The 118,489-nt window shown below is 47.7% G+C and overlaps 2 protein-coding genes across 8 annotated transcripts; one reads left to right on the forward strand and one right to left on the reverse strand.

Moving 5' to 3' along the window:
• Window positions 1-18,432: 18,432 nt before the first annotated feature.
• Il16 (interleukin 16) lies at window positions 18,433-100,338 on the forward strand. 7 transcript variants are annotated; one of them, XM_057756088.1, is made up of 19 exons: window positions 18,433-18,454; window positions 39,949-40,358; window positions 64,850-64,958; window positions 67,757-67,890; window positions 69,718-69,828; window positions 70,617-70,731; window positions 73,013-73,086; window positions 73,806-74,022; window positions 76,581-76,698; window positions 78,881-79,013; window positions 82,210-82,297; window positions 84,180-84,661; window positions 88,978-89,122; window positions 91,411-92,473; window positions 93,350-93,518; window positions 95,377-95,478; window positions 97,437-97,695; window positions 97,994-98,116; window positions 99,633-100,337. In XM_057756088.1, exons 2-19 carry the CDS (start codon window positions 40,050-40,052, stop codon window positions 99,818-99,820), a joined length of 3,939 nt encoding a protein of 1,312 aa, XP_057612071.1. In that variant the 5' UTR covers window positions 18,433-18,454; window positions 39,949-40,049; the 3' UTR covers window positions 99,821-100,337. The 7 variants fall into 7 exon arrangements, with proteins under 7 accessions (XP_057612071.1, XP_057612070.1, XP_057612069.1 ...); XM_057756087.1 differs by lacking the exon at window positions 18,433-18,454 and adding an exon at window positions 28,385-28,518; XM_057756086.1 differs by lacking the exon at window positions 18,433-18,454 and adding an exon at window positions 31,141-31,503 and having other exon boundaries at window positions 99,633-100,338.
• Window positions 100,339-101,117: 779 nt separating this feature from the next.
• Window positions 101,118-112,684, reverse strand: Stard5 (StAR related lipid transfer domain containing 5). The gene is made up of 6 exons (XM_057756201.1): window positions 112,533-112,684; window positions 111,875-111,924; window positions 111,398-111,530; window positions 107,131-107,248; window positions 106,339-106,432; window positions 101,118-103,077 (listed from the first exon to the last, which is right to left on the reverse strand). The coding sequence occupies exons 1-6, from the start codon at window positions 112,629-112,631 to the stop codon at window positions 102,930-102,932; spliced, it is 642 nt and encodes a 213-aa protein (XP_057612184.1). The 5' UTR covers window positions 112,632-112,684; the 3' UTR covers window positions 101,118-102,929.
• Window positions 112,685-118,489: the final 5,805 nt, after the last annotated feature.

Here is a 118,489-nt window from a genome sequence, read left to right on the forward strand (position 1 = left end):
GTTGCCCACAGAGATCAGATGAGGGTGTCAGATGGTTTTGAGCTGCTGGGAATCAAATTCAAGTCCTCTGGAAGAGCAGCTAGTGTTCTTAACTACGGGCTCATCTCTCCACTCCCTTCCTTCCCCTCCCTCCTTCTGTCCCCCTCCCTTCCTTCCTTTCAGTGATTCTATTTTACGTCCTGTCTTTGAGTCAGCTAGCTGTATAGCTGGGCTGGCCTGAAATCCATTGCATAGTCAATACTACCTCTGGACTTAACGTGTTCTCCTCCTGCCTTTGCCATTCACCTATTTCAGTGCATGTAGGTTGACACCATGGTGTGGCTATGTGATGGCCGCAGCAATAGCTATCAGTGTTCAGGTGTCCCTGTTCTATGCTGACTTTGGTTCCTTCCTGTGCATACTTAGAGGGCGTACAGTCCCGATCATGTGGTAGCTATATTGTTTTTTTCCTACATCTTAAATAATCTTATTTTAACTTTTATTCTTCTCTCTTGTATTACATCCCGACTACAGTTTCCTCTCCTGCTTTTTCTCCTTTGCCCCACCTCTCTCCTCTACCCCAGATCAACTCCTCTTCTGTTTTCCTTCCAAAAAAGAAAAAAAAAGCAGGCTTCCCATGGATATTCACCGACCATGGCCTAACAGGATGCAATAAGACTGGCCACAAACTGTCCTATCCAAGGTGGATGTGGCAATCCAGTAGGAGGAAAAGGGCCCTAAGTGCAGATGAAAGAGTCAGACAGCCCTCTATCCCCACCGCTAGGAGTCCCACAAGAACATTGTCGTAGGTGGGGAGGAAAGGGTGTGTTTGACTCACACCTCAGCATTGCTGTTCATCACCGAAGGAAGTCAGGACAGGAACTGAAACAGGGCAGACTCCTGGAGGCAGGAGCTGATGCAGAGGTCATGGAGGGTGGTGTTTACTGGCTTGCTTCCCCTGACTTGCTCAGCCCATGTTAGAGAACCCAGGACCAGCAGCCCAGGGATGGCACCACCCACCATGGGCTGGGCCCTCCGGCATTGATCACTAGATGCTGAAACGCTTCCTCCTTGAGATCCAGCTGGAAGGCATTTCCTCGGCTGAGGCTCCTTCCTCTAGCTTGTGTCAAGCTGACGCACAAAACCAGCCGGTACAAACACCGAGCTACACAACCATAAGGTATACACATATATGCAGAGGTCCTAGCTCAGTCCCATACAGGGTCTGTGTTTGTTGCTTCAACCTCTGCGAGCCCCTTCAAGTTCTGCTTAGTTGATTGTCTAGGCAGCGTTCTCCTGGTGTGCCCGACCCCTCTGGTTCCGGTAGTTACATTGTTTTACGAGGAAGTTCATGTTGTTTGCACAGTGGCCACGCTTACTTGCTCACTAGAAGAGTATAAAGTAGAAAAGTTCTTCCACCCCACATCTCCGCGAGCTTCTTATTTTTCAAATAGCCATTCCCAGGCAGAATGAGATGGGGTTTAATGTTCTGATTTTCATTTTCCTGGTCGCCAAAGATACCGAGCATCACTTTAAATATTTATTGTATCTCCTAAGAAAAATGAGAGACTGACGCAGGATGTGTGTCTCAAACTGTGAAAGGATAAATATGGTTTTTAAAAGATGAGCCTTCTGAAAGAGTTCTAGAAGCATCTAATGTTCAGCCTAAGTGGCGTCTCTCAAGCTGTCACATTGTGCATCTTATATAAAATATTTGTAGTATTTGACAATTAAGCTTTTTTTTTTCTTCTTGTTTTGTGGTTCTGGGGATTGAATCCCAGGCCTCTTGTCTGCTGTGAGCTGAACTACATTCATAGCCTCCTTGTGATTTAAATATCTTTTAATACTTTAACCAATCCTTAAAAAAAAAAAAGAAGAGAACATACGTGCTGTTTGGGTGTATCTGGAAACTCAGTTTCCCTGACATATTACTCGGGCTTAGATGGATGGGTTTTAGAGGCAGCCTGCCCACTAAAACTGGACAGCCAGAAGAAGCTGTCTGAAGACTTATCCCGATCAACACTGGGGAAATACTCAGCTTTTGTGGAGAAGTCAGTCGAGTTGCCCTGTGTGTTTGGCGGCAGACCTTGGGCTGTGTTTTAGGCCACTCAGATGCCCGCAGCTCCTGCAGGCTTCCTGGGGACCGGGGTGTGTATTCACCCGGGTAGCTGATGTACCAGACTGACCCACCCAGGGTCCTTCCAGAATCCTGCACTGCGCATGCGATGCTGTGAACGCTCAGCGCATAGATGTCCTCCCTTCTCCCCACTCTAGAGGGACAGAGATGGGGCCTCAAGTGGCTGTCCTCAATGTTGGGCAACCCCCTCCCCCTTCCCTCCTTGCATAGTCTCTGTGGTGTATTATTGTTGGCTGAAGGGAACGAGATTGAACATCTGCCAAACACCTGTCTTGTCTTCCAAACAGACGGGCAGGAAGCAGCACCGCCCTTGCTGAGCTGCCAGGGTCCAGAGCTTGGGGGCTGGAGGGATGGGAAGAAGGAGTTCAGATATGATGTTTTTCAGGGCAGGGTGAGAGAGTAGCAGAAGAGGTCTCTGGGTTCTGCATCCTGCCATACTTCCCTGGCTTCCTCTGGAAGGGCAGTATTGTAGGGTATGTACATCAGCGGGAGAGACTGGCTGCCGGCAACAGATACAGATGGGAGATGTTGGAGGCCGGCTGGGGCATGAAAAAAGGAGAAAGTGACCTTGACCTCTTATATGGGAGGCGATCAGAAGCAAGGGAGAAAGGCGTTAATAAAAAGTACCTTACTAAGAAGGAGACACTGTGGGTAGCTGGCACTACCTTACTGTGAAACCTGAGAGGCAGGATGTGCCAGCCTGCGGTGGGATCTGTTTCTCCAAATCTCACTTGTGGGTTGCTCGAGGATGTCAGCTTCCTGCTTTTTATTCCTCGTAACACAGCTGGATGAAGAGAAAGTCTTCAGGGAGGGTGGGGTCTTGGGAGTTCAGAAGGAAAACCCATTGGGTTCTGCATGACATGGACAATCAGCCTCTGTCTGTCTTTTTCATTGGCTAGTACATCTTTTTACTCTCCTGCCTGTCTCCTTGTTTAGCTCAAGGTGGAGCAAGCAAGGAATGAATTTCCAAGATGGTTGTCCCCTCAGTAAAGTGACCTTTGACTACTTTATGCTCCTGAACACTTCAACATAGACTTACTGTAGCAATTAAAATGTAATGTTTAGCCTGGAATTATAGCTCCTTAGGCAGCTGGTGCAGGAGGATCACGACATTGAATTCTGTCTGGGAGACATAAGAGGCTGTCGAGTTTTTTCTAAACTCAGTGTTGAATTTGAGCTTTGGCCTCAGCCCCTGTTGTATCTGCTCCCACATCTCACCCAATGCGGTTTCTGATGTTTGGGAGTTGGAGCTTGGGGGAAGGAGATCAGGATACCCGGTAAGTTCTCTGATCATCGTATTTTGCAGAAGCAGTCACTCTACTTTCTGGCTTCTTTCCTCCTTTCTTTTTCTTTTTTCTTTCATCAAAGGGGCAACTCAATTGTCCCTTATTTCTTTCTCTCTTTAGTCTTTCCACTGGGAGTGAGCACCAGCCCTGGGTCTCCTCACGTGAGAAACAAGAGCTGAGAAGGTAAGCCAGTTACACCAAGTGCTTCTTTGGTGCCCCTTTCAAGTAGTTTGAGGTAGAGGGGCACACCTCACTCTTTCTGGAGGTGGCATAGGGACATAGCCACCACCAGTGTTCTCTTGACACCCTGGCTTGCCTCTAATTACGGCCTTACGTAAACGCAATAACAGCAACAAGGATTATCTTTTGCTACCTCCTTCCAAGTGTTCCCAAGGAGGCCATCGGGTCCAGTTACCAATTTTCATGATCCCAGAATTCCTTCCTTGTTGTTATATTACCTGGCACGGTAGAGGCACACAGGGTTGCTGTGGCTCCCCTCCCCTTCCAGCTCTTGCTGAAGCAGAGGATCCATCCACAGTGGCTTAGTCCAAGGTCCTCATCTTCCAGCCCCACAAAGTATTGGTAAATAATTTTTCTTTTTTTTCTTTCTTTCTTTTTTTTTTTTTTTTTTTTTTTTTTTTGGTTTTTCGAGACAGGGTTTCTCTGCAGCTTTTGGAGTCTGTCCTGGAACTAGCTCTTGTAGACCAGGCTGGCTTCAAACTCACAGAGATCTGCCTGCCTCTGCCTCCCGAGTGCTGAGATTAAAGGCATGTGCCACCACCACCCCGCTGGTAAAACTTTCCTACAGTTCCCTATTTGGCCTGGCTTCACTTTGGTCCTCAGTGGTGTTGGGGCTGCCTTCAGGGATAGACCCACTTTGTCGCTGTATCAGGGACCTCCTCTAGGAAGTGCTCAGCCAAACTTTCTCCAATAAGCAGTAACTTTCGGGTCTTGGAAATGGAGATCAGCTCAGCCCACTTTGGGGAAGTCCTGGGCTGTTTCTAATCTTGCCGGAGCTTGGGTTTACTTTACCTGGGCTGTTGCCAGGCTACATAGGCAGCATCCCATTGAGACTGTGTCTGAGAGGTGAATCCAGCTTAGACATCAAGATCAATAGATTACAACGGTTTTTTTTCTTCTTTCACGAATTCCTTATCCCACTCATTACCAGAGGGACCAGCGCTAGGCTCCAGTCTCTCTGCCCCTGAGACCAAAAGTGTTTTTCTTTAGTTTATTGATCACATCATGAAATTGACTCTCTGGACCAGGGTTTGACAAGTCAGGGAAACGTGGTGTCAGAAAATCAGCAGGGAAATTAGTGACAGGACCGAAGATGCCCAACTCCTATGTATGTCCTAAGGTTAGTGGTTTCTGTCACTTCCCTGCTTCACTGGGCTCTCTGTCGTCTCTTTTCACTTCTGCCAGCAGTGTGAGACTTGGGCCATCTAGGAAAAGAATGGAAACAGAAATGCAAAGGAGAAAGGCACTTGAGTATATCTTCAAATAATTTACCAAGTCCAAATGTTGCAAAGAACCAAAAGGCGTGTGAAGACCGGGGTTGGGGAGGACCCTTGAGTGGAACTGGTAAGTTTCATAGGGTGGAGACCACTCAAGCAGGGGAAGGACACACATGCACACACACATGCATACACACACACACACACACACACACACACACACCATATGATTTTGGAGGTCCATCCACTCAGAGAAAGTAGATTGCAGAGGGTCAGATTTAAGGATCATGCTCCCAAAGCAACTGTTACCTGTTGACTTGTAGTGTTCTGATTAAACAGGAATCAATGGCCAATGTGGAAAACAGGAAAATGAGGTAAGCTTTGCTAATTTTCAGTGCCTTATGGTGTTGATTGTCCCCAGCTAGCCACTGCCACGCTCACATCAGACTCTATGTGGATATTCAGTGTCTAGTGTGAAGTCAGTGAATGCTGGGATCAATTTGTGATTGCTGGGTGAGTATGGTTTATGCTCACAAAACTTACTTTGAAATTTTTAATTAAAAACTAATTGTGTATATGTTGTGTGTATGTCTGAGTGCAAGTTTGTGCATTTATGTGCAGTGTTCTTGGAGGCAAAAGGAGGAAGTCTGGTCTCCTGGAGCTGGAGTTACAAATGTGAACGACCCAACATGGGTGCTGGGAACTGCCCTTGAGGCCTCTGCAATAGCAACAAGGCTCTTCACGCTGGAGTCATCTCTCCAGCCCTTCATAGTGGAATTTTATTCCCGGTGTAGCTGTGCTGAGAGGTGGTGGATCTTTAAGTAGTGTTTGGGTCCATAATGCCACTCTCACAGAATTGATGTTTTTTATAGAAACGTTTCCTGTATGTCTTCCTTATTCATGGACAATCTCACACATCTATAATTTGTTTAGGTAGACCATTGCCCATTACTCCCATGCCCCCTTCCCTCACTCATTGAATCACTGCGTTGCTTGCATGAGCCCTGAGTGGTAGGATATTTTCTGGAGCATGGGCCGTTCACCAATGGCTACACTCTAGTGGAATTCTCCATGCTCTCTTTCTGCTTTGGAATTACATTGAGATGTCAGAAACACAAGATGGACACAGCCTGGTTTCCTGAGTCACCTCTTTGGAAGGATTGACTAATACAATAAACATCACATCTATGTCATAATTGAAGGAATCAGCTTCTACCTATATATTATCTTTATATTAAATAATAGAATTTCATACTTAAATTGTGACTATTTTGCTACATTATATAAGATAATCTGAGAAGATAATTCAATCTATCATCTATCTATCTATCTCTATCTATCTATCTATTTATCTATCCATCCATCCATCTATCTATGGCATCTAATTTTTTTTCTAGACAGGGTTTTTCTGTGTATCCTTGGCTATCCTGGAACTGACTCGGTAGACCAGGATGGCTTTGAACTCACAGAGATCCACCTGACTCCGCCTCCCAAGTGCTGGAATTAAGGCATGTGCCACAACCACCCAGCATGAGAAGATAATTTTAATAACCTCATACTATTCTATTGGATTGACTTACTGCTTGTGCGCCATACTTTGGAATGCTTTGTGGGAAAGACAAGCCCACTCTTCCCTCTGGGGAGGAAAGCAGCATATTGCTTCTCTGAAATGTATCGTAACATCTTGTTTCTCCCCTTTGATCCAGTTCTGTGTTAGCAGGTTTATCCTTAGGATGTGATAAGCAAAAAGTTACCAAGAAAGCTCTCTTTATAGTATCCAAATTGGACATCATATACACGATGACGGGTTAGATAGATGGCAGTGGGTTTCCTGGCATTGCCGGTTTGTTGGCGTGGCTCATCTAGTATCTCCAGTATCTGGAATCTGAGGCTGAGAACGTGGCCGGGAGAATGGATTTCTTGTCTCCCTGCTGACTGACTGCCTCTGATTTTGGAGGAGGCCGGCCAAGATTTCTCCCCTCCTAATTTCCTTGGCAGTCTAGGACCCTGGCTGCAAAGAGTATTCAGATGGCCTCCTGGACATCAAACAGCCACAGCCCAACATTTGGTTACATAAAGAGCGAATGAATCACGAACACATGGATTATATTTCCGTTCAAATACACAGCAATTTTGAATGATGGGAAATGGACTCTGGGCTGTACAAATTAGCACTAGGTTGGGGACATGGGTGAAGTCACCGAACAGATTTACCAATTTGCTATGTCCTCTGTGCACCCCAAAACATTTCTCCTTAGATCCTTAGGAACGGAATCCATTTAATTCAACAGGCTGTTGAAAGCTAGTTCTTCTGCCAAAGTAGTCAGGAGGCCAAAGGCACTTATTTTTGCCAAAGGTTCTTGGTTCTTGAAGTTTATTTTCTTTCTCTCTTTTTCCTCTTTCCTCTCTCCCTCTCTCCCTCCCTCCCACCATCTCTCCCTCCCTTTCTTCTATTTCAAATAAAGCCCACGAAAACTTAACATGTATAATGGACTCTCCCTTTTATTAGTTTCTGGATTGGAGATTTTAATTTTCTTCCTTTTTCTTTGTTTTGAGGTACAGTCTCATGAGGTAGCCTAGGCTTACCTCAAGCTTGCTATGTAGCTGAGGCCAGTCCTCCAGAACTCCCGGTCCTCCTGTTCCACCTCCCAAGTACTGGGATTATAGATGCCCACGACCTCACCACACTTTTTCCTCTGGCCAGATTGTGACCCATTGAGTGCTGGCATTTCTAAGGTCCATTACTACTCCTACATAAATATATATATATAAATTTATATTGCTTTTTGAGACAGGTTCTCTCTGTTATGTAGCTCTGACTGTCCTGGAACTCACTATGTAGACCAAGCTGGCCTCAAACTCCTTGAACTGACAGAGATCCACCTGCCTCTGCCTCCCAATTAAAGTCATATATCACCATGCCTGGCTTCTATGATCGATATGCTAACTTCCTAGTCCTATTTCAGGTCTCTCTCCTCATGTCCGGTTCCTGCATCTGCACGTACACTGGGTATCTCTGTTTTCTATGGCTCACAGATGTTCCGAACTCTGTCCAAATGGAAGTCACCATGGTCCTTCTCTCGGATATTCTCCCTGTCATTAGCATCTTAGTAACTAGAATCCAGCCACTCAATTATGACGCTATATTAGCGCAGAAACCCTTGGCTTCCTGCTGTATATCAGACACTATGTTGTTTAAGGAGATGTGAAGTCTAGGGCTGCAGTGTTGCTCTCTGTGTCTTCGCAGTCCAGAGGAGAAGCAGGGCATGCAGATGGATAGGACAAGCACGGCACGAGGAATATGCAGAACCTTACACAGCATGGGAAAGGGGCATGATCACCCTGGTGGGGGGCAATGAAAGGAGGTTTCAGGGTAGCAATCCCTGAGCGGAAACTCAACGTGAGTGAGGAAAAGTGGAGGCAAAGGCAGCTCACAGAAGCGTGAAGGACAGGACAGCGAGCTGGGAGCAATGAGTCCAGGGTCAGCATGGCTAGAGCCTGGATACGGAGTGGATAGTGGCTGATACAAGGACTCGCTAAAGGCGGCGGCCTTGGATCTGTTGTGCAAGTTTGAATGTTCTGAAAGTTAAATTTGTTCCTTGACCACTTCACACGTGAACTTACTGCATGCTGACCGTTCTCACCCCCACCTTCTCCCACCGCTCTGCTAGCCCTGTCTAGCCCACCTTCCCTACAAATCTTTTTCACATGATCACCTTGAGCTCACCTTCCCTACAAATCTTTTTCACGTGATCATGCTTATTTATTTAGACTTTGACTCACCGAGTTCAACCAGGATTGTCTGTGTGAGCATGACTTTGGAGCTGGGTGGGTGAAGCAATAGATACACATGGATGACAATGGCACTCCTCCTCCTAGAATCTATCAATAACTAACTACTCATCAGTTTGGGGCCTATAAACCCCTCCCTTTCTATGATTGACTGTTGACAAGGTGAGCCCCAGTGAAAGCAACTGAAACCAGTGGAGTTAATGATTGTACTGGTTGCGTGAGCTGTGAGGATGCCATTTTGCTGTCTTTCATCTACCGTCTGGAGACATGTTTTCTGCTGCCTCTTGTGAACTGGTCCCCGAGTCTTAGGGGATGACGCAAATACCTCATTTGGAGCTGAGTCCTGAACCATCACTTTCTCTCACTCTCTTGGGCAGCCATGAGTCTCCAGGGTCACTGCTGTTCACTGCAAAGAGACTTTTCTAAGCTGAGGATAGCTTTTGAGTACGAGTATAAACATTGAGATGTAGAAGGCACTTTTGATGCCGTGTTGGTTTATTTAAGTGGCAATAGCAAGGTCCCCACTTGGTCCTATGGCATCCCTGGGCATTGGTTACTAATAAGGATTGCAGTACCAGACATGGGTTCCCTCCTGATGAGCAGGGCTCAGATTTAGGCATAGAGAGTTAGCTACCTCGATAACATCTGTGCCCCTATTGTACAGGTGAGTCAATTTTACTTGGCAGTTTGGTTTGTTTTGGTTCGTACAGTTCACAGTTGGGTAAGACCACTGATACCCTTTCTCCGTTAGGAGCCTGCAGAACATCTTCTAGCACTTTGAAAGAGAGCTAGCGGGAACTTCCCAGCTCAGTTCTAGCTTGCTTTCTCTGCATCTTACAACCAAAGTGTGTGGTGTCTTCAGCAATAGGTCCTTATCCTCTAGTTCTAGTGGGTAACCAAGAAAAGTGAGAAAACACGTTGTCCTTGGGACCTTTGGAGCCTTCCTGACCAACTCTGTGGAGGTGTCTTTGCTTAGCAACCCACTTCTAGGAGCAGCCATATCTAGCCTCATGAGGCAATTCCCTTCACTCTTATTTTTAACTTGGGTTATAAAAGAGCAGATTTCTGTATGGCATTGTTATATCTTTCATTTTCATTAATTGTCCCCAAACATCCTCATCTCTCCAACCCCTCCGCCTTCCCCCTTGCAATCTTTCCACTCCTCGTTTTCCCATCTTCCCTGTTCTGCTCTCCCTCCTCCTGCAGGGCAATCCTCACCCCTAAAGGCCCCTCCCTAGTTTCCCAGGTCCCATCCACAGGTGCTCCATGTTAAAACACAGAAGAGTCAAAGCTAGGATCTTGATGGGAGCGAGAGCATGCAGCATTTGTCCTTCTGGGTCACTCTGTACAAATTATTCCGGCTTCGTCTGTTTGGTTGCAAATTCCATAATTTCATTTTTCTTTACAGCTGAATAAAATTCACACGTGTGGATCTATAGGTTTCATTATTCATTCATAAGCTGGTGGACATCAAGTCAGCTTTTGTTCCCTAGATATTGGGAAGAGCGCAATGATGGACATGGATATGGAGGTATTTTTAATACAATAAAACCACAGTCCTTTGGGGACATGCCCAGGAGCAATGTGTCTGGGTCATATGTTAATTAATTAAATTGTTTTTATTGAGCTATATATTTTTCTCTGCTCTCCTCCCTTTTTCTCCCCTCCCTTTCTCCCCTACCCTCTCCCATGATCCCCATGCACCCAATTTACTTAAGAGATCTTGTCTTTTTTCATTTTATATTTTTTGCTTTTTTTGTTTTTTGTTAAAAATCAGGTGTTCGTAGGTGTGTGGATTGATATCTGGGTCTTCAATTTGGTTCCGTTGGCCCTCCTGTCTGTTTTTTATGCCAATACCAGGCTGTTTTCAGTACTGTAGCTTTGTAGTAGAGTTTGAAGTCAGGGATTGTGATGCCTCCAGAAGTTCTTTTATTGTACAGGATTGTTTTGGCTAGCCTGGGTTTTTTGCTTTTCCATATGAAGTTGAGTATTGTTCTATTGAGGTCTGTGAAGAATTTTGCTAGGCATTGTTTTAAATATGTATATTGCTTTTGGTAAGATTGCCATTTTTACTATGCTAATTCTGCTTACCCAAGAGCATGGGAGATCGTTTCATTTTCTGGTATCTTCTTCAATTTCTTTCTTCAAAGATTTAAAGTTCGGGGAGGAGGTGGAAATTTTTAATAAAAAAAAGATATAAAGTTTGTGTCATGCAGGTCTTCCACTTGTTTGGTTAGAGTTACTCCAAGATGTTTTATGTTATTTATGGCTATTGTGAAGAGTGATGTTTCTCTGATTTTTCTCAGCCCATTTATCATCTGTATAAAGGAAGGCTACTGATGTTTTTCAAGTTATTCTTGTATCCAGCTACATTACTGAAGGTGTTTATAAGTTGTTGAAATTCCAGGGAAGTGTGTGGAATGGTCTGTGACCATAGGTGGCTGGGAAGGGTCAGTCATCTCTGTGGGAGAATGGCTAGCACTTCAGAGGCACAGCATAAGGACAATGGAATGTGGGCTCAAGTCTCCAACCGACAGGCCAGCATGAGAAAAAATGGTGGTGGAAAAGCAAGGCAGCAGCAGGAAACCGTAGAGAGAAAAGCTGTGTCCTGGGCATGGAGATGCCTTCCCTTTGGTTCATGGGGCAGGATGAGGGCCAGCCATGATGGAACCATTACAAAGTGCAAGGACAAGAGCATTCTGGGGTTCCAGGGCAGAGGTAGAGGAAGGTAGGTGCAAAGCAATGGAAGGAGAAGGTGGACGATGCTGTTAGAGAATCAGGGGTGTGTGCTTTGTAGGCAGTGCAGACATAGAGACAGGAACCCATGTAAGTGCAGAGCCAGCACAGCCACCGTACCTACTGATCCTCACAGAGATCAAGGGACAGGAACTCCGGTGAGCTTCAAGCTGACATAGGAGTTATGCCCATTGCTGATCATGGAGACACAGGGCCAGAAACCCAGGGGAGGGCCAAATCTATGGGAAAGCTCGTGGTAGGGATACTTTGGGCCCTCACAGCATCACTGGTGACTTCTTCTGGCTCTGTTGCTGTATTAAAAGAAATATGGCAAATGCAGCTGGGCTACTGCACTGGGGTGAGTGGGAATACCTCAATGCCATCTTTTCCATGAAGGTCCAGCCTGGGCTTTCACCATTGAGCTCCTGTCTCAAGCCTGACCCGAAAGTCATGCAAGCCACCTACTCCCCATGTTCCTACTTCTCTGATTTTGCCCTTTGCAGCTAAGGCTACAGGATGGTTTCTTTCTTTCTTTCTTTCTTTCTTTCTTTCTTTCTTTCTTTCTTTCTTTCTTTCTTTCTTTCTTCATCTGTCTTTATTTTTGGTGATTTGACTCTGGGGCCTCCCATGTGAACTGATTGCTAGCCCTCTGTGACCCTTATGTGTATTTTTGATGGCTTCAGAGTGGACCGTAGGTCTCCCTCTGGTTGGCAGTCGTCCATGTACATACAGTTCTCCTGGAGAAGTGGGATTCAGACAATAGACTTTTGTCCCTGGGTTCTGCGTTCTATGGCAGCCCCCATCCCAACATTCCAGCCATGCTTCTGCCTCCTCCAGCTTTCCCCAGCTGTGGCCACTGAGTCAATGCTCTGAGACCAGGCTGGTATCAGGTTGGGAGAGCAAGACTAACCTCCACACAGTGGGCATATTATCCTTTAATCCTCCAAGGAGAGAATAAAGTCATGATGGTCTGGAGTAAGCCCTTTGCTTTAGTTCTGTTTCCTAAGTTGTCTCTGTCTGGGTTTCCTGGGTACTCTCAGGGTTCCCATTTGCTTCATGAGTCCGTCTCTAAGTTCATACTTGAGTCATCTCCCCTATTTTTGTTTGTTTAAATGCAGGCTTGTGTATATGGGTGCATGTGGGCATGGAATACACGTACGTGTGTGTGTTCAATCTATCACTGCCACATCCAATCTAGTATATTCTGTCCATCATTTGTCCTCATATGAGATTAGGGTGGCCAGCAGCTGCTGCCTTGAATTGAAAGGGTCAGAGTAAGAGTCAGAACACTCCATCCCTGAAGAAAGGAGACAAGCTGTTGCGCGGGAGGGAAAGCCAGAGATCCTGCAGCGTGGGAGTCTCCAGGAATGGTCCAGAGAGTGGTCAGTCTCCATGGTGAAGAAGCTGGAGAGAAAGAGCAAGGCTGGAATCAGAGTAGAGAGCACTCCTGGGGAGGGAACAGAGGCAGGGAAGGCAAAGGACTGGCTTTCAAGAGGCCTTCCACTGCTCAACCCCCTCACCAGAGTTCCAGTTTGACCAAGAGCTGGCTTGAGTCAGACCCACGAGGATGGAAGAGGGTGCTGAAGCTGAGTGGGCATATGGGTGCCCAGCTGGGACACTGCAGCATCATGTCTGGCCCAGGGCATGCGCCAAGAAGTCCTTGCTACATTGAATTGACTTCCTGGCGATTTGGCAAATTTCTCACTGTGACCCACGCTTGCTCTTGGGAATTCGTACGTAGTTCATATGTAGAGTTATTTTGGAATTTATGTATTGGCCACAGATGAATACTGATGAATACGAATTTATGTCTGTGCACGTATGTATGTTTTGCATTGTGTATACATAATAGAAAACACTTGCAAGAAAACAAGGAAAGCTTCCAGAATTAAATGAGACACTATGTCTCTGAGTCTTCAGAAAACAGTCTGTAAGTTAAACATATAAGACATGGCAGGTACAAAACATGTGGAAGGTGATTAAGTTTGGATTCATTTCTGCAGTTTGCTAAAGAGTCCGCTGCCAGGGATCCCTGTGGATAAGGCATCCCTGGCCCAAGTGTGTTTGGCTCATCTTGCTGGTGTTTATGGGTAGAACAGTATAACCAATGACTCCTTAGTCACCAGCACTGGGGACTGAGATGGATTTGGGGGCACTGTTCTTTAGGACCTTCATTGCTTCTGTGATTCCTTGTCTTTAAGAAAGTCATTTCTGCTGGACAGTGGTGGTGCCTGCCTTTAATCCCAGCACTCAGGAGGCAGAGGCAAGCAGATCTCTGTGAGTTTGAGGCCAGTCTGGTCTACAGAGCAAGTTACAGGACAGGCTACAAAAACTACAGAGAAACCCTGTCTTGAAAAATCAAAAAAAAATTAAAAAAGACATTTCCCCTTTATGTCTCAGCATCCCCCTGCTTGTACTGAAAGGTCACTATAGAACGAAAGATTCTGCAGGTGTTCAGTAGCTCTCCAGGGCCTGCTAAGGTAGGGGCAAAGACAGCAGCTGTATTTCTGTTATTCATCCAGCCAGGACAACTTCACATTGATCCATTTCAGGGCTTGCTGGCCTATGCTTTGAGAAAAGAGGTTGATTTGCTCAAGACACTTGGCTTAGATCCTCCAGAAATAATGGTCTGGGTACCAAATATCATTGCTCTCTCACCTGGGGACCAATGTGATGGGACTTGTCACTGATGCAGTTGTTGAGTTTTGGGTTGTGAAACTGGTTGGCACTTGTGTTTGGTTTTGTATGACTATTGGGTGTAAGCCCCACCTCTGTCATTTCTTAGTTCTCTGGCCCGAAAGTAATTCCCTAGGCTCTCTGAGCATCTGTTTCTATAGTTTTCAATGAGGGAAAATATAAGGTTTAATCACAACATCTGTCTTGTTTCATTCTTTGTATTGTATGAAGCTCCAAGCACTAGCTGACAGCTGAGCAGGTCTTGAGGTCTCTAATCACTGAGGACCTATCAGAATTTGTGGGTTGCTTCTCTGTGACTTGTACTTAGCAAATCACCCAGCTTAGAGAGGCAGTCTGCATTTGTTCTTCTCTGGATACTGTTTGAGGCCCAGTTTATCCTTACCACCAATGTCTAAAAATAAAAAAGTACTTAAAATAACGTCAATTGATATAATAGATTCTCATTTCCTGAGTAAAAATAATAAAAAAACTCTATGAACATCTAAAAAATAACAGGTTGGTTGAACACTGTTTAGTGATGATGGTTTTACTGTTCATTTGACAAGGTCTAGGATCACCTATGAGATCTACGCATGTCTGTGAGGGAGATTGCAAGACAGTTTCACTGAGGTGGGAAGACCTACCTTGAACGTGAACAGCATCACAGTTTGGGGTAGGATCCTGCACTGAATAACAGGGAGAAAATAGACTGAGCATGGACATTTGTCTCTCTGCTTCCAGCTGACACCATGTCACCCATGCTCTGCCTTCAGATTGTGAGCCAACAGAAACCCTTCCTTCCTTGAGTTCGTTCTTGACAAATGTTTTATCATGGCAATGAAAAAAATAATTAATGGGGACAAGAACATTGATCTTTAGGTGGACCTAACATCCTTGGGTTGAAAAACACATGGTTTAATGCCATCATTAGGCCTAAATTGCTTTCTTGGGTTTTCTGAGTCATCCGTAGTCCTCTTGGGTCTCTGTTGTGCAGGCTTTCCCCATCACTGCATGTGGCGGCAGCTCTGTCTGTAAGAAAATATGGGGTGTGGCCAAGGGATGGAAAGCTAATGCCGATGTCTTCTGAGGACAGTCTGGAGGACAGCAGGTCACTTGCTCCCTCCACTGTGCCTTGTAGGCCTGTCACGAACGGTTTGAAAATGCCACAGGGGAGCACAGAAGTCCAGGAAATGGGTGATGGGAGTGAGAGCGACGTGGGATCTCCATCATTGAGCAATATCCTCCTCCCAATCCTGAATATGTGTTTAATTAATTTGGCATGGATTGAAACAATGGCTCGTTCCTGGATTGCAGGGTTAATGTAATGGGCCATGGGATATACAAAGGAATATTTGTGAAACTAAAAAGCAACCCCATTTGACGTCTCCATATTTAATTTTGTGTTGTCATGTAGGTAGATGAGCAATACACATTGTTTTGTAATCGGTCTTGCTCACTTAGTACAATCTCATAGACCTCTTCCTGTGACTGTAAATGTCACCATACCTCCCTTGTTTATTTAGCCTGTTTCCAGGGCCACTGCAGTTGGGGACCCTGGAAATGGCAGGCAGGGTGGGCTCTCCTAGTGCATCCTACAGATCCAGCGTCTGGGATGTTCACTACTTAATCAGCATAGAGTAGAGATTAGGAAGCACTGTTCTAGGTCCCCACCCTCACTCAGGGAGACTCCCGGGGAGCTGTTCTGACCTCAGGTGCTGACAGCAGGGGCCTTTCTTGGATCCCACATGGTCGTTCTGAGAAACAATGATGATCTAGATCCACCTTGTGGGTATCTACCCCAGAGGGGATCACAGAACTCAGTGCGAGGGTTGGGAAAATTTGCAAAGAGTGAAAAGTTTCTGAACATACCATGATAAAAATCTTTAACTCCAACACTTACCAAATTGAAGGTTTTCCTGGACGTCCTGACTTGTGCTCATGGTCACAGCTTCATAGCCGCTACCATTGTGTCTCACAAAGTCAGTCACACAGGCCAGTAAACACAGTCTGCAGAGCCTCTGCTCAGAAGCGAGACTACGCCACAAACGGCAGTGGTTTGCACAGTGTAGCCAAAGTTTTCTCCTCTGTTTCTGAAATGTGATGGGCTAGCTACAGATAGCAAAGACTTAACAGTTTTCTGCCATCATGCCCCAGCACGTAGGTATTAAATTTGTAAACTTATGGATTGCGTTCTGATAGAATGCTTAAATTAAAAAAAAAAAAAAAAGCCCAATGTCTGTGAGACAAAGATTGGTCAAGATAAAGTGACTGAGACTGTGGAATATTCAGCCTTAGACGGGACATCTGTATCATAATTCCCTCCAGAGGCCCAGGGGACAGGGTGGAAAGAGGATGGAGAGAATGTCAGAGGTGGAGGCGGTGGCTGGCCACAAGGAAAGAGGGTTCTTCAGACCCAGCAGGGCAGCTGTGCATATGAACTCACAAAAATTGTGACAACATGCACAGGACTTCAAGCTCAAGGCAGACCAAACGACAACATGGACAGGGGAGGTTGTCCATGGCACCACGTCCACACCTAGCTAAGGAGCTACTGGCAACTGATGGATGCTGGGAGAGAGAGAGAGAGTCAGTTAGCTTTAAAGGTGTGGATCCAGTGGAGCCCAGACACCCAAGAGAAGAATGTGGGCGGAGCCAATTGGACTCAATGGATTTTAAAAAAAGGTCACAAAATCGGAGGATGGGAAGAAGGGGATGGTGAATCTGGGAGGAGGTGGGGGTGAGGGGTGAATATGATCAAAATATATTCTATGAAATTCTCAATGAGTTACTCAAAAACTGCTGTAAGCTGTTGACTTGAGTTTTACTAAAAATGTATTACATGTATTTCATCTTGGGTTAGGGCAGGATTAACAGCCCTTTCTGAGTAACCCTAAACCACTTTGCTACATATAGCTGCTAAGCAGTGTTCTCAGTACTGATGAGAAAATCAAAATAATGGCCAACTCTACATTCTGCAGTGCCAAATGCTCACCTAAGACTTAGCTTTTTATGTAAAAATAATTATTCTCATTTAATAAATGGCAAGATTGTAGAGGTGCCAAAGGATGGTCTTAAAGGTCTTCATGATTTGTTGACAAACTTTTGATTTGAGTATCTATTTAAAATACCCATATACCCAAGGACATGTAAAAATTTCTTGACTGAAAAGTGGTCATGAGGAAAAAAAATTCAAGAAGCCTTAATCTGAGATATATTTGTGTGTGTAGGTGTGTTACTTGAGTAGCCTGACAGGGGTCAGAGGGTTCAGGGTACCACTAGAGGGTCCTCTTCTAGGAAGACTCAGGGCACCTGACAGGCACCTCAAGAGCTGCACCAGGGTCTGTCTCAGGTTGTCTGTTTTGATTCCGAGTCTGTTTAGAGCCTCCCCGCTTTCAGTTCTCTTTGCCCACTTCCCATGTATCCTTTTTGTCTTTTCAGTGAAGAAATCCAGGGATTTGTTTAAGCCAGAAGTCAAATTGGTCACTTAAACTAACAGTACAGCTTGTCCAAGTCCAAAAATACTATCCAGTAGAAGGAGGCAAGGAGGGAAAATTGGTCAGAGGAGCCTGACAGCATTTAACAGAGCCCTGGAACCCCTGGTCTTTCATCCCTCCTTTTCCAGACATGGGGCAGGAGCCCAGAGCTTTCTGTTTGTCTTAATTAAAGTCAGCCTCCTCCTTCCCCAGAGCCCCTCTGCCCTTCTGGGGACACAGGCTGCATTCACCGTCAGCCACTCTGCCCAGACCCTGTGCAACTTTATGAAAGGCGTTTCCCACTTGGATTGAACAGGCGCTGTGTTTGTGTGTGAGGGAGAAAATGAATCACTGTAACGAGGGGCTAGGATCTGGGGTGTTGTGTTTGTCCCATGCAAGTACATAAACACAGCAGAACTCTCTGGAAACATTAGGGGCGGGCACAGAGACTGGAGTGATTCGGTGGCCCCAACAGTGGGGCACATTTTCCATATGTAGGACCTCTCTGGGTTCTGCCCTCTCACGGCGTTCTCCAAGCCCACGGGAAAGGCTGAGGTTTTTTTGCATTTCTGTCTGTGGTCCGGGAAGAGGCATAGGATCCGAGGGCTTCCTCCAGTCCAGTGAAATACACACTCGCTTCACACGGAGGCCGGAGTTGGAAGCGACCGACCGTTGAGAAACGTTAAAGATTTTCTGGCAGTGGGAAAGGGATTTTTTTCCCTTCCTCCCTCCCTGCCGAGGAAAAACAGTTCTAAAGAGAGAGTCACTTTGTAGTTGTAACTCCCATTCAAAGACTCCCAGCCCGAGAAGCCGCCGATCCCCCGTGCCTCTTGTGCGTGGTCTGTGGGAGGCTGTCACTGGTCCTCACCGGCCTGCTCATGAGTTTGCCGAGGACTATCTTCCCCAGGAGGGAGGCCGGTAAGTGCAGCCTCTTCGTCTGTCTCTGGGGACTTGAAGGGGCCTGATCTTTTTTTGGACATCTTCCCGGAGGGGTGGGAGAGCAGTTTTCCTTACTTGGTGCAGCCTGTGTGTGACTGTGTGCACACGTGTGCTGTGAGTCTGTTTGTCCTTGTAGGGGCTGGCTGGGCTCTCACCCTCCACACACTTGACAGAGGGTTGAAGTGCATATGGGGGGGGGTTGGGAGGTTGGGGGGGGATTTCCCTACGTGGTTGAACACACCTGGCTTCCTCTGGATGTTGCTGGTAAGAAGGAGCAGGGCCATCCGTGTTCAATGCTAGAGCTGTCAGAGTCAGCAGAGCAGAGGCAGAATTTAAGTGGGGTAGGACAGTGGAACAGATGGGGGGCCTCCCAAGTCTGAACTCTGAGGGTCTAGGGTACCCTGACTGGAGGCCCTGCCTTTCTGTAGGTACTGTCTATGAGCTGATGGCATTTCTTATGACAGCCCCCTCGGTGTGCTCCGGAAACAGACACAAACAGGCACCAGACAGCCAAGGTTGATCCCTCTGCCCAGCTGCGAAAGCCGGTGAAACTTGGGTTCCACTTTAACTTTGGCAAAGGAAACGTACACATGGTTTTCTTTAAACAAGGAGAGCGAGGCAAGTCAAAAGCACAGCCTGACTTTTCCAGCTCCAAGAAGATACGGACACAATTCTTGAGAGCTTTAAATTAGCACCCATGAAAACCTCTGAGTTCAGAGGGAAGGCAGAAGGGCTGGCAGGCCACCACCCGACCTGAGTGGTGGTGTCTGTGGCTCCAAGAGGAGCTAGTTGGCTTCCTCATCTTGGAAACGGTGTTCACTGTTGCTATGGCTCAGTCTCCTCTTTTGAAGATTAAGGGTAATCCATTCCTGCTTCACAGGGTAAGAGAAAAATAAGGACAGAGCTCAATCTGTGAATGTCTGGACACCATGGGTATAATGTGGTGACCATATCAAGTTTCAGGAGTAGCTCTCCCAGGTGGTCCAGCAACCATCACAGACTCCTGGGCTCTTGGGTGAACAGCAGTAGGGGTCCCCTTTGGAGCAGAGAGCAGGCTTCCGTTCAAATAACTCTTCTTAGGAAAAGACAGCGGATATGTCTTTTTCCCCTGGGGAATCCGTCCCAGCAAGTGCTGACTTAGTACTTAGCCAGTACTTGGTGCTGGGTAGAACCATCCTCTCAGCTTTTATCCACTTTCTGTCTCTGGCTGTATCTCCTCTGGTGAGGGTTTCCCTGGCAACAGACTGAGGCAGAGCTGTGAGTGGGGAGTTTTCTGCAGAGTGCTGTGGGCACGGCACCCAGGAGGGTAAAGGACAGAGCAGAGCAGGCAGGAGAACGGGGATAGAATCTCAGCATGGGCTCTGGCTGGTGCAGCTGCTCCCAGAGAACCTGGAACCCTTGCCCTTATCAGTCACTGCATGTCGGCTGCCCCTGAGGCTGGACCCCTGAGGCAAGGCAACTTTGGGGCTCAGGAAATGCTAGAAGAATTGAGCTGGGGTCTGTCCCGAGCATCCTTTGCATGGTTGTGCGAAGGGATGTCTTAGTCATGGGGTAAGGAGCATCTCTAAGTGACAGCTACTTGGTAAACCTGACTGGGTGCCTGCTCTCTTCTGAGTTCACTCATGCAGAAGGTGTGAGCAATATGGCCACCTGGCCAGTTGAATTCTTGCAAAGCATCGTGATCTTGAATAAGTTCCTGTTCACAGAATCCCTGAGAACAGAATGGTTAGATAGGAGATGGGCTAGAGATGACCCCAGGAACCATTCCGGCAGTACCATTCTCCGAGGGCAGATTATGGATGATGTGACCAAGCTGGTTGCTCGGATCTCTTCAGTCACATGACTGCGGCTGTCTTACTTTCTCCTGTTAGTTAGAAGATAGGCACCCAGATCCTTGTGGAAACCCTGCGAATGGAGCAGCTGCCAGCAGGGCGTCAGCCTGCAAGGCAAACACCAGCTCTGCATAAGCCTGGCAGCAGATGGGGCTGGGTCTGGAGAATTCTGTTTTTCACTTTCCTGCCCCAGGGAAGGAGTCCAGCTGCATGAGACACCGTGCATGTCTTCAACGGTTCAGAGCTTTATAATGTTCCCGGAGACAAGTGTGGATATAGTGGGGTTTGTCTTGTTTCTCCTTCCCTGATCTCTTTATTTTCTGTTTATTTTTCTTTTTTTTTAGACACCACTTATAATGCTCATTTCATAGAATTTTAACTTACATTATTTAAAAATACTTATGCATTGGAAAGTTGTACTAGAGAAACCAGAAAATAGTAGGTATGTTGGGTTGAATTAATTGGTATACTAAATAATAAAGTATAAATTTAGACTAACGTTATTGACAATAAGCAGGAATAAGTGAACATAAAAGAACCAGAAAATAGTAGGTATGTTGAATTGAATTAATTGGTATATTAAATAATAAAGTATAAATTTAGACGAACGTTATTGACAATAAGCAGAAATAAGCTGAATATAAATTATCATGAGAGAAATGCATTGGACTTCAGGCTTTCTTACACATGCAAATTTTAATTTTTATTAACTTTGAAAGTTAGTATAAAGCGTGATGGGTTTTATTATGCGTTTTCATATGTGTGTCATTAGGTCTTGTTCTAATTCATGCCCCTCGTTCAATTTACTTTTCAATACACAAAGAGTGAAATCACTTTCTTAAACACTTGGGATTCATTTGCCACACATTGTTCTCCTAGAGCATCCTGTGCTCCAGGCACTGTGCTGGGTGCTAGCGAGCTAACGGTACATGTTAAATAAACAACAGACTCAAAGCATGAAGCTAGAGGCCTTCAAGAGGCACTCGTTGGGGAAACTAACCTAATCTGCTGGGTCGGATTGGGCTTCTGTGAGGAAGTCTTATTTGAGTTGTTTTTCCCCAGGGTGTGTGGGTACCAGTCAGGGGCAGGTCTGTTGTGGTGGGGTGGGGTGGTGCATTGTCAGGAGACAGTTTGTTTAAGATGATGAGACAGGAGGGCAAATAGTTTGAGACCAGTTTGTGCTATACTTATTCGTGTTGTGTACACCCATAATTCGAGTACTTGGGAGACTGAGGCAGGAGGATTGCTGTTTGAGGATAGCCTGGGCTACAAAGTGAGTTCAAGGTCGGCAAGGGCTAGATAGGGAGAACCCATCTGAGTAAACAGCATCACCATCACCACACGGGTCGGGACGGGTTGGGACCGGAGGAAATGCAGGCCATAGGCAAAAGGGACCAAGGGAAGACAGTGGCCCCAGACCTTTCTCCTGAACCACTGTACAGGAGGACAATCTTGCTGGTGGGACAAGATTGTCCCTGTCATCAGCCAACTGGTTTTGTCCCTGGTTCCAAGTGTGCGTATTATCATGTGGCCTCCCTGTGCCCTCTGTAAGGTCAGGCTCTCTTCCTCCTCCAGAGTGCGTTCAGCAGAAACGACTAGCCAGGGCCTCCCTGAGCAGGGCTCACCATACTCCCCCGCGTGCCGGGACGGGGTGCTTGTTTCCGTTTGACAAGGGAGCTGAATGTAGTGCCGGGGTTTTCAGCAAATGGCATGGGGTAGGACCAGGACTGAATCCTGGTTAGTGTGTCCCATGTATTGAAAGTCATGTATTGGTGTGCCACACTATTGCTGGGTGTAAGCACGTGCACATACATGAACACATAGACATGCATGCACACATAGGACACACATTGACACATGCACGCACACACATGTGCGCGTGCGCACACACACACACAGACAGATTTTCCCTGGTGCTTCCACTTGACATAGGTTTGGATAACCTCAACCTTGACAGACTGCCACAGTCTGTACCCAGGGCTATTTTACTCTTTTCTGTATTGATGCGTCAGCTTGTTTTCAATTTTGTGTTTTCCAAAACAGCTGGAGAAAGGGTTTCAAGCCCACAGAGAGTCAGAAGCCACTGCACTGCTTAGTCAGTGTTCTGTTGCTGTGAAGGGACGCCATGACCATGGCAACTCATATAAGAGAAAGCATTTGACTGGGGGCTGGCTTATGATTTTGGAGGTTTAGTCCATTAGCATCAGGGAGGGGAGCCTGACAGTGTGCAGGCAGGTGCCATAGCTGTGGCTGAGAGAGATATACTGGGCGTGGCATGGGCTTTTGGACCCTCAAAGCCCATTGGCCACACTTCTGCCAACAAGTCCACACTTCCTAATCTTTTGAAATAGTGTTACTCCCTGGTGAGCAGATCTATGAGCCTATGGGGCTGTTTTCATTCATGCCACCACACTGGCCACACTGGCATCCATCAGCTACATTTGATTTGATCGTCTTTCCCTCTTTGTATCTGCCAATCTCTTAGTCTTCCTCTCCTTTCATGCTCCATCTTTTCGGTGTAATTGCATATGTATCGGTATCACACAACCCCAGAATGGATAGAACTACCTTAATATTTGCCAATTTACGGACGGTGAAATAAACAAATCTTTAAACAAGATTTATTTATTTTGATGTGCATTGGTGTTTTGCCTGCATGTATGTCTGTGTGAGGTGCCAGAACCCCTTGGAACTGGAGCCACAGACAGTTGTGGGCTGTCATGTGGGTGCTGGGAATTGAACCTCAGTCCTCTGGAAGAGCAGTCGGTACCCTTTCTTAACTGTTGAGCCATCTCTCCATCCCTGAAGCACATAAATCTTTAGCTAATATGTAGGGTACTTTGAGAAGTGCAGGTACTGGTGTGAGGCACACTATTAGGAAATACTGGACTGGAGATGCAGCTCAGTTGGGAGAATGCCTCTCCAGCATGCACAAGGTTCGATTCCCCATACTCCCTAAAACAGGCATAGCGGTGCAGTTCCTGTAATTCTGGCACTTGGGATGTGGATGCAGAAAGACAAATCTACTGTCATCCTTGGCTACATTGTGAATTTGAAGATAGATTGGGCTACATGAGACCCTAACCACCCCCTAAGCCCCCCAAAAGTCACCACACAAGAAAGTTCTCTTATGTAGTTTCAAATTGCTTGGTGGCCATATAACATGTCACTAAATTTAAAGGCTTATGCAAGTGAAGTGTAGCGTCTGCTTCAGCATCTCTTAGCTCCAGAGACAGAATCCTTATCTGTGATTGGCAGACATGCCCCACAGTGGGTACAGATACAGATTCTGTAGTATGGGTAGCTCCAAGAGGAAGGTAACCCTCTACTCAAGGGCTAAAGGGAAGTTATACAGAGACTGACCCAAGCTCTTACTAGCATCAGGTGAGGGCTACAGCTTTTGGTCAGATAGATCGTAAGAGGGGAGGAGCCAGCTGGGGCAGGGAAGATGGAACAGGTGTATGGGAACAGAGCAGAGATGAAGAAAGACTATATAGAGGCTCTATACAGAATCCAGGTCTTTCCTGGGCCTTCTCGGCAGGTGGCGTGTGTCCATCTGCCTCCCGGAGGCTGCCTCGTGATTCTCGATGCAGCCCAGCCTGGCCCTGGCCCCAGCCCTGGCAGCAAAGATCTGCTTTTACTGGAAAGGATGCTCAGAGCAGCGGAGAGCGGGTTGAGACAGTGTTGGGGGACACGCTTTCAACTGTCTGGGTGATGTTGCAAGGGAGAGGGTCCAGTTACAGGGCAGCTTTGTGGCTGCTGTGCCCTGCCCATCCCTCCTCCCCTCTTTGGAGAGCAAATGGGGCATTGTAGTACCCTGGGGTTCTAGGGAAGCAAAGCTGGTATTTGAGCTGCCAGTATGTCAGGCAGTAAGACATTCTTTGGGCCTTATAATAACCCATTTGCAAAAGGGAATCTGGCACTCAGATGGAAGAATGGCTGTGGTAGGTTGTACAGCCAGTGAACAGCAGAGCTGAGGACACTGGCCGCTGGACTCCGTTCCCTGCCCATCCTGTCTTCCGTTGCCAGGGTGTGAGCACATGAGCCCAGCCTGATCCAAGTTTAGCCTCCTATTGGTCTGTCTGTGCCCGTGTCTATGGATCTGACCTCAGCACCCTTGCCTCCCACTTCCCTGTCCTTCCTCCTCCCTGTCTTTTCTTCCTCTTCTTGTTCCTTCATGTGACAGCTACTTAGCATACACTTTGTGCCATCCCTGTGCTGGGTCCCAAGACTGCAGAGGGGGAGATAGGAGCCACCGTCAGCCCCTGGCATGGGAAGTCACAGTTATTGCATAAAGTAGACACACAGATGAATCAGGCATGGAGTATATTGAGAGGATGGGAGAGAAGCCCTAAATTCATCGATGTAATTGGCAGGCCATATCAGGGAGGGCTTCCTGGTGGAGGTGACAGAGGCAAAACTCAAAAACCATGCAACCCCCCTGGGAAGCAGTAACTGGCTGGTCTCTCTGTCAAAGGGGGTGTGCTGTGCTGACCCCGGGAGGTAGAGGAAGCCTGGCACATCTGTAGGAGACAAGCCTACGACCTTGGCAGGGATTTAACATTTTTACGTACCGAGTCAGTCATACCAGGGCAATAACAAATGAGGAAAAGAAAGGGTTTCTTCATCTTTAAAATGTTGATATGAAGCAGGAGGCAGCGTTCCTCAGATAGTTGTGTGGGCAGAGAGAGAGTGAGGGCAGTTACTGCCTGACACAACGAGGCACAGTCCTCTTCAGATTCTATCTTTTCCAGTCTGAAATGACACCCCAGGACCCAAACCTCACCCCTTGGAACACCTCTGACACCCTTAAAAAGCCAGAAAAGATGAGGGGTTCAGCTACCAGGGTTCTTCTGGGTGGGGCTGTTTGCCTTCTCACCCTGAAAGTCAGCCAGTGAGAACTGGCTTTCCATTTTTTTTTTTCCAGGTGGAGAGGCTGGCAGGGTGCTGGTGCTTAGTAAACCACTCCAGTCTCGTCCTTAAAATAGCACCACCCAGTCTGGGACCACTCCCTCTAGTTTTGTGTGTTAACCCTTTCCAAACCTGTCTAACAAATGGGGACAGGGGGCCAGGCAAAAGTCTCCAGCAGTTCAGCTTGGCAAAGCGTGCTTCTTCGGCTCGTGTTCAAAGGACAGGCCCCTCCAGATGATGCTAGGTTCACATCTGGCTTCTGCGTCCTGCTGGGACCTCCTAAGGGGAAGGTTCCAAAGGCAACTAACCGAGAAGCTGCAGATACCAGGCTGGCCCCTCTCAGTATGTTCTGTGCCGTGGAAACTGTCACTCGGGTTCTGCGCCGCCAGGTGACTTCCTTTGTCCTGTAGCTCTGGAACAAGGATTCATAACTAAATTCTGGTCCCTCGAGGGGAACAGGCTCCCTTGTTTTTCTGGTCCGAGGCCTTGAGGAGCTAGGAGTGAAGTGTGTGTTTTTGAAGTGCTGTTTAACCTGAGTCTAATCATGAGTTAGATGAAGGAAATGTCTCTAAGGGTTCTTTGTAAACTGTAAAGTACAAACAAATGTGGAAAGCCCATTACGAGGCATTGGTCGTTTATTTATTCGCCCGGTTATGTGTTGACTCATTCTGTAAATGTTTATGGAGCCCTTATGTGGGCCTGGCGTGTTTGGGGGACCCTGCGGTGAACAAAGCCGATGAGGTCCCTGTCTGGGGGATTGTATTCTAGATGGGATAGGTTGATGACTCACAGGGACTCAAACGGGCTGATAGTCACCCCCCCCAATGGTGGCAGGTCCCCCGAAGGAAATAGACAAGGGTAACAGAGTGAGGGGAAGTCACTGAGATTGAGTGGACACGAAAGGCTGTGTTTTGGATGGAGCCAGCCTCAGAAAGAGTTAGAAAGGGAACTTTTTGGGAGAGGGAGCAGCTGTGGCAACACGAGCTTGGCTTGTTTGAGAACCAGTTCAAAGGCCAAGGTGACTGTGGAATTCAGGGAGCAGGAGGTTCCCAGGGTAGGGAGTAAAGGCAAGAAGCACAAGGACGCAGGTTTCCTTCCCGTCCTTACACATTCCTGGGCCTGTTAGCGTACGCATCCCCACCCCATATTCTCTCTCAGTAACTAGCACTTGGAGTTTCTGATTTCACTTCTAAGACACACATGGGAGGCTGAACTCACAGGACCCAGCCTCTGAGCTCAAAGCAAGGCAGAGCTCTCCCAGCTGCCTCTTCTTTGCTTCCTTTGGGCAGCCACGCACGAGATCTGTGCACTACAGGGCAGAAGGGGAGGGTCCTCTTCTTCAGAAGTCTTGACATCCTAGGTGTGATGGAGTTTCCAACTTGGGGTGTACATCGCCTATGAGAGTCAGGATCAGTCGGGGTCCCGACTACACCTGGGAATGCGTTTACCTTGTGAGAGCCAAGAGAAAATGGATTATCTGAAAATAGAAGGAAAAAAAATCTGGATCAAGCCAAATGATGAGGAGGCTTTGGCTCTGATTCAAGGGGCACCCAGGATCCTTCTCAGTTCCGGGGTACCGATTCTTCAACCTTTCTGCCAGAGGGAAGTAGCCACAATAAATAACCCATTGGGATCCCAGTTACACTAATTGGATACTTCAAGAGAGGCCATGGGTGCAGAAAGCAGGGAGTGCTGACCAACACCCCCATCCCCAGCACTTCAGAAATTCCTGCACCTTCCTCTAGACTTAGTCCCACAATAGGGGACTGTCCCCATGCTTGCTGACAAAGGCGGCTTTATGTTCAGAATGGCCTCCCAGGGCGCCTCTTGTGACCACCCTGGTTGCCTGGCAGTGGCTGCACCTCCGCAGTCTTGCAAGGAATGTCAAGGGCATCCTACAGTTTGTCCCCACACCCTTGTTAATGCCTGGGGACCTGGTCCATTTGGTAGAGTGTCAGAAAACATGCCAGAGAGGCCACATAAGGCCCAGCCCGTTGATCACACTGGGTGTGCTTAGGAGAGGGAAGGGATATAGGAAGTTCTTTGGGGCAGATGTCAACCCGAGATTAGACTGTCTAAAGGGACTTGAGGGGGAAGGTGTGCTGGTCACATGATAGGAAACACTCAGGAGGGCCATGCTACTTAAGACTGGTTTTCAATGTGCTTTAGGGAAGTTAAGTCATTGGTCTTAAATGGAATACGCTCAGCATCGTGTGGCACGTCCAAGGCTCGCGCAGAGCTGGCCACTCCCTCTGGAGGGTGTAGCTGTACCTGAGAATACCTACAGTCAGTTCATCTGTTAGGAAAAGGGTGACACAAAGGTGGGAGAGGGGGCTGGGCTGTGGAGTCAGGAATACCTTGTTTAGAGCCCCCAAGTGGTAATCTGCTAGCTCCGACCTTGGAGAAAGTTTCTTGACCTTGCTGATCCAATGCTTAGCTCTGACTCAAGGTCACCAAGCACAGTACAGAGTGAGTACGTGTGCACTGAATGTTTGACTAGTGACTTTGTGACATGGCTATGATAGCATTTGGGTTGCCAGCGGGATTCTGGGGTGATGTTTTTCCAGTGCTGGGGAGTCTAACTCAAAGGCTTGTGCTTGCTAGGCCAGCGCACGGTCACTGAGTTACCATTCTTTTTCGAAAGTTTGTGTTGAGATGGCCTTGCTTAGTTGCCTAGGCTGGCCTTGAACTTGTGATCCTCCTGCCTCAGCCTCCTGAGCAGCTGGGATCTCAGGTGCATGGTGATCAGGCTGGGCATTGCTGTGCAGTGACATATATGGGACACTCCTGACAGGTGCCAAACCCTTGTCTGTAACCCTCTTGTCTTTCCAGCCCTACCGCTGCTGCCTGTGAATGTCAGGGACACTCAGGGACAGAGCAGGAGGCTCTATGCTCTGGAGAGGGCCTGTTGCCTGGGTGCTTCTGCCAGCCCAGATGGTGGACTTTTTTCTGAGGTTCAGCTCTCGGCCCTGACTTCCTTCTGTTTGGGCTAAGCCTTCACGTGGAGAAGTCAGATGGCCCTGGCTGGGAATGTTCACACAATTCCGCGCCAGGTTGGACTCCCTTACCCAGCGTCACCTGTCCAGAGCAGGTGGTGAAGGCAGCCTCTGACAGGGCGTGTCTTCCCTCTGAGCTGGGATGTGACTCAGGGCTGGTCTCAGTGTGAGAGAGGAGCATTCCTCACTCATCCCAACTCGAGCCTAGTACCCTGATAGTGCAGGTCACTGGTACTTTGGTCAGTGAAATCAGAGAGAGAAGCAAAGGCGGTGACCTCCTGAAGGGCTGCATCAAGAGGGTCAGGTGAGTGACTGGTTTCCCAGTCAGCGTGTGGAGCCAGTGACCATTTCCTGTAGGAGGAAACCGACTCTCCTGAATGGGTAGCGAATTGGTTGCTAGGATGTAGTGCTCTGTTTGGAGGTTGTCAGGGAAGGCTCAGTGGAGAGAGCTGTTTGTGCAGAAGTCCTGGTGTTACCGTGTTGCATGATGGGGCTTTTCCAGTCATGGTGGGTGGTTGGATGCCCTGGTTGTGGGTTTGGAGTTTCTGGCTCCCAGTTTGGTCTTGTCCTCATTGCTGGGGTTTGAAAGCTATTGGAAAATGGGAGGCAAAAAGACCTTGAGTACCTGAAGGATGCTTCCCTGTGGACCTGGCCGGGGGTGGGGCACCATGAGCATGTATAGCTGATGGCTATATTGACGATGAGAAGAGAATCTGCTGTGCTTGTCGGTTCCTGCACTCTGCTTTTGACCAGTTCCTGCTCCTTTTCCTTTCCAGAGGTGCTAATCCCAGCCTCTAGCTCATAGTGTGATTGCTTCCTGTTGCTGGGGACCCAGGTGACGAACATGACAGTGAAGAGAAGCAGGTGCCCCGAAGTCACAGGGCAGCATCTCTCCTGCTGCTCTTAGTTACTGAGGGAAAATTGTCCCTTTCTGGCTGAGCTACCCAAAGATGACAGCTACATCCCAGGAGCCAGCTGAAGCCATATGGGGAATTCCAGAAGCATCCTGGGGTCACTGCCTTTTAGTTTCCCTCCTTATTTACTCAGATCCCTGGAAGAAGGTCATTAGACCTCTGTTTTCTGTGTCCTCCCCTCTGCCCTGCGCTTACAGAGGCCCCTCCCTTGCCCAGGAGCTGCCAGAGTGTCCTTGGACCATGCTAGAAGCCCCAGTTAGCCATTTATTCCTTAACGGTGCTTACTGCCTTCTTAATGCCCTTCTTGGGCATTCTCCCCGTCCCAGACACTGTGCTGACATCTTTTCATGCATTGTCTATGAGTTCACATGGTGCAGCTCCACCTGAATGGCGGGGTTCACTCAGGGGTGCATTCTGGGTCTTAGCTGTAGCCTCTGACTCCAGGCTTCATGCACGATAGAGCCCCAAGACCCACCTCAACAATCGCAAACTGGTTATATAGCCAAAGAGTAAAAACATAACCGGACAATATCCACTGGCAAGATGGCTCCAGGTAACGGCACTTCTTGCACAAGCTTTGTGACCTCAGTTCAATACCTGAAACCCCAGTGAAGGTAGAAGGAGAAAACCACCTCTACAAAGTTGTCTTCTAGTCTCCCCATGTGCATGCTTTACACACACACACACACACACACTCTATTGGATCATAATTCCTTGGAAGTTTTTAATACTACTTGCAAACCATTTTAGAATTAGCTTCTGAAAACCCATACACAAAGAGCTGAGGCAGAATTATCTTAGGAGAAATCAGGCCAAAAACCGAAAACCTGCCTTCTTGTCAGCTCTCTCCATCCCTGTCTTCTGTCCCTCAGGAGAAACCGAAGAACTTGGGGAGGTGGGACACACTTTGAATTGAATTTGTTCACAGCACAGAGCTCATATTCCTGAGGAGCACCTTAAACCTCAATGCGTCATTGCACCCCAGTCCTCTCCCCCACACCCCCAAGCTCCATTGCCACCGAGAGATCTGTCTGACCCGAGTGCCAAAGGGCAGTGCTGTCTCTGACCCCTCCCTCAGCTTCCAAGTCTCTGCTTGGGGGTCCTTGGATGAGTCAAAGAGTCACGAGAGACAGAGCACCCACACTAGGAATAGTGTCCCTCTGTGCCTGTGGTACCCAGCAGGCTGCAAGGGCCCATGTCTTTATTCCATGTGACCCAAGTACCTGAATCACAGTGAACCTAGGAACTGACTGTTGTGTGGATGAACACTAACAGTAATCGGAGACTGGAGAGATGCCGCAGTGGGTAAAGGGTTTGTTACCCAAGCACAAGGACCCGAGTTCAGATCCCCAGTACTCATAAAAGTGGACTCAGCATCTTATGTCTATAAGCTTAGCACTGGGCAGGCAGAGCTAGGCAGATCCTGGGGCTTGCTGGCCAGCCCATCTATCCAAATACAGCAAAATTCAGGTTTAGTGAGAGATCCTGTCTCAAAAAGTAAGGTTGCTAGCAATAGAAGCAAGACAGCCAGTGTTGCCCTGTTGCCTCCAAGGGTGTATGCACAGGTGAGTACATCCATGTATACTACTCTTGAGCATGTGCATTATAGCAAGATACATGCACACACACAGAGATACACACACTTTATCAGAAGAGGGAATTCTTTATGTCTGCATCACCTATTGTACTGGCAATACATTTCTGTAGGCAAGATGGTCTTCATCTTAAAACACAGCTCACTGTCGATAGCCACACAGGCCCATACTTGGGGAGCAAACATACAAACCGTGAAAACAAGCGAATGCCTCTGAAAGCCGCAGGTTTCTGTTTGGGAGGCGGCTTTGAATTAGCCACGAACTCCAAGCTCTTCTTTGGGCTCTCTGCTGAAATTAGGACCCATCCGTGTCAGTCTTGTAATTAGACAAGGTTGCCTGGTGTGTCTGCCAGGAACACGAAGAGGTCCCTGCCCAAAAGAGCACAGAGCAGATGGGGTTGCTGAGCGCAGCTTGTGCGTGAGCACAGCGCCTGGGGAGAGGAAGGCAGAGAGTCAGGAGCTGTGGTGCCGGCTACAAGCATTGCTGGCGGAGACCACGGAAGCAGCTCCTAGGCTGCTAGTTCCCTGCCTGCATAGTGACCCAAATGTCGGGGCCCACGCAGAACAGGGATCTTCATGGGTCTTGCACCGTGGGGTCAGAAGTGCACCTGTAAGGGACAGGTGCAGCAACTAGGATGTGGCTGCCCTGCTCTGCCAGCTGGAGGTGGCCACCACCAATATGCGCTTTGGCATATTCACATGCGCTCCCCGCTGCTGGGAGGCCAGGGACTGACACCCCCTCTCTTCTGCTCATGGAATCTCTTACCTGGCCAGGCTAATCGTGAGTAATTCTAAGCCCTTTTCTCAACCTTGCTTCAGCATTGGAAAAAAGCTCAGCAGGGAACTTAGCCCCCAAAAGGTGACAGAAAAGGGTCTGTTAGAATCAGGATCCTTCCATGTCAGCCAGTGCTGGGAGACCCAAGGGCACATAGAGAGACTCAGGGAATTCACTCTGAGCGCATATCCCACAGGAAACTGGCTGGAAGCATTAAAGGAAGCTTCAGGCTGTGGTTTCCAACATTAACTCTCAAGTAGATTGGAAATCAATGCAGGTGAGAAATTCCTTCTTACATATAAAATGAGTAGGGTAAATAAGTATGTAAGCTCCTTCACAAAATCAGTCTTTCTGCGTTGTGTGTGTGTTCCCGTGTGTGGGCACACATGTGGGTGGGTGCCTATGTCTGTGTGTGCTTGTGCATGGGAAGCTCAGACGCTGGTGTGGGCACCTTCCTCAATCCCTCACTAAAGCATTTCTCAGATCACCTATTTGACTAGTGTAGTAGGCTGGCTTGCTCTGGGGATTCCCTCGGCTCAGCTTCCCAAGGGTCAAGCTTATAGGAAGTGGGAATGTCATAAGCGCTGAGTCTTAGCTAGTCCTTCCAGAGTAACAATGGACAAATATGCTTGCTGGAGTTTTTCTAGATTCTTCTTAAGATGAATTACATGTTTTCCTTGTGTCCCTTTAGTACTGCTTGCTCAAGGAGAATCCCTTGCCCTGCCTTGCCCTGTGCCCTTGAACTTGGGGTGACACGGTGTGCCCCAGCCCTGCCTGTGCCATGGTGATTTAGGACCACCTCCTAGGATGCCAAAAGTTTAACACCTGTGTAAGATATTCAGAGTAGCCTCTTAGGTTATTTCCAGAGTCCAGAAGTGTCTTTTCGGATGTCTCTTAAGCTCAAAGGTCAGCTCATGTGGCTTCTAGTCAGTCTGCTGTCTTATGTCACTGGAGTCCTCCAGGCTGTGGTCCTAAGTGGGAAGCTTTTCCTGTGTTGGCTCAGGTGTCAGTGGGAGGGGTCTCTGAGATGCTCTTCAGCTATTGGTGCATGATATGCAAAGTCCCTCACTGTGCCAAAGCCCCAGAGAGTACAGTCAGGGATGTACATCCTCAGGGATGTAGTAGGGTAGAGGAAGAATAATAACAACAGACTACTTTAACAAGGCCTACTTGACTGGGAGGGATGCTAAGGCCCAGAGATGCTGTCTTCTTAATCCTGTGTATAATATATAGACACAGAGGGTCAGACTCAGCGGTGGGTCCCATGGATTCTATTAAAGATCTCCTTTGGGTAGGAGAAGGGACATTCACCTCTTCCCTTCATTTCTTATCTCTGAATCACTTTTCAGTCCAAGACCAAAAAATCCCCCCCCCCCCCCCGCCGCCCCGGGCTGGAATGGCCAGACTTCAAAACTGCCTTTGAAATAGGACACTGTGGGAGAACGCAGAAACTCCAAACACATTTATCAAAGAGTTCCTCTTTCGCCACATGGTGATTTAAAATCCTCTCCAATTCTCCAGTCAGCAAATGATGTTCCAGATCAAAATGTAAGGCTGTTCCTCTCTAGTGATGGCTTTGCCCAGCATACTGGCTACATGCAGATGAGGAGGGGAAGGAAGGAGAGAGAAGGAAGGAAGGAGGCAGAGAACAGGCAAATGGGGGATGGGTAAGAAAGGAAGGAAAGAAGAGAGAAAGGACGTGACGGAGTGTAGAAGAGAGGGAAGGAAGATTTACAACCTTGATCCAGAGCCTGTAGTCTAGAATTTTCTTCCGGGCCTCTAAGGGAAACAAGTGCCCACTGGCTTGTAGTCTTGTGCTTCCCCTTGTGCACTCCATGTAGAAGACAGCTCAGATGTCCTGAGCAACTGTGAGGACAGCAGTGCCCACCCCTCTTTTCCAGGCAATCTCCTGCCTGACAGGATGAGGTGATCCCCTGTCGCACCTCTGTTCTCTGGGAGGCCTGGGGTAGAGAGCCAATCCTCTTCCGGTGTTTGAGGGGATGCTGGCCGGGTCTTGAGCAGGCAGGCTTCTAGTCCTTTGACCTTCTCTGGTCTGGAAAGGCAGGAGATCTCCTGAGGGGCACCATGTTGAAGTCCTTCTCTGTGTAGGAAACCTCAGGGCAGCCTCGTGTAGAACCTACTAGGGACAGAGGAAACCTGGTAAGACCCTGGCAAGGAATCCTGGGGTTGGGGAGCCGAATAAGAGAAAGGCTATTGGTTTGAACTTACAGAAAGAGTTGAGAAGGTGGCACAGCTGGCCCCCGGCACAGCTGGCATTTGGTTTCATGAGAGAGCAATAGCTGGTTCCAATGTCTTGAGCACAATTACCAAGGCTAAGCAGAGCCACATGACTGCCATGCTGTGTTTTCAATTATTCCCTCTCCTCCTCTGTCTCTTTTGGTGCCAGGCCTAGAGGGAAGTCCCCTTCCACAGAAGCGTGGCTCTCCATTTCAACCCCTGCAATCCTTTCCCTTTCATGTCTTCTGGGCTGACAGGGCTCATGTGGAGAAGCCTTTGCTCGTAGATGGAGGATGAATGCCTTGCCCTTCTGCTTTCTCCCTCCCATCCCATGGTCCCTGTCCGCTCTCAGGAGAGAGCAGCCTTAGAAATGGCCACGCCCTGTGGAAAAGCTTGCTTTTTACAGCTGCCAGTACTCAATGGACATGCTCTGAAAATATCCTCATGGGGCAAGCAGTTTCCACCAAGGACGCTGACCCTCATCTGACCTAAGTCCTTCATACAGCTTTACACCTCATCCTCAAAGGACCACGTAGCATCTTTGCTCTGGAAGATGCCTGGCAAGTGAATGGTCATGGCTGAGGATCTTGTAGATTAGGAAAAGATATGGGGGAGAAAGGGAACGGGGTACATAATTCCAGGGTCTATGGAGGTTGTTGGATCAAGACTGCCAGAGCCAGCTGCTATGAGCTGGAATTGGACAGGGGTGAAGACAAGCTTTGACTGGCGTTATTTTCCAGAGCTTAGATCTCTAGCAGCAGTCTGAAAGACTATTAGTCCATGAAGATACACTTTTAAGTCCAAACCCGAACATGTTGATTCGTAGAGCAGAATAAATACCATAACTCCGTGCATGGCTGGGTCCAGCTGCTGTGTGATAGCATCTAGGCTTGGTTCTGCTCACATTCCCCCTGTCCTTCTGTTCCTTGTTCTTTTCTCCACTTCCTCTCCATCTGCACGACCTCTGAACCTTCCACGTCAACGTCACTCTCCAAACAGTGGTGCTCAGCAACTTATTCTTAGATCTTCTCTGCCTGGTGTCAGAAAGTCCTAGGAGGATTTTAAACACGAAACTGATTAGCTTTCAAACTTTCAAATGGCGAGTGTGCTAGTGACACACACACACACACACACACCATATTCATAAAACACCCCACACACCACATATGCCACACACCACACACTTATACCACGCATAGCCCCCCACTGATGTTGGTCTGAAAGGAAGGAGGTTCGACCTAAGTTGCTATCCACAGTGATTCTGGCATCGAGCTACCAGTTCTGGGAACTTGAAAGGACAGAGTTGAGACACGCTGGAGACGTCAGCCCAAGGGCACTGCGATGGTTTGGATTTGAAAGGGGATATCTGAAAAAGAAACAACTAGGAGGAGAACTCAAAGACTGCCAACAGACACTGAGCAATTCTCTCGAGACAAAGTGAGTTTCAGTGGAGCGGTTTGTAGCCTCTGGACTTTGTGACTGAGGCTCTGGACACATTCAGCGCGGAACTGATATAGAAGTTTCCATGGCTTTAGCGGAAGGAAGCAAACCCCAGCACCAGATCTGGAAGCAGTGGTGAGTTAAGGAGAGAGAGAGAGAACAGAGCACAGAGTGTTTATTCAAGGGTACCAGGATGGGGTGACAGGAGCCAGATTTGTTTTGTCTTGTCTGTGCCAGGGTGGCCTTGAACTCCTGATCCTCCTGCCTCTATCTCCGGGATGCTGGGATTACAGGCACCACTGTGCCTGATCTACCACATGATTTAAGGAAAGAAGAGGGTTGAGTGTGTTCACATGCTGGTTGTTGAGACCCCATGCAGCTGAGACACTGGGTGAAGGCAAGAAGTCAGCAATGGGGGCCGTGAGGAGACAGCTCGGAGGTGCAGGCTCTAGCCATATTGCATAGCCATGCTGCATAGTTCACTGCCCCATGCTTTGACCATCTTTCTGTAACACAAGGGCAGTACCAGAGCCCACAAAGCCCTTTTCTGAGGACCACATGGTAAAGCAGTTAAACACTGCCTGGCACACTGAGGTGACATTCTGAAGTAGTTGTCCCTGAGTGTGTGATGGACGTCATATGGAAACAGCACATTCACTCAGTACCGGAAGCCAGCTGGTGGCCATAAAGGTTTCCTTGAACCAGTCTGCCCATGAGTGTGGCCAGCAGGGCTCAAAAGCCTGCAACCCAGCTCCCTTCTCACTGCAGGCTTGCTCCACTCTGGCTGGAATCCGCGTGAGCTAGAAGGACGGAGAACACAGGGCTATGGGATATTGGCAAAAGTCGCCTTATGAAATGGCTAATGCCGAATTACGTTCTTTTCTGTAATATTTATCTTTTTATTTAGTATGTGCATATACATGATTACAAACAGATACACCACACTACATGTGTGGCGTTTAAAGGCCAGGGGACAGCTTGGAAGAGTCAGTCTTCTGTGTGGGTTCCAGCAGTCAGAGCGAGGTCCTCAGGCCTGGTGGCAAGCATCTTCATTTGCCAAGACACCTCCTCTTGTTGGCCCAAGAGCCAATGGTGCTTTTTTGCTTGCTTTTTTTTTTTTTTTTTTTTTTTTTTTACATTTAGTGTGTGTGTACACTCCATTGCCATGGCACGTGTGTAGAGGTCAGAGAACAACTTGTAGAGGTTTTTTCCCTCCTTCTATCATGTGGGCCCTGGGTATCAAACTCAGGTTTTCATGCTTGGTGGCAAATGCCCTTACTTACTCTTGCCATCTTCTGAATTAATTTCTTTTCTTTTTTTTTTTTTTTTTTTTTTTTTTTTTTTTTTTTTTTTTTTTTGGTTTTTCGAGACAGGGTTTCTCTAACTTTGGAGCCTGCCCTGGAACTAGCTCTTGTAGACTAGGCTGGCTTTGAACTCACAGAGATGCACTGGGATCTGCCTCTTCTGAGCTAATTTCGACTAAAACATCCAGCGCAGAGCCTGATGCACAGACAGCTGCCAAGAAGTTGCAGCACAAATTCTAGTTGGTCTTAATGAATCAAAACCCAGAGTCAGATATAGGGCTTAAAGCTGAATCAGAGAAGCAGAACGGTAAGTCACTAGAGATACCTTTTACCTCTACCAATGCCCAGACTGAAGGGACGATCCTCAGACAGCCTAAACTACGCTGTAGCTGTGTCCTCACCAAACCTGACTCCACTCTCCAGTGAGTTCCTGTCTCTTACCCTTTATATTCCTCTCTCTGCCCAGCCATATTGTTCCCGTCTCCCCCTCCCTAGTGCTGGGATTAAAGGCGTGAGCACCACCACCTGGATCTGTTTCTGGGTCAATCTTGTGTAGCCCAGGGTGGCCTTGAACTCACAGAGATCCATTTGCCTCTGTCTCCAGAGTCCTGGGATTAAAGGTGTGTGCCACCACTCCCCAGCCTCTAGTGGCTTAGCTTTGCACTCTGATCTTCAGACAGGCTTTATCCATTCAAATACAAATATAATATCACTGCAAATAGTTATCCATCTAATTATTAATACAGAAAGCAACGTGGGCTGGGGCTGATTCAGTCAGGAAAGGCTCTGAATTTAGATCTCTGTCACCCAGGTTAAAATATGGGTGCAGTAGTGTTCACCTGTAATCGAGTGTTGTGAAGACAGGTGTAACAGGACACTGGGGTTCACTGGCTAGGAAGCCTAGCTAGGTGAGCTCTGGGCTCAGTGGGAGAGCCCATCATGAAAACAGGTGAAGAACAATAGAAGAACACATGAGAAGATATTGATCTCTGGTGTGTGCGTGTTGCGTGCATGTGCGGACACATGCGTGTGTGTAAGCCAAGGGTTTCAGACAGCATCCTAAGAAGGCATTCTCTCTTGGGGCACACGTAAAGACTTCTCTGTGGTGAAACGCTGGAAGCTCTGCGCATCTCCCGATTCCATCCTGCATGTGCACAAACACCAGGATGGGTTGCCAAGAGCATCCCACAGTTTGTTGTTCTGGCAACAGGCTTTATTTTGTGGCTTGGACCCGAGTCAGAACTTGTCTGGCTACGGTGTTAGGTCGCTCTGCCACCTTTCTCATGGACACCGAATTCAAGGGAGGTGCCTCTTGGCAATCCTGTGCCAGCCTGTGGGCCTGGTAGGGGACCAGCCTCGGGTTAGGAGGCTGGGAGATTGAACCAGCGGGGACGGCTGACGGAGTAGGAACTCAGAGCCCTATGTGTCACATTAGTCAGGGTGTAACCTTGGGCTGAGGGAGGGCACATGTGCTTTCAGGAACCAGCTGTGCACTGAACCTTCTGCACTCACCCCAGCCGCAGGAAACTGGCCTTTAGAAGACCCCAGTCTTCAGATCTTCACCGAATGAATACTTTACATTGGTATGGATTTCGGTCTATTGATAAAAATTTAAGGTATTATGTTTATGCGGTTTATTTAAAAATGTAATGTATAATTAAGAAATGCAGATTAATAGATAGTCATCTATAATAATCAAACTTTTAGTCATGTTAGGTATTCTAGATATACAGGGATATATTTTAGTTAAATAACCTTCAACACATCAAAGACCTACGGGATATGGCATTTAAAATGTTTTAAGAACTTAGACTTTTCTCGACAATGAGACATGTTTGCTTCTGGCAGCACCAATTACTTCAGAGAGGTTGATGGGCATCAGAGAAACTCGTTATGGAATTTGCCTTCAGTGTGACAAGGTTAGCCATTTGTGCAAGAAATTGTTCTTGCCTGGACTGCTTGATGGTATGCTGTATGAACTAGACAGGCAGAACCCACAGAAAAGTGACTGCTAAACTTGCCAGAAGATGGGATGGTTGGTCCTTCAGGGTTCCTGCTCCACAGAAGAAACTGCCAGACATCCTGCAGGACACAGAAGAAAGCAACTGATGAACTTTGCCAGTACAAGGCAGAAAAGATCTTCAAATTTCCTGCTTCACTGAAAAGTCTGCCAGATACTCTAGGCCTGTAGGCTGAAGATGTATGCCCTAATGTGGCAAAAGAATGTGGGTGACTGTACAGGCTGTGAGATGTCTCTGTCAATTCTAGAGTTTTGCAAGTTGCTTGCAATGCATTTACTGTTTACTTAGGTAATATTATATCCTTCTGGGGTCTTTGATGGAGTTGATGGAGTTTTCCTTAGCTATAATAAAAGATAATTTTGATATAAGACCTTAGACTCACAAAGATAGGGTAGGTGATAGTGTATTTTCTTTACTTCTGCCTAATACAAATAGACTAAATAGTCTAACTGTAAATCTTGCTTGAATACTGTTTTGTTATATGTAATTTTCCTATGTTAAAGTTAAAACCTTCCTTTTTAATTAGCTAGAAAAGGGAGGGATGATGTCGGATGTCCTTCTGTATATGTGTTGCTTTTATTAGTTGATGAATAAAGCTGTTTCAGCCAATGGTCAGGAAAAAATGTAGCTAGGTGGGAAATCCAAACAAAGATGCAGAGAAAAGAAAGATGAAGTAGAGGAGACACCATGTAGCTGCCAAAGGAGTAACATGCCGGAGCATCACCCATAAGCCACAGCCTTGTGGCAATACATAGATTAATAGAAATGGGTTAATTTAATTGTGAGAGCTAGTCAGTATTATGACTGAGCTATTGACAAAACAATTGTAATTGATATTAAGCCTCAGAGTGATATTTCATAAATGGCTTTGGGGACCACGAATGGGAAAGAAACTGGCGAGGGGGAGGATCCAGAGGGACAGAGAAAAACGTTCAACTACACCTGGTATTGGAATACACCAGTGGTCACTGGGCTGAGTCCTGGGCTCTCGGGTTCCTTTGGAGACACTGTAAGAGATACTAAGGAGTAGAAGGGACCTAGGGCAGTGGGTTCAATCCTCCTTGACCTTCTCCTTGCTCTGCTCTACAGACTAGAGTTTCATTTGAAGATTAGCTTCCACGTCTGAAAGCCTTACAAAGCCATGGTCCCAGGGAGCAATTTAATTCCTAAGCCTCTCCCCAAACCTGATTCTTAGATCTTTTGCTAGCATCTTGGATTTATATTTCTCTTCCTCTGTTCCTCAGTTTCCCTGTCTGTAGGATGAAGGTTTGGATAAAGAGTTTAGGTTTGGTCTCTGTGAGCCCGGGACACGGCTCCATTAGATAATGCTGCAGACTGGCTAGGTCCAGGGACTCCTCCGCTCTGCTTTGTAGGCACCTGCGGCTTAGTTCCAGGACTCGAGCTGGCAGCATGTCACAGGACTTCTTCCCATTTCTTCTTTCATCCAGGGACTCATGCAGGGGCGGCTAAGCCCAGTTCTGCTGCCACTCACCGGCCAAGGCCCGGAGAACAGGAGAGGAAGAAACGTGGCCTCGTTTCCTCTCTAAGGATGGAGCCCCACGGCCACTCCGGAAAGAGCCGGAAATCCACAAAATTTCGCTCCATTTCCCGTTCTCTGATCCTCTGCAATGCCAAGACCAGCGATGACAGTTCTAGCCCTGATGAGAGATACCCTGACCCTTTTGAGACTTCACTGTGCCAGGGCAAGGAGCTCCTTCACTCCTCCATGCAGCTGGCAGACACATCGGAGGCCGGGCTCGGCAACATTCCAGATCTGGCGCTGGCATCGGAGGCTTCGCAACTCCAAGCAGCTGGGAGTGATCGGGGCAAACACTGTAGGAAGTTGTTCTTCATGAAGGTATGGCCACAATCTGTATCTCCGGCAGGGCTCAGAGTTGTTGTCTGATGCCATAAGTGATATGGCATAATCTTTGAATCCATTTACGCAAAAGTTAGAAAATCAAGGAGTTCTCGTTTTGGACAGCAACAAGGGAAATGTTGAGGCAGCAAGACCTTTTAGAGCTCACAGCAGTAGACTTGCTGGTGAATCAGGTACAGCCAACACTCTTCTCTGAGACAGTTGGTGAGAGGTGGTGTCAGTTGGAGATGGACTGAGCCCTGGGGGAAAATGCCATTGGCAATAGTTCTCATCACCACTCAAGCATCCATGGACAAAGTGTAAGCAGGTCAAAACACAGCTACCCTTCATCATCTCTGAGGATGAAGGGTACCAGGTTACCAGGACACAGGAGAGGCCTCGGGAAAGCAGCTAAGAAGCATGGGATGGGAAGGCAGCTTCCCCAACACAGCTGCGAGTACTTTCCAGGTCCCTTCAGTCAATTCCAGCGTTAAGTGTTTGGGGCTTGAGAATGTTATCCTGGTTAGACGGCTGTCCTCGTGTGATAGAAATTGTGGGGTATGGGGCACCCAGGCTAAAGATGTGCTGTGATTGTTCGCTAAGAAGTGCCATGCATTTGCTTTTGTGCCATCTACGGAAGGAGGGACTTCTCAAGGGTCCAAAGAATCCTGGACCAAGGGGTTTCTCTCATAGTCTATTGCCAAGACCCTGAGGCAGTCATGTGATCCAGCAGCAGATAAAGAAGGCATTCTGCTGCCTTGGCGAAGTCTGGTACTTTTGTACATACTGACCACCAGGAGGAAGCTCACTCTTGAGGACTTTTCTAATATGTAGCATCAGGTCACACTATGGAGCAGATGGAGTCGGTTGTCCCTAGCAACGTCTAGACACAAGCAGCATCCTTAAAGTCTTGCCTAGAGCAGGCTGCACCGTCATGTTTGGGGTAACTCCCACCGATGAGCCTTGAGCTCATCTTATGGAGTAGAAGATAAAGCCAGCATCTTGATGGGCTTTAGGTAAAAGCTGACCAGGCTCTCAGCATGCCAGGAATGGCGAGAGATTTACTCATCTGAGGGTTTGCTTAGAGACAGGGTTTCATATATCCCAGGCTGGCCTTGGATTTCCTGTATCACTGAAGAACATAAAGTTCTCGTTCTCCCGTCATGCCTCTCCTGTGATGGGTGCCACCACAGCAGTGCTGGGGGTCAAATCCAGAGGTTCTCACGTAAGCACTTTACTGGCTGAGTTACATCTCCAGTCTGAGAGTCAAGTTTATTAATCACAGTGTGAGAGCTCAGGTAGGCGATATTCCAAAATCATCTGGAGATCTCTCCAGCTCCCAGGGTGGACATTCCTGTTGAATCACAAGGCATTTTCTCAGTACCTACTATGTGCTGGGCACTGTGGGGATCCAAATCCTGTCCATAGAGAGCCTGCTTAGAGGGTAAGCCATACCCCAAGAGGCGTGTGGGACAGCAGACGGAGCTGAGAAATAAGGAGCATGTGTCAAGGGGTGTTGGCTCTCCTTCCTCCGGGCAGTATTGACTGAGTATCTACCTGGAGTAGGCACTGTGTGATGAATTGTCACTGTGTGGCTTGCATCTGGCCAAGGGATGCAGATGTCAACAACTTAAATGCAAATGATGCAGCATTTGGTAGAGGGACCACGAAGAAACCTTGAGCCGGGTAAGGGGTGTGCGGTGTGGTGATGAGGTGCTGTTTGTGAGCCGTGATCACAAAGCTTTCTCTATCAATCAGATTATCGATCAAGAATCTCAACAGCATTGAGAAGTGAGTCACGTGACCATTGCATCTAGAGCCTCCCAGGACAGCACATGCAGCAAAGGGAAAGAAAATTATATCCTAGGAGTATTCAGGGGGCTGATTCAAGAGGATGGCCGCAGGGTCAGGACAACCTGGGCTACACAGTACGTTCGATTCAGCCTGGAATACGCAACAATTTGCCTAAGGGAGAAGAGAAAAGTAAGTAAGAAGGAAAGTATGTTGTGAGCATCCAGAAGTTTAGAACAGAGCAGGCAGAGAGTAAAGGGGGGAACAACAGGACAGGAAGCCAAGGTAGCAGCCAAGGTCCTAAGTAGGGCTGTGGCAAAGCTTTGGGGCTTTATTATAAGGATGGGATGCGGGGAAGGGACATGATGAGGTTGTTTTGACAGGAGCACTCAGGGGCCTGGCAAACGGTGATGGGGAGCCTTCTCAGGAGGCCAGCAATGATGGGGGTACACTGAGGTAGTACCAGGCAGGTCCCACAGAAGAGTCAGGGCAAGGACAGACTCCTGTGGGCCAGGTAAAGCTGAAGGGCTTGTTGATGGGGGACGCAAAGTGTGACACCATGAGAGGGGGTCCCTTCCAGCTGCACATCTGGCCAGAGCAGCAGCTCAGAGAAGGGGTGTGTATGAGAGCAAGGCAGCATGAGAGAGAGGAAGAGGAGGGGCTGGAGTAAGATCAGGAAAAGCAGATTGGTTCCCTGAATGAGGGACCATTTTTTGTTCTTTTAGGCAGAAGATGCTGGAAAGGATTGCATGTAGAGAAAACTGCTTAAGCAAAGAGATAGAGGAGAGGGTGCTTGAGAGCTTGGGTCTTGTCCACTAGGCACACATGGGCATGTCCAAGGCTCCACTGATGTATCTGTCCAGGCCGACGTATCTGCAAAAGGGAGGAAAATGGGAAGAAACCAAAAATCCTAGCAACAAAAAACTTTCTCACTTATCTTTGCTCATCTTTGTGCTGTGTTTACCACTCTTATCTCCTCGTCCTTCATCTCCCAAGACCCTAGGAGGGAGGCAGCCATAGCCTCATCCCTAACAGCATGAGATCGGGGTGTGGGCTCACTGCTCTGATTTTCTGGCTTGGAATCGATCTTGCCCAAATACTATGTGTCTGATCCTGGGCAATTCATGTTTCTTCCTTGCACCTCAATTTCCTCCTCTTAGAAACTGAGAATGCTACTGGATGGAACACGCCTTAGATGGGATTTGAGAAGTCAGGACTAGGTGTTCGCGTGAGACTGTTCATCCGTGCTGATTCTGTGCCTGTAGCAACTGCTCGGTAGATACCATCATTCCTCTTTTCAGGGGTGAGAACTTGGTTTCTGGGTAATTGAGTAATTAATAAATTCTGTAACATTTACAAGGGTTGTGGCTTTAACGGTGCTATAGGCTAGTGGGGCCAACCAGACCATTGCAATTCCCACTGTGTTCAGGGCAGACGTAAATTTGGAGAGGGGATATTCTAGTGGAGATAACAATGGGAGGCCAGGTGAGTAGGGTGGAAGTTTGGACCACGAGGAGTGTGGATGTGACAGGAATCCTGGGCTAAGCAGAGGCTGGGACGAGAGTGAGAGGGTACAGGCTAGGCTGACCTGATGGCTCAGTCAGGTCTGCGTCAAGAGAGGAGAGAGAGGTACTGTGTGGCTGGGAATTGGGAATATGGTGGTTCCTTTTAAGTGAGCACAGGTGAGTCTTAAAGACCCATTAATGTGTTGTGAGCAAGGGAAGGTTTTGGTTGGTTGAGCCCCTCCTTTTATCAAAGATGCCAGCTCAGGGAGGTCAAAGGCCATAGCTGGTCCCAGTACCGTAGAGAACCCTCAGAACATCTCAGGCCACCCACTTCTTTCCAGCGGGGATGTTCTGGTCCCTGCTGGGCTCCCTGCTTCTCCTCAACAGAAGCTTCCTGTGCTCAGGCATGACTCAGCTGGCTCAGATGGGCTTCTCGGCTTCCAGCAGTGCCATGGTTACACCGATTTTCAAACAACATCTGGAAGAGACCCCGTGATGTCAGCCCCCGCTCTAGACACGCCTAATATGAAACTCAAAGAGAGGAAGTTGCATAAACAGTCAACTTGAAGAAAAATTATCTTTTTTTAAAAAAGAAAGCATCACGGGAAGGTTGTGTGTGGCACACCCAGGATCGGGCTGATTCCTGCCTGTGGGTGTGCAAAGCCAGCGGGGATGGCTGGAGCTCAGTGAGAGTGTGAGTGAGCCTGTGTAGCACACTGAGGTCCCAGGGGCCACTTGCTCCAGGACCAGCTTTCCAAAGACCCCTGGTCCATCAGACCTAGAACACTTACAGGAGGAAGTAACTGGGTTTTGCTGACACTTTGGACTGACTATCTTTTTTCCACATAAAACTGTTTTTTCATTCAATTTCTTTTTCTCTTTCTCTCTCTTCTCTCTTTCCCTCCATCCCTCCGCCTCCCTCCCTCCCTCCCTCCCTCCCTCCCTCCCTCCCTCCCTCCCTCCCTCCCTCCCTCCCTTCCTTCCTTTGAGTTATGTGAACAAAGAAGACCATGAATTTTTGAGCTTCCCGCCTTTACCTCTGGGGCATACCCCACCACACCCAATTTAAGCAGTGGTGAGGATCGAATTCAGAGCCTCGTTCATACTGGGCAAGCATTCTACCAACTGAGCTATATTTCTAGCCCCAAAGAGTACTTTTTTAAAAACGTCATTTGAGCAGAATATTAAAGCCAAGGAAAGGAAGCTAGACCAGAGAAGGGCACTCCCTTTTTCCCCATTTCTTTCTTTTCCTTCCCCCTTCAATCTTTGCTTCCAGTTTCTAAAAATACTGGATTTTTACATGTTCTAAGCTATTATCTGGAGTAAAGAAACAAATCTAGGAGCTGGAGAGAAGGCTCAGTGCTTAAGAGCAGTTACTCTTCCTCCAGACGACCCAGGTTCGATTCCCAGCACATACATGGTAGCTCATAACCATTTACAGCTTCAGTTTGAGGGGATCCAGCACCCTCTTCCAGCTTTCATGGGCACAAGGCATGAATGTGGTGCACAGACATAATGCAGGCAGAACACCCATAGGATTGTGGAAAAAAAGTTTTTGTTTTAGATAAACAGATTTGGTACTATAACTCCAGGGGGCTGTGTAGAAACGACAAGTGTAAACCTAATGAATCCTGTCCTTCTTCCAAACTGCTTACACTTTCTCCTCCTTCTCCTCCTCTTCCTCCTCCTCTTCTCCCTTCTTCCTTCCTTCCTTTCCTCCCTCCCTCCCTCCCTCCCTCCCTCCCTCCCTCCCTCCCTCCCTCCCTCCCTCCCTCCCTCCTTCCTCCCTTTCTTTCTTTCTTTTTCTTTTGGTTTGTCGATACAGGTTTCTCTGTAGCTTTAGAGCCTGTCCTGGAACTAGCTCTTGTAGACCAGGCTGGCCTCAAACTCACAGAGATCCGCCTGCCTCTGCCTCCTGAGTGCTGGGATTAAAGGTGTGCACTGCCACTGCCAGGCTTCTATATTCTGTTTTCTTTCTTATGTTTTAGATTAGCTGATTTTTTTTTTTTTCGAGACAGGGTTTCTCTGTGGTTTTGGAGCCTGTCCTGGAACTAGCTCTTGTAGACCAGGCTGGTCTTGAACTCACAGAGATCTGCCTGCCTCTGCCTGATTTTTTACATTTGTTACAGGCTTATCTTTAACAGGGGCAGGACCTGAGCTGAGGGCACAAATGATATCCACAAGCCAAATGTCTAAAATAATACGTCAAGGTGAAAAGATTTTTCAAATCAATTCTTCTGTCATTCCACTTAGACAAATAGGCCCCTGAAGGAACCTGCAGGCCAGTCTCAGTTAAGGGCTTGGACTCCTCAGAGTTCTGCCCTGGCTGCTGGGAGGTCCATCTTGACTCTTGGCCATCACCCTCTGCCTGGCCACCCCCACTGCCCATCATCATAAGGATCTTCGGTGTAAGCAAGTGGTCACCCACAGTTTCCTATTCACTGCAATCCTCCAGCAAGCCCTGGCAATCCTCCAGCCCAGAGACGTGTATACTCATGCCATGGACCACTCTGGATGGCACACATCTCTGGGAGAGAGGGGATGGGCACACAAGTGCCCCTGCTGAAGTCGCTGCCTTCATCCACGTGTGCTCCTCACTTTCTCTCTGGCCGGATCTTAGCAGGTTACCACATTGACTTCAAAACTGGCTTGTGCCCTTGGTACTCTTTGAAGTTGGCCCTGTCTTAAGGTACTGTGGGAGACAGACCTTGTTGAGATGGAGAACTGGTACAGAGTAATTGCCCTAAAAAATATTTATGGATAGAACTATTTACGGATCGGCACAATGAGTCCACCCTTAAGACAGAGTATCTGCTGGCATAGCCCCTCTCTTGAGCCAACATGTGGGGTTACATCAGACATTGTGTCAGCATCCTCTAGCTGGGACCTAGAGTCAGCGGTGCTCAGCCTGGGGGAGGAAAACAGTCAGGAGGACAGACACGTGTTGGGGGGGGAGTCCTTCTTCTAGAGCTGCTCCCTGGGATGTGAAGTGCTTTGATCCAGTGTGGCACATTCTGATTTTCTTTACACATTTAAAAGATTGGTTAGGTGAAGTCACCACTCGTCTACCGTGAGTCAGTGGTGGACAGTCAGCTCAACCGTCTGCATCTCTGGCATGTGCTGTGGGTGCGGGGTGTGTGTGTGTATGTGTGTGTGTGCCAAGGCCTCCCTGGGCAGACCAGTTCCTAGCAGCCTAGTCTGTGGCTTGAGGCCTAGGCTTTCTTGGCGAGCAGGAAACCTTATACCCTGGCTGCTTGTCTTCTTCCTGCCACAGAAGAGCCACTTGCGGGCACTGAGAGCAGTCACTGTCAGGGAGGTTTAGGCTTCCAGGACTCCCACGGAGCTGCTGGGTCCCCAGAGTCTATGAGAGGACACAGAGAGAGGCAAGGGTGGTCCGTGTGCAGGAAATGGGGAGAGACAGCCCACAGGTATGATTCATGCCCACTTGCTGATGCTCACCCAAATTCCATGTGATTTCTAGTTGTTTCCAATGCTAGAAGACATTTGGAAATGTTTCCTTAGAAGTTGGCTTCATTAGTTGGCATTTTGAATCTCGTTGGTTTTGGCAAGTCACCATTTGGCTAGTGAAGAGTTTGCCTGGGAAGAAGGAGAATATAGAACCTGGGACGAATCAGTGAATCAGCTACCTTTCCAGCTTGGCTGTTTGTCATCGCCCTTTGCATGCAGGTTGCAGCCCATCTCAGCTTCTCCCCACCCCTGCATGCAGTCTGTGCCTTACCTCCTTCAAGAGTTTGCCTGTACAGCCACCTCTGTCAGGAATGCTCATGAGCCCAAACCTGAGTCATCGTGGAAGGCCCAGAGTGTTATCCAGCTTTCTAGGACTGTATCAAGAGCCTCGGAGAGAATCAGCTCAAAGGAGAAAGGCTTATCTAGGTCCACGGAGCAAGAGGTCTCAGCTCACGGCTGTTTCAGCTGCTCTTGGGCTGATGGTGGGGTTAGAGCTGGACTGTCGTCTGGCAGATGTTACCTCTGGGGGCAATGGTGTGAAAGGGCACACATCTGTCTGCATTGGTTTTTATATAACTTTATATAAATCTACAGTAACAAACAGAATGTGAGTTAAGAGACGAGTTGAAAAGTGCATCCTGTATGCCAGAAAGCAGCGTTTGGAAACAGTGTTACTAAAAGGGTAGTATTTATGATTGGACTAGAAAATGTTTAGCAAATAATTTAATGAGAGATGTAGAAGTTGTTATTGGAAAAAAATTACACAGCCTTGTTGAACGACACTAAAATGAGGCCTGCCTGAGTGGCGGAGATGTTTGCGTACCGTGCTTATAAAAATGGAAAAGGTGTCTATACTCTCCCAAATTCATTAATGAATTTAACTAAAATTTCTTCAATTAAAAATGTTTTAAATTAGCAAAGATTTATATACCATTATGGCATTTTAAAACAAAGTATTTTAGTAGATCTGTCTGTCCCCTCCCTTCCCTGCCTCCTTGCCTCCTACCCTTCCTGTGACGTCCCCCAAGGCTCCTTTCTGTCTCCATGTCACATGTGTCCTCTGCCCCCTCCCCCAGCATCTCCCTGTACCTCTCCTTTCTAACGCTTTAGGAGTTCCGCATGTATACCCATTTAGACATGCGTGCATGTGTGTGACTTGCTAGGCCTTGAGGATGAGAGAGGATATGCAATTTGTTGTAATTCTTAGCATGGATCATCTCCCTTAATATGTGTGTAACATGTTTTTATGTTGATTTGTTGGGGCTCGTCCTGTTTGTAACCCTCTCTGTTTCTCAGATCTGCCATTGTCCACCCTTTCTTTCATCTGGGGAGTTCTTAGCCAGGATCTCCATTGGTACTTCTCAACCCTTCCTCTGCCTTCTGAGATCTTTTGCTAGGATTCTACAAGTTCCATGAAAGTTTATTTGAATTGCTTTTAAGTAGATCTCTTTTTATGCCCTTAGAAATGTTGTAATTTAATGTAAATTAGTAATTTTCTTGTTCCAGCTTCTAATTTAATCTTTCCTCTGTCCTTTGAGCCAGTCCTCTGTGGTTTGTTCAGTTGGTAAGTATACATTGCAGTTCTAAGATTTTGATTGGATTATTCATTTCTCATAATGCTTTTTTGAAACTTCTTATTTTTTTATCATTTTTTAGGCACATCATACATTTTTTTTATCAGAACTACTTGATTTCTACTTAAAGACCTTTGACAGTTAATTCAAATATTTCTATTATCTCAATGTTGAGATCCATGAATCTTTTTTCCTACCCATTTTGAAATCTTTTCCAGTGTGGATATGATGGGTGATTTTGAAATATTGGATATTGTTGTAAATGTTATCGCTCCTGAGTCTTATTTAAAATTTTTATTTTAGCTGTTTTTATTTGATATGCTTCTTTAGTCTGCTAATCTGTAGGTTTTTTTAAATATATTTCCCAATATTAAACAATCCTTTGGATCACTGGATAGAGTTGACTTCTATTTTGGTTTGTGATCTTACGCTCGTGTGTGAGACTGCTTTCCACGTGGTCTTTCTTTCTTGTTCTAGATCCAGAGTCACGTGTACCTCACGATGTTGCGAACCTTTCTTCATTATTTTCTCTCATCCTTTCCCTGTATCAACGTTGTCTAGCTTTGGATGTTTCTGTCCCCGTGACGAGAACCCAGGAGGAACCATTTAAGGAGTAGGTTCTTACTCTAGCTCATGGTTCCCGGGGCTTCCGTGCAGGGTCAGCGGATGCCATTTGTTACTGTGGCTATAGTAAACTTGAACATCCTAGGGGGAGCATGTGACGGATCAGAGATGTTCCCCTCATGGCATCCGGAAGCAGAGAGGAGGAGGCGGTACTGGGCACAAGGCGCATCTTTCTGATCACACACCTGATTGACCCATTTCTTCCAGCTTAGAACCACCTGCTACCAACTACTCCCAGTAACCGATTACGAACCTGCCATTGGATTGTCCCCTGATGCTGTAGAGGCCTCAGCAGCCAATCATTTCTTAGTGGTTGGATCTATCAATTGAGGATTAAAATTGCAACATGTGTGTGTTGTTATCGTTTTATTTTAATTTAATTTGATTTTATTTTAGGGATAGTTCATATCCAACTACAACAAACCTCATAAAATAAGAGATGTGGTCCTTAGTTACCAAAGTCTCAAATTGCTTATTTCTGTAGTGATCTGTAACACTTCCAGTTGATGTCATCTGGAATTAGTGTTTTCCTTGTGGGAAGGCTTACTATTCAACTTATTTCGGTTTTTACGAGACCATGAAGGTTTCCAAATTTTTCTGGAGTTGGTTTTGATAAAAGCAGGCTTTCTCATAATTTCCCGACTTCACCTGATTGCTCAAATATATCTCGTGTCTCTTTGCCATCCTTTGACTCTCGAGGCAGCGTCTATAGCGATGCTCCTTTATGCCATTTGTGTTTTCTGTCTTTCCCCCAGGGTCCTTTTCTGGAGCAGCCCCAACATTTTAAAAGCTTTTCACTGAACCCACTGTTCATTTGTTCAGCGTCTGTACTGTGTGCACATCGTTATTCTAAAAATTCCTCATTAATCTGTTCCATCCAGCTTCCTTTAATGATTATCTCACCATTTTCATCTTCTCTTTTTAATACAAACACTCAGGATGGTAACTATCGCTACATATATTGCTGCGTCTTTAGCTGCGTTCCAGACACTTGGCTAAGTACACGTTTATGTTGGTTTTGTGCTCAATGCTTCACATGTCCAGTGCAGTCCTCTGAGGGCCACACCTCCCTTCAAGGATGCTTCTTTATTTCCAGATCCACAGGGATTTTCCAGGTACCTTCAAAAAGGTGTTGTCCTGCTTTTGAAAGGACCACACAGTCACAGGGAACTGTGAAGGTGACACAGAGAAGTCCCACCATCCCATACCATTTTACAGCAGCGATCTCACGTGCCCATAGTATGACATGGGAATGGGAATCGGGGGCTGGAGAGATTGTGCACTGCTCTTTCAGGGGACTTACAGTCTCCTGCAGCTCCGGCTCCAGGGGACTCTAATGCCCCTGGCCTCCAAGAGCACCTACGTTTATATGCGCATATTCACGCATATATACACAAATTTAATAATAATCAACTTTTTAAATGGCAAATCTGACATTGCTACAATGCAGGTGTAGTTCTGTGTAGTTTTAAATCTATCAGCCAAGTATCAAAGTGATGCATTACCAAGAAAAGTCTCCTCCAGTGCTGCACCCCCCAGACATATTCTAGGCCTCCTTTCCAACCTTACCTACCCAAGAAACCATAGTTTTCTTTCTCTCCATTTATTTGTGGTGCTTCCAGTGTGCCATCCCAATTCTTCGTTTATTATTTGGAAATGATTTGATGGTCGTGCAAATGCTTATTCGTGGAAGCATTTGTGCAGGTTTAAAAAGACACGGTGTTCTGCAGTTACCCCGAAGAATTTTTGCCTGTTTTGATCTTTCAGTTTCCTCAGGGCTATGCTGGTTTAAGTGAGAATGTCCTCATTGACCCTGGCATCTGAATATCTGGTCCCCAGTTGGCGGGACTGTTTGGGCAGGCTAAGGAGAAAGCTGGTCACTGGGGTTGGACTTGGAGCTGTCAAAGTCTGGAACCATCCCCCTTCACTCTCTCCGCTTCCTGTTTGTGGCTCGGGATGCCAGCCCCCAGCATCCTGCTCCAGCCTACTGCCTGCTGCCATGTTTCCCACCACGAAGGACCCTTGTCTCTCTGGCCTCATGAGACAAAGGAGCCTTTCCTTCTGTGAGTTGCTTTGGTCGTGTTGTTTCGTTACAGCAACAAGAAAGGAACTAATACAGAGGGCTAAAGGTATCACTACAGTCTATATTCTTTTAGTTACATCAGCAATTTGTGAGGTTGTACAATGTGGATGAGCACATTCAGAATTATATTTATTTTGAGATTTAAACATGTTATTATTTAGCAGAACAATTACTATTATTTTTTCAAATAAAAATATCATCTTAATTGGGGCAGGAGAGATGGTTCAGAGATTAAGAGTGCTTTCTGCTCTTGCAGAGAACCTGTCTTAGTAACATTTCTATTGCTGCTAAGAGACACCATCACCGTGGCAGCTCTTTAAAGGAAACGTTTAATTGGGGTGGCTCACTTACAGTTTCAGAGGTTCAGTCCGTTATTATCGTGGCAGGGAGCATGGCAACATGCAGGCAGACATGGCACTGGAGGAATAGCTGAGAGCCCTACACCTTGCAGGCAACAGGAAGTCAACTGGCACACTAGGAAGTATTCCAAGCACAGGAAACCTCAAAGCCCATCCCCACACACTTCCTATAACAAGGTCACACCTACACCAACTAAGCCACACGCCCTAATAGTGCCGCTCCCCATGAGATTGTGACAGCCAATTCATTCAACTACCACCGGACCTACGTTCAATACCTGGCACTCCTGTGGAAATACCTAACTATCTGTAACTCCAGTTCCGGGGGATCCAGTATCTCTTCTGACCGCTACGGGCAGCTGGCACACACTAGGTGCACATACAGGAAAAACACTCATATACATAAATAAAAATAAATCTGCTTTTTTTTCCTATAAAGTGCACCAGTTTTATTTTGCTTTGCATGTGTTTCTTCTTTTTTGTTAAAATCTTAGTTTTTTTTATTTTTTTTTAGATTTTACATATGCGTACTGTATTAACACCACCTCCCCCTACAAATCCTTCCATATCTTCTATCCCCTCTCAAATTTGGACACTTTTTCTTTAATTATTTGTATCTAATTATTAATTATATTTATGTATATAAATGAATTAAGACATCAATAGCCTCTTGAGCCTGTTTAGTGTTGCTTGTATGTACATGATTTTAGGTACCCACATTTTAATCTAATTTTTGTTCCTTTGTTTTTAACCTCACCCCACCCCACAGACATAAGAACACACACATATGGTTCTTAATGACTTGTTTCCTGTTGTTTGTCTTACACAGTTCCTGCTGAGAAGGGAGTTAATTGCTTCCTGTTGGAAGACAGTTTCTCATTTCTCTCTGCCTGCTGCTCCGAACAATTAATTTATTTGTGTGTCTGTGGCGTATGTTTGTGCGGTGTTTGCAGATGTATGTGTGTATGGGGGCTGGAGGACGATGTCAGGTTTCTGCTTTATCATTTGTGCGTGCGCGCACACACACACACATATATACATCCATATGCCATCCAGCGTTTCAGTGACCATTCTTGGAATGAACGCATCACCTGTGAATACTGGAACATCTTGAAATTGATGAATTTTATTGTGTAGAAAACATTTTGTTTTCACCTGGCATTTATTTATTTATTTATTTATTTATTTAAGATTTCTGTCTCCTCCCCGCCACCGCCTCCCATTTCCCTCCCCCTCCCCCTCCCCCAATCAAGTCCCGCTCCCTAAGTCAGTCCTAAGAGCAATCAGGGTTCCCTGCCCTTTGGGAAGTCCAAGGACCTCCCACCTCCATCCAGGTCTAGTAAGGTGAGCATCCAAACTGCCTAGGCTCCCACAAAGCCAGTACGTGCAGTAGGATCAAAAACCCAGTGCCATTGTTCTTGACTTCTCAGTAGTCCTCATTGTCCGCTATGTTCAGCGAATCCTGTACTCACTCATATTTGGTTTCTAGCCATGAATAGGGGACGTTGAGCCTATTATGCGTGATCCTAGAGAAGCTAATTAAGAAGGTGAACCCAAAGAAAAACATTTAGGCGATGGAGGGAGACAGAGACAAAGACCCACATTGGAGCACCGGACTGAAATCTCAAGGTCCAAATCAAGAGCAGGAGACAGAGCACGAGCATGGAACTTAGGACCGCGAGGGGTGCACCCTCACACTGAGACAATGGGGATGTTCTATCAGGAACTCACCTGGCATTTTTACTAAAAATTTTAACCTGGCCTTTTGTGCCCAGAATTATTGCGTAGCCTCTGCTCCCGTCTCTCTCTCTTTTACACACACACACACACACACACACACGCACGCACGCACGCACGCGCACACGCACGCACACACACACACACACACACACACACACGCGCGCGCGCGCGCGCGCGCGCGCGCACACACACACACACACTTTATTTTATGGCTACGATGTTTTACTAGCATGTACTGTCTGTACATCCCTTGTGTGCTTGGTGCTGGCAGAAGCCAGAAGAGGAGAATATTGAATTTCTTGGAACTGGAGTTACAGACAGTTATGAGCTGCCATGTGGGCACTGGAAATTGAATCATGGTTCCCTGCAAAAGCAGCTAGTTCTCTTAATTGCCGAGCCACCTCTCTAGTGCCCCCCACACCTTATTCTTTGTAGACAGGGCCTCTCAGAGAGTGTGGAGCTAGACTGGTGGCTACGAAGCCTCCAACAACCCTTCTGTCCCCACCCTCCCCCAGATGCTGAGATTGCAGGTGTGCACACCACCAAGCCTGCATTTTACCTTAGCTCCAGGAGTGAACTCAGGTCCTCACGCTTGCCCAGCAAGTGTTCTTACCCGCGGAGCCAACTCTCCAGCTCCTGCTCAAGGCTTTTAAGGACTACACATTTGAGTGTTGTTTTTTTTTTTTTTTCAGTTTTCCTCAGAAATGGTTTTTGTTATGCTTTAATCTTTATTTATTTTACTTAGGGTTTGTTGAGTTTGTTGAGTTTATGGTTTAATGTCTTTCAGATGTTGTCGTGTGAAGTACTGGATGGATGGGTAGATAGATGATATGTAGATAGATGATATATAGAAGACAGACAGACAGATGATGTAGGTCCCTTCGTTCTGCAAATTTGCTAAGTGGGTAAGGGGTCACTGTCTAGTTTTAAGCTCTCATTCGTATTTCCCATATCTTTGTGTTACCATCTGGATATTCTTCAAACCTATGCCCCAGTTCTCCTGTCTTCCCTTTAGTGCTGTTATATAAATGTCCCTTTCAGTCTGTTTACTTCTGAATATTAATTTATTAATAGTCAACTCACTGAGACATTTTCAGTTTCTGCTCTGAATTTTCGATTACTTCCTTCATGTCTTTAAAACACAGTGTGTGTTGATCTTGCAGTCTGTGCAGGCTTCCTTCCGTGTGTGTGGTTCTCGCGGCTTCCTCTCAGTGAGTTTTGTTTCAACTTTAGCTGTTTTCTCAGACTCCTCTGTCCCACTACTTTCTCCGTGGGTGTTTCGGGGGCCCCAGGCAGTGCTGGTTCTCTCACAGAAGACTCAAATCTGCTCCCATGGGGCAGCTGGGGCATCATTAGGCAGGAGCAGGATCGACCGAGTTTTTGTCTGCAGAGTGGTAAGGCATTCACGTGGCGTCAATTAGGGCTGCGGCTCCCAAACGTGCTCACCGGTGGTTGTCAATCCTCAGGGGATTCCCCCTTCCCTTCAGGATCATGTCTGGACCATAATTTCCTTTCGTTTCCCCAGGGGTGGCATGGATTCGCTCTAGTTCATACTTAAAACAAGGAGATAATCCTTTGGCGCGTCCTCTGGATGCAAAGAGATTGTCCCGTTAAGCTCCATCTTTGGGAAGGAACGGAGCCTTCGCCTGCTCTGTGCATTTCATAAGGATGCACACAGCAAAATCCCAAATCCAGTCACTCGGCAAATGGTCTCAGAACCACAGCAGATTCTGGGCTCTGCTTGTTTCTCAAAAAGCTATCACACAGCCTTTAATGTTGTCACTGGCCTCTGGCTATGCCTGATAAGGATGTTTTCTCATTGATAGGTTTCTGTTTCACTTAAACCAGTTCCTTGGTTTTTGCTGAAGAATCACAGTCAGTGGTCACCACACTATGGAAAGCATGATCCTCCCCTGCCCTTGAAAGCCTCACCTACCAATGTTTTCAGTTTACAGGTGTGATGAGCATCCTTGTACAAACATCTGTATGTGTTTTATACAATTATTCCCTATAATAAAATATGAGACTATGAAGAGACAGAGTTGAGAATCAATTGGGATGTGGGTTGGTGTTCTTTGGAGACTGAATTTTAGGGTTTTTTAAAAATTAGTTTTATTAAGCTATACATTTTTCTCTGCTCCCCTTCCTCCCTCTCTCCCCCCCCCACCTTCTCTCATGGTCCCAATGTTCCCCATTAACTTTTTACAATTTACTTGTCTTTTTATACTTTCCATATAGATTAGATCCATGTATGTCTCTCTTAGGGTCCTCACTGTTGTCTAGGTTCTCTGGGATTATGAATTGTAAACTGGTTTTCTTTGCTTTATGTCTAAAAGCCACTTATGAGTGAGTTCATATGATAATTGTCTTTCTGAGTCTGGGCTATCTCACTCAACATGATGTTTTCTAGCTCCATTCATTTGCCTGCAAATTTCAAGATGTCATTATTTTTTTCTGCTCTGTAGTACTCCATTGTGTAAATGTACCACATTTTCCTTATCCATTCTTGGGTCGAGGGGCATTTAGGTTGTTTCCAGGTTCTGGCTATGACAAACAAAGCTGCTATAAACATAGTTGAGCACATGTCCTTGTGGTACGATTGAGCATCCTTTGGGTATATACCCAAAAGTGGTATTGCTCGGCCCTGAGGAAGGTTGTTTCCTACTTTTCTGAGAAATTGCCATGCTGACATCCAAAGGGGCTGTACCAGTTTGCATTCCCACAGCAATGCAGGAGTGTTCCCTTTACCCCACAATCTCTCCAGCATAAGTTGTCATCAGTGTTTTTTATCTTGGCCATTCTTATAGGTATAAGACAAAATCTCATACTTTTTTTGATTTGCATTTCTCTGATAACTAAGGATTTTGAGCATTTTTTTAGGTATCTTTCAGTCATTTTAGATTCCTCTGTTGAGTTCTCTGTTTAGGTCTATACTCCATTTTTAAAATCGAATTATTTGTTCTTTTGATGACCAATTTCTTGAGTTCTTTGTATATTTTAGAGATCAGTACTCTGTCTGATGTGGGGTTGATGAAGATCTTTCTCTATTTTGTAGGCCACTGTTTTGTCTTGTTGACTGTCTCCTTTGTTTTACAGAAGATTTTCAGTTTCAGGAGGTCCCATTTATTAATTGTTGCTCTCAGTGTCTGTGCTACTGGGATTATATTTAGGAAGTGGTCTCCTGTGCCCATGCATCCAAGTGTACTTCCCTCTTTCTCTTCTATGACGTTCAGTGTGGTTGGCTTTATGTTGAGGTCTTTGATCCATCTGGACTTGAGTTTTTTGCATGGTGATAGATATGGATCTATTTTAATTCTTCATGTTGATATCCAGTTATGTCAACACAATTTGTTAAATATGCTTTCTTTTTTCCATCTGATATTTTTGGGTTTTTTGGTCAAAAATCAGGTGTTTGTAGGTGTGTGAATTAATATCTGTGTCTTTGATTTGGCTCCATTGGTCCTCCTGTCTGTTCTTATGCCAATACCAGGCTGTTTTCAGCACTGTAGCTCTGTAGTAGAGTTTAAAGTCAGGGATTGTGATACCTCCAGAAGTTCCTTTATTTTATAGGATTATTTTGGTTATCCTGGGTTTTTTGCTTTTCTATATGAAGTTGAGTATTGTTCTTTCGAGGTCTGTGAAGAATTTTGCTGGGATTTTGGTGGGCATTGCATTGAATCTGTAGATTTCTTTTGGTAAGGTTGCCATTTTTAGTATGTTAATTCTACCTACCCAAGAGCATGGGAGATCTTTCCATTTTCTGGTGTCTTCAATTTCCTTCTTCCAAGATTTAAAGTTTTTGTCATACAGGTTTTCCACTTGTTTGGTTAGAGTTACTCAGAGATATTTTATGCTATTTGTGGCTATTGTAAAGGGTAATGTTTCTGATTTCTTTCTCAGTCTTTTTATCGTCTGGGTTACTGATTTTTTTTTTTTGAGTTAATCTTGTATCCTGCTACATTATTGAAAGTGTTTATGAGTTGTAGATGTTCCTTGGTAGAATTTTTGGGGTTGCTTGTATAAACTATCATATTATCAGAAAATAGTGAAAGTTTGACTTCTTATTTTCCAATTTGTATCCCCTTGATCTCCTTGTGTTGTCCTATTGATCTAGCTAGGACCTCAAGAGCTATATTGAATTTCATTTAGAGATCATCAGCATAAAGTAATTTTATAACAAAAGAAAAGAGTGTCCTCAAAAGGTGAGTTCAACCACCTCTAAAATGAAAATATCCCAGACCTAGATTAAGGTAGCCGCTACTCAAAGACTTGCCCAGCCCGCACCTCCATCCACCTCAGGAAACAGTTGCAATGGCCCTTCTGAAGCTGTGGTGCTTAGATTAGAGTTCCACACTTTCACTATCAAGTGCATCTTTGTGCATTTACTCATCACCTGACCCCCCTGACCCCCAGAAATGATAGAGTTGAAACTATAAAAAACATTGGCTTCAGATTCTTTCCCACAACTTGTGTCCTTTTACGCGTATTCTGCCTTTTCCCTGCACCCTTTCTGGACCCCCTTTGTAAACAGTTACTCTGTGCACATGACCTGAGAACGGAGTCTAACTCGTGTGTGGAAATGGGTCAGCCCTGGCAGGATTTATTAGAAATATTCTTTTCACGGTATCAGAGGCCACTGTAGTAGGCGATCTGGGCCAGGACCTTGAACCGTGGTGACAGAAGTGGGAATGCGTGCTGGGGAGGCTTGAGAAGGTGGAATTAGAAGGACCTGGTGACAGTGGTCATGCTGTGGAGAAGGGGAGTGGACATCAGAGGGAAGTCCTGGTTGTGCTTGTCCTTTCCCCTTGAGATTACCAGACAGGGGACATCATCCGCATGACCAGGTGGTGGCCCAGAACTGATCTGCTGGAGTCTGCTTGAGTGTCCTTGTGATTTAAAAATCAAAGCCTGTTGCCGCAATGTCAACCCAACCACAGGAAATGGACCTTGCTGGGGATAGTTGGGTTATGTGGGTCCCTCAGAGTTGGGTTATGTGGGTCCCTCAGAGGCAGCGGTCACAGCAACTCCGTTCAAAAGAAAACAGGAAAGTTTCCATTGAGGAGGAAGGCTGCCAACAAGCTCCAGAGTGTCAAGTCTGTCACTGATGCCAGCGAGCAGTCCACAAGCAAAATGATCTCTCCCAGTGGGGCAATGGGACTTGTAAGCCTTGGGAGAAGTTTAGGCTCTGGAATCAGTTTGCTTGTAGGACACAATGCCCCCAAATTCCTCACTACAATAATTCTGGGTTATCCTCTCATTCCAAGAGGACTGAGTAGCTTTCCACTTTTAGAGTTGGCTGTTTGTCCCTAGAAGCAATAGGACTGATCTTAATGTTGGCAAAAGTACTGTGAAGAGCTTGCTGGACAGTGGACCACAAGGACATTTGGTCCCACTGTGACCGGGTTGGTGCAGAGATGGATGTCTAGGTAATGGTGGGTTGCATTGCCCACAGAATGGCTGCCATGACCACAGTCTCTGATGAGAAGAAGGGGAAGAGTGTTCTAATGACTGTGTTAGCCCTTTGACCGCAGTGACAAAGCCCCAGCATGGAGAGAAGCCCCACCTTGGGAACAGGAACAGAAGTGTTCTGTTCTGTGTACTGCAGAGGGAGGCCTCTGTGGACTTGCTCTCAGGGCTCCTACAGAGACTCCTTTGATGAGAAGCTGCCCCACCCAGGACATGCTTGTCCAAGAGTGGCCAGGCTCCCCTGGGAGCCAAGGGAAGCCGTTTGAGTCTTGTGAATCATTTTCTAATATGTGATCATTTCAGAAAGGGAAAGCAGCTCAGAGGCTTTAAACATAATCCTCAGTTGCATTAGAAAGCGCGGTGCTCCAAGTGATGGATAGCTAGTCTGCCTCTCAGCTTACAGAAAAGGAAACTGAGTCTGAGCAGAGGCACAGTATGTCTAGAGTCATGAAGAAGTCAAGACTGCTGGTCTCATGACCCCATCTTCCATCTTGTCACTCATGTCTCAGGGGGAGGTCACCAAATTTGACATCTTTAAAAACATTTGTTTTGAGATTTCTTTTATATTATGTGTGCGGCTGTTTGGCCTGCACACATATCTGTGCACCGTGTGCATGCGTGCATCATGGAAGCCAGAGGAAGGTATTGGAAGAACTGGAGTGACAGATGGTTGCTAGCTGCCATGTGGATGCTGGGAGTTGAACCCTGATTCTCTGGGAAATCAGCCAGTGCTTAAACTGCTGAGCCATCTCTGCAACTTTTTCTTGAAAAATGCATGTGTGTGGGGATATACACATGGGTATGTGTGTGTGCGCATGTGTGCACACACGTATATGTGTGTGTGCATGTGGATGCTTGAGGACAACCTTGGGGTGTCATCCTCACAAACGCCATCTACCTCCTCCAACACAGGTTTCAACATTAGCCTGGAGGTCACCTGATAGGATATAGACTGGACAGTCAGCGAGCGTAGGGCTCTTCCTGTGTCTACATCCCCAGTGCTGAGCTTAGAAGCTCACCATCACGCCAGGAGGTTTTTTTTTGGGGGGGGGGGTCCTAGAGATTAAACTCGGGCTCTCATCTTCCATAACAAACACTTTATCAGCTGAGCATTCCATTCAGCCTCCAGCTTGGCAATGAGATGAACTCAGAGCACATGGGGCACTGTTGCGTTGGTGAGCCAGCCACAGAGCGTCTATAAACACCTGCATTGCCTTGCTCAGGAACTTTTAAGATGCATGTGTTTTCACACTCGATGCAAAATTGCCACTTAAGTTTGATCTTCATCCACCAGTGTGTCTCCATTCCTGCCGCGGTGGAATCTAGAGACTCTGTTCCCTTCCCAGAGGGCTAAAGAGATACACCTCAGTTTCACACAGTTATCCAGAAGCTTGATGACGTGGCCCTGATTTGATGCAACTTTTTGCCTTCTGTCAGGCCAGACACTGGCCACATGGCTGAGGGGAAGGATCAGCTGCCTTGAGACTTACATCAGAGATGACTCTGGTTAGGGAACACGGACTGGTAAGGAAGACAGACTCAAGTGCATGGTCGCACTTCCACGGAGAGCAAAGTCATGAGGCAGGAATGTGCTCTGGGAACTGTGAAGTCCTGTGGAAGATCAAGATGGCAAGACTTCTTTTTGATCAGGCCTTCCTCAACAAACACTGAAAATGTCAGAAAGTGAACCCCTCATGTGAACAGAGCATTCTTTTGTTGTTCAATCCAGAAAAAAAAAATGGGTTTGTTATATTCCCTCTGATTCTCCTGCCATCTTGGTTTGACTAGCCAGACAATTTTTATTTTCGATTAGGGATTTTATAAAGAAAAAAACATCCTACTATTATAACAGTTGAAATAAATGTCATGTTAGCAATTTGTTTTGGGCCCAATTAAAAGGACAAATACGGTAGAAAACCTAGAAAATAAGCAATGTGTTAAACGGGGGTGGTGGCTTGGGCCAATAATCTCAGTACTCAGGAGGATCAGAAGTTTAAGGTTATTCTTGGCTACATGTGGAGTTCAAGGTCAGCCTGGGCTACATGAGACCCTGTTCCTAAAGGGGGAGAGAGTACTAGGAAAATAGCTTCCAGCAGAGTGTTTACTGTGCATGTAGGGGAACCTTAATTCAAACCCCCAGAATCTACATTAAGAAGCAAAAAGGCAGGTCTCCTAGTGACGTGAATGTCACTCCAGTGCTGAGGGGTGAGGATAGTGGATGATCGAGTCTTGCTCACCAGCCAGCCTGGGCTAACGAGATCAAGGAGAGTGGTGTCTTCCAAACCAAGACGAGGAGCTCCTGAGGAATGACATCTAAGTCGCCTCCACATACACATGCAGACACAAGTCCATACACATATAAAATAAAAAGAAAGGAAAACACAGACATAGCTTCATCATTCAAACACATCCTTCCTCATTCATGTCTTGCCTATTGTGTGTTATCACAACTGGGAAGAGAACCCAGTGCACGGCAAGTTCTTAGTAAACGTTTGTTGAATGAATGTTGCTATTTCGGTGCATCTATTTCTAGCCCTTTCCAGTGTACTTTTTACATTATTATAGTCAGACTATTGTAAAATATTTCAAAACTTATAGATACAAACACAAGTATAAGTACACTAAAATAACTCTTCTAAACACCATTTTAAAAGAAGCTTATCATGCCATGTCCTGTGTGCACCCGGTTTACTTATTTACTTTCAAATTATTAAACATCTAGAAGTGGCAATACACAGACTGAATACACGTCTTAGAGGGGCTTCAAGAATAAGGGTCACCCTTGGGCAAGTAGACCAGTTAGCTGCTGTGCTTAACAGGCCTGCAAAGGTCCAAAGGCCACACTAGATCGCTACTTCTGTCCTCTCACTGGAGAGCATGAAATGGAGACTGTACTAGAGGGAAGCCTTCATATTAGAGCTGGGATGCGACCTCCCGCCACGGCCATCACTAAGAAGTGTCTTTTGGAAATCAGGCTGGATATTCCACTGTGCTAAGAGAAGCAGATCACACACTTAATTTTGAAAATCAGAGTTTCATGAGCTCAGTTAAATCAACTCTCTCCTGTATGTAATCACTACTTTGGTCACGTGTCAGGAATTTCCCGGGTTGGCGCCCTTAAAGATGGGTCATTTTGCTCAGGCTAACACAGCGCCATCTGCTGCTGAAAAGAAAAATGACTGCCTAGGAGGCTGCCCAGACTTCTGTTTTCACAGCGGCGGCTTACCAAGGAAATAAAAGGGAATTGATTTGTGGTTTCTTGCATGAATTCTTGTGTCAGACTGGATTTAGCTCTATTCCTGAAAGTCTGTTAGTGGACTTCTGGATCCAGATTGCTTACGACACTCACCTGGTTAACTCCGCCACCGGGCAGAAAAGTCTTTCAAAACTCAAAAGAAATAATATACTTCTGGAGAAACAATTGTCTGAACAGTAGCCATGGAAGGGAGCTAACCGTGTTCTGGATCCCGTGAGAAATTTCTGTGTCATAGTGCAGGTGGGCGTGGACTCAGAAAGGCTCACTAGCTTGCCGCCAACAACTGGGGAGAGGAAAGCCATGAAACTTGCGGGAAAATGCCAGCCGTGTCTTCAGTGCCAGCCTGCTGAGGCCGGCTAAGGCCGGTTGAGGCTGGCTGAGGCTGGCTGAGGTTGGCTGAGGCCGGCTGAGGCCGGAGATACTCAGGGAGAGTCAGAGCAAGGGGGATTCTCTGTTCCCGGGCCACACACCAGGTGTTGAATATTGTAGCCACTCAACACACGAATTAACTAGCCTCTGCCATACCTGCCTTCTCAAAAAGGTAGTCACGCCAGGTAGACCAGGAGTCTCCAGGACACTGCAACATTAAGTGCCCACCCCCAAACACCTAAACTATCTACAGCTATAGCTTCCAGGTCCAAATAACAAATATCCAAGTCAATTACCTGGTCGTTCAAATTCAACAGCTATGGATGTGCTTATGGTTATAGAGTTTCCCACCTACTGCTTCCTGAAACACACACACACACACACACACACAGTTGCAATAGTAAGAGATGAAGCCAATGTAACTCAACAATTGTCACAGCGTTTGTAAAGTTACAAAATAGAGCAGACCCGGAAGCAGAAGTAATTCCTTCACCCTCTCTGTCAGCTTCTGTGCCCCTCACTCTCCATTTCTGGTGTCTCAGAGAAAGGAGGGGCCGGAGAGTTCTTTTAGATGCTTTGCTCACGCAAGGAAGAGTTGGATGGTTTTTTTCCACCCTGGTAGAGAGATGAGACTGATTATGTTATTTAACATACTCTGTACAATGGAAACTGCGTGTGGGTGGTGTGTGTTTGTGTGTGCAGTGTGTGTGTGGTTTGTGTGGTGTATGTGTATGTGGTGTGTGTGTATGTGTGTGATGAATGGTGTGCTGTGTGGGTTGTTTGTGGTATGGTGTGTTTGTGTGTGGTGTGTGTGTGTGGTGTGTGTGTGGTATGTTGTGTGCTGTGGGGTTAGTGTGTGGTGTGGTGTGTTTGTGTGTGGTGTGTTGTGTGGTATGATGTATGTGTGTACATACAGAGATCAGAAGTCAACATTGACTATCTTCCTCATTCCCTCTCCACCTTACTTTTTGGAGACAGGAGACCCAGCTGGAGCTGCAGCTCACTGATTCAGCAAGACCTGGCCAATGGGCTCCAGGGTCCACCTGCCTCTGCTTCCCCAGCACTGAGATCACAAGCATAAGCTGCTATCGCTGGCTTTTTATATGGTACTGGGGATCCAAACTTAAGTCCCTATCCTTGGGTGGCAAGCTCTTCATAGACTGAGCCATCTCCCAAGTCCTAGAAGCTATTCATATGAAATCATTGTGATAAAAAAGTGAAATCATTCAATACAGTAAGGCAGAAATAGAAGAGGATTGTAAACAATTTGGCTTGATATTGATGTTTAAGGTTCTAAATTAAATGCTGGCAAATAGAAATCAGTAATATAATAAAATCATAATACCCAGGAGAATACTTGGATGATTCAATACTTTAAAACTCTGTGCTTGCTCAACAGTAATTTTGTGAGTGCCTGTCTCAGGGAGATGTAGCACCCCTGTCTTCTCTAGTACAGGTCTCCAAGGCTCTCTGTTCAGGCCACTTTCTAATCCTTTTGACTGTACACTTGTCATTCTCTGTAGTGGTCTTTCACCGTTGTTTATTGTTAGCCTTTCTTGACTAAAATGCCAGTTATCCAATGTCAGGTCCTTGCCTGTCTAGATCACTGCTGAACTCCCCATGTGTAATCAAGACCCTGCCATATGCATTTGACATTTGTAGCATTTGTTTAATTATTATGAAATTTCTATTTGTTAAGTACCTTTTTATTAAGCAAATGTTTATCTGGAATAAATGATTAAGAATGGTTCTAAATCCCAGCCCTCAAGGTGCCTGCTGTTTCAGTAGAGAGACAGACAAATGAACAGGTATTTCTCTGGTCCATGCCTGTAAACACAGATTCCACTTTTGTTTCCCCGCTGCTCAGGCCTGAATAATCACACAGAAAACTATATTAATTACAACACTGTTTGGCCAATAGCTCAAGCATATTCCTAGCTAGCTCTTATATATTAAATTAACCGATTTCTATTAATCTGTGTAACGCCACGAGGCTGTGGCTTACTGGAAAGGTTCAGTGTCCTTCTCCTTTGGTAGCTACATTGTGTGTCTTTGACTCTGCCTATTCTTCCCCTCTATCTCTGTTCAGATTTCCTGCCTGGCTTTACTCTGTTAATCCATTGGCCACAACAGTTTTATTCATCAATAAAAGCAATACATATACAGAAGGACTTCTCACATCAATGCCCCATTACGCTAAGCATTCATTTCAACTCTTAATTTGCTGAATAAAAAAGATGGACACTGTTTTCACAGGAACCTTCTACAACTTCCTCTAGAGAAAAGACTGGAAAATCAGAAGCACAAAGTAGTAGCTTCCTGTTCCCTAAGGTCTGCCACCAGAGGACACGCAGCAACTCCACCAGTGAGTATCTTGCCAAAATATCTTCGGGAACAGGGTTGTATTCGTTCCTTTTTTGTTGCTGTGGAAAATACTGTGACCCAGGCTACTTAAAGAATGTGTTTATTCTGGCTTCTAGTTCCAGAGGGTTAGAGTCCATAGTGGCAGAAGGAGACAGCAAATAGTCATGGTGGCAGGAATAGGCTGCCGAGAGCTCACATTTTGAAGTAGATGTGAGTACGGTGCAGAGAGAGAACTGGAAACGGGAGTCTAAACTCTCAAGACTGCCTCTCATCCTTCTTCCAACAGGACCACACTGCCTACACCTCCCCAAACAGCCCAACCAACTGCGGACCAAGTGTTCAAATGCTTGAGCCTGTGGGGATGCTATCATCCAGCCCACATACCTGCTTCTGAACATCAGGACCGTTGTTGCTGTCGGGATACTAGGGGGCTGGGTCCTTCCTGGGTTATCAAGGGTGAACCAAGTTGACTGTCTGTCTCTCAGAGGGCATGCTTCATGGGTGTGCCTTCCAGACAGCTAGAGGGGTTCTACATTGACCTGGCCATGTCTATGTGGACAGCACCTCTGGCTGAGTGACATACTGGGAAGATATGGTCTGGGGAAGAGAAAAAAACCTTTGCTCCTATCCTGAGTGCTGGCATAATTCCTGTGCTGAGCAAGCTTCCAATGCAACCCCAGCCTCCCTTGCCTCACCTGTCACATGACAGGGGCTGAGATCAGAAGACCTGAGGACTCGTGAGCGCTGTAAATAGAATCAGAAGAGTGGAGAAAGGCGAGGCGAAATTAAGCTCGCGCTGAAGGTGTTAACACGAAGCCAGGCTAACATTTTCAGTTGATGCCATGCTCTTCCCATGTGGCTACAGAAAACGTGTATGCACAAGTCATTGGAAATTCCACTCTAAACACCGTGTTTAGGCAGAATTACACAATTTCATTGCATGAACATTTATAGTCTAGTTAACAACTCCCTTTTATTAAATATTCTCATTATTTTTAGTCATTCATTAGCATAATCCTTTTGTTTACTTTACACATGAATTTTTTTTGTACCTATGTTGATTCCTGAAGGGAACCCCATTTAGCCCCCATATCTGTAAATGGGAACTACTTTAAAAAAAATAACATTTTTACAGAAAATGCGTGGATTCTTTTCTCTCCCCATTGTCTTCTAAGCAATCCAGCATAAGTAGTGCATTTATCTGCCTCTACTATGTGATAATAATGTAGTAAACTTATACAAAATATGGAAAAGCACCCACATATCCTGGTATCCATGGGGGGCTCCTGGAAGCCACTGGTGCCCATGGATGCTGAGTGACAACCACACAGGAAGGAGTGGCTGGTGCCTAAGAAGGCTGAGTGTGGTGGGGTCTGTAGTCCCATCATGTGGGCCGTACAGGTAGGATGATCAGGAATCCAAAGCCGGCCTGGACTATATACATTGAGCGTGTGGCCAGGCTGGGCTAGGCAGAGCCTGTCTAAATCCCACCCCCACAAAACAAAGCAAAATGAAAGACACCATATTTGAGGGCCATTATGCTTAGATTGGGATCTAACTTCCTTGGAAGTGATTATCTATGTGACTTTGGGGAAGCTGCTCGTCTCTCTGAGCCTCATTCTCTGTGGCACTACGAGCCGTCCTTAACGGCCTGTTTGGAGACTTGTATAATTTGGTTTATTATTTGTAATGGCCTGGGAGTTAAATTTTGGTTTAAACGGTCGGTAGATACAGCTGAAGGACTTTGACCACACAGCCACACTAACCTGCCGTTCCTTCAGCAGCAGACATGATCACCTACTTCACACTGGGCCACTATTATTCTTTTAAATATGTGTCGCACAGGCTTCTCCATCTTGTCTGTGACTGCTTTTCTGCCTTGTTCTGCACCTGGTCCTGGTTATACACTTTGAAGGGGGCTCTGTCTAGAATGAAACCAAGGGAGTCTGTGCAAAACTGTTAAGAATTTCAAAGTGGCTAACTAATTTATTAAACTTAATTACTGAATAAATACTTCAGAATAAAATTTCGAAATCATCCCTTTTATGAGAAAAAAAGAACTTAGTGTTATCGATTTTTAGTTCCTTTGGCAATTAACTTTTCCAGTTCATAATTCGACTTAGCTTTAAATTATAAATTTATTATTATTGTTACATATTCATCTCAACTTATAGCTTCTCTTTCTAAAACTGCTTGGGCTTCTGAGCTGTGTTCCTAACTACATTTGGTATCAATTGAGCCAGTGCGGTAGGCATTGCAGGTTTTAACTCCCCCCTTTGAAGTTGATAATTTTGATGCATTTTTCTGTTGCCTTGTATACATCCACAAGTATTTTCAGGTAGAGTGAAGGAGGGCCCAGAGCAGCCAGAGTTTTGGAGAATGAACCATGTCCTGCTCTGGCCTCTGTTTATACAGATCTGAATCCATAGAAGCTACGGAACACCCAGAAGCACACTAGTTGTCTGGGTCAGAAAGGGCAGAGCCCAGCTCTGCAAGGCCTCAGCACCTCACACTGGATTTGCCTATGGCTCTGTAGTCAATCTACTGTAACTCATTCCAAATGGCAACCTATTTTTCTGTCCTTATTTCTCTTTCTCTCTTGCATCTGGTAGAGGTCATTACCATGGGTCTTCTGCAGCCTCGAGGACAGCACCAACCATCCTGGGTGCTGGATGGTTTCTGCCCTCACAGACCCTCACCTAAGGAAGGGGCTGGCGATTGATGGGCGAGGCTGATATCTGACTGCACACAAATGATTTCTTCCTGTTTGTTTCCCCCACCCCGTCCATCTCTGTTTAGGTGTTAATCCCTATTGCACAGGAGAAATTGATTTTCCAATGGCCAAGAAATCTGCAGCTCCCACCGACAGGCAACCGTACTCTCTCTGTAGCAACAGGAAGTCTCTCTCTCAACAGTTGGACTACCCGGTTTCGGTAAGATGGAGGGGAGGGGCCTGGAGACGTGGGAGGACCCGAGGCTCTGTAATCACACTAGCGCTTTTCTGCTCACAGACTGCACAGAGTTTACTGAGTTTGCTAAGGCACCCCGCTAGGCACAAATCATTTGGAAGGACTATCTGTCAAGCCTTTCTTGGGCCAGGTACATGCGGCCACTGTCTTTCTATGCTGTTAGGAGCCCATAGAGAGCACCATCCCCGTCCCCCACTGCCCCTCAGAGTTCTCGAGGTCTAAAGCATCCTAAGAATCCTTTTATTTCACCTGCACAATAACTCTGAGGTGAGAAGACTAGGGAACTCAGGCTTTGACAAACTAAGGAGTTTGTTATCTTTCACGGTGCTAGTATGTAGCAGAATTGAAGTTGTATCTTTTTTTTTTTTAACATGTATTCATTTCCTATTTGTGAGTGTGTGTTTTTTAGGTGGGGGTGGTAGGGGTGCAACAGTGTGAGTGTGGAGGGCAGAAGTATGGGAGCAGGCTTTTTCCTTCCATCATGTGGGTCCCAGACACACCCATCCCCCCACGGGGGGGGGCAGAGACAGAGACAGGGGTTTGACTATCTGGACATCTTCATCTCGTGGCCAGCGACACTGAGAAGTTAGTTAACCATTGCTGATGGCCTCTCGCGGTCTCACTTTGTCTGCATAGAGGCTTCCAAGGGAGGCAGCAAGGCAGGATCCCCGAAGGGTTGTTTCTGGGTTGCGGGGAGGGACAGCCTTGGTTTAGGGCTACAAAGCCTGGGATAGTGTGGTCACTGTGCCTAGCCAAGTACCAACAGCTTCAAGCCAGCAACAGGAAAGAAGAGGGAAGGGAATAGCAGGGGAGAAGCGGGAAGAGGAAGGAGGGAAGGGGGAGGAGAAGATGAGCTGTTTCTTCAGGGAGTGATGGTCTTGAAGCCCAAATCTACTCCAGGGTCCCTACAGGCTAGTTACATATGTGACTCGCCTGGCAGCATCAGATATTAGTGAGCAGGATCCTTACACACTCTTACACACTCTCCCTTACACACCCTCGGCTAACATGTTGGCTTGGTGACCAGGTAGGAAGCACTAGTGTGTTCCTGAGCAGCAGACTGCTATCACAGCACATAGCAAAAGAAGGATGTGTCATTACTTCCTGGGGATGAAGCCCCGCCCTCGGCAACTGCATAGTTAGCATAGTTAATTATTCCTTGACACCATGCACACAGAAGTCCTCTTGAAAATGATCTTCTGGAGGAAACGGAGGCACAGAGGGACAAAGTCACTTCTCCAAGGTCATCACCGGATAACCGGCAGAGCCAGGAGAACACTCTGGGACATGGATGTGGCTTCCAAAGTGACAGCATTGCCACTAAGCCACACTGCTCCCCGCTGGGGTTCTGGGACACAAAACTGCTCTTGGTTGATGCCCTCCGCTTCTTTGAGGCAGCTGGTTAACCTCCCTCTGCCTTCCCTGGAATTAAAGTTCTTCTTTTGAGTCTTGGGGTTCTAAACTCCTTGTCTACTGCCCCATGCCTGGCACAAGCGAAGTTTTTGATAAACATGCTTTGAGCTGAACACAGTGTATAGGGATGTCTCAAACTCAACTGAAGGTCTTGCTTGGCCTCCAGGGCTTATTCTGGGGGCAGTATGGTCTGAATTATTACCCCTGGCTTACCCCTTCGCAAGCACGTGTGAGCCTTTTCTGCTGATCTGCAGCCAGGCCACCTTACTTCACTAAAGCTTCCTGCCCGAGTGCGACCCTTGGGAGGCAGAGGGTGGGGCTCTTCTTGGCTGACGTCATCGGTGGCTCATTCCTGCCCTCTCGGGTTCTTCGTGTCAGGGCACTACAAGACCAACTCGGTCACTGAGCACCGCTCAGCTTGGGCAGCTGTCTGGGGGTCTACAGGCTTCAGTCATCTCCAACATCGTGCTGATGAAGGGCCAAGCAAAGGTAAGCAAAGATCATCACCAATGGGAAGCGCCGGAGCATTGTCTCTTCTAGGAGCTGCTGTTCCAGGGATGAGGGGGAACAGGGCGGTGGGACACCGAGCGCAACAGAGGGGGCAAACCCAAGCTCACAGGCACTCGCTGGAGTTTGAGCAATGCTGATTCTTCCAGTTCCACTGTGATCATTTCCTCTCTGAGGACACCACAGTGTTGTTCCCCGACATAATCCTAGGATGTGTTGGTCAGCTCCTGAGAATGACCTGGAAATAATGACCGGGAGAATAGCACCTGTAGAAAGACCAGGTGACTGGTGTCCTTAGGCAGGAGACAGGATGGACACAGGATGGAGGAAACAAGGGGCCTTTGGTAGCAGAAATGATGTGTTCCTGGGTGTAACCTTTTACTATTTAATGCCATTAATGTCTCCTTGATGTTTCTGGGCATCATATTTTATTTCCAAGTACAGCCTGTGAATTCTGTAACCTTATTTCACAACAATATCAGAGGAGGCGATTGGATAGAAATACTCAAGCAGAGAGAGTGAGGCATTAGTCTCTACCCTGCACCCCTCTGCCAGCTTTGTGGGCAAGCCTCTCATCCTCCATAGTACAAACTGGCCACAAGCTACTAACCACACTGCCTGGTTAACTTCTGAGACCCCCCACCCAGGACTAAAGGCACTTTGTCTCCTCCCCGACTCCTTTCTTCAGGGCTTAGTCGGGGCCTTAGAGAAAAGATCAGTCTAAGAAACAGCTGGGATACTCTCCATCTGACCTCCTCTTCTTTCCCCAGGGCCTGGGCTTCAGCATTGTCGGGGGAAAGGACAGCATTTACGGTCCCATTGGGATTTACGTGAAGAGCATCTTTGCTGGAGGCGCAGCTGCCGCCGATGGACGGCTCCAGGAAGGTAGGCCTCCTTTCCTCCCCCCTGAGTGTGGCCGAGAGGTGAGAAGCATAGTCCAGAACTGTGTCTCAGGAGGCACTGAGAGCTGAAAATGTGTCTGGGGCTTTCAGAGTACACTTCTGTGGTTGGGAGGGGTGCGGATCTCTAGTGGGAGACTTCTCCCCTCAAGGACGCCATCATAGCGAGGAGTAGACTATCATTCTTCTGGTCTCCAAGGGTACCAAGCACACATGTGGTAAACTGATATACATACCTATACACATCAATTAATCATCTGTCATCAATCAATTAATTAAAAGAACCCAGAGATAGGATTAAAAAAATTTCTATCACTGGGTTGTGGTGGTGCATGCCTTTAATCCCAGCACTCAGGAGGCAGACACAGCTCTGTGAGTTTGAGGTCAACCTGATCTACAGAGTGAGTTCCAGAACAGCCAGGGCTACACGGAGAAATCCTGTCTCTGAAGACAAACAGAAAACAAAACCCTTAAACGCACACACACACACAACACACAAGATTAATAAAATTTAATTCAAAAAATTCCATCTTGCTGTTTTTGTGGCATACAAATTATGACAAGATTCAAATTTCAGCCATGTTTTTTCATGTGAGGCCATGGCTGCCTTGATGTTCCAACTCTGTGTTGAGTCATCAAAACAGAAATGGTAAGACTTGCAAAGATTTAATTATTTACTATCTGGCTCTCTACAGAAAACACTGCCAACCCAAGCACAATGCGGCATCGGGCAGTGGGAGGCACTGGATAGAGAGGCCTTGGGTGAGTCAGGAAGCGGTGTATAGGACGCAGTGGCTGACAAGAGGCAGGTAGCAGGAGAGCCGGTCAGAGGCTGGAACGGGAGCCTGGCACCAGAGGCTGTTGCCTGCTCTAAAGGCTGTCTGGAACAGTAACCCTTCCGAGGACTAGAGTCAATGAGAACAGCCGAGGCCTAGGAAGAGGCAGTAAGTGGGTAATGACGATGCGTGACAGTTTCCAGTTTCAGTCCACTGGAGAACCGGAAGAGGCCAAGGAGGAAGAGGAAAAGGCTGAAGAAGTGGGAACTGCAGAGGGCGATGTGTCTGGCCGAGCACTAGATGGCGCTGTCCGACAGCCCACTGAAAAGCGGTCACCAAGAGGGAGATCTTGGGGAAGGAGTGAATTAAAGAACCACAGAGGTGTGGAGGAGGAGAAGGAGGAGGGAGGGCCTGAGAGAAGGGAAAAGGACCGAGGGCGGGTCTACAGGAGCAGCCCAGTCAAGATCAGGAAGAGAAGAGGAGCCAGGAGAAGGGAAGTGTAGGCCTGAATCCAAAGTGTGTGCTTTGGTGTTTTGTTACTTTTGGACTCTTTTGGAAACCATCAATGTTTTGAGGGGGAAAGTGGTGCAGGGTGGGGTTATCTTCCTTAGTTAATAGCAATAATAAAAACAGAATTTCAACCAGCCCATTCCTGGTTTAGAATTAAGAAGTAGCCTAATCGTTTTCAAAAGTGGCGTGTGTGCTCACGTCGGCTCTGGGCGAGCATGCTGGTGATGATGGGCTTGCTGTGCATACCAAACCACTAATGACTTGCTTTCCTTCTCCTTCCGGAAAATGATTGTGTGAAAAAGATCTAGCACAACCTAGGCTCATGAATGTTCTCCAGACACGACAAAAAGAAGGCCATGGCAGACAAGCCCAGAACTGGGTTAGATATTTTAATGACTTAGAGTCAGCCCTCGTGGAATTTAGCGCGGGCGTTCTGAAGTTTTGGCTTTGGCTCTCCCTTTCTCAGCACACATTTAATTACATTTTAATTCTGCTTGTTTTGTAGCCCTGGCTAGCCTTGGACTCTATACGTAACCCAGGTTGGCCTCCGACTTCTGGCGATCCTGTAGCCTGTGTATTGGGATTGCATGCTTGGGGTCGTTTGACATATTTTTCCTACGCGTGTGTTCTCAGTCATATGGAGTCTTCTGGTGACAAGGGTCGAGTTCTGTCATTGTTCCCTTTGGCTGTGGCGGCCTGCTATTCTGAGCTGCTCTGCAGCCTCGATTTCTAACACAGAGACATACTGGACTAAACAGAATCTGAGCTAAAAAGAAGCAGTTATGATAAGCTGTTGGGAAAGACTGTTAAACCAGAATGGCAAAGTTGGCACTTGAGATTGGTGGCCCAGATAGTGCTCGAGTGTGGCGAGCTCTAAAAGCCAAGGGCTAGGCTTGGCCTACGGACAAGGCCCAAGGCCCCGAGTATATCCCGAAAGCCTGACTAAAGCTTGCTAGCTTCTGCGTTTCTCTCCCTCGACAGGCGATGAAATCCTGGAGCTCAATGGCGAATCAATGGCTGGCCTAACACACCAGGATGCCTTGCAGAAGTTCAAGGTAACGTTTTAGCCTCTGTCCATAGTCTGAGGCCCTCGGGCAATGGAGTCAAATTGAGCCTTATCTCCTTCCTCCGAGGCCACAAAATTAAAAATTGACCCTTTGCAGGGACCTGACCTTTGCCTAGCCGACGCTGCCCTTGGGCACAGCATTAAAGAAAATCCTCTACATAGGGCAGTAGAATCAGGACATTCAAACTACCAGAGGTTTATAAAACTGTCTCAAAACATGCATATTTATAGTAGTAGATTTGTAGATATGGTTTGGGTTTTTGAGGGTTTTTTTTTTTTTTTGGAAGGGGGCTAGAGACAGAGCTTCTCTGTGTAGCCCTTGCTGTCCTGGAACTTGCTCTGTAGACCAGGCTGGCCTAGAACTCAGAGATCCACCTGCCTCTGCCTCACGGGTGCTGGGATTAAAGGCATGCACCACCACTGCCTTTTAGAGTTTTTAAGGTATCACCAAAAGGTATTTTGAGTCTCTATCCAGTTAGTTTAGTTCAAGAGTCTATCTGGGTAAACACTCATGTCACTTGTCATATAACACATATACTCTGGGTGCACGTGTGTGTATGTGTCTTGTGTAAGTTGTCACATGTTTGTATGCTATGCGTGCACACACACCTGCATTTCCTTGGAGAACAGCAATCATCGTTACTGGCTGTCTGTTTTATTTTTCCCACCTGTCTGAGAATGGCTCCAAATACCGTCACTCTTTTCCAGCAAGCCAAGAAGGGGCTTCTGACCCTGACAGTGAGGACCCGCCTGACAGCGCCCCCATCCCTGTGTAGCCACTTGTCACCCCCTCTGTGCCGCTCCCTCAGCTCCAGCACGTGCGGTGCCCAGGACAGCAGCCCCTTCTCCTTGGAAAGCCCAGCGTCCCCTGCCAGTACCGCCAAGCCCAACTACAGGATCATGGTGGAGGTGTCTCTGCAGAAAGGTAGGAGCGCTGTGCCAGTCTTTGCCCACCACTGTCCTGGGGGGACAGCACAGAACAAGTGACAGCAGATGCTATTTTTGTCTAGCTGGACTTGCCATCGGGTCTCATCCTCCTCCCTTCCCTCTCTCCCCAACCCCCTCTTCCTTTCTTCTTGCTTATTTAGTATGTGTTTGTGCATCTGTACATGTGCATGCCACACAGAGAACAGCCAATGGGGGCTGAGATCCTCTCCTTCTGCTGTGTGGGTTCTGATGATTGAACTCAGTTCATCAGACTTAGGAACCTAGCTGAGCCATATCTCACTGACTCTCATTCTGTTTCTAGAGGCTGTTTGTGCAGTCCAAACCCAGGCAATGATTTTATGTCTTTAGTGAGACAGCAAGCATATAGCAGGAAACTACAGAGGAGGGGGGGAGGGAGGGAGGGAGGGAGGGAGAGAGAGAGAGAGAGAGAGAGAGAGAGAGAGAGAGAGAGAGAGAGAGAGAGAGAGAAGGGCCAGGCTCTGAACTCTGCAGCTAATATCCTGAGACCTTGAACAGCACACTGACCCTCTCTGGGCCCATTTTCTTGTTCCTGCAAAATGAATGGAGAGGGGTTTGTTTGTTTGTTTGTTTGTTTTTAATCAAGCTGACATCCAGGGATCCACAGCCATTCACTCTGTGATCCCAGGTGGATGGCTGATTCTTAAAGGCTCGAGGGACAAGGGACACTATTAGGGGCAGGGCTGGGCTCCAAGCACAGTGATAAGCAAGTGTTCTGGGAACAAAGGAAGGACCAACATGGCTGGTACAACATAGGCAAACAGAAGAGGGGTGGGATTGAAAGATGGAGAGGAAGAAAGGGTTCAAACAGGGTCTGAGGAACCAAGGAAGAGATGTGTGTGGAAATGGGGACCAGAGGGTGCAGTGAATCCCTTGCCTGAGGTATGTCTTAGCTCATCTACTGAACCGTGAGCTGTTTGAGCCTTCAGGCATCTCTGATGCAAATACTCAGTGGCCATAGCAACTGGGGCTCCTGTTCTGAAGACCACGGAGCACGCTTGGCATGGTATGTGTGTGGGGCCTGGCCTCAATGTGGCGCTCCCTCTGACAGCTTACGCTAGACACAGTGCTGAGCCCCTCTGAATAGCCTAATCTAATCTCAGCCCTGCAGACTGTGATCAGCATTGTTTGTGGGGAACCTCAAAGACCTGCACATGACAGATGCCCATTAGGTCAGAGATACTTGCTCTGGTTAGGAGATCTGGATGCCTGCATTGACTCTGACCCCTGAACAGTGCATGTCACACACCACATATTTTATTTATTTATTTATTTATTTTTTACCTTGATAACAATGACGTACAACATCCATCCCTCATGGAGCTGTTGGTCTCCAGACACCAAAAGGTGAAAGCACAGAGTGTTTTGTGTGCCTAAAGAAAACCCAAAGGAGGCTCTTTGTTCTTCTTACTCCCTGGTCCCTCAATTGGTTTTTCTAAGCTGCCAATTCTTGTTTCCAGGGCCTTTCCAATCTAGCAAACCCTCTGTCTCCCCTTCCATGCTGGAGGTCCCCACAGCACTAACGTCATCCCTGTTTGTCTGGTCCCAGGCTCCCCCGTGCAACCCCTCTTCTCACATCTTTCCAGTCACCTTCAAGGGCATCATGGGTACCTGCAGGGCAGGACTTCATAGGCCTGGTCCTGCCCAGACTTCCCTGTTTGAGTGTGGGGTTGTCACCTGCCCGTCACTCAAATCAAGACTACCTTTGAGCTAATCTATTGATCCATTCCTTCTATTCCATCCCTTTGGAATATACTCCATGCCCTTCTGTTTCTCCCTCTGCCACCCTTTGTACCCACTGGGCCTTTCCAGCGACCTTCGTGCTTCTATTCTTGCCCATCTGTATTTATTTCTCCATATAGAGTCAGGCATATTAATAAAGATGGTAGTTAAATTATGCCACCTCCTCATTCCTGACTGTCCCGTGGCATTTTCTTCTAAGTTAAACAGTGTTTGTTTCTTTACACCTGCCCTCTGTCTCCTCAGCCCACTCTCCCCATGCCTGCCCATGTTCTGCCCACACCGGATTTTCTGGTCCCACAGCAACAAGGCACCCTCTTCCCAGCCTCCAGCCTCTGCCCCATCTCCTCATCCTGGCTTGTTCTTGCCATTCATGTTTTACACCAAATGTTGTCGCAGAGTTCCCAAGGGGCATTCCGCCACTTCCTAGCTCATTCCCTTTTACTTCCTGTATAATGCTCATCAATGTCTCCTCCTTCCCACCTCCTCTTGCTCACCTTCCTGTATCCGCCTCCCTGCCGCCTCCCCTCTCTCATTTCCTAGTGTTTCTCCACTTGACCTTACCACATACCCTCCTCACCGTCTGGCTTTGCCCATCACTTACTCCCTAATAGCCCCTGTGTACAGTGACACTATGCACACAGGGGTGGAATGAGCATCATGACCTAGATCCTTGCCTATCACGGGATGCCAGGTGTCAGAGGCATCTACTAGGCTGGGACCCCCACCCCCAGGAAAGCTCACACTCCCCACCTTTCCCTCCATTCTGCATTCCAGAGGCTGGTGTTGGCCTTGGGATTGGCCTGTGCAGCGTCCCCTACTTTCAATGTATCTCGGGCATCTTCGTTCACACGCTGTCACCTGGATCCGTGGCGCACCTGGATGGACGGCTGCGGTGGGTCCCCATTTCTCTTCCTAAATGGTCCCCTGGCTTAGAGCAGAGAAAGCTGGCTTCCTTTAGGAGTATCTGAGGTTGACCTCAGGAGAAATGCAGAAGGATTCAGGCTCGATTCAGTTGTAGGCCAGCTGCAGCCACGTCAATCACCTGGGCATAGGGAAAAGGGGCGGGATACAAAAAAATCTCAGCAGCCCCACACCAGAGCTATCAATTGAGTTCAGTGTTACTGATAGCCCAGAAATCTCTGCATATGTTAAGAAACATGGCACCTGAGAATGTCAGACGGCAACAGAAAACAAAGGAAGCTTGCTCTAACTCAGACTAGACTGACACAGAATCCATAGTAACATAGATGGTGCAGAGTTTTCCTGTGAGCTCTATGTGCACACCGGAATGTTTTGAGCAAACCAGCTGTGGTTCATGCACATCCCCGCCAAGAGGACAGAATAATTTCAGATAGATGCTGCAGTCCTGCCTCTCTCCATAGAACTTCTGCCTACAGCAAGCGATCTGATTGGGTAGAAATTGTTATCTCAGTTTAACCCATTACAACACTTGTACATCTATTCTAACGTCTGCCAGAGGGACAAATGTATCTTTCACAAGGACGTGCTCTGCTTTTGTAAACAGGAGAGTTTTGCCCTGCTTTAATTCCCCCCCCCCCTTCCATGATTGCAGTGTAGGAAGGCAAACCCACCTCAGGTGGTGTCTGGATAGCAGGTCTGAGCTGGAAACTGATCTGTGCTGCCCTCTGCAGGATAACCACTGCTACTGTGCTTGGGATACAGCTGCAGGGTTAGGGGTCCAGCTGTGAGGCTGGGAGACCCTGCTCCAGAGCCAGGGCATCTAGCTGCAGGGTTGGAGGACCCCTGCCAAGTTAGGGTGCTGGCTTTAGCTCTTTTGCCCTCTCCTGGAGGCCCGCAGTGGGGTGGGGACTGTTTTGTGCTGCGTGGGCAGAGGTCTTCCATTATACCTAGAGAACAGGCATCATCTCGGCACAATAAGGGGCTCAGCTTAGCAGAAACACAGAAGGGAACATGGGGTCACAGCAGGGGATGCAGAATCAGGAGACTCGAGTCCTGCTCAGCCTGCTTTCTTATAGAACCCAGAATAACCACCAGCCCAGAGATCATCCCACCCACAATGGACTGGTCCTTCCCCATCCATTGTTAAGACAATGCTCCTCAGGCTCCCTCCAGCCTGATATTCTGGAGACATTTTCTCAGTTGAGGCTCCCTCCTCTCTGGTGACTTTAGCTAGTGTCAAGTTGACATGCAACCAGCCATGATAGTTTATATCAGCAATCCTGTCTTTTCTGGTTCGGTTCTTTGTCTGTGTCAGTGGTTACGTCAGCCGGTCTTCCGCTACTGTAGCAAACACCTGAGGTGTCCATATGTAAGAAGAAAGGTTATCGTGACTCCTAGCGTCAGAAGGTCCAAGTGTGTCTGACCCGCCCCATTCCGTGTGGGTCTGTGATGTGGAAACACATGATGGCAGAACAAGTGTTCACCTGCAGGCTGGAACTCTGAAAGAGAGATGAGGACAGGGTCACACTCTCCCCTGTAAAGGCGCATCCCCAGTAACCAGAGGGGCTCGCCCTGGGCCCCGGCTCCTAAAGTTTGCACTGGTTCTCAGGGTCTTTGCAGGGTACTCATATAAATCACAGGAGTTGACAGTAACTAGTGCCCTATCTGGGAACTAAAGTAAGTCCTTGGCTGCTATCCTTGCTTCTCTTCACAAGGACCTCTGCTACAATGCACCTCTGTCATTTCCTTTATTTTTAGCACACCCTTCTCAGTCCTTCCTCCCAGCCACTCCACTTCTGAGGACACTGAGGCCCAGAGTGTAAGGAATTACACCCTGGCTAATCGGCTGGAGGGGTAAACTGCATCCTCAATCTTGATCAGGTGAATGGGAGAAGGCAAGGGAAAGAGACAGGTGAGCTTCTGTCTTCGCTGGACGGCTCTGGATGTGAAACACTGGCCACGCTATGGCCCACAGTGACAGGAGCAGATGGCTGCTTGTCCCATCCTGTTCCGAGTTTTGGTCAGGCAGTAAAGAAAGTCTACTTGTTGAGATGTCGTGAGCAGCCTTGAAGGAAGTAGGTTATTGAGAAGTGGCCCTCTTTCTGCTACAGTTACTTGTTTTATTTTGAGGTTCCTGTGGATGTTTTTCTCAGGTATGGTGATGAGATCGTGGAAATCAATGAGTCTCCAGTGCACTGCATGACCCTCAATGAAGTCTACAGAATCCTGAGCCACTGTGACCCTGGCCCCATTCCCATCATCGTGAGCCGACATCCAGACCCACAGGTAACATGCCTCCGGGCTTTCCTCTGCCCAGGCTCTCTCTCTCTCAGTATGAAAGTCAGGACAAGAGCTGGATGGAAACAGGGATGTCACTGGCTAGGGTTTGAACCCTACTCCCCCAAACTTGTCCAGACTATCTGTGGGAACACATCTCTGCAGCAGAGACCCCCCTGACAAACTCCTAGATGGCAGAAGCAATGGTTAGCCACTTAGGAAAACCTTGTAGCTAAGTTACAAGTTCAGGGTAGGAAGACAGAATTTCAGAATCCTATAGAGCAAATGGAAGAGCTCTATTTGTGTGTGTATCTGGTGGGCAGTCACAATGGGAATAGCTGGAGCTCAGCCATGAGGACTGAGAGACAAGCAAGCTGACAGTACAGAGTCCCAAATCAGCATGTGGCCTTAATAAAGAGACTGACACGGAAGAGGAGAGCTCAATAAAGCAGAGCCCGCTAGAGTTTAGGTGTTTCTAGACAGGGGCCGCAGAAAGTCATTCCTGCATGGGGGAGCACTAAGTTCAAAGGCAGAGTCCAAAGGGACCGGCCACAGCTGGAGAGTGGATGCCAGGTTTTGTGGACCAGGTGAGAGTGAGACCCGACGCTGGCTGGGATTGGGCCATGAGGTGTTGCCGCACGGCTGATGTTCTGTGCTCTTTTCTGGACCTGGTGAGGAGCTACAGGCCAGTGGCTTTAGATGTGACCGGTTCATAGTTGGTTGTTCCAACCTTTGGATAGAGCAGCGTGGGTGGAGAGTAGAAGGCCCTGGTCTACACAGAAGGCATGGAGAGAGACTACAGAAGAAGGAATTCGAAGCCATACTTGGGAAGATTCAGCAGTAGCTCCTAGCTCCTTAGCTTTGGGCTAAGGAGAACGTGACTAAGAGATTGGGATAGGAGTTGGGGGTGACATAAAGGGGCATAGATGTCTGTAGAATATCCAGATGGAAACACCCCATAGGCAGCTACCCTGAGGGCCAATGTTGCCATAATATCCAGGCTGGTCCTAGACTTGAGACCTGATGCCATGGTCGTAGATAGGTGAGAGCACCTCGGGGAACCTGGTGATAGACACTCACACTATTTATTGACTCTTTCCTCTGTGTGTGTCAGTCGTGTTTGCCAAGCTCCAGTTCACAAACGAGGAAAGCAAGACTTGAAAGGCCTATGAGCACAGCTTATGAGTCACAGAGACAGGCAGTGATGGGGATAGGTCCGTGGCTGGAAGGCCGCCCACACTGTTGTGCAACCATCACCAAACTTCGCCCTGAGAAACTGAACGCTCTCTATTAAACAGTTCCCTCCTCCTGGCCTTGACATTCACCATGTAGTTTGAGCTGACCTCAAACTTGAAGCAATCCTCCTGTTTCACACTCCCAAGTGCTGAGGTTGCAGGCATGAGCCACCACACCTGCTCTTATTTATTATTTATTCATCTATTTATTTAGTATTCTTTTGTGTGTATACCCAGATGTGGGTCATCTGCTATTTCTATTTTTAATTATTTAATTATTTAAGGACTCTCTATACTGTCCTCCATAGACACTGAACCACTTTACATTCCCATCAACAGTGCACAAGAGTTCCAGTTCTTCCATGGCCTTAGACTTGTTATTTTATTTTTATGTGGTGTGTGTGTGTGTGAGTGTGTGTACATGTATGTATTAGTGCAGTACCAGGAGAGGCTCAAAGAGGATTTTGGATGTCTTGCATCTGTTCAGTGGGTTTGGGAGTCAAACTCTGGTACTCTGAAAGAGCAGCAAGTGTTCTGAACCACAGAGGTCTTTCTCCAGCCCTAAGACTTGTTCTTTTCTGTTTGTTTATTTGAGTCACTCTCCTAATGGGTGTGAAGTGATGTTTCTCTGCAATTGAGATTTTTCACGTTTGTTGACCATTTGTATATCTTCTTGGTCAAGAAGAAGAAACGTCCACCCAAGTCTTTTGCTTAATTTTTAAATGAATTTTGGCTTTTGTTATTGTTCTTTATATTCTGGATTTTAACTTTTCACTAGATACCTGATTTACAAGTATTTTTTCCATTTTTAGAGTTGTTGTTTCAGTCTGTTGACTTAGAATGCATACTTTAAAAATTTGGTGTTAATTTTCCTATAGTTTATTTTAACTGTTTAAAACTTTGTGTATGCATATGTATCTGTGTGTGGGTATGTGTATATGTGTGCAGGTACCCTTAGAGACCAGAAGCACTGGGTTTCATGTAGACAGTTGTATGCTGCCCAGCATGGCTGTTGGCAACTGAACTCTGGTCCTCTACGAGAGCATATGTGCTCTTAGCTTCTGAGCCATCTCCCCAGCCTAGGAAATTTATTTGTTGATTTCCTCTTTTGTTTCTCATATTTAGATTACCAATAATTTATTTTGTAAAATACCCTCTTTCCACACTGTGAAGATTCTTACTGCTATAGTTTATAGAACAAGATATTGAGGCTTAGAAGGTTGAGCTGTGTCTAAGTATATTGCATCTAGACAATGGAGAAACTGGCATGGGATGTAAGTCTGCTTGATTTCTAGACTCACACTTTATCAATCAATCTATCATTTATCATCTCATTCATTCGTTCATTCATTCCTTTATTCCTTTTTTCTTTCCTTATTTGTTTATTTTTATGTGTATGGGTGTTTGCCTGCTTCTGTCTGTGTGCTACATTCATGCAGTATACAAGGAAGTCAGAAGAGGGTGTTGTATCCCTTAGGACGTACAAACAATTGTTAGCCACCATGTGAGTGCTGGGGGCCCAACCCCGGTCTTCTGGAAGAGCAGCCAGTGCTCTCAAGTGCTGAGCCAGCCCCTCACATCTACCTGTTACTGTGAGGGGACTAATGGCTTGTGAAGCATAGCACAGGCCCTAGAATGGTCATGGTGACGACTGTGACACTGAGGGTGACATCACTGCTAAGGGAATAGCTTCCAGAAGTAGACTACGGAATGGTGACTTTGCCAGAGTTTCACAGTAGTGAGGAAAAGGTTGGAGAACCAAGGGGATCAATGGACATTCCTTTATTGATGGACACGAAACACCTGGAGGACCCTGGGGGCGTGTTGATACCCAGGGCACTTCTGGAAGCTGAATTGGCCAGCTCTTTGCAGAGTGGAAAGTAGAAGCCCTGGGCATGGTAGGTACAGTCTTGGGAATCTGCTGCACCTGCCTTCTCTTCTTGCTTGAATTGATAGTGGATCTTTTCCAGGTTTCTGAGCAGCAACTCAAGGAAGCTGTGGCTCAGGCTGTGGAAGGAATCAAATTTGGAAAGGAGAGGCACCAGTGGAGCCTGGAAGGTGAGGGGCATGGTGGTGGAGGTTCCCTTAAAATATTTCTGCCTCCTCAGGAAGCTGGGGGTTTAGCTATTAACCCACCCTCTGCCTTAGCAGCATGAGAATAGTCACGGTGCGCACGCGTGGCATTAGACAACGATGGTTGAAAGACAGGGTAAAGTTTGGCTCTCATTTTTGCTTTGTGCACAAAGTACAAAGTTTGTATTGTTTTAAATGCGGCAGGTGCTCAGCAGTCATTCCCAACCCTTTCATCACCCGCCAGACTGCCTTGCCCGCATAATGCCCCATAGGCTTTGGGTTTGCGATTCCTAATCTGTTAGACATTTAAAAAATCCCTAATTAATCTTGACCTGCTGTATTATTCCACCCCATCCTCACATCTGATTTTTATGTACATGGTATTAGAATAAGGGAAACCCTGGAAGGTTCCTTACTAAAGACACATGATCAGTAAGTACATGAAGAAACTGGTCTCAGGGGGTCAGGAACCTGGCTCTCTGGGTGGTTCCTGTGTTTAGCCTTTGAGCATTCCCTGGTTGTCCCAGGGCATGCATGTGCCAGGCCATCCTGAAGAGTTAGCATTGATGCTGGCCAGGAGGCTGAAGTGTGTGGGAAACATTCAGAGGAAACGGCAAGACCACACTGTGTTTCCACTAGGGTCCTCCTTAGGGCTCCACTCACCCCAGATGTGAAGAAGCCCAGGGGGAGCGCCCCCATGCCCACGAGCTCACTGCTTTATGGTGGTAGGAGGTAGGGTGATTAGATGCAGGGCAATGTCAGCTTTCATGCCTTCCTCTGGTGTTTCTCAAAGATGTGCTATCCTACAACCGAGATAAAGCAGAAAGCTCCTCCTTAAAGGGTGTTTGGATCCAATTGCTGGCTTCAGTGCTTTCTTGTGGGAGCCTTTTTGGCTCTCCTAACTGCACCAAATGAACCCACAAACAACCAGGCCTTCATGGCTCCCAGTCCCTTCTGGAAAGGGGTACCTGTGATTATCTGCCACTAGAAAGGACAGCATCTTGGGATGTGTAGGTGCCACTGTACAGAAAACCACAGTGTGTGAGACGGAAAGTAAGAGAGAGGGGGCGGGGCTGTGGCTTCACCTCTTTTGTTGGAAGAAGATGGTACCCCATCAGGTATGGGGTTCAAAGCATGTCCACATGTTCTCTTCCTTCGCTAGTGAACTGCGAGACAAGCCGGGCAACGTTGGAATTGCAGCCCCTTTCACATACACACACACGCACGCACGCACACACACACGCACACACATACACACGGAAGTGGAGCGTTAGCCTCCTCCCAGGAAGGGGACACAGAGGCGGAGTGCACTGTTTAAGATGTCCTTTAGGTTAGCTGGGGGTCCACTCCTATGCAAGGGAGCGGAATAGAGAAATGGAGCTTAGTGGAATTGGAATCAGCTAACCCTGGGCCCCTATAGCCAGCATGATCCACTCAGCTTACCCCCAGTTGGCAGTGATGGCTAGCTTGGTCTAAGCCACCCTCACTTCCACCAGGCCCTGAGACTGGCCTGTTCTCACAGAGGTATGGTATCTCCCTGCAGCTGCAAAGCCCCAAAGCTCACAGCTAACAGCTAGCCACCAGTTTCTCCACAGCTGGGACACCGAACTCTTACACGGTGAGCCATGCTGAGTGGGCTGAACGGTGCATCTCTGTGTCTGTCACTTGCAGGCCCAGAAAGGCTGAATGATTTTCTCAACTAGAAACTAGAGAAAGCATGGGAATCCAAATCCAAGGCTGCCAAGCTCCGAGTCTGAGGTGGCCCAGCACTGAGCAGTGGGACGTACAGAGGGCTTGCTACCTGCAGCCCCAGGGGTGTCTGCTCTTCTGAGGCTCCGCTAAGGTGTTTCCTCATGCTCCCATGCAGGTGTCAAAAGGCTGGAGAGCAGCTGGCATGGGCGGCCCACCTTGGAGAAGGAACGCGAGAAGCACTCGGCACCTCCACATCGAAGGGCCCAGAAGATCATGGTCCGCTCCAGCAGCGACAGCAGCTACATGTCTGGGTCACCCGGGGGAAGTCCCTGCAGCGCAGGTGCGGAGCCACAGCCTTCTGAGAGAGAAGGCTGCACCCCCAGCCCCAGTCTGCCCCCAGGGCAGGAGCAAGAGCCCCATTCCGGGGTCCTATCCAGGCCTCAGCAGGAGAGCCCACCCCTTCCTGAGAGTCTGGAAAGAGACAGCCACCCGCCACTGAGACTGAAGAAATCTTTTGAGATTTTGGTGAGAAAGCCGACATCCTCCAAACCCAAGCCTCCACCCAGAAAATACTTTAAAAATGACAGCGAAACTCAGAAGAAACTGGAAGAGAAGGTCACAGACCCTTCTGGCCACACCTTGCCCACATGCAGCCAGGTAGGAGGGTGTGCGCGGTGGGACACGTGTCCCCTGCGTCTGAGCAGCTGCCCTTGAGCCTTAGAAATATCTTCAGGTTTCCTGTACTTTGGCGTAGAGAAACACTCTTAGGCCCACCCTGGAGAGACACGTGACTTCGCAGGACCAAAATGGAAGTCCTGGGCCTGCCAGCTGTTGGCAATAGCGTTCAGAGTTCTCTCAGCGTGGTGAAGCCGCAGCAGGGTCACTCCGTAATGGGGAGGCTGAGCCGGGGAATCTCAGATGCTCTGCTTACCCACAGCTGTCACCCAAATAACTAAAAGCGAGGGAGGACTAATTGCCTGTGGGAATGCAAGGCGATTGTGAGAAACTGGTTCCATTACTCGTTCTTAACTTTGCCTCCCATAGGTGGGGAGACTGGGGGAACCAGCCTCTCTTTAAGTCTAGGTGTCCTTAGCGCTACTTGGCGCTTCTTTGAGTGCCTCCCTCTACCGGCTGTTGTGAGAATTACATCCCCCTCAGTGTTTGGCCGTCCACCGTTCCCATCCATCCTCATCACCCTGCCAAGACCTTCTTCCCTCAGCCCCACTCCTCAGGGAAGGCAGGTGGACAGAGAAAGGAGCTGGCGAAACTTTTAACGAAGGGCACCATTCTAGATATGTTTATGCATACCGTCTCAGTTCGTCCTTGCAAGAGTCTGAAGGCGAGGGTCCCAGTTACCAGAAAAGGAACTTTGAAGTTCACATTGCTAGAGATAGCATGTAAAGTAAGGCCTCTGGGAATCCCCTAGAGGAAGCTAAATTGCAGGTTGACAAACTTGGGTGAGGTGATTGTGGGGAGGGACGCCTTGAGTTCCCTAGCTAAGGCACAGTGAAGGAAAGGAGGAGCCGTTACCAAACAGGAAGTGCAGACTTTCAGACAGCTGAAGGGCAGGGCTGGCTAGCAACCAGGGACGGGCTAGCCTGTGGATCTGCTTCCTTGACCCCCATGTCAGCAAATACGCCATTGCTTCTGAGTCTGAGAGGGCACATCAGAAGCAGGCAGGTGAGAAGGTAGACTTTTCGCCTTCTTCCTGCAGGAGAACAGGTGCGCCATGATGCCCTTGGGCTGCCTGACTGGGTGGGGCCCATGTAGGGCAGGGAGCCTTGCCAAGTTAGGCAGCCAGCAGAGGAAGCAGGTGTTTTACAGGGCTACAGGGACAATCAGGCAAGGAGCCAAGGTGTTAAATACAGTACAAAGACACATGTACATGAGTTCACACAGGTGCAGCACACATGCGCGTGCGCACACACACACACACACACACACAGACTCAGCATCCCACATCTTGAGCAATTTGCCCCACCCTGACTTTGGCTTCCTTCCCTGTCCTCCCCAGCAACATGGTTCCCACTAACACAAAGGCCATTCTGTGACTGCTTTTTTTCTTCTTCTTCTTCTTTTTTTCCGTCCTCTCTGCATTGTCTCCCAGGGCCAGCAGACCCTTCTGTAACATATTCATACAACCAGCAGAGTATTGTTGTGTTCGGAGAGTGAGCACAAAGACGGGATTCTATCCTGGCAGAAAACAGGAAGCAATTGAGTTTACGCACCGTGCTTAACATACCCTTGGCCACTCCTGGGCCTGTCTGAGTGGCTCTTGTTGCCTGTGGTTCTATGTTCAACCTGTCTTGCACCCTCTCCACTTTCTCCCTCTCTCTTTTCTCCTACATTCTTCTCTGATTCCTTTCTGCTGTCTTTTCTCTCTAGGGTCCTAAGACCCTTTGCAAGCAGACAGTACGACAGTCTAGGCATGTTTCCCATTTGACGTCACTGAAGGCAATCCAATGTCCTCTACCAAAATGGTCTTCAAGGTATTTTCCATGGGGCTGGAGAGATGGCTGCTCTTTTAAAAGATTCGAGCTCCACTCCCAGCACCTACTTGGTGCCTGTAATCATGGTGCCTGTAACTCTGGTTCTGGGAGGGGGTCTTATGCCCCCTTCTGGCATCTGTGAGCATTGCACTCACATTGTCTCATCATACATACATTGAAGAAAACTATTTTCTTCTCTACTGAGTCGTATCTCTCACCCTCTTGCTTTCTTTCCTCCCATCCCTCTCTTTCACCAAGTGCTGAGCCAGAAAACATTTGCCTGAGAAAATTTTGTTTAGAAGTCAAATTAATTTTAGCATTGATTTTAATGACCTCTTCCAAAGAGAATGTGACGTCAGAGGTATTGGAGGAGGCTGAGGAGTAGCTCATTGATAAAGGGCCTGAAGCGAAGCATAGGGGCCTGAGTGAAGTCCCAGAACCCCTGTCAAAAACAATAGCAGCAACTAAGCACAGGGAGGCAGATGCAGGCAGAGGCAGATCCCTGGTCCTTGCTGCCAGTCAGCCTAGTCTATTTGGGGCACTCCGGGCCAAAAGAGAGAGAGGAAGAGAACTGGAATGGTATAGTCTTTTGAAACCTCAAAGGCCACCCCCAATGGCACACCTCACCAGCAAGACCACACCTCCTAATCCTGCCCAAATAGACCACCAACTGGAGACCAAGCATTCAAATATATGAGCCTATGGGAACCATTCTCATTCCAACCACCACGGGCGTACATCAGGGTCTTTTTCAAGATGACTTCCTAGCATTGGCTATGCCTTTCTGTAAAAGCACTCAACAGTCACCTCACAGAGCCCCTAACAGGGTGCAGTGAGTTTTCCTGTGTGGTAAACATCTTGGAGAAGCCCAGATGTTTTTATTGGCTTACTGTTAAGTGCTAAGGGAACTAGCTCAGGAAAGCCTTTGGAGGCTCTGACCCTCAGTGTTTCAGAACACTCCCTTAAGTTTCCACCCTAGAGCTTGGGCTGGTCAATGACTATGGTCACTTTCCAACTGTTCCAGTTCTTTCTTTCCCAAAGAGTGTTTGAGGACAGCATAGACACTAAATCTGAGACCCTGGACATTTGGCGTGTCTTAGGTTAATCCTAAATGAGGCAAATGCTCCTGCTTCTGTCCTTCCTCTGGAAGAAGGCCTATAGGCTTGTCCCCTGGCCCATCGTGACCTAACTCCTCAATGAGCAGGACTTGGGAGCCGCCCCAGCACATAACGTTTCTCTTCCCTACAAGCGTGTTGCAAGCATCATTTAGATGGGCCTGTCATTGCCTTGTCTTCTATGGGGCACCATGCTTGGTTGCCTGGCAAAGTCTCAGTTTTGCTCCAGAACCATATGCAAAGCGTTTCTCTAACAAGTCTTCTGTGCTGCTGGGGTCCAGCTGCCCTCTGCTGCCCCTGGACCCTGACCCTCACTCAGGCTGTATGGTAACTCTACCTAAACTGTAGGTGGCTACTTGGTACCTGGTCCAGTTCCTCACAGGCTGTTTTAAGAAGGATCCAGAGGCAGCAGCCATCTCCACGGAGGAAAAAAATCTGCAATAGATCGGTGGTGTCACTCCATGTGCTTCAGAGGGGAGCCAGAACACAGTGCTGACTAGATACTAATTACCCCTGGAATCTCCGTGTGGAGCTCAGTTGGTAGGGTGCTTTCCTCATAGACAAGAAGCCTGGATTTGACCTCTAACACCAGCTGAGCCAGTGTGATGGCGTACGCTTGGAATCCATGTGCTTGGGACATGGAAGCGGGAGCACTGGGTTATCTCTGACTACACAGAGTGCTTGAGGCTAGCCTAGGACCCATAAGTCCTTGCCTCAAACAAAAGAAGACAAGACTAGGACTGACAAGCAGGCCCAGCGAGGAGAGGTGCTTGTCACCAAGCCCGATGACCTGAGTTCAATCCTCGGGGTCCATGTGATAGAAGGAGAGAAGGAATTCCCACACATTGTCCTCTGATCTTCCTGTGTGTGCCGTGAGCACAGTCAAGAATGTCATTTGAAAAACTTAAAGCCAATGAGGGAAGCATGTGACACGCTTCTCTTTTGAGCGGTCCTAGATTTTAACTTAGGCAGCGTTAGAGGGCAGTTTCTTTGGCCTCTGCGTGTACCTTCCCGGGTCAGGTAGTGGGCCAGCATGCTGTTGTAAGCAAAGCAGTGCCAGCATCTTTCTCCTCAACACCTCTTGTGCCCATCACAGACGGCCAGCAACTTCCAGTGTCTGCGACGCATGCCCATATTGAGCCCAGCAGGTTGTTGGAAGCCTAGGATCACCCGGAGCATCCAAGAGGGGTTAACTGTGCAGCAACAGCCCAGTGTGGGGGAAAGCAACCCTTCCCCACCGCCGCTGCTGCGAATGTCCCTCTAGAGGTGTCTCAGTACTCACTTTCAAGTCCTCATCAAAGAGTGCCTTGCCTTCTCACAGCTGGAGGCTACCGTTTTGACACGGTCTGGCTTCCTGTTTACACCACAGGAAACCAGAGAGCTGCTGCCTCCGCTGCCACAGGAAGACCCGGCAGGGAGAAGCCCCTGCACGGCTGCCTGCTGCCCAGGACCTGCAGTCAGCACACAGCCTTCGTCCTCTACAGAGGGGGAGCCAAGGAGGAGTGCCAGTCCAGGTGAGCCCCCGTGGGGGTCTTCTGGAAGGAAGGTCTTCCTGGAGAAAGTGCTAGGGATTAAGCAGGAACCTAGAGTTTGGGCTGAGGTCAGGGCCTTGCATGGACACAGTGGACACCACCAGTGACTAGGGTTGGTGGACAGTGAGGCTTCCGGGGTGCTGGGGCAGGAGGACAGGGGCAATGCCCTTCTGAGTGATAAGCTTCCTGGCTGAAGCAGTGATTCCAGGGAGGTGGTGGTACAGATGCTGGCCACTCTGGAAGGGTCTACAGGGAAAGATGGCCAAAGATTATAGCTCACGCAGCAACCCTGAGCAACTGCATTACCCGGGTGTCGGCAGGACAGTGTTCATCATCCATTATGCTTGAACCTGAGCCTGCAGCATGGGAAAAGCGTGAGCAGTGCTTGCGGATGGTCACCACATCCGGGAGGTGGGTAGCGGCGGTAGGTTCAAGTGGTGCACCTCCAAACAATGCCATAGCCTGAGTACTTACTGGCTTACTAGAAAGAGCAGAGGATCCTGGGTTTACCCTTCCTTAACAGTGATCCTGGGCAGTCTACTTTGCTTTTGTGGGCTCGTTCACTGGTCAGCAAGTATTAAAGACCACACAGAATCCAGGTATGTGACTCACTGCGGCTAGGGGGTGTGTGAGGCTGTGTTTGGGGCCAGGCATGAGGGAGGAAGGGATGCTCCAGACAGCTTCCTGCCCTGAGGAGCTCCCAGTGTGGCAGAGGGGTGAACAGGGAGGCTACAAACGATACACCTTAAGCACACAGAGGCCTCTGGAGAGCAAAGGACAATATAAGTGGAATGATATAGACATCTCACCCAGAGAGGTGCCCCACCGAGGGAGACTCCATTCCCCACCCTCCCTTCCCTTGGTCATCCTAATTGAGGACACACCCTCATCTGCAGAGGGCTTGCCTGTAGAACTTTGGACTCTTAATCCTTACCATATCAGTTCCTTATAGCTGAGCAATCTGTAAATGCAGAAACAGTCTAAGGACAAGACCACCTTGCTGAAGTCCCAGAGTCACTAGTACCCACCTAGATCTTCACAATCATGCATGGCTCTTCTTCGGTGTCATCAGGGTTCATTGCTCTGCTTCCCTTGAGGCACTGTGGTAAGAGACGGGAGGGAGCAGTGTTCCTCAAACAAGGGCTCATTCTTACATGAAGGCTCTCCCTGAGACATGCGGCCCAAGCGGCCTAGTCTTCAGCAGACAAGGCTGAGGCATGGGAAACACAGAGGACTGACAGTGACACCCCTCCTGAACGTCACTTGGCCAATCACCCCTATTTATAGGGAAGGGAGTTGAGTGCAGGGTCTCCCCTGCCCATGCAGGTAGATGTCATTTTAATGTTTGTCATCTTATTCTGAGGAAGCTTTTGCCATGTTGCCCCTTGGACAGAGCAGCCTGAGAACATCCTGGTCATAAAGCAGGTGACACAGTGGGACACCTTGTCGGACTTACCACATCCCAAATGCCCAGACCACAGCCAGATAGATCAACTCAGAACTGAGGGATGGACCTTTCGGATTCCAATGTAGAGCCCAAATTAAAAAATCAGTGACACATAGCTTTTTTTTCCCTCTCAACCTGGAAGAGTTTAATCAGTTCTTTTGATTGAGAATAACTCATTTTCCAAGCAAGCTGGTCCGTGACCTGAGTGTGGGCAGAGCCTCTCACTCCCGCGACTTCACGGCCTTAGGAGCAGGTGGGTGCAAAGGTGTGATATGTGGCTTTGACACGAGTGAACCCCAGTAAGTTGTGCACACCCCACCAGCGGGCACAGTCATCCCTCCTGCTCTTGAGTGACATGGACAGTTCAGGTCAAATATGGTGACCCACAGGAGGCTTGTGGAGTGAACTAAAAAGCAAAAGAATTGCTTTCATTTCCCATTTCTCGTAAGTGATCTGGGTGACCACAGTGGAGAGGACCTCTGAGCAGGCAGTGAGGTGGCAGGGGTTCTGGCCTGCTGGTCTGACCCTGACCACCCTGATCCCTCATCCATCTTGACTGCTAGAGTCCCCTCTCATCAAAGGACAGAGCAGGTACTTCCCAAGAACACGTTCAGTTCTAGGATGCTAAGATGGTAGAAGGGTCTCTCCTTTGGCTCTTCAGTTCTGCCTGTTGGCACCCCACTTAGGTGACAACCCTTGACCCTGGCCCCTAGCATGCCCACTGTTCTCTGCCCCAGGGCTCTTCAGCATCGTAACTTGAATTTACAGAAAAAATCCCCAATGAGGTGCCATGCTCAGGTCTGGCTTTGTTTCTGCCTGCCAGCATCACCAGGAAAACACCCGCTGCTGAAGAGGCAGGCGCGGATGGACTATAGCTTTGACACCAGCACCGAAGACCCTTGGGTTAGAATTTCTGACTGCATCAAAAACTTATTTAGCCCTATCATGAGTGAGAACCATAACCAAATGCCACTGCAGCCCACCACCAGCCTGGGTGAAGAGGACGGGACACAGGGTCACCCAGAGGGGGTCCTGTCAAAAATGGATACTGCCAATGGTGCCCCCCGAGTTCACAAGTCGGCGGATGGCTGTACTGTGAAGAAGGGGCCCCCGGTAGCCCCCAAGCCAGCCTGGTTTCGTCAGAGCTTAAAAGGTCTGAGGAATTGTGTTCCAGACTCCAGAAGACTTCCGGAAGTAGCCTCAGCCATTCAGCCAGCACCTGTTTCCAGGGAGTTATCGGGGCCACACTCACAGGCCTCCTCCATCAGGCAGAGAATCAGCTCCTTTGAAAACTTTGGCTCCTCACAACTGCCAGAGAGAGGAGTCCAGAGACTGAGCCTGCAGCCCGGCTCCGGGGAGACCACCAAACTTCCAGGAAAACAAGATGGAGGACGGGTTTCTGGTCTCCCGGGGCGAGGGTCTACAGTTTCTGCTAAGAACAGGCAGGTAGCAACAGAACCTATAGCCACAGGCTTCACTAACACCTCCGAGGTCAGGGACCCAGGTGTGTCTGAGTCCCCTCCCCCGGGCCAGAGACCCAGCCCCAAAGCTCTCTCCCCAGACCCTCTCCTGAGACTGCTGGCTGAGGATGCTCAAGGCCCGGGCATCAAGATGCCAAGTCAGCGGGCACGGAGCTTCCCCCTGACCAGGACCCAGTCCTGTGAGGCAAAGCTCCTGGACGAAAAGGCCAGTAAGCTCTATTCCATCAGTAGCCAGTTATCATCAGCCGTCATGAAGTCCCTGCTGTGCCTCCCATCTTCCGTCTCCTGTGGCCAGATCGCCTGCATCCCCAAGGAAAGGGCGTCTCCAAAGTCACCTTCCAATAACAACACAGCTCCAGAAGGTCCTGGTGAAGTCGTCGCCTCGGACACAGGGTTCTCCCTCAAGTGAGTGTCTGTGTCCTGCTTGCTCTCCACTGTCCCCATTCTTCTAGTTATATTATATGGCAATTATATATATATTATATATTAACGTTTCTCAGTTACGCTAGTTAAAAAATCTTTTCACCTCCTCATGTGTATGTGTACACATGTGCATTGTAGCTCTGTCCTCCATGTTAAGGAGTTGTTTACACAACCTCTGACCTGACTTGGACGGGAAGTGGGGACCATGACCTGGTAAACTGCCCACAAACATCCACAAGGTGGATGCGTATCTGAAAGGCCCGCTCTCAACTTATGGAGCACTGGGTGAGGCCGGGAGATGCTCTCCAATAAGAATCTGTTTTGCTTTTTAATGGTCCCAGGACCTAGGCAGGGAGTAAGGACATTTAGTCCTGTTTCCATTCTGGCCCTTACTCTATGAGTGGAGTCCTGCCCTATGCACCCAGCTTCTCTCTGGCTGGAATTAGGAGGTGGATGAGATCTGCATCACAGATGTGTGGCTTGGTCGGGGGATCTGAGGCCTTCTCCAGCAGGGCTGGGACGGGTCTAGCCCTCTTGGATCAGCTGTGATTTATTTATTTATTTATTTTTTTAATTTTCGAGACAGGGTTTCTCCGTAGCTTTGGAGCCTGTCCTGGAACTCGCTCTTGTAGACCAGGCTGGCCTCGAACTCACAGAGATCCACCTGCCTCTGCCTCCCGAGTGCTGGGATTAAAGGCGTGCGCCACCACCGCCCGGCAGCTGTGATTTATTTATTACTTATGCTGCTGGGGATGGATGTGTCGTCTCAAATAATAGAATTCCTGAAGCATCGAGTCCTTTGGGGATGGGGTAGTTCAAGAATCCCGCTTTTCCCACTGTGTTCTCTGTTTGTGAAAGCCTTTCAGAGCTGAGAGAATATTCAGAATGCCTCACCGAGCCAGGGGAAACTGAGGACAGGGACCACTGTTCTTCTCAGTCCGGCCAGTCAGTTATCTCCCTGCTGAGCTCAGAAGAACTGAAAAAACTCATTGAGGAAGTGAGAGTCCTAGACGAGGCGACACTGAAGGTAGGTTTCCTGTGTGCACATCTGCAGGGACACGGGAGCTGCACACTGCAGCTCCCCGTGGGCTGTCGGGGCCATCTCATCTGGGCCTGAGAGAGGAAGCAGCTAAAGAGGTTTACAGTCCTCAAGGCTTGTCATTGTGCGGGCATCAGATGGTCCAGTGAGAACAAAGGTTCATGATGTGTCTAAACTCAAGTCCAGTGCTATGTGAATATCAAGTCCAGGGCTGCTGGCCTGGCATGAGTGTCCAGAGAGAAGCTGCATGGCGTAGAACCGCCAGTGGTAACCAGCATAGGGGAGGTAGGCTCTCATCCTGAGGCTGCTTTCATTATTTCCATGGCGAACCTCAAGGTGAGCTCGAAAGGACCTCTGTGCTTCATCCGCATCTTTCAGAAAGCCCCATTTGCTCCGGAGTTGCTGAACTCAGCCGAAGGTGCGTAGAGAGGGGAGGACCCAGCCAGAGCCAGAGCCAGCAGTCAGAAGCGGGGCTAGTGAACCTCATTCTCTGGAAGCCCTCTGGGGTCCATACCCATTCCTGTACTGAGATGTGCAGATGGGGAGGGAGGACTCTCCTTTTCTATTGGAAAGCTGTGATTCTCCACAGCTGCCTTTCTGAAGCCAAGGGTGCAGTTAAGTTTGATGATTATAAGATGCCTCCGGGCTGTAGTTTCTCCTCTGTGGTTCTCATTAATCATTTGTAGCCTGCATGAGCCACACCAGTCCACAGAGCCTAATTCAATGCAAATAACATGCTGGAGGTAAAACTTCAAGGTCAGAGCCTAAGTGTTAGTAGAATACTTTTTTTTTTTTTTTGTAGCATGTCAGTCACCCATAGGATTAAAAAAAAAAGCCTGCAGATAATCCCTAAGATGCGGGTCAGTATCAGGGTCAATGGGGCTTTTACATTCAGGTTACTCTTCTGTCCCAGGAACTCCCCATTAAAAGATGGCAGAAGACCTACAAGTCAGGGACTCTGGTAGCCCATGACCAAGTGATGGCTTTGCCATGTTTTTATTTCCCAGTGCCCTGTACCAACTAGTGGCCCAAGAACCATGGCCTTGAAAATAAATTTTACTTCTTTTTTTAAAGTTCTCAGAGTTCAGATGTCATAAGACCTGAGATTTCTTACCGTTTTGTTTAAAGGGAATGAGTCAGTAGCCCTGGGTCTGCCTTCCTCTGAATTAGATGTGTTTGGCTCTCCCTGTGTGCCGGTCACTCAAGCCCGTCCATCTTGCCTACGTGTGTGACCTCTATGACTCTTGTGGGCACTGAAGCTCCAGGTTCCAGCTCTCAACTAGAATGGAATCTCCTGCTTTTGGGTAGGGCAATTAGGTTATCCTGGCTCCTGACCTTTAGTTTCTGTTTGTGGCCGTGTGTGTACACATTGGCACACCCATGTACAATGGAGCAAGGTGCCAGCTGGGCCCCTCACTGCTGCTATGCCTGTGGAAAAAGGAGGAGCCGGCAACCGTGAAACAGCACTGGCCCCCAGGAGTTTGACCCAAATCCCACCACCTGCCCTTGTCCCACAATGTCACGGTAAAGCAGCATCTTCCAGCCTGGACGGATCTCTAGCCGGCGTAGCCATGTGTAGCCCAGTCTGTGGGAGTTGGGTGTGAACGGGAGAGTAAGAGAGAGAGAGAGAGATAGAAAGCTGGGCCTGCTGTTTTACATACATTTGTTTCCCCTCCCAAGCTTCCTGTAATTCCTGTGTGATGAAACTGCAGCCTGAGGAGGTGGTAGTACTGGCCCAGCTGGTGTTTAATGAAACAAGTCAGCATGTTGCAAAAGCACGTGTTAAATTGTTCACGCGGCTGCCTGCGGTATGGCATTTGTGAATGTATATCATTTTCCTCCACAGCAATTAGACAGCATCCACGTCACCATCTTACACAAGGAAGAAGGCGCTGGCCTCGGGTTCAGCTTGGCAGGAGGGGCAGATCTAGAAAACAAGGTGATCACGGTGAGTGGCCTGCCTGGAAGGGGTCTTGTGACTGGTAAGGCATTTAAAAGGAAAGTCATTGGGACCTTTCTCAAGAGGCACAGTGTGGGCTCCTATCTGAGCCAGACTTAACTCTTTGACATTATATGCCTTTCCATGAAGAAAGGTCTCTGTGCACCCTAAATGGCCCCAGTACATTAAAACAAACACTAAATACACATAGAGCATTAAAAAGTATTGTGTCTGTGTGAGTTTATGTGCACACATGCACACACATGTATGCATGCACATGTTCTCCACCAGAACATATGAATGGAACATTTGCATGTCTTAAAGCCTAATACCTATATTCTTGAGATTATGTGGAGGATACTTTAAGAATGGAGACCAGAATCTGGAAATATCTCCATCAGTAAAGCACTTGCCTTGCAAGCATGGGAAGCTCAGCATGCTTCCCAGAACTCAGGTTAAAGGAAAGGTGGGAATGGAGGGACATTTATAGTCGCAGAGTTGAGGAAGCCAAGACAGACTCCCAGTTGGTCAGCCAGCCTAGCCTACTTGTCAAATTCCAAGCTCCTGAGAGACCCTGTCTTAGAACACAAAGGGAATGTTGCCTGAGGTGTGACAGCTGAGGTTGTCCTACGGCTTCCACATGTTTGTGCACACACACGCTGCCACAGACGCACACACATGTGCATACACGTGTGCGCACATATACACACATGGATTGGGGCCAACTTTGGTAAAATATCACATAATTTCCTTTGGAAATACAGCTTGTGGTGGTCACTAGGATTTGGAAAGGTACACTATATAACCACCGGGCATTTTTAAAGCTCCAGACTAGGACTGTAGACTTTTCCATACTACATAAAAAGGAGCCCACAGAAGGCATATGCTTGCAAAGGAAGGGGATGCTCTGCTTTAGTCTGCTTGTGGACATGGTTACTGTGCTATGCGCAGGCTACACACACCACGGTGTTCATCCAGCGTCTGCAGAGCTTGTCCTAGCCCCCTGTTCTGCAGGACCCAGAGTCTGGGATAGCATGGGGAAGGGCAGCAAATCTGTATCTTAGGCATCTTCTCTTGTGGCCCTGTAGTCGATTCTAGATTAGCTGATCTGACCAGCATGGGCTATTGCCCTCACCTGCAGCTTCAGGCCACCAGTTGCTGACTTGGCTATTCTCAGGCCTCTGACTTCCTGATCCAGGCTGTGTGGCATGGGATCTGGGACTCAAACTCAGGCCTCTAGGTGTGGTGGCAAGGACCTTTCCCCACTGCGGTGTCTTTCTTTCTGGCTGTAAGATAGGTTTCCCCCTCCCCCTGCATATCATGCAGAAAGAGGAAAAGGGATCAGCTGGAGAATGAGAATGTCCAGGCAGCCTAGGATAGTGCACCTCAAGAACTTCCTGTAGAAAATAGGACCTGAGTTCATTTCCAGAAGGGATACGCTCTCCTGAAAGGTGTTTCAGGAGTCACCATGTCATTGCATTGCTTACTCAGAGGACCAGGGTTGCTGGCATCTTTGAACAATGGACATTTTGGGAGATTTTGTTTAACCTCGTGTTCCCAAATTTCTTTGATCTTGGAAACCTGTTCTTTTAAATACCCCTAGTTAATAAGCCATGGGCTCAGTTTTGTCAGGAAACCATTCTGAGAAGTGTGAATCCAGGGTGGATAAGGCAGAAGATGTTCCCTAGGAGTGGATGGGGTTGGAGGATCAATCAAGGGCATTGTGTGGAGAGAGTGCTTGAAGACTCTCTGGCCATCGCTGTTGCTGACTTCTGCCTGACTAGGGAAGGAAAGGAAGGAATGCTGTCCCGCATCTATTGCTCTTCCCTGAGATATAGTCAATATGTGCTGTCTTCAACCTAAACTCCGCTGGGGATGGTTGTGTACCTGGCTTGGGGTCCCCTGCCAGCACAAATGGGGATCTGATTTGGGTGGTCTGTGGGTTCTAATTCCTTTGGCTTGCTTAGGTTCACAGAGTGTTTCCAAATGGCCTGGCCTCCCAGGAAGGCACGATTCAAAAAGGCTATGAGGTTCTTTCCATCAATGGCAAATCTCTCAAGGGGGCTACCCACAATGATGCCCTAGCTATCCTCCGCCAAGCTCGGGACCCAAGGCAAGCTGTGATTGTCACCAGGAGAGCAACCATGGAGGCCACTCATGACCTGAACTCCTCTACTGACTCAGCAGCATCAGCTTCAGCAGCCAGTGACATTTCTGTAGAATCTAGTAAGTGTTCCCAGTACGGTGGGATGGGGACTGGTGTGGGGAACGCCCCCTTGTGAGCCACACACTGACTGCCTTTGGCCATTTAGATCCATTGTTGGTGGCACCGTGCGGTAATGTGTGGTTCCCAACACACCACCCCAGCTTACCTGGTATGCCGCCGAGATGTGAGTCTGTGTTTCTGTGTGTGTGTGTGTGTGTGTGTGTGTCTGTGTCTGGCTAAACAGCTGGCATCAACCTGGGCAGCTGGGCCTGAAAGAAGAACAGACCACTGACCAAAACTATGTATTTTCCTCTGCAGTGGAAGCCACTGTCTGCACAGTGACACTGGAGAAGACCTCTGCAGGGCTGGGCTTCAGCCTGGAGGGAGGAAAGGGCTCCCTTCATGGAGACAAGCCTCTCACCATCAACAGGATTTTTAAAGGTGGGTCCCTTTTCCCCTACACCCTCTCCAGTTGTGGGCGTGCAGCAAGCACCCTAAACCCCAAACTCCTGAGACCCGTCTGGGCCACTGTAGATTCCCACGCTCCTTGAGTCATGTGTTGACCCCTATGCGTTCAGTTCTGCTTTTCTTACCTTGTGCCCTTGCTCAGCCACGCCCTTACTTCTCTTTTTGCTGGGCCCTCTCACGTGGCTAAGCCTTGGGCTTGTGTAATGAGTCTTTTTCTGTCCCGCCAGCCAGATCCCAAATAAAGTCACAGAAACTTACTATTCATTATAAAAGCTCAGCCTATAGCTTAGGCTTGTTCCTAACTAGCTCTTATAAGTTAAGCTAACCCATTTATATTAATCTACGTTCTATCATGTGATGTTACCTCTCTCCCATCTTGTACTTCCTATTTCCTCTTCATGTCTCCTGATATCCACCCTGCACCTCGATTATCTCCTCCTACTTCCTCTCTGTGCCTGGAAGTCCTGCCTATACTCCCTGCCTAGCTATTGGCTGCACAGCTTTTTATTACACCAATCACAGCAATACATTTTCATACCATGAACAAATATCCCACAACAGGCTCACAAAGTTAGCTTTACTCTAGTCCTGAATTCTCTGATTCTTCCCATTTGATGTCTTCTTCATTATGAACTGAGCTGCCAGACAGTCTGACATGTTGGTCAGCTGGATATGGATTTTCCCCGAGAAAAGCATGAACATCTTGTAGCTACCATACAGCTACATACTATCCGCAACTCCTTCCACTTCTTAGGTGGAAGCCTTGGGCAGGGGAGCAAGGGATGTGGAGAAACATTGGTCAGAAGCCAGGCTCTGGGTGTGGTCTCAGCCCTGCTCCTCTGCAGGTGACCATTCTTTGCCAGTCTAGAGGTTCCTGATCCACAAGAAGAGGTAAAAAGTAAGGGTGTGTGTCTGGGAGCTTTTAGAACTGGGGTCCAAAGGGCATCGCGTCCCTCCTATCTGTCCTTATGAGCCTTTACAGCTAGCTGATCTTACATTCTGCAGCATTTGTGGAAACCCAGTGGGTGGACTGAGTCATGCGTGATAACTAACTCAAGTTTCCATGTTAGCTACAGCTCTGAGAAAATGTTTTTAGCTCTTGAGGGAGTCAAAGCTAAGAGACCTGGGTTCTAATGTTAATTCTGCAAGTGCAGTAGTGGCAGGGCCTTGACAAGTCACTTCACTATTCTGGGCCCATGTGCACACTTGGGAATGAGTCTTCAGCCACGGGCAGGGGTTACCGGTACCATGGGATGTGGATGCCAGAGTCTGGAGGTCAGAGTTCAAACCTCAATTGGAAACGGCTGTGTCTGGTATCCGAGCTCTGAGCTGCCATGCTGTGAAATGCCTCACTTTAGAACCACTGGCAGTCTCCCAGAGGTCGGTGTGTGATCCACTTCTGCACGGACCCGGTTCCTCAGAAAGTGCCTTTTATTCCTCCTGTTTCCCGTGAAGCTCAGGATCACCCGTCATCTTCTCCTTTTTATAGGGACAGAACAGAGTGAGACAGTCCAGCCAGGAGACGAAATCTTGCAACTCGCCGGCACTGCCGTGCAAGGTCTTTCTCGGTTTGAAGCCTGGAATGTCATCAAGGCATTACCGGACGGGCCTGTCACTGTGATCATCAGAAGGAAAGGCCTCCAGTGTAAGCAGATGACAGCTTCTGGGGACTCCTAGACAGGGTGCCAATGCCAAGACAAAGCAGGAGCGCGAGGCTCCCATCACTGCCGAATCTCAGGGTCTCTGCTGCCTGCCTCACCCAGGCTGGGGAAAGCCCAGGTGTGCTTCCGGTAGCTGCTGCTCAGGTTTGGACCTTCTGGGACACCGTCCATTGAGGGGGTCACACAGAGGTGATTGATACAAACTGTAGACTGTACATAGACAGCTTAGTGACAATACTGTGGTGCCATAATAAAATGGATGTATTGCAGTTTGCTATGAAACCCATGTCCTGATTTGAACATCACCCAGGTGCTTTGAAAGCCACCCCACGACGGCAAGTTTTCTCTTATGAATCTGCAGAACAGGCAGGACTTGGAGGAGAGTTCCTTTTGGCCCCACTTAGGATCATCTAGATGAAGAGGGGCTGGGCTGGGGCCCTAGGAAGGAAGGGTTACTGCTGGTGCCTCTGGCTGCTGGCGCTGAGAAATCTGTTCATGGCCTGGGCTTCTGTACCATGATGTTGGGCTACCTGATGCACACACCAGAGCCAGGCAGGAGCTGCATCTTTTTAAATGGTCTGCCTTTGAAGTCGCATGGCATTGCTTGCACTGAGAGTAGGCGCAGACCTGCCTGGGCTCAGGGAAATGGGGGGAATGTTGTCAGGAGCATTTTTTGTAAGATGCAGCCTGTCACGAAGAACACTTTCAAACACTTAAAAAAAAAACCTGTTTTTTGCTTGGGCTGAGAAGTGATCCTAGAAAGAGTGGGACCAGGGGATAGAAGAGTACAGCATGAGTTAAGGTGTGAACAGGTGTGTTCACAGGATGAACTAGCATGGCTATGAGTGTAAAATGAAAATTACTCCCGATGTCCCATCTGTCATGGCAGGCACTCTGCTTGACGTTGAGTGACAGCCACTTCACCGATGGTGGGTCCTGTGCCAGGGTATTGGAAGGTACTGAGCCTCAGGACAATGAGTGACTTGTCTGGCTGGGACGTGGTGGGGCAGAGATTATCATTCCTTCTGTGACCTGGTAGACATGAGCAGGCTCAGGAGCTTTAAAACACAGCACACCAGGGAAAATGAGTCTCCCAGCCTGTTTGTATCATGTGCATGGACAGTAGAATATCTTTCATCATTGGTGAATCTCTGATAGCCACGCTCAGGACAACTTAATGTGACTCCCGATGATCCACGGCAAGTATGGTTTATTAGTTGTGGACCAGGGCTTCAGATCCTTATCCCCAGTCCTCTGTTCCCATGAAATAAGGATGACATAGGGAAGGCCTGGCAAGGATCACAGACCAAACACCAGAGACCATTTATTTCAGGGCACTGTAACCTGCTAGCCTCTCCAGAATCTTAAGTCAAGAATATTTGTTTGAAGTGGACTCAGAAACTCTTGCTGGGCTCTTCTCTTCCCCGCAAAGCCCTTCAGCGACTATTGCATAGCTCAGTCTCCCCTACTCTGAGAAATGGCAGCCTATGGCTGGAGCTGACATGCTTATTTCTCCAGCCCACTTTAAAGTTTGTGCTATATGGTAGACAAGAAAAGGAAGAATTCACGATATCGTTTAGATCAGTCCTTTAGAACTATTAACAATAAAAGGCGTGGGTCTGGGGAGACGGCTGTCAGGAAAGTGCTTGGCATGCAAGCCTGGTGACTTGAATCTAATACCCAGAGACCAGAAAGACAAAAACAAATAAAACCAAACAACCAAACAGACTAATGGAAACCAAAGAACCAGGTGTGGTGGCATTCGCTTGTAATCCCAGACCCGGGGAAGCAGAAAGACACAGCTCTCTGGAACTTCCTGGGCATCCAGCCTAGCCTATTTGGTGAGTTTCTCACCTGTCACAAAAACCAGGGTGGATCACAGCCAACAGTAAGTGGGCTTAACATGGAGACAAAACCAGAGAAGACAGCAGGAAGAGATCAACAGTTGGTATACAAACCCCAGGGAACAGAGCAGGGGCAAGAAAGTCAGATAGATCTAGAGAGATTGTGGGAATGTCGGAACCAGCCTCATCAAAGTGCAAATGTGTCCTAGACTCCATGCCCCATGCTGTGAACAAATGGAGGAGTAGAGGAGTCATTATCATCTACTAAAGGGGTGAGGCTGGCTGGACTGTGAGGTGCACCACGTCTCTGCAGTCTTCAAGCAAGCACACTGTCAGCCAACAGGGACCTCTCCTGTCTTGATAAGAAAAGCAGGAATCTAAATTTGAAAAGCTAAGGAGACAGCATTTGTCCCTATTGGAATGGCTGCTTTTGTGGTAATTGTTAGATACTGTAGGCTTGTGCAGTCCCACAGCACAGGAGACTTACTCTTCCTTCCTGACGGCAGCATGGCCTGATGGGGCGGGGTGGTGGCTCTTCTCCCCAGAGTCCCCCATGCGCACAGGGGCTGCTGGCCCCACTCAGAATGACTCACACAGGTCACAAGAACTCCCGCTCCCTCCCAAAGATACAATTTGGGTTTCATGGGGACACAAACATTAACTCAAGACAGGACAAACAGGAAAAGACAAGTCTGATGGAAAAAAAATAGGTAAAAAGTGTTTTTCCTTTAAGGCTTATTCTGTGCTTTAAAACATGTTTTCCAAGTTGACATCTTTGTAAGGGGGGGGGGAGTCTTGTGTTAAAAACTGGTATATAAAACTGTATCAGAAAGTGGACACAGGAGTCTGGGAAAAAAAGTCTAGGAGCTCCAAATGCCAGAGGAGCAGGACTTAAGGATCAGGATAGATGATGATTCTCCAAGACTGGCACAGAGACGAGGGGTCTGACAGCAGCGCACAGGGCCCTTGGACCACAAGGAATCAAAGGATGTTCGAGCCATGTCTTCGTCAGGAGGCCATAGCAGTATCTGCCCTGCCAGGAATGTGTGTACCACTGCAAGCTGATGGACAGTGCCTTCCACACCAAGGCCAAGAGGAAGGAGGTGTGCGCGCAGGTGCGTGTGCTTGTGTGTGTGTGCGCTGCTGCTGTCCTGGGCTGGCACTCCCGAGACTTCCTGTTCACTAGGGCATCTCCAAAGGCCACACAGTAGCTCTTCCATGTTCTTTGACGCTCAACAGCAGGAGCCCCTGACGGGTGTTTCTTGCTAATAGGCGACCGTGTCAGTGATGGAACTTCCTCACGGCTTTCTGAAGGTTGGGGTAGAACTCGGCCATGCTGCGAGGGAAGAAGGAGTCTACCACGCTCTGCGGGAGGTAGCCACTCAGGTCTGTCTGGAAGAATGTGACCAGCTTGGTTTTGTTGGGCTCCCTGAGAAGGCAACAGCAGCGGTGTCATGTTAGACATGTACCACAGAGTCATCGAAGCCCAGAGCCACGACCAGTAGAAGTGGCTCAGACATGGAAATCATCTCCACACCTGTTCCATCCTCAGTGTCCAGGGCTCCTCTCCACCCCCTTGTTGTAACATGTCTTTTAGGGGACACACTGCCCGGCCCACTGCAAACACATTAGGGAGCTGGTGCCATGCCCTGGGTGGGACGTGCAGATGTTCCCTGTGGCTATTATTAACAGCTGTGTTATGGATGGCTGAGGACTTCTGGGACATTCTGGGCCCTTTCCAGGGGTGGGCAAGGTTGAAACTCTTTCCATGCCAATGCATACTATGACCATGTGGTAGGGATTTTATCCTGTGTGATTTGTGACCTTACAACATGCTCTGTCACAGATGTGTTTATTAAGCCTGACGTGGAAGAAATTTGCAAAACTGGAATATAGCGCCATTCTCCTCAGCTTTTACTTAGAAGAGCTGACTGATGATTGTTTTCTAAAATGTCACTTAGCATGCAATTCATTTACTACTATTTTGTGGAATTATCTTAGATCGCACAATCTTAATTTGAAACATACTACATAATGGTAACTATGTATGGACTGGAGTCCTGTGAAATCCTCAATCATATTTCAGGAGGGAAATGGAACCATAGATTCAAATTTTGAGCTCCGGTTTAGAGAACCGAGGGCTCCTTTATACATGTGTTGAAGAGGCTTTGGCAAGGGGTAGCAGAAGCCCAGATGCAGGGTCCCATCTACTGATGAAACAGCAACAGGGCATTAGGTTAATCCAGAAGCTGGAATCAGATTTCACACAACAGAGGAAGTAGGGCATGACCAAACAGGAACCTGGAGGGGTCCTCCTGGTCACAAATGCTGCAGTGGCCAGGTCCCCTACCATGTGACATTTTATTTGAATGATTCTATCCATAGCTTTGGTCTCATCAAAAACTCCACACGCATACACCTCTGAGGTTTTCTTTCTCTGACTTTGAACCTCTGGTATTGGAGACTCTAACGCCCTCCTCCCCTCCTCCCAGCAGTCTAGACAACTACTGAGGCCTCAGGAGGACAGGGCAAGCGGAGGAGCAGTGTAGGGGAGCACGGACTGCTCTAGACCAGCATTTCTTTACCCCTGTGGGGCGGGGGGGGGGGGGGAGAAGGGGGCAGAAGAGGGAGAGCGCTCAGAGCTCCCTTTGGATCTCAAATCCTCAGCTCTGTCAGATTCCATCTTCTCCCTCCCTCATCAGCTGGGGCCTGGGGCCTTTCTCTGTCACCCCCCAATACTCCCTCCCCCCTGAGTCTATCCCTCATCGTCACTCTACTGTGTTCTCTTTGGAAACTTAAATAGGTTAGTAAGAAATCAGAGTTCGTGACCACATTTCTCTCTGGGGAGCCATGGGCTTGGCAGTACAACATCACAGGAGAGTCAAGCTACTTGGGGAGAGACCCAAGGGGTAGGCCAAAGTGGCTAAAAGGGGGCTCGGGGCATCATGACTGTCCTCACAGAAACCACCAGGAGTTTGTCATGACACTTTCACCAGAACACACGTGGAGCACAGGAAATGTTCCCTGGCATTCACAGCAGGGGCGCCCAAATGCAGCTCTGATGCAGCCTGCTCCGAACACTCTAGTGTCCTGGGAGACAGCGCTCCCTCCGTCACAGAGAGTCTGAGCCCAGCCACCTCCACCTCACTCCCCAGTGTGGCCTCCTGCTCTGGGTCACAGCTCCACCTACTCTGGGGGCATCAGAGCAGCTTCCACTGAAGTCATGGCGGATGCTCAGACCTCGCTAAGGCTTCCAGTTACGAGGCTGGCGAGGTCTGGCCCTGCTTCCAGGCCCCTCCCCTGATATTACTCAGTGACTTCCTTCCACAGTTTCCCTTGCACCCAGAGGAACCCTGGACCTGCACAGGCCACCGTGATCCACGAGGCTCCTATGAAGGAGGCTTTTACTGACCTCCTGGGTGACTCACTTCCACCCTACCCCAGGTCTGTTCACCATCCCTTAGAGTTCTACACAGCATATAATACGAAGTAATTCTTAGTGTACATACAACATAATTACTTTCATTTGTGCCTTGTTTATCTTCTCCTGCCCCATCAGAATTAAGCCCACAGAGAACAGATGTTTTCTGTTTTTTAAACACAGAAAAAAAAAAAAAACAAAACACAGTCAATATGGAAGACAGATGGCCGGGTTTAAGCTGAGGCTTTATCACTTGCTGGCCTGTGATCTTGGGCTAGTTATATAACCTTTCCGTCCTACCCACCCCTTCTATAGAACGCGGGCCTTGATCACAGTTACATCAGCTAACGCTTGCGTGCTGCGCGTTTCCTTAAGCCAGTCCTGAGATCCAGCCTCAAGGAGCAAGGTCTCTGCTCTTACTTGAGACACTGCTGCAATATGCCTGGCAACCTGGAAAGGCAAGGACGTCTCGGCACCCGACTGCAGGGAGGAGAGCAAGGAAAAGTGGTCCAGAGTAGTTTCCTAGGCCCAAGTCAGAGGGTCTGATCTCAATACCGGGACCAAAGCTGTGCGCATGCGTGCGCATGCCTAGCACGGCTTTACTACTGCAAACGCAAGATCTTGAGGCATGTAAGAGCCTTCCAAGAGATGTTTGAGAGCCAGCCTGGCAGACATAGCGTTCCGCGGGGTGTGGGGAGGGGGTGCTCCGTCTGGGTTTTAGTAAGGGCCTAGGCTTGGAGACCTGCCTCCTGAGACTGTGTGAGGAAGCACACACGTTTCCCTCTGGCTGTCTGCAGGAAACGCAGGGCTGCACCAGCAGGTGCAGTTACTCTCCTTGTTAACTTGGGTGGTGCTCAAAATAAACCTGTGACCTTCAGGTAGCTCATTACTCGAGAGCTCCTGGCAAGACTCTGGCTGTGTCTGTGAGTGTATTCAGGGCCCTGATTCACAACGTGGTCTCGGAACTGTCCTCGAGGCCCTGAGCGTTGTCTCATTTCTGGTAAAGGAGGGGTGGTCACTGTGTACAAGGCATTTGCCTGACCTGTCCTGTGGGGCTGGAGAGAGGGATTCTCACATCCAGATTAATCTAAGTAGCTTACAACTTCTCCAGGAGCCATGACACATCGTGTTGCTGAGTGCCTGCTGGCGCTAATGCATTTTGTAACATTGATGTTACTTTTGTGGGTTACAGTCAAAGTACCTGTTTTCTGACTTCACAGAGGTGTTATGCTTAGGTCTGAGACAAAGTCCTCTCCCCAATCTCCTTACCCTGTCAGTGGTTCACAGAAGCACCCGCATGGATGGTTAAATCCTCGCACAAAACCTGGCTTTGGGGGACACGATGGGTGTTCCACATGGGTAGCTGGAAGACATTCCATGAGGTCAGTGAAGTCACCTTCAGACAACAGGGACACCAGCACCAGCACTGAGGACCCACCATCTGCCAGGCCCAGTGACCGAAGTCCAGCAGCCCAGCAAAGGGTTCTGCTACCTATCAGCTTCCTTACGCTTACACCCACTCTGGTTCACACACACATGCATCCTCACCCCCACATCCTTTTCCCCCAACCCTTTAGGAATTTAAGAAGAAAGAACATTCCAGAATCTAAGGCTCAGGGTAGGAGGAGAAAGATTCCTCTCTCAAATTTCAGTCCATAGAAGTGAGGATGTGTCCCTGAGCTTCCCTAGAGGGAGATGCGGAGGAATAGTGGGGCTCTGTTGTCCACGGGGAAGGAACAGGGCAGAAAGCAACCACATGATTAGGATGCTCCTGTGGACCCGACACACTGACATACAAGGAGAACAACTGCAATCCGCATGTTGACGGTACGGACTGAGCTCAGCAGGGATCAGAACAGATCTGGGACACAGTAAGGCCCAGGTATTTGGTCTCCCCATTCCAGACTGTCGGGTACAGTCTCCCCAATTCTACAAGGGAAGAAGATGGCACACATGAGCCTGCTGATGGTCCCCAATCACCCAGCTGTCCCCGAAGAGCTAGAGGTGTGTAAGACAGAGCCCCGCCTCTAGGACAGCCAGCAGACACCTCCCGTCACTTACCGTTGGAACTGATGGTGCCGTCCTCGTATTTCTTCACCAACACCAAGTCCACAAAGTCCCTGGGAGAAATCAGCTTCATGGCGGCCGAGGGTGTGGAGGTTCTGCTCACACACAGCATCTGCCGAAACAAAACGGGCTCAGGACTACTGAAGACACGTCATCTCATATACAGTAGTATAGAAGAGCTGCAAGCGGGAGAACCCAGAGGAAGTCTGGGGCACTTGGGCACTCTCCAGCAGGTGCACTGAGGCCAAATGATTTCATCTCCACATCTTAAAAAAAAAAAAAGGATCTTCTCCACTCATCTAGTACCATCCTAGCTTGCAATGCCCTGGGTACAATTCCTTGCTGTGCTAAAGATCTGCAGGAATGCTGACTGCAATATTTGGTCACAGTGCCCCACGCTGGGCTCAGAATGTCAGTCCCCCCTAAGCACAGTCCAAGACACAAGTCCGTTTCTGAATTCCCATATCTTGTAGCAGGCACCATAGAAGTAACCATTGCTTTCTACAACTGAACATCTGCTTCTGCTTCCATCTGGAGTCCGAGGGAAGTGTCTGTCTTAGGAATTACTGAAGAGCCACTCGCTCCAGACCCTAGTTCACTCCAGGATCATGGCTCCTCCACACATCCCTTACCTGTTCTCTAGGAAGAATCAGGATGCTCGTGACCTGTCTGAATCACGCTGATGAACACCATCAAAAAGGAAAGGTCCTTGCCCCTTATCGTTACTGTTTCTCCTAACGAACAAGAGCCCCCTCTCGTCCTTGGCTTCTCTGCTGTTCGGGATGCCTAACTTCCCCAGCAGCCTGTGCTTCTCTCCTCAGTGTCTGTGGAAGGCTGTGTCTCTCGGCAACAGGCCAAATCTTTCGACGAACACATGAATTAATGAGAACAAAGAGTTCTCACACATCCCATGTAGAGATGAAAAACACTTTTTTTTTTTTTTTTTTTGGTTTTTCGAGACAGGGTTTCTCTGTGGTTTTGGAGCCTATCCTGGAGCTAGCTCTTGTAGACCAGGCTGGTCTCGAACTCACAGAGATCCACCTGCCTCTGCCTCCCAAGTGCTGGGATTAAAGGCGTGCGCCACCAACGCCCGGCTGAAAAACACTTTTTCTCTTTGTGTTTAAGCATTCTTCATTCAAATTTCCGAATATAATCATGTTACCTTAATAAATTCTACTCATACCTCAGTCTAGTTCATTTTTTTTTTAAAAAAAACGAGTCTTGTGATCAAAAGAAATAAATGATTTAAAAAGTCTTTTTTTCAACGCACATGAATATCTATAATAACATTTCGTGATGTCCAAGGAAACACATGTGAGGGAGAAAACGGAGGGAGATGCTGAGCTTAGTGGTATAAGCATGTAATCTCAGCACTTGGTAGGCAGAAGCAGAGGAATCTCTCTGAGTTCAATATCAGCCTGATCTATATATCGAGTTCTAGGCTAGCTAGGGACCCTGTCTTAAAACAAACAAACAAACAACTCAGTGGGCTGTGTAAAATAGAGTTCAAGCAAAATAATTACATTCTGATTACAGGTACTTCTTGGTGGTGGTGGCTTGCTTTCTTTATCGAATTGAAATGTAACCCTGCCTAGCCTGGAGCTCCTAAGTAGCCTGGCTGTCCCCAACCTTGTGATCTTCATGCCTCTACCTCCTGGCTGCTGGGATTACAGGTATGTGCCATTTTAAAAATGGGACGTAAAAAATAAAAGTCTGTATTATTAAGACAGAACTAAATGCCATTGCTTTTGCTCAAAAATAACAAACAGTACATATCAAAAAATCCAGGCTTCACACTTTATGAAAATTAAGCTGTGAATTGGATGTTAGATAATATCTAACATGTGCTGGAATGAGACATAGATTTTCAAAAATCTGTTCAAGAAAACACAATCCGAAAGTTAGAGGATTCATGTTTCATGCACCAGAAGACTGGCTGGGCTCAGCTAGGGGATATGACTGTACTGGGATCAGGGTCCCTGATCATAGCCAGGGACAAGCCAGCACCCCCAGAGGAGCCAGAAAGCCCCACTAGCCCCAACCATTCAGTCATGCTGGAGAACTGATTTAGAAGGGAAGAGAATGCTGCACAGGTGAGTGCCACGTGCATACACTGGGCACAGGTGGTGCCTGGAAAGCAGCACCAGAGAGAAACATCCCCCTGGGAGAAGAGCCGAGAGAGAAAGCCACTGGGACCCAGAACTGGGGCTGAGGTGAAGGTGGCAGAGTTAGAAGGCTATTTTTGGTTCCCTTTGAGAGGTGGCACTGTGACAGGAGGGGACCAGCTCCTGCTTGGCTCCTTTACCTGTGTGCACTTGGCAACCTGTTTTTTACCCCTGTCAGACTGTCTTCTTCCCCAGGGCTCAGGACAGGGAGCTTGTAGCCAAGAACAGAACATCCGATAACAGCCTTGACAGCATTGATGGGTCAACCACCATCATGGCGGCTCACGTATCAGCCTACGGCTTTCTTAGCTTACATTCTCTTAGTCCCACCAACCACTGTACTGAGACCAAGAGGTGGGAATGTGGTCAGGAGATGGGGCCACTACTGATCCCGAGAGACAGTGTGCCGGGCTATGGGAAGGCTTAGAGGGTGAAGCCACTTCCTATGTGAGTACAAGGACTGGAACTCAGACCCCCCAGGACCCCCACACAAGCTGGACGGGAGTGGTAACTCAGCTGTAGTTCCAGAAGGAAGGCAGGGGCCCCTAGGGAGTGCCTGGGGCATGCTGGCTGGAACTGCAGGCTCCAGATTCAGCAAGAGATTCTGCTTCAATATATAAAGCAGAGAATGACTGCATGAGACACTTTTGGGACTTCACGCACACATGAACATGCATACACACATACACGTATACCCTCCTTACACACAAATATGTAAGTCAAGTATATAAAAGTCATTAACCAAGGGTTGCTCAACTTCACCACTTGGGCATAATACTTTGTACTCTCTCTTTGCATCCGTTTCTTGCGCTGGTGCCACTTAATCCAGAACAAGAAAATCATATCTGTTTATTGTGGTTTTGCAAATGTCCCCTCTTAGACCAGCTGGCTTTATAAAGGAAGCCATTTAACTATTAGAAATGAAGAGAGAGAGAGAATCACTTGTCATGAGCTAAAGGCAACTGCAAATTACATGTAAAATCGCTCAAGTCTGACTCCCACCCCAGGCCACCTATTGGCCTCACAGTGAGGGACAGCGTGAGTTAAATAGTGTCAAAGGCACACACCAGTGCCTGAGATCCGCTCTCTTCTTACTGGCAGCAGAGGAATGGAAGAAGGGTTGAGACAGCACCATCCTCTCTGTGTGTTTTGATTCCATCTTTGACTGATAAGGACATGAAATTACCAATCTTCCCAGGGATTTCCACCCGTCCTTCAGACAACTCTGACATAAAGTCTCCCACGGACAACAGACGGAACTGAAATGAGGTCAGACACCTGGCTCCACAGCTTGGCCAGCTCCAAAATGCTGTGAGGTTTCACAATGCTACCTGCTTACATAAGCACCAGGCAATGCCAGAAAGGTCCTAGACAGCAACCCTAAGACGCCATGCAAATCCCACAGGTTAGCCCCACAGGCCTTGCCTGTGTACGTGTTTTCACCATGGTTTTCTATTCTTCTGAGTGTCTCTGACCAAAATGAAGCAAGGCCTTAGAGTTAGAGATGATGCCAGGGCAGGCTCATCGAGACTGCAGCTGTCTCCTGTAACAGCCCCTAGCCCGCGCGGCTATTTAAATTTACATTTAGATTCGTTAAGATGAATAATTCATTTCCTCAAACCAGCCACCTTTTCAGGCTGTATGGCCCCATGGGAACCTGAGGCTCCCTCACTAGACAAGACAGTTGCAGAACAATGCTGCCCCATGGCAAGGGTTTCTGCTGGGCAGGGCTGGTCTGCGGGGCACACACTTTCCTAAAGGAGACGCTGCAATCCGGAAGTGGTCCCTTGCAGTGGTCCTACTGTGGGCAAAAGACTAAAACGGCTCTGTCAGTGGCTCTGATAATGCTTCAAACTAATCTGTTAGTCTAAACCCAGGCCTGCCTCCATGTTGTGGGGAGCCCAGGCTTGCCTGGGTTTCCTCATCTATAGCCCCTGGCTCTGCTGAGGGTTTCTGGCCTCAGAGAGGAGTCACGCTGTTTCCAGAGGGCCAAAGCTGTGATGGCGTGCAGGATACACCTCTTGCCTTCAGAGGAGATGGGGTCAGGGTACTGCGGCAGGACGAGACACTCGGACGAAATACCCAGTGAAACTTACATCTGTGATGCTTTGGACAACTTCAAAACTGGTCACGTTGTCGTCCCATTTCTCCCGGAGGCCTCCAGCGACTGGCTTTATGCAATCCCACACCTCTTCCGGTGTCCCACACAGAATCCCTTCTCCTCGGTACCTGGAACACGGAGAAGAATTTGACCCAAGACATCAATTCAACTTGTTTATCTTAGGATTTTACATCAAGTCTATTATTACATGTCTGTCCTTGTTCTAGGGCTGGCTGGCAGAAACAGGGCTAAAATATGCTAGCCCGCCTCCCCTCTAGCCTGCACAAACAGGTACTAAGCACTCACGGAACACAGCTTGCTAGAAACGATCCAAAACACTAAGGCTTTTCTGGAAGATGACTGGGGAATCACAGGGGGGTCAGGGTGGGTTGGAATCTCTCATGAGGCAACCCCAGAAAAACCAGGAAGGGAGTCGAGGATCTGACAAGCTTTGTTTGAAGCATGCACTTACAGATTCCCTGGAAATTCCTCAGACGGCCTCCAGGAAACTGAAACGCCATTCTGTCAAAAAGGCACAGAATGGAAGAGGTTTAGAGCTAGAGGAAGTTTTGGAGATGGGATCTCAAGAGAGGATTCTCCAAGGTCACCCAACCCGTTCCTGGCACAGCTGGGATTCCTCATGGACTAAGCGGCCCCACAGCAGGTGATGACCAAAGAGATCCCGGCAGGCTGACTCCAGAAGTCACCGGCGCTTCTCCAATCGCCTTAAACGCCACCAAGAACTTTTGTTTCCTTAAGCAAGTTAGGGATACTTGTTTTAAAGAAAACATCAGAAGCGTCAAGGAAGAAAACGGTTTCTTTCCCTGGCACTCTCTGGGAGAAGGGACTGTATTATTATAGTGTACGGAGGAAAGACTCGGTACCTGGAGTTGCAGGTCCAAGCCTAACCTCAAACCAGTCAGGTGACCTTGAGTGTGTTCTCATTGAAAGGGGCGGGGATCTCCGGGAGTCCTAGAGAGCAGTCACCCTCCGTGGAATAGCTCCCTCAATCCACCTCCGGGGTCCGGGGTGCAGAAAATCTCAGGGAGAGGAGAAGCCTGGGAGTTTGGAAGACTCAAGCTCCTGGGAACAGTCTCCAGATCCCCTTTCCCGCTCAGTCCCTCACTCACGCCTTCCCGGCACTTCTTCCAGCCCGACTCGTCCCGCCGATACCGGAGCACCTTCTCCGCCACCGCCTCACTCTCTTGAGTTGCCCAAGACACGTCCATCTCAGCGGCGTGCAGGGTCCCAGCTGTGCTGCACCGCTTTTGCTAGGCGGAAAACCGGGCCTTGGGCGGAGCCTGGAGCTCCGCCTTCGGGCTCCGCCTCCCTCTCAGAATTGGTCTTTGCTCTCAAACAATTCCGTCCCTCCTGGAAATTGGCAAGTCTGAAGAAGGCAGGCCCTGCGGTACGAGTCATCTCTGGGCGGGATTCAGGAAGCCTGCTCGGCATCTGCCTACTCTGGGCAGGGCCAGGAACTACTCCTAGGCTAGGACATGGCGTGGCGATTTCCCCTTGGTGCTCAGAGGTTTTCGGCTCTGGCTGAGACCGTGCAGTTTTCATAGTAAACAACTCCCCAGGGGGGTTCTGCGGGGTGGCCCAGGGGATGTAGAGAGGTCGTGGAGGCAGGCAGGAGGGGAACCCACCTGCAACTGTTCAGGAGGCCTGCTCAGGGATGTCCGCCTCTAATAGTACAAGCTGAAGTCTGAGGAACGGCTGCGAATGCCCATCGTTTGGCCTTGACTAGCTCACCAGTGTCTTGGCTGAGTAGAGGAAGAGAGACCCATCGAAGGGATGGTGTGGAGAAAATGTTGAAACCAATGTCAGATCTACTTAGTTCCAGATGACCCCGACATACATATCCAACAGACAGTGTTGGGATCAGGAGGAAACCCTGGCTTTCCCTTGAGAGATTTAATCCTGATTCCGGAGATGGAAGCAGAAAGATCATGTATTAGAGGTCTGTCTAGGCAATTTAATGAGACCCTCATCTCAAAGTCAAAAAGTAGAAAGAGGCCTGGCGACGAAGTGCAGTACTACTGTGCTTACCTAGTATGCTGTAGGACACGAGTTCAATCCGAGAATCATCAAATAAATAAGTTACAAGCACTCTGGAATATTATCAGTAATTTCTGGACATAGAGGTAGCCAGCCCGGTAAGGGAGTGGGAACACCATTCTCTCTCTAACCGCATCCCAGCTTTCCTCTTCCAGCCTATCTCCATTTGAATTGTTTAAAACCTGTTCTCTGTTTTCTTCAAAGGTTAGGGAGGTGGTATAGCAGTCACGTGACTTGAAAGTCCATTTGGAAGAAGTGAGGGACTGTCTGGCTGAGTGAGGAATCGGGGCTACTTGAGGGCCCGACCCAGCATTGGCTGTGTGGATTTGGGCAGGTAGGTCTGTATCTTGAACAGCAGTTACAAAAACATGGATCTCCCTGTGCTACTGTGAAGAGCACATGAAGGCACACATGGACATTGCTCTAGGAGTTGTAAAGTTGATGGTTCACTTGGTTGTGCTTGAAAAATTAAGCATATAAAACCATCAAAGATAAAAATGGGAGATAAAATTGAGATATGTTTTAACTAAAACTAAGTTATTTGGCTGTTAAAAAAAATGGCTTTAAATCATTGAGAAATGTCAAGCCAAAAAGATACTTTTTGAATACACAAAGAAAGCGTCATACATGGAAAAATACTTTGCGACAAAATAAATGACCATGGCACAAAAGATGTAGACCCCTGGTCAGATTAAATGAGGAGACCCATCTAGTGGACAAACAGAACAAGCCGTGTTGGGGCCCTGTGTTATTAACAGTACTCGAGAGAGGATTTTTCCTCACAGCAGATGCTAACATGCAAGTGTGCAATGTTTTGCCAACAAAGCAATGATACATATTAACAGTTGCCTGTGCTTCCTCTTTAACCCAGCAACCTCACCTGCACCGAGGCATGGAAGATTGCCCTTGTAATGGAAACAAACTTATTTGTCAATGCATTAAGCAAAGTTACAAGAGACCCATTATGTGGGATATTGTGTAACCATTAAATTCCTATAACACAGGGGACGAACTGAGCCTGGCGCCATGGAGGATTGCTCAAGAGAGCTGAAGCCCACGCTGATTCTAACATGGCTTGTTAGGAGGCAGCCCTTCTCATCCACAGCCATTTGCTATTGGAGGACATGGATAGACTACACTTTAACTGAGTACAATGTAAGTTCGTATCTTTCTTCAAATGTGATGCTTAAGAACCGATAGGGAAAGACAGTCACGTGGTACATCACATAAACTAAAGATAGTCATTTGGTACATCACATAAACAAGTCAAAAATACAAGCTGAATGTAACAGTGTTGTGAATACAAAGGCCTGTGCTTAGAACCAAGCATGGTAGCACATGCCTGTAATCTGAGCACTCTGGAGGCAGAGGAAGAATGATTACCCAATGCTGATGCTCACTTGGTGTACATATTGAGTTCCAGGCTCGGCAGGGCTATAGAGGGTGACTCTATGGAGAGAAAGCAAGCAAGCAAGCAAGCAGTCAGCCTTTGGGCAGGTGGGTAAATGAGTAGCCATTTCAGACCTTAACATCCCCCCCCCCTTTTTTTCATTTGAAAAGTGAAATAAAAAATAAAAAGTAAAACAGTACTAGTAGTTGAAACAAAGGTCAAATGGCTTAATAGTGACTAGCAATCAGAATGGCATTTGATGTGCAGTAAACATTTACACACTATACCCTATCTATGTTCAGTTAAGTGCATATATGTCTTGAGCAGGAAAGGAATGTGTGTGTGTATGTGTGTGTGTGTGCACATGTACATGAGTTTGCTAAAGTTTATATATATCCGCATGAGGATGTCACTTTGGTCAATCATAAGCAGTATGTACAACAGTGGTCCCTTAGGATAATGTCCCCCAGTGACATTGTGCACCTCTTGCTCTTCATAGGAGCACACGGTGACATTGACACAATGACAAAAGCTCTTCATGACTCCTCTCTCAAGACGTTTATCCTTCACGAAGCACTATATGCTAGGGATGTTGATATGTTTCCGTGTTCAGAATGTTCCAGTCTAGTAAGGAGTGATGTTATCTATAGGGCAGAGCCAGCTAGGCACTCCCTTTTCATATTATCTCATCGTAAGCTGCCTCATTATTTCCTTTACTAACATATTTTTCTTTATTTTAAATGCCTGTCTTAATCAGGGTTTGCTATTGCTGTGAAGAGACACATGACCACAGCCGCTCTTATAAAGAAAGCATTTAGTTAAGGGTGACTAGCTTACAGTTTCAGAGGTTCGGTCCATTGTGATCATGGAGGGGAGCATGGCAGCGTACAGGCAGATGTGATGCTGGAGCATCCACCCTGCAGGTGACAGGAAGTGGACTGAGTGTCACACTGAGGGAAGCTTGAGAAAAAGAGACTTCAAAGCCCGCCCCCACAGTGACACACTTCCTCCAACAAAGCCACACCTCCTAATAGAGCCACTCCTTTAGGGACCATTTTCTCTCAAACTGCTAGCGTGTTTAATTAGAATTCAACATAATGTATTTCTATAAAGTTCTGTGATGCCAGCTTGAGAGTCAGGTTGGGGCCTATTAGAATTTTGCTTGAGCCTAAACAATATGATAACAAAAATGAAGAAAAGTAAGTCTTGACTTTCATTTTCTTTATGTTGGGTATGAACTCAGGCATGTGAGGATAGTGCTCTAACCACTGAGCAACACAGCAGTCCAAGAAAGCCAATGTTACTCTAGGAAATGACTTTCAATAGCTATCAATATCCAAGAGATGACTATGTTCAGCGTGTAGTGGGCAGTTTTTTAATTTTTTTCTACAAAAGCGTGACTTTTATTTATAGTGTATGTCTATGTTTGCATATGTTCATGTATGTATCGAGGCCCACAGAGGCCTGAAGATAATATAAGAGACCCCAGAATTGGAGTTACAGCTGATTGTGGGCCAACCAACCTAGATGGGTACTGGGAACCCAACTAGGATCCTCTGCCACAGTAGAGTGTGCTCTTGATGGCTAAGCCATTGCTCCAGAGCCTACACAAATAAAAACAAAGTTAATCACAATTAACTTTAGTCCTTGTCCTCAAAAAAATGGGAGATCCTGCGTAGACAAAATATTTAGAGAAGCACCTTTATATCCAAGGCCTGTGGCAAACTCCTATGGAAGGCAGTCTAGACCCTAGTCTAGAGTTGCCCTGTCTGGTTTGTTGCTGGAGGTAGGTCCAGGGGAGGGAAAGCAACTGACTGGAGCAGAGAGGGGATAGGCAGTACCCACAAACCACTCCTGGGGGAGAGAACATGTTCCTTAGAAGTCTGCGTGAGGGTGAAGTTCAGAGCTGAAGGGGAAGAGGAAGAATTGAGCTCAGCATGTTTGTTGGTCAGTGTCATCCCACAAAGTCCTGGCCTCTCAGGCCACCAGGTTCCCTGGCAGGCCTCACAGGACCCCTAGCCGGCTTTGAGCTAGGTGTCCAGGGCGGGACTACCACAAAATATTCATTGCATTAGCTCCAGATACTGTGACTCCAGTAAATAAGTAAGGAGATGCCCGTGTGTCGTTCCCTTAGCAACAGTTTCTGTTTGTTCACGTTTACGGCTTGACAGCTGCTGTCCTACACAAGTATTTTACCTGGATTGAGTCATTTAGCATCTAATCATTTAGTCACAGCACGATGAGGTGGAGGCCAGTGGCTCCACGGGCTTGGAAAAGAGAAAAGGAACCAATCACTTGCAAACAAACAGATGGAAAGAGAAAGCACATATACTATGTAGCGATTTTTAGTTAGAGGTTTTAGAAGATTCATTTTAAGTGATGTGTGTGTTTGTGCGCGTGCATGCGCGTGCACATGAACAGAGTATTCAAGAAGGACAGAAGAGAGCATTGGATCCTATGGAACTAGAGTGACTGGCAATGATAAGCCTCCCAACATGGGTGCTGGGAATGGCACTCAGCTCAGGTATCTTCTCGAGTGTGTGCCTTTTTAACCACTAAGCTATTCCTCCAGAACCCCAGACTTGTAACAGTACAGTGGATCCTGCTACCAGGAATAGTTTGATGACAGGGCAAAAAAGCAGACAATCTCCCTTGCCAGGGACCATCACTCAACCACACAGGCATCTTGTGAGACCACAGTTCCATAAGCAAGCTTGATAAGGCAACTTGGTAGCTTTCTGTTCTAAAGCATAGATAAGGGCTGGTCTTCCCAAAGCAGAGGGAGGTGAGTGATCAGCAGGCTATGCTTTTGTTTGGAGCTTTCATGGAAGCCCATTCACAACAATGATGGTGACTCAGCAGGAGAGTAACAGATTCACAATGTGGCCGGAAAGTGAGTAAAAATGTTGAGAGGCCAATCACCTATCAGCTCAAAGAAAGACAGGAAAAGAAAAGTGCAGAATGATTAAAACCAGTTGATTTATTATTTTTTCCATCAGATTGATAGAAATTGCATAATGTGATGAAATTAAGTTTTTGGTGAGACTGTAAGGAAGACGTTCCAGTCATCTGCCAAGGCAGGGGATGTAATATCTGGGCTTGCAAAGAATTATAAAAAGGAAACTGGGGAAGCCTGATATGATTGTCTCCAACAAGCACAGGTTTCTCTTTATAGGAAATAATAACTTCAATAATAGCTTGCATAGAAAACATACAAAAATTAGTACACCTTTTATTTTATTTATTGATTTGGTTTTTTGAGACAGGGTGTATCTGTGTAACAGTCCTAGCTGTCCTGGAATTAGCTCTTGTAGATCAAGCTGGCCTCAAACGCACAGAGATCTGCCTACCTCAGCCTTCCGAGTGCTGGGATTAAAGGCATGCAACACCACAGCGCGGCTAGTACATCTTTTAAATCGGGAAGATAAGGAAATTATTCCAATATCCTTTGTGAAGAAAAGGAAGAGATATTATGTCGCTTATCCAAATAATGAAATACTAAACAGCTGTCATAGGGAGTTTCATCTGTGCAGATTTCTATAATAGATTTCAAAATACAAATAAATGATCACAAAATTTGGCCCGACCACAACCTGAAACTAGGGCTGCCACGATTTTGTACAGATGTGCAAGAACGTC

This window comes from Chionomys nivalis, chromosome 23 (assembly GCF_950005125.1).
Source record: "Chionomys nivalis chromosome 23, mChiNiv1.1, whole genome shotgun sequence".
In the NCBI taxonomy this organism is placed as follows: Eukaryota; Metazoa; Chordata; class Mammalia; order Rodentia; family Cricetidae; genus Chionomys; species Chionomys nivalis.

Excerpts from the sequence above, each read along its gene's own strand:
- Il16 (XM_057756086.1), top strand. The coding sequence starts at position 31,299 with ATGGGTCTTGCACCGTGGGGTCAGAAGTGCACCTGTAAGGGACAGGTG. Across the intron at positions 89,123-91,410 it reads AAGGAGGAGTGCCAGTCCAG|CATCACCAGGAAAACACCCG; the intron begins GTGAGCCCCCGT and ends TCTGCCTGCCAG. Across the intron at positions 93,519-95,376 it reads TAGACGAGGCGACACTGAAG|CAATTAGACAGCATCCACGT; the intron begins GTAGGTTTCCTG and ends TTTCCTCCACAG.
- Stard5 (XM_057756201.1), bottom strand. The coding sequence starts at position 112,631 with ATGGACGTGTCTTGGGCAACTCAAGAGAGTGAGGCGGTGGCGGAGAAG. Across the intron at positions 111,925-112,532 it reads GGAAGAAGTGCCGGGAAGGC|AATGGCGTTTCAGTTTCCTG; the intron begins GTGAGTGAGGGA and ends CCTTTTTGACAG. Across the intron at positions 103,078-106,338 it reads TTCTGTGAACCACTGACAGG|GGAGCCCAACAAAACCAAGC; the intron begins GTAAGGAGATTG and ends TTGCCTTCTCAG.